The 144,179-nt window shown below is 38.9% G+C and overlaps 2 protein-coding genes, 2 long non-coding RNA genes and 2 other non-coding genes across 15 annotated transcripts; 4 read left to right on the top strand and 2 right to left on the bottom strand.

Annotated features, from left to right (window-relative positions):
- The first annotated feature begins 40,739 nt into the window (after nt 1–40,739).
- Nucleotides 40,740–40,811, top strand: trnag-ucc (transfer RNA glycine (anticodon UCC)). The gene has a single exon. It is a non-coding gene; the product is annotated as a tRNA-Gly (tRNA).
- A 287-nt stretch (nt 40,812–41,098) lies between these two features.
- trnag-ucc (transfer RNA glycine (anticodon UCC)) lies at nt 41,099–41,170 on the top strand. The gene has a single exon. It is a non-coding gene; the product is annotated as a tRNA-Gly (tRNA).
- A 1,655-nt stretch (nt 41,171–42,825) lies between these two features.
- On the top strand, nt 42,826–69,765 carry LOC131126540 (uncharacterized). The gene is made up of 3 exons (XR_009129195.1): nt 42,826–42,926; nt 68,402–68,513; nt 68,752–69,765. It is a non-coding gene; the product is annotated as an uncharacterized LOC131126540 (long non-coding RNA).
- tnk2b (tyrosine kinase, non-receptor, 2b) lies at nt 60,646–115,506 on the bottom strand. 10 transcript variants are annotated; one of them, XR_009129193.1, is made up of 21 exons: nt 115,213–115,506; nt 107,193–107,373; nt 99,900–100,022; nt 87,256–87,433; nt 86,090–86,160; nt 81,794–82,063; nt 80,164–80,316; nt 79,191–79,354; nt 77,770–77,889; nt 77,215–77,341; nt 76,996–77,142; nt 75,990–76,084; nt 75,637–75,831; nt 74,454–74,545; nt 72,911–73,033; nt 72,293–72,717; nt 70,498–71,625; nt 68,396–68,491; nt 66,367–66,497; nt 64,168–64,273; nt 60,646–63,694 (listed from the first exon to the last, which is right to left on the bottom strand). XR_009129193.1 is itself a non-coding variant. In XM_058069185.1 (20 exons), the coding sequence occupies exons 3-20, from the start codon at nt 99,978–99,980 to the stop codon at nt 64,267–64,269; spliced, it is 3,603 nt and encodes a 1,200-aa protein (XP_057925168.1). In that variant the 5' UTR covers nt 99,981–100,022; nt 107,193–107,373; nt 115,213–115,505; the 3' UTR covers nt 63,940–64,266. The 10 variants fall into 10 exon arrangements, 9 of the variants coding, with proteins under 9 accessions (XP_057925168.1, XP_057925173.1, XP_057925170.1 ...); XM_058069185.1 differs by lacking the exon at nt 60,646–63,694 and having other exon boundaries at nt 63,940–64,273; nt 115,213–115,505; XM_058069190.1 differs by lacking the exon at nt 60,646–63,694 and having other exon boundaries at nt 63,940–64,273; nt 72,989–73,033; nt 115,213–115,500.
- Nucleotides 74,985–77,211, top strand: LOC131126541 (uncharacterized). The gene is made up of 2 exons (XR_009129196.1): nt 74,985–75,391; nt 75,630–77,211. It is a non-coding gene; the product is annotated as an uncharacterized LOC131126541 (long non-coding RNA).
- Nucleotides 115,507–116,880: 1,374 nt separating the features above from the next.
- tfr1a (transferrin receptor 1a) lies at nt 116,881–139,462 on the bottom strand. The gene is made up of 18 exons (XM_058069194.1): nt 139,326–139,462; nt 130,569–130,618; nt 130,038–130,275; nt 128,297–128,480; nt 127,991–128,216; nt 127,789–127,911; nt 126,388–126,483; nt 126,077–126,216; nt 125,841–125,992; nt 124,256–124,375; nt 124,098–124,183; nt 123,954–124,017; nt 123,812–123,879; nt 123,680–123,747; nt 121,433–121,526; nt 121,138–121,359; nt 120,828–120,980; nt 116,881–119,871 (listed from the first exon to the last, which is right to left on the bottom strand). The coding sequence occupies exons 2-18, from the start codon at nt 130,599–130,601 to the stop codon at nt 119,629–119,631; spliced, it is 2,310 nt and encodes a 769-aa protein (XP_057925177.1). The 5' UTR covers nt 130,602–130,618; nt 139,326–139,462; the 3' UTR covers nt 116,881–119,628.
- Nucleotides 139,463–144,179: the final 4,717 nt, after the last annotated feature.

Below are 144,179 nucleotides of genomic sequence, written 5' to 3'. Positions count from 1 at the left end.
ACTTGGTGGCCGCGGAGTTTTGGAAATAATTGCCATACTTGCCTTCATTTGGCCTTATGGAAAATGAAATACACACAAACATAGGCATTCATTCTATACCTTATATTTCTATATAGCTGGTCCTCATTACGGTCACAGGTCGGAATTGGGAATTCTGGTTAAGAACTGCTTCCTGGTGTTTCAATTCTTAGATTAATTTGCCATTTTTTCCGGTGGGAGTGACGTCACCGCAGCAAGAAATTAAGCGTGTTTCATAAAAAAAAATAATAACACCAGGGCAAATTGCAATACAAGTACATTCATTCATTCACTTTTTTTCCTCTCTTTTTCCTTCTTTTCCTCACGAGGGTCGCAGGGGGGTGCTGGAGCCTATCCCAGCTGTCTTCGGGCGAGAGGCAGGGTACACCCTGGACTGGTTGCCATGTATACCATTGCTTTCGGAAAAGTCATTCGGAAAGATTCCATTCGGAAAGAGAAGAACTCGTGTAAACGTGGCTAATGTCCAAATGTTTTGGTCCAACAGCCGTTGAAAGCGATGAGCTCTTTGAAAACTTTATTTTTGTTCTTACAACCGGTCTCTTGCAGATGTCGTCTGATGGTTATTGGGTGCATTCAAAGAAACAAAGCTTTATTGCCTAGAAAATCTGCACAATGAGTAAATGGGACAAAAAAGCCAGAAGTGTTGGTATTTAAAAAGTACTTTGATGGAGAAAACAAGTTATTATTTCTCTTATTGAGTCCAAAAGGGTACATTTTAATGATGCACAGAGGTAATCATCAGTCCACAGCGTACACAGTGGGATATAAGAAGGTCAAATCACAGGTATAAATCACTTCCAGCTAAAAGGTCTGGAATTTCAGTTCTAATGTGTTCTGTGTGAGCAAGCTGTCAGGAACGTAATCTCCATCATGTGTCTATTCGCCAGCTCGAGCCACAAACTCATCAAGAACACAGTACGAGTCTGAAACGAAAACGGAGGCGTCAATGCACAAACTGGATTTACATCACAAGGATGTCGGACTCCGTGAAAAAGGCACTAGGGAAGTGCAAATTAATCCAGGTCATGGGATGGACTAAACAAGTGTAAGCAGACAAAAATCAAAATACTGATCCTGATACTAATACTGATAATACTCATTCATTAATTTTCTACCGCTTTTCCTCACAAGGGTCGCGAGGGGTGCTGGAGCCTATCCCAGCTGTCTTCCGGCGAGAGGCGGGGTACTACTCGACCGCCCTGCAACTTATTTTAAATATTAGTTTCGTTATTTATTTTATTAACTGAAAAACATTTCTCCAGGAAAAGCTGATACTTTGTTGAAAAGTCTGTTGAGCTTGGTATGAAATATAATCATCCATCTAGGCAGTAATATTCATTCATTCCTTCCTTCATTACTTCATTCATTCATTCATTACTTCAAAGTCTGCTGAGCTTGGTATGAAGTATAATCATCCATCTTGGCAGTAATATTCATTCATTCATTCATTCAGAGGCTGGGTACACCCTGGACTGGTCCCCGGCCAATCACAGGGCACATATAGACAAACAACCATTCACACTCACATTCATACCTATGGACAATTTGGAGTCGCCAATTAACCTAGCATGTTTTTGAAATGTGGGAGGAAACCGGAGTACCCGGAGAAAACCCACACATGCACAGGGAGAACATGCAAACTCCACACAGAGATGGCCGAGGGTGGAATTGAACCCTGGTCTCTGAGAGGTCTGCGCGCTAACCACTAGACCGCCGTACCGCCTACTGATAATACTGAATACTGAAAATACTGATACTGATCTTACTTCCTGTTTGAGAAAGTTTTCAGGTGAATTGTGCTTGCTGTGTGTGCCACATATCCAAATCCCATCACGTTTTTCATGGTATGGATTCAGTGGCAGATATGTTTTGGTCTACTAGAATTGTATTCACGTTGCGTGTCAAGTGTCAGGTTTCAGAAAGATTAACATTTCATCCTCCTTAGCTGTCAGTCTGCATGTCCTTTGGAGGCTGAGCAACAGAGTCGGTTGCTGCTTCCTGAAGGTGCACAGAGAATGGCTTCAATGACTGCTATCCACCTTTCATCTTAGCGCTAGATGACTGGAAAGACTCTGTGTACTCTTTTTTATGTTTGATCAAATTTGTGGGGAAATGTCTTGAAACGTCTGATATCATCCGGTAAATTGAGAGTTTTGGCCTCTTGCTGAAAATGATTTGACTCGTATGTATGGATGTATGGATCCTCAGTAAGTCTTAGGATAAGCTATGGAAGTATCACAGTTACAGCTAAAATAACTTACTTTATGGTTTACTGATTTAATGATTTACTCAAATATGTTCAAAAATATGAGTTTTGAAGAAAGTGGTCCAGGAGTGTCCACACAACCACTGGGGCCACTCAATAGGCTAGGATGTTGTATGTACAGTATTTATTTCAAGAACAAAATACAGCTTAGTGATATAGGTTTCTTGAATTATGTTGAATTATATATATAGATATATATTATATTATATATTACATATATTAGTATGAATTTGCTCTTTTTAGTCCCCCCCCCTTTTTTTTAATACGTCAGTGTTCTTCATATTTTTAAATAATAATAATTTTTTGGCTTTTTTTATTTGATTTTGTTATGTACTAACAACTATTTGCAACTATTTCTTGTTAGAATATGAAATATTGATGATTTTGATGATATTCTGTATGCTTTGGAGCTGTTTTTTTCCGTTTCTGCAGTTTTTTTTCAACTATTTTAACGTTCTTTTTGTACATATTTTTCTCATTTTTTTAATTTTTTTATTCCCTCAATGTTGTCACTTTATTCTCACTAAATTAGATTTTTTTTCCACAACCAAATTTTCCCTAAATGTTCTAAACCAACACAGGTCAGTAGGCTAGGATTTTATACAGTATTCATTTCGAGAACTAAATACAGCTTAGTGATATAGATTTATAGAAAATGTTTTATTAGTATGAATTTGCTCTTTTTAGTCCCCAATTTTGATTTTTTTGATTATTAAAATACGTCAATGTTCTTCATATTTTTTTTATAATAATATAACTTTATTCCCATAATATATTGACTTTATTATTTGATTTTGTTAGTACATTTGCAGCTATTTCTTGTTAGAATACAACATTTTGATGATTTTGATGATATTCTGATTTTATTCTTCGGAGGTGTTTTTTTTTTCATTTCTGCTGTTTCTTTTTTTGTTTTTCCAAACATTCTTTTTCTACATATTTTTCTCTATTTTTTATTTTGTTATTCCCACAATATTGTCACTTTATTCTTACTAAATTAGAACTTTTTTTCCACAACCAAATTTTCCCTAAATTTCTTTGTTCCTCATGATATTACAACTACCAACCATTTTCTATGCCGCTTATCCTCGCTAGGGTCGCGGGTATGTCGACCCCAGCTGTCTTCAGGCGAGAGGCGGGGTACACCCTGGACTGGTGGCCAGCCAATCACAGGGCACATATAGACAAACAACCATTCACACTCACATTCATACCTATGGGCAATTTGGAGTCGCTAATTAACCTAGCATGTTTTTGGAATGTGGGAGGAAACAGGCGGACAATCGAAGTCAGGTCTGATCTGATGATGATCATAATTATTATTACTTGATTCTTTTCAAATTACTGGTGATTTTTCCAATTTTCCTGCTGTTTTGTTGTTGTTGTAGTTTTCATGTTCAATTGCATTTTTAGATTGTGCCACAGGTAAATAATATAAGCAGCTGCGGTGTGTATGTGTGTATTTGTGTGTGTTTGTGTGTGTTTGTGCCCTACAGATGGGACCATGTTCAACCATCTGTTGTTTGATTGAATATAATTTCTAAACAGCAGAGAGAAAAAAAAACATAATCTGGATATATGTGTGAATTGCCAGCATGTACAGGAGAATAAAACTCTCCAATAAAGTCATTTTTATGCATCCAATTTTCTGTGCTGCTGAAATTAACATTTAATAATAATATGCCCGATTATGACTTACAGCATTCCCATCTTCCGAATAGCTTTTTTTTTGCCAAATTACAAAATTATTTAAGCTTATAAAAGCCTGTAAGTTGGTTTCTCTTGCTATCCTTCTAACACAAACAAGATGGTGATGTTTCCTGGCCGACTTTCTTCGGAATCGGTGCTGACCTGCCAGAGGTGACTGGCCTCTCCCCGGCTTGGAAACACTACTTCCTCTTGGATAACAGATGACTTGTCAAAGTGCGACACTGGCGGGCATCTGCAGGGCACGGCAGGAAGCAATTATTACAGCAGCTGCTAATCATCGATTCAGCACACCGAACGTGAGTAATTGGCTTGATTAAAAAAAGCACTAAAGGCTCTGTTACCCCCATGTGAAGTCATTTGCCATCCCGATAGAAATATTAGTTTAATTCATATAATTATGTTTTTTTTTTTTTTTTTTTTTTTTACTCCAATGGCGGTCTGGGAGGTAAATGTAATTTTTTTTTCAGCTGAGTACAATTACTTGTGACCTCCTTTTTCTGGTCTAATGAAAGTACATTAAAAAGGAGTTATACGTTGTCGCTGTAATTAGACTGAATTAGCATGCAAAACAACCTTTAGCTTGTACAAATAAGAATTTCGTAATATATCTGTCTGTCTGGCGGTTCAATTTGCCTGACACACTTATAAAATGCATTTTGAATTATAAAAAATGTTGAAGTACTCACCGTTAATGAATGATAATGTAAGGTGATGGATGAATACATTGGAATGGAGTCACTCACGGTGTGGAACTTTCAACTGTGCCGAATGTCAACAGTTCGGCCGATGACTGGACGTTGGGATGTAGCGGTCGAAACTGCGGTACTCTGGCGTGCATCGGAGGCAGTACAATTGTGAAATATCGATTAAAAATGGTAAACGTCGAGAAAATCAACAATCACCATCGCTAGTAATCGTGCAACAAGGCATCCGCCAAGACATTATGTCTACCAGTTATGTGTTAAATGTATTTTTTAATTATATATGTCTGTGTTTGTGTGTGTATATACCGTATTTTTACGTTTTTTTAGTCACACTTTTTTTCATAGGTTGGCTGTTCCTACCACTTATACTCCGGAGCGACTTATAAATGAAAAAACTGTTTATGTTACATAAACACTGGACACCTTTTCTGTTTATGTTTATTTTTCATGTAGCTGAATAACCATTGTGTTAGCATATCTTACACATATTCAACCTGTTTTCTATTCCTTTATTGTTAGAATTTGCCTTCCAAGAGGACGTAATGTCTGTTTTGGTCAAGTACTTCGCAAAAAATGCGACTTATACTCCAGTGCGATTTATAGTCCAAAAATTACGGTATATGTGATAAATGTAGTAGACATAATAAGACAAAATAAGACAAATAAAAGACAATTTCTACCTAATTTAGCATTTTTGGCCATGTGCGACTTATACTCCGTAGCGGCTTATAGTCCAGAAATTACGATATATGTGATAAATGTAGTAGACATAATAAGACAAAATAAGACATATAAAACACAATTTCTACCTAATTTTGCATTTTTGGCCATGTGCGACTTATGTATACTTCGGAGCGACTTATAGTCTAGAAAATGCAGTATATGTGATAAATGTAGTAGATATAATAAGACAAAATAAGACATATAAAACACAATATGGACTCACATATTACTAATGGGAGCGTTCCATGTTCTTTCATGTTGTGTAACGTCTCAACAATGTAACATTATTGACACCTAGTGACCATTATATAGATTACTTAATAGGTCGGACTCCACCATGAAACTGCAATGGATGTAATATATTTTGGAAAAACTGTGATAGAATGACCCCAGGGTTCAATTCCACCCACAGCCATCTCTGTGTGGAGTTTGCATGTTCCCTGTGCATGCGAGGGTTTTCTCCAGGTACTCCGGTTTCAATCCAACATTCCAAAAAAACATGCGACTCTAAATTGTCCATAGGTATGAATGTGAGTGTGAATGGTTGTTTGTCTATATGTGCCCTGTGATTGGCTGGCCACCAGTCCAGGGTATACCCCGTTTCTTGCCCGAAGACAGCTGGAATAGGCTCCAGCACCCCCGCGATCCTCGTGAGGACCAGCGGTAGAAAATGAATGAATGAATGTGAGTGAAGATTTTAACTTTTAACGGTTATGTATAAAAACTGTATAACGTCTGGATTTGGCAGATTCAAAATCAGATAACAAGAGAACATTCAATAAGGTAAAGAAAAGAGTATTAAAGTAATATAAATAAAAATCTGTAAAAGTAACATTTTGACCGAACAATCGGTTCCATTCATTAATAAACATGATCATGTTCCATTGATTAAATCCTTGTTTTGCTCTCTGTGTTTATCCATGGTGTTTGCTGTTATTGATTGCTTCTTGATTGGTTTTCTGACTGCAAAACATTCGGCTTCAAAACGAACACAAAGAAACAAGTCATCTACATACAGGATAGCCGATCAATAGTGTTGCCAAAGATGGAAAAAGTAATATGAGATTGACAGATGGGAGCTTTATGATAGTTTACCCAGAGTTGGGATTTTCAAGGACATGCTGCTACCTGAGCAACAATGCAGCCCACAAACTGAGAATAATAGTTTTGGGGCTCCGTTTCGACCTCGGACTTTAATGAGCTGCCAGTGAGAGGACTGTTAACAGGGACCAAAGTGGCGATGGGATCACACCAGCCTCCTTAATGCCAGTCAGCACACTGACACGTGTTTGTTATTCCAAACAAAGGTGCATGGACTTGTAAAGGAGCCAAGTAAACAGCAGTCAGAAATAGTTATTAATAATAATGAATAATGTTGTTGTCTTGGAGATGAAAACAGGTTTTGAGTGGCTAGACAACTGCCGGATGAAGAGGAGGACAGAGGAAAGAGAGACAGAGAGACCGACAACATGTGTGATAAAGGAATTATTCATTCATTCATTTTCTACCGCTTTTCCTCATGAGGGTCGCGGGGGGAGCCTATCCCAGCTGTCTTCGGGCAAGAGGCGGGGTACACCCTGTACTGGTTGCCAGCCAGTTTTATTTTATTTTATTTTATTTTATTTTTTATCACATACCAAAGTACGAGGTGACCATACAATGACCCCTCCATCTGGTACTTTTACAATCAGTAACTGTTTCATTTGTTCACTTCCTGCTTTCCTAAAATAGTTCAAGTTTTTTATTTTATTTTATTTTATTTTATTTTATTTTATTTTTTATCACGTACCGAAGTACGAGGTGATATGACCATACAATGACATTACATACAATGTAATACAATGACCATACAATGACCCCTCCATCTGGTACTTTTACAATCAGTAACTATTTGTTCACTTCCTGCTTTCCATAATACAGTTTAAGGTTTTTTTTTGTTGTTGTTTTTTTAATAATGTACCTTGTACTGAAGTACGAGGTGACATGACCATACAATGACATTATGTGTACCATAGTAACTGTCAATATAGTGATTTATGGAAGGTTGAGGTACTAACGCAAAAACAAAAAATTCTTAAAATGTATAAAAGGTAAGTTAAAAATGCGAATGGCATGATATCAAAAACATTTTTTTGAGGAATACCTGGAATATGAAATGATAACAATTTTTCATTACGAGATATTTCAAGAAAACAACCTCACCGGGTCATTTTTGACCCACTTATGCATCTAAGGATTAATGTGCACTTTCAATAATGCCTTGCATACTGGCACCTCAATATTACTGTATTATCATTCACAGTAGCGACGCCATAGTTCACATTCTTGATGGGCTTCTGGCTGGCTCATTCTTGCAATACAGCTTTTCTCTAAATGAAAAATCTTGTCACGTTTTAATCTGGTGTGACCCCTACTAAAAATCTAAAGTAATTGAGACGCTCCTAAAAAATGTCTTTTGAAGCCTGGACTTTCTTGCTAAAGTCTTCTGTTAGCCTGGCATTAACATTCAACTCCAATTATGATCCACATTTGCAATAAAAGTCCATTCTAAAATGTGTTTTGTCATTTTGAATTAAAGTTAAACGCAACTGTCCAGAACTTACCCCAATGGCAGTGAAGATGTCGTTCCTGTCCCCGTCCTAGACTAGATGTTGGGCGGCTACCAAACAAACTGTCAGAGAAAAAGGTTGGGGGCCGCTTGATCTAGACAATCGGTCTTTCACCGACGCAGCGATTCTCTGTTAAATAGAAAAAAACGATGTTGTTGGCAGGACAATCACTCCTCTGCCGCCAGTAAGAGGAAGATGACTCACTGCTAAAACGTTATATTTACACCGAAATTGATGTGCAACGACAGCCGCCAGACTCTTCAACCTGACGAGGTACTTTATCACGAAACACAGCAGCTTTGACAAAACGTATCCACTTGAAGACTTTGTTGTATGGTTTATACAGCAAATCTTTTTGGTGAACTTTTGAAATTAAATAAGGAGACCAGGGTTAAATTCCTCCCTCGGCCATCTCTGTGTGGAGTTTGCATGTTCTCCCCGTGCATGCGTGGGTTTCCTCCCACATTCCAAAAACATGCTAGGTTAATTGGCGACTCCAAATTGTCCATAGGTATGAATGTGAGTGTGAATGGTTGTTTGTCTATATGTGCCCTGTGATTGGCTGGCCACCAGTCCAGGGTGTACCCCGCCTCTCGCCCAAAGACAGCTGGGATAGGCTCCAGCATCCCCTGCGACCCTCGTGAGGAAAAAGCGGTAGAAAATGAATGAATGAATGAATGAATGAACGAAATTAAATACTCAGCCTGGAATTGAATGATAAAAGTCAGATTTTAATGTTAAAATGTAAAAACTTTGGCATGTTCTACATTATTAAATAATACAAGGGATGAGGCGGATACTCCTATTAGTATGAATTTGCTCTTTTTAGTCACCATTTTTGTTTTTTTAAATTTTTTAAATATGCCAGTGTTCTTCATATTTTTTTATAATAATCTAAATTTATTCCCATAATATTTTGACTTTTTTTAATTTGATTTTGTTAGTACATTTGTAACTATTTCTTGTTAGAATTTGAAATGTTGATGATTTTGATGATATTCTGATTTTATTCTTTGGAGCTGTCAAGTATTTCAATATTCTTTTAGTACATATTTTTCTCTTTTTTTTTATTTTTTTATTCCCACAATATTGTCACTTTATTCTCACTAATTTTTTTTTTTTTTTCCACAACCAAATTTTCCCTAAATTTCTCATGATATTACAACTTCGAACCATTTTCTATGCCGCTTATCCTCACTGAGGTCAACAGTCGACCCCAGCTGTCTTTGGGCAAGAGGCAGGGTACACCCTGGACTGGTGGCCAGCCAATCACAGGGCACATATAGACAAACAACCATTCACACTCACATTCATACCTATGGACAATTTGGAGTCACCAATTAACCTAGCATGTTTTTGGAATGTGGGAGGAAACCAGAGTACCCGGAGAAAACCGGGGAAAACATGCTAACTCCACACAGAGATGGAATTGAACTCAGGTCTCTGTGCACGCTAACCACTCGACCGCCGTGCAGCCCAGTCACACACATTCATTCATTTTCTACCGCTTTTCCTCACAAGGGTCGCGGGGAGTGCTGGAGCCTATCCCAGCTGTCTTTGGGCGAGAGGCGGGGCACACCCTGGACTGTTGGCCAGCCAATCACAGGGCACATATAGACAAACAACCATTCACACTCACCTTCATACCTATGGACAATTTGGAGTTTTTGTTCATTTTTTTGGAATGTGGGAGGAAACCGGAGTACCCGGAGAAAACCCATGCATGCACGGGGAGAACATGCAAACTCCACACAGAGATGGCCGAGGGTGGAATTGAACCCTGGTCTCCTAGCTGTGAGGTCTGCGCGCTAACCACTAGCTACCGTGCCGCAATCCATGTTAATTCCAGACTTATAATAAGGTACCGATGTAAACCCCACCTAGTTCTGGATTAAACCACGCCCACTTTGGGTGTATGCCCCACCCATTCCAAGTACAGACACAGCAGGGCCGCGTCTACGCTAGGGCAAGGGGGGGACGATCCCACCCTAAATAACACGATCAGTTGTGATTTATTTTTCCTGAAAACCAGTCCATTTTAGAGGCTCCGCTAATCAAATTAATAGCCTTTTCACGCCTTTTTTAAGATGAAGAAAAAAACACAAATTTGAAAAGAACAAATCAGGCTGTAGCACCCAAAATAAAATAACCTTTCTGTAGTCAAAACTGCCGAATAAACACACATAACTTGTACAGCACAGCAAAGTATGTGGTGGTGCCTTCAGGTAAACTCCCATAGGCGAGTAAATGTACGTATGGTTCACTGCACCGCTCTGTGAGGTATAATTGCAGCAAAAAGGCCATTTCACCAATAACTAAAGGAAGTGCTTAGAAAAGAAAAGGGGAGACAAAAGGGAGGACAATGGATTACCTTTCCCACCTACACACTCCGACACACTTAAACACAATTCCTCCCATAATGCCACTCTCCCAAGTCTTCATCACATGGGGTCAGAAGTTGTTCAGTGCCCATAATGCTGTTCCCATGAGATAGAATTAAAGTGAGGATTATGGCAAAGATGATAGATATCACCTTCAAAGCCGGGGCTAGATAAGCACCCAAAAAAAACAGTGTGTGTGTGTGCATGTGTGTAGTCACAAGGTTGTTAGCTTTTAGCAGCCATTAAGCCACTGGAGATGGCGTCGTTTAGGTGTGTCTGCGCGTGGAACATCACATCAGGTAACTTACAATAGTTCTTATAGCATTCAGACTAGTGGTGTGTCATTCATGAACGAACGGGTCAAATGAACCGATCCGTTTAGTTGCAAATATTTTTTTTTTGATTGGCTTATACTATCCTCGCTCTGTGGGTGGGTGGGGTTAGCTGACTGAAAGACCGAGACCGAGAGATTGACTGACAATCGTCAGCCGTTCATTATTTTTACATTTATATTGTTTATTTTAATATTTTTTTGTATGTTTCATATGCATTTGCACTTTCTGTTGATATTTTGTACTTTTTATTATTGTTTTTAATGCACCTCAAGATAGTAAAAACCATTAAAAACCTTATATTTTTTGTTATTCCGACTATAATTGTATACTATATATTATTAATTAATTATTAATTTATATTATTATTAATTACTATATATTTATATATTATATTTATTCTATATATTGTATTTATTATTATATACATATAATATTTATATTAATATATTAATTTTAGGGGGCTGCATGGCGGAGTGGTTAGCGCACAGACCTCACAGCGAGGAGACCCAAGTTCAATTCCACCCTCAGCCATCTCTGTGTGGAGTTTGCATGGAGTTTCCCCGTGCATGCGTGGGTTTTCTCCAGGTACTCCGGTTTCCTCCCAACATTCCAAAAACATGCTAGGTTAATTGGCGACTCCAAATTATCCATAGGTATGAATGTGAGTGTGAATGGTTGTTTGCCTATATGTGCCCTGTGATTGGCTGGCCACCAGTACAGGGTTGTACCCTTGCCCGAAGAGAGCTGGGATAGGCTCCAGCACCCCCGCAACCCTTGTGAGGATAAGCGGTAGAAAATGAATGAATGAATATTATCAATATTAATGGTCGCAGCATTGGACAAGGGTGGCGTGCAGCACAATCGCGTCGGGTAGCGGGGGGGCATTATGGGTATTGTGTTTAAGTGTGTCGTAACACCGGAACAGGGAGCTGAGACACTCAGATCCGGAGGGCTGTCATAATACTTGACACGATACTTGAGGCCAATTGACCGAAATTTCCGAAATGAATGAAATGAACGGATCTTTTTTTTCACTGAATGAACCGGAACGTTCACTGAAATGAATGGTTTTGCCCACCATCATGCTCACCTACCAACATGTACACATTTATAGTACTCAACATGCAATTTGACTGTCTGTACAGTACAGGGGGATGTAAAAAAAAATTCTGTCCCATAAGGGGGGGGGGGGGGGGGGGGGCATGAGAGAATTTAATTGAGAATCGCTACAATAAGGTGAAAAGAAATGGTCTTCACATCGGCTGGCCAATTATCCCCACTCATGCTGTTTTTTTTTGTTTTTTTTTTATATCAGCTGCTCATACACAGCCAGAGAGGCTGCTGTGACTCAGCAAAGCAGTAAAAGTAGAAACCTGAGGTTCCACTCAAGCAGACAATAATTCAATGTTCTGTCTGTGTGACAAACCCTTTGTGGAAATCCGATAAGAGCACTTCATCAAATTACGTGCTCAACAAGCAAAAAACATGAAGAGTGGCATCTCCAGCTGCTTGTGTCTAATGAAAAGGTTCCAATCAGATTACAAAACTAGAACTAAATTCACAAGTGGTGCATTCACCAAAATAATTCATGTCAAAAATCATCTCCCATGGTGGCGTTACAAACCTGAAATATAATGAACAGCATGAATAGATGTTGCGGAATATATAGTAATGGTAATGGTGATGGTTTTATTTCATTTGAACATGCATCAGATTACAATTGAATGCATCACATAATCAGTTCACAGTTCCACATGTCCAAAAGGAGTAGGAAGAAGCAAAGCTTATTAAATCCTACCCCTCCATCTGCTACTTTTACAATCAGTAACTGTTACATTTGTTCACTTCCTGCTTTCCTAATTTATTTTTTATTTTATTTTATTTTATTTTATTTTATTTTATTTTATTTTATTTTATTTTATTTTATTTTATTTTAGTTTAGTTTAGTTTAGTTTAGTTTAGTTTAGTTTAGTTTAGTTTAGTTTACATAATCAGTTCACAGTTCCACATGTCCAAAAGGATTAGGAAGAAGCAAAGCTTATTAAATCCTACCCCTCCATCTGGTGCTTTTACAATCAGTAACTGTTACATTTGTTCACTTCCTGAGGTGATATGACCATCCAATGACATAATGGGTACCATAGTAAGTGTCAATATAGTGATATGTATAGCACATCATGACTGGTTCAAGACTCTTCATCCTTGTATTTAGCAAACATCAACTGCTTGTATTGTTTCTTGAATTGGCTCATCGTTGTACATTGTTTGAGGGTCTTCAATCCATTCCATAGTTTGATTCCACATACTGAAATGCTATGGCTTTTTAACGTAGTCCTAGCAAATAAGTGTTTTATTTAAATTCAGTTCTTCCCTGAGATCATATTTCTCCTCTCTTGTAGAGAAGTATTGGATGACATTTTTAGGTAATTGGTTGTTTTTAGTCTTATGCATTATTTTAGTTGTTTGAAGATGAACTATATCAGCAAGTTGAAGTATTTGTGATTTTAGAAATAAGGAGTATATTGACTGTCTCTGTGCCAGGTTTCAGGAAGTCTGCGCTTTAGCTATAGTATTGCAAGTTCCGACATCTGAGAACATCTTACTCCTGATTTGTTTGGCATCTGAAATGCACATCTCCGCTACCATCCTACAAGGGGTCAAGTAGCACAACAGACGTGAATGTGTGGGCTGTCAAGTCGTAGCTCGCAGTCAATTTCATTAGTGATGCAGTGTAAGGTGATATTTAAAAAATAACAGTTGAAACATTTCACAGCTTTAATTTTGTTTCCGTTTGCGTGCATAACATCAGAAGAAAACAAAGTTCCTAATGTACTTTATTTATAAGGTTTTTTTATGGCAAATATTGAAGTAATTTCTACCTTACTTTCCCTCTAAGAGGTGTGAAGTCCACCCAGGTACTTTTGTTCTACCAGCTCTTAAATAAGTTTTGAAATTCTAACTTACAAAGAATGGATACAAGCAATCGCAACATCAGCGCTGGAGAGAACGGTCAGCCCACCAGCCAAGGTCTAGTGATGGAGGTCCAAGCGGTCTCTAAAGTGTAACTGACTTCCTGTTACTCACAAGCTTTCCATGGAGGCAGCCCCAAAAATGATACTTCCTGTTGTTTGTTGGTGTATTAGTCTGATGTGGTTTCAACCAGTCCTGAGCTAGGAGGCTGGCCGTCTCATTCCAGGAGTCAGGAAGGGTGAGTCATGTTGCAGCATCCATGTGGGAAAATATTCCATTCCGAACATAAACTTTTCAAAACCATATACTTATTGTCATTTTATCGATCCATATGTTGAAGTCTAATATCTCAAATAGTACAATCAGGTTGTGCAACACTTAAATATGACTCATGGAAAATTACTGGGAGACCAGCTTAACTTTGTCTTTCATTTTCCAGGCACAAAAGTTAAAATTTGACTTTTGAAAATTTGAGTGCCGCAACTATGATATGTGTACTTTTATTCCACAAACTTGTCCAGTTTTGTAACCAAATATAGTTTTCTTATTTCTCAATACAATTTGGAAACTTTAAATAAACTTCAAATTCCGTGATCATTTTCCACTTCCCTGATAGCAAGAAGAAAAAGCTAAAGAGAATTAATAGCCATTAATTTAATTTTGTGCTGATTGGCTGATTACCAAATATGGTTTTCTTTTTAATCTATCATTGATAAATATGTTTGGCCTAAAGGAGAATAAATACTGATGATGCGAAGAGTCAATAAAAATTATTGGAAGCCTATTCTAATATTATGCTAGGTACAGGTCTGCACGGCGACCAAGTGGTTAACATACAGGCCTCACAGCTAGGAGACCTCAGTTCAATTCCACCCTCGGCCATCTCTGTGTGGAGTTTGCATGTTCTTCCCGTGCATGTGTGAGTTTTCTCCGGGTACTCCGGTTTCCTCCCACATTCCAAAAACATGCTAGGTTAATTGGCGACTCCAAATTATCCATAGGTATGAATGTGAGTGTGAATGGTTGTTTGACTATTTTGTTTTGTTTGTCATATTATAACTCATACTATTTCAACTTCATGCTACCAAATGACGTTATTTTTCCTCATAGTATTACAGTATTCTCATAAAATTACGACATTTTCTTGTGAGATTAAAATGTTTTGACTTTATTCTTGTATAAAAAATTACAGCGTTTTTGGGATTTTTTTTTCTTGTTAACTATATTATTATAATGTACCACACTTTGGACACCCAAAGTGTGAATGGTTGTTTGTTGTCTATATGTGCCCTGTGATTGGCTGGAGACCAGTCCAGGGTGTACCCCGTGAGGATAAGCGGTTGAAAATGAATGAATGAATGTTAGGTATAAAAACTTTTTCCCCTCAATTATGTCTTGCAGGTGTGATGTAGACTCTTCTTCAAAGAAAGAAAACAATTGAAAGTAACAAGTGAAGTCCGGTACGAGCTGCTCTAATGCTGAAACCACCATCTACAATAAAGACGGTATCCTTGAACATGTGAAAGGATCTACTCCTATGAAATCGACAGTGATAATTAAGCAGTGTAGTGGTCTTCCGCCTGAAGACAGCTGGGATAGGCACCACACCCGCGACCCTAGTGAGGATAAGCGGTATCGAAAATGAATGAATGAATAGTAAATGCTGACAGGCAATCAAGTCAGACTGGCCTGACATCCCATCAGGGTAATATTTATGGACAATGGCTGTCTAGCAGTGACAGAGGACAATCTCAACAAATGACTTCAGCGGTGAAAGCTCAACTGTGTAGAGCAGTCTTATGCATTTTGTTGCTTTAATTAGACTCAAAAAAACAACAACACAGTAAGTTTTTTTTTTATTTTTTACCAGAGCTCCATCAACTGGAACTTGTGGGTAACGACTTTCTCGTCTTAATTGCAGTGCTTGCAGAAATTATGGGGCAAAGTGAAAATCCAGTCAATTATTCAAGCTGCCCCTTAATTGGGGAGCTTTGGGCATGTCCGTGTTGAGTAGCCTACACATGCAAATTTTGTACAGGGTTGGGCAAATAATCTGACACATTTGTTTTCAGTTAAATAAAACGCAAATAAAGTAAAGACACTAATAAGTGTTTTTAACGCCATTGTTTTTTGTTTCTTTTTCAGTTGCTGCCATAAATTGGACTGGTGAGTGATTGCGCTTTCATTGCGGAAACGTTTATTTGTTGTGCCCCCCCCCCCCCCCGCTTTTACTCATGTTTTAACTGTGTATTAACCAATGAATGTTGTATTTTGGTGTGTCTTCTATTCTGTTTACTTGCTTTATTTACATTCTTCTGTAAAGTGTCTTTGAGTATTTTGAAAAGCGCTACAAATAAAATGTATTATTATTATTATTATTATCAAAACAAACTAATCTGTAACTGCAACACAACGAGCGTTCCGTTTGCACTTCAATCTCGGTAGACATGATTCCGTACCAGATCGAAACACGATCTAGTTATCAACTTACCAACTTCCGAGCTACTGGATCTGCATTGAAATGAAAATCAACCAAAAAATAAAAACACTTTTTTTTTTCTTTACTTTATTTTTACTTTATTTGCCTTTTATTTAACCTACAAATGTGTCAGATCATTTTTGCCTGACCCTGTAGAAACATATGATTATATTTCCGCAAATAGTCCCGGAGGGAGAAATATGAGGGTAAATCCTGGAAGGCCCATCTCAGCGTGTTCGTCTTCTGCTCATCGAAAACATTTCTCATCGAAAAAAATACAAAAATAAAAAGTCTGGTTCCCTGCCAAGCAAGGTCAGGCTGCAGCGAACAAATGCATCATTAATCAAGGATAACCATTCGCCATGACAAGCACACGGCCCCCGACGACCCACATTACAGAGAAAAAAGATTGATAGCGAAAGCGAGGACGAAACCAGAGAAGCAAAGCACAGATGATCGCTTTTCTCTCACCTGTATGTTCCTGCTGCGAGGGGGAGCCAGGAGATAGGATTGCTCGATTACTGAAATATTAATACATGACATTCCTTCGACAGATTCACTCCGCGCGTCAAGAAGTGACACATTCTCGAGATTGGGGCGATGATGACATTCAGAGTTGGGGGGGGGGGGGGGGGACACTTCACTTGCTGTCATTTGGAATGAGCAGTTGGTTTCTGTCAAGTCAACACTTCCACACAGATATGAATTTTTATGGAAATTATAAGCTACAGACCGTCACCTCTGGGAGATATAAAACAAAGGTGCGTTATGGTGTATGTGTCACACGATGTACGATGGTGTAGAAGACCGACAAGTCAACCTGAACAACCACTTTTGATGAAACATATTCATGAGCCGTTGATTGATTGCATGTGTTCATTCATACTTGACTCTTTTGCAGAAGGAATCATCTTTCTTTGTGACCTTGTGTCTTCAATCCTGACCTTCAGAGTATGTATCGAAGTTGGGGGAAGGTCAAGTATATCGCAAGTCTTTACTCCCAAGTCTCAAGACAGATGACCGAAATCATGACATTTCTGCGTTACATTAACGCCCAGTTTGGACTTTTAGGAAAAACAATCAGACTGCACTTCCGGAATAACAAACAAAAAACAGACTGTGTACATATACCGTAAACCTCGGATATATCGGATTCAATTGTTCCCACTGGTTTTGTCCGATATAAGCGAAATCCGTTATATGCGTATACCGGAAAATGTCCGTTTTAACGTTAAAACTGACATTTTCCGGATTTTATTCGTTATAAAAAGGCACTTCCTTGACTATGTTTCCAATGTACCTGGACGCGCAGGCAACGTTGCAAACGCTGCAAATGACGTTGTATAGCGGCCTGTCACGATTCGGCGAATCGGAGCGCCACGATACAGCCATCCGATATATGCGAGGGAAATTTAATGGAAATGCATTGGGGAACGGGACTGGAGATTTTGTCCGAAATAGGCGAAATCCGTTATAAAAAATCTGATATATGCAATGAATTTTTATTGGAAATGCATTACAGAAAAATTGGTTCTTTTTTATCTGTCCGTTGTGAGCGAATTTCCGATATATCCGAGTCTGATATATCCGAGGTTTACTGTATATACTGTTATTCTGTATATTTTGTATTTTTCATTCTTTTTTAATAGATGTGTCTGCACCTACTATACCAAAACAAATTCCTAGTATGTGTTTGATCATACCTGGCAATAAACCTTTTCTGATTCTGATTCTGATTCTGATTCCTGGCTGAACACCTCACCAGGGAGGAGTCAGGAAGGCATCCGGACCAGATACCCAAACCACTTGTTTATTCTTTTGGTCATGGACCCAAAGCTCATGACCATAGAAAGTGGGAACATCGATCGACCTTTGCCTTCCGGCTCGGCTTTCTGCTTCCTATGACGGTCTGGTACAACGACCGAATTACTGCAAATCTCTTTGTTGACCTCATACTCCAACCTTCTCTGAGTGGTGAACTAGACCCAGAGATACTTGAAATTTTCAAGTCCTTGAATGAGGCCGATTCTGTGGGAAATGTTGGCAGGACGGAGGGCGGCATGGCTCAGCTGGTAGAGTGGTCGTACCTGAAGGTAGTGAGTTTGATCCACCGTCCTGCTGTGATCATGTTGAAGTTTTCTTGGGCACTGAACGCTCAGTTGCTCCTGATGCTGCGTCATCAGTAGGTAAATGTAAAACAGCGTCAAAGTGCTTTAATCGCCTTGGAGGTGTAAAAGCGCTAAACAAGTGAAAAACCATTTACCATTTACCAGGACCAGAATGACCCTGATAGTGAATGTCCATCCCGCCACATACACCCCTTCTGACATTTCGCTTCCCCACTATTTGACAAGCACTGTACTAAATATACTAAGTCACAGTTTTTAGGTTTAACTAACATAAACAAAGCAACAAACAAATCAAGGTAGTTCAGAGACATCCCCTCGAGAGGTATCCTCACCAGATGCCCGAGCCACCTCATCTGGGGTCTATACTCCGAGTTCCTCTTGGATCACAGACCTTCTCACCCCCAACAAATTTGAAGATAAATCATAGTAAAGCTGAAGTTAAGTCAAAACTCAATACATTGTAGGAGGTAATCTGAAAGCAAGCATTTCTCCTATTCAGGCATACATAATAGTTGAAGTACTCTGCTTAAACCCGAGCCATGTGGGGAAAGAACTAAAATCCCAGCTACTGTCCGGACTATGCATCCCTGGTACAATATATTGTGCAGTATATGTAGGTTGATGCAGTAATGCAAGGTACTAATATAATAAATATACAAACATAATGTATTTCATCTGAGCAAGCATTTCAATGGAAGACCAGCGGCATAGAAAATGGATGGATGACGCTCTGTCCACCAGAGAGAACCAGAGGAGCCATAGGGAGGCTGACGTCAGTGCAGCACTCCAATGAATGCATTGCTCAGACGCATTATGAGGAAACTTTAAACAAAATAATTATAATGATAATAATAATTCAGGGCGGCGAGTGGTTAGCGCAGGAGACCAGGGTTCAATTCCACCCTCGGCCATCTCTGTGTGGAGTTTGCATGTTCTCCCCGTGCATGCATGGGTTTTCTCCGGGTACTCCGGTTTCCTCCCACATTCCAAAAACATGCTAGGTTAATTAGCGACTCCAAATTGTCCATAGGTATGAATGTGAGTGTGAATGGTTGTTTGTCTATATGTGCCCTGTGATTGGCTGGCGAACAGTCCGGGGTGTACCCCGCCTCTCGCCCAAAGACAGCTGGGATAGGCTCCAGCACCCCCGCAACCCTTGTGAGGAAAAGCGGTAGAAAATGAATGAATGAATAATAATTCTTAATATATTTATAAATAATGTGTTTTGCATTTTTAGTAGGTGGTACATCATTTTGACTCGGTCATGTCATAAGTAGCTCTAAGGCTGAAAAAGTGTGTGTACCCCTGATTTAGAGCATACATCCTCGTGATGTGCACTTCAATTCAGAAGGTTGAGGGAATGCACATCAATGGTTTCTACCACCAATTCAACCCGGATAAGAATAAGAACCTGTTTGAACCCCTGAATTGTAACACACAGACTTACCACAATCCAAAAGGGACACTTTGCACCATTCTTTGACTTATACTGCTCCATACAGTATGCAAATCGTAGCTTCCCCATGTCCATACAGTCCAAAACCAATGGTTGTTTATTTGGATAATTATCCTCCTGGGAAGGATTATGTGGAATTCAGAACAGCACAACAACATCTTCAATATGCGTGCATGTGTGGTCTGAATAAAAAGAAAGACAGGAGTTGCAGGTGATGTTCTGTTTTCTTGTCTTGTTTTTTTTTTCTGACTTCCACCTGCAGCTGATTGCAATCAGCCTACTGGTACACTGATGTTCTGATGTTCCAGGTGGAGGACATGGGATTATTGTCACGGCATTTATCTTCTCCTGGTGTAGATCTCTGTTCTTATGGCTGAAATGCTATTTTGGTGGTCTAGCCATTTGATTGCTACCTGTCTTACTTGCCTTCTTGGAAGTTGTTTTTTAACTTTTTTGCAGGGGGGTTCCTCTCGTTACGAGCAATTTTTGTTTTAATTATTTAATAAGTTATTAAAAACACATTATAGACTTGTCTGGGACCCCCATGCACACATCATAGCGGCAATGAAAATATTTCAAGGAGTTTAAATGGACTCTCCGTTATCCGTTCTCCAGAGTGGTAGTCTCCCAATGTGATCCTCAGTCTGAATGAGTATGAAAGAGGTAAATGTGCTACCATTAGCCACATTAGTATACATGGACCCAAATATTCCAATTGCATTCAGTTTATTTGCTCAAACGGAAAGAATGTAACCTTTGTATACACCTCATTCCGAAAGAAAAGTGCCAATCCGAATGAATATATAATCGGATTCACAGGGGTGGAATATTCCTTTCCCCAATCCGATTGAGGTATCTTGTACCAAACGGAATGTTGTCAGGGTGTGTTCTTCTTTGTTGTGTTTTTCTTCTTCTGTTGTTTATTGGCGGTTGGCAAGCAGTTTTCATGTGCATTAGCGCCATCTGTGGAACAGAATCTAAACCCTTCTATACGCCATTCACAAGTCCAGTTTTATTAAAAAAAGAAAATACATATCTATATAAAACATGGAATTTGATCTTTTCCTGTTTAAATCTATCCCGGGTGTGTTCTTGACGTAACACGCAGCTCGAGACGTTCTTCAGTTTAAAAAATGGAGGCAAGCAATCGGCACCGGACTGCTGTGGAAAGTTTGTTTTTGATCCAAACTAAATTTCAAGACTGGAACAAACGGAAAAACTGGCAATACGGAGTTATTCCAACAAGTGAAAGAAAAATTGGAGGAAGTCGGTATCACGTGATGTTGGTGTTTACGCTTTACTACGCATGCCCCATTGACTATTCTGGTTGATTATAGCGGCGCATGTAGACCAGAGATTGGAATACTCCTTTCCATGTATACCATTGCTTTCAGAAAAGTCATTCGGAAAGATTCCATTCGGAAAGAGGAAAAACTCCTCATGTAAACGTGGCTAGATATTTCCTCCTATAACCCAAAATCAAGCACCATATAATTGGAGACTTAGGAATCCATGTCTAATTGTGAATGGTTGTTTGTTGTGAATAGTCGTCCTTTGTTCAAATTTAGTCCACAAATATACACGTTTAAGCAAAATGTACATATTTTGTCCTAAATAAAGTCTTCTCAAGCATAAAAATGACAAAATAAACAAAAATAAAAATACAAGACATTCAAAAAAACGCATTGAAAGACATATTGTAGTATGTAGTATTCTACACTGTTCACTAGGTGTCAGTAATGTTCCACTGATGACACAATAGAGTGCCTGAAAAAAAAAACAACAACAAGGAACTCTCCAAATGCTAACATCTGTGCGTCGAGGGTGTTAGTTCATGTCTTTAAGGCTTTTTTAATGTTAAAAACTGTATTTAGAAGGTCATGAACAGGTTGTTTATGCTCTAACTACAAAGATGTTCCACTTACATATCCTACTTTGCAGAAATTCACTGATTATGGTTAAGTCTGGAGCCAGTCAACCACCATCTCAAGCCAAAAACATGGAAACCCAGAATGCTAATTCTGGATCAGCACCAAACGGAACACTAACAATATTAATGCATTATTTAAGTAGAAATAATGAGTTCTGCCGTTAAGAAAAAGGAGGAAAAGTTACTGTTTGTGAAACTTTTATTCAGATTGCTCATGAAAATGATAAATTGAGGTGAGACTCGTCCAAATATGTCAGTTGATTAATTCACATCTGATGAGGAGTGCGTTATAAAGTTTATAAAGGAGACACACTCGTGAACCCCCCGTGGAATATGGCTCGACCGCACCCTGCTGTGCATGACCTGTATGTCGTGTGGTGGGACAGAAATTATAGCTAAGGTGACATGTACTAGACAAACACCTCACGTGGAGAGCGCGGCGCCCACCCCCCCACCAAGTAACTGCCCTTTCTCATCACTTTAGTGCGTACATTGACATCCTCTATCCGTGCACACAACACATCATTGGCCGGCACCGACTAAAAGAACATTATCATGCCTGTTTGGCAACCGGTTAATGATTTAAGCCACTGACCTTTCTTGTATGGGGCTTCAAAGATCCTTTTGAGGGGTTATTTTTTTTTCACTCCTGGGTGTGTCCCTGCTGACTCCATACATAAACAAGATAGCTAGCTTCTAAATTTAAATTACCCCTGCCCTCGCATATGTTCAGCTTATTGAGCAGTGGATCCCAAACTTTTCACAGTTGCGTACCCTTTCAGATATCTGACAGAAAGTCATGTACCTTCAATCCTGCACATTTAAAAACAAATCACACAATGAAACATCTTTGATATATTCTTAAATATATTACCGTAAATTAACAGCGGCTAACTTCTAATATTGTGCCAGTCCCTTTACATCAAAACCACTACAATTTGTTTAAATACTGTGCCGATTGTGAGGTAGTGAGGAAGTGGTAGTTTGTCAACACATTGTAAATCACAGCAGGTCATTATATAGAACAATAAAAATATAACAGTCTCACATTGTAATCTGACACATTACAAAGAACCCTAAATTCATCAGACAACAACTTAACACTCAAAAGATGTACCTGATAAATATATAACCAATACGAGTTTAAGTTTTCCCATAATGCGTCTGAGCAATGCATTCAATAGGGCGCTGCACTGACGTCAGCCTCCCTATGGGCTCCTCTGGCTCTCTCTGATGGACAGAGCATCATCTATCCATTTTCTATGCTGACGATCTTCCTTTGAAATCCCAGCCCCTTTACTTCAAAACCATTACAATTTGTTGAAATACTGTGCCGATTGTGAGGTAGTGAGGAAGTGGTAGTTTGCCAACACATTGTAAATCACAGCCGGTCATTACATAGAACAGGAATACTCACAGTGTAACAATATAACAGTCTCACATTGTAATCTGATACATTACAAAAAACACTAAACTCATCAGAAAACAACGTAACACTCAAAAGGTGTACATGATAAATATTTAACCAATATGAGTTTAAGTTTTCCTATAATGCGTCTGAGCAATGCATTCATTGGGGTGCTGCACTGACGTCAGCCTCCCTATGGGCTCCTTTGGCTCTCTCTGGTGGACAGAGCATCGTCTATCCATTTTTTATGCTGATGGTCTTCCATTGAAATCCCCCTAATCCTGCACATTTAAAAACATAAATCACACAATGAAACATCTTTGATATATTTTTAAATATATTACCGTAAATTAACAGCAGTGTAGCTAATTCATGGTTAACTTCTAATATTGTGTCAGCTCCTTTACTTCAAAACCATTACAATTTGTTGAAATACTGTGCCGATTGTGAGGTAGTGAGGAAGTGGTAGTTTGTCAACACATTGTAAATCACAGCAGGTCAATATATAGAACAATAACCGTAACAATAACAGTCTCACATTGTAATCTGACACATTACAAAGAACCCTAAACTCATCAGACAACAACTTAACACTCAAATGGTGTACCTGATAAATATATAAACAATACGAGTCCCCATAATGCGTCTGAGCAATGCATTAATTGGGGTGCTCCATTGACGTCAGCCTCCCTATGGGCTCCTATGGCTCTCTCTGGTGGACAGAGCATCATCTATTTATTTTCTATGCTACTGGTCTTCCATTGAAATGCTTGCTCTGATGAAATGCATTGTTTGTATATTTATTAGGTATATGTTAAGTTTCAGTGTGATGAATTTAGTGTTGTTTGTAAAATGATATCATGAATTTATACTGTTATATTGAGTAATGACCGCCTGCAATTTCCAATGGATTGACAAGCTTGTAATGAGTTTTTTCAATGCTCATAATGTGCTAAAAAACACACATCATGTGCTAACAGTGCTGTACTAATGATCATATTCATTGTTTTACAGCATTACATTACATCATATCATAAAGTGGATTGCTGGCTGACTGCTGGACGAATGTCTCTCTTGTATGTTAAATCACAAAATCAATGCAATTGTTTTGCAAAGCATTTTTGAATACCAGATGAGATGTCACATGGCCAAGAACAAATTTATCATTTTACTTGAGTACTAATCAATACGTGTGTGCGTGTGTGTGTTTGTGCTGCGCACCATCCATCCACAGTATATTGATACCTTGTCAGCCCCATGCAATTTACCAGTACAAACCATGTGGGCTTGAAAAATCAAATCTGTTAAAGAGACTCATTGCTGCTGTTGATGTGGATTGGGGGGAGGTGGGGGGCGGGGGGTGTTGATACGTGATGCATGAATGCCACAGAGACGTGAAGTCAGATAATTTAGTTTAGAAGTATTTTCTGTGCTAATGGCAGCCTTCAGGGAGCCCAACTGTGTAGACAAGTGGTTGAAAAATTAAAGGAAAAAAAAAAAAGCATAAAACACTTTACTCAATCTGATCGCTCCAAGGTTATGGTGCATACACAGATGGTGGTGTTTTGTTTTTTTTATTCATATTATTTGTAGATTCATGTACTATATACAGTGGTGTGGATGAATGTCACACTTAAATGTTTTAGATCGTCAAACTAATTTAAATATGAACACAAAATGTAGTTTTTAAATGAAAAATATTGTTATGGGAGATGAAAAAACTTAAAGATTTGTGTGAAAAAGTGATTTCCCCCTAAAGCTTGGGCCATTCTTAGCAGCAACAACTGCAATCAAGTGTTTGTGATAACTTGCAATGAGTCTCTTACAGCGCTGTGGAGGAATTTTGGCCCACTCATCTTTGCAGAATTGTTGTCATTCAGCCACATTGGAGGCTTTTCCAGCATGAAGTACCTTTTTAAGATCAACAGGATTCAAGTCAGGACTTTGACTAAGCCACTCCAAAGTCTTCATTTGGTTTGGTGGACTTGCTGGTGTGTTTTGGATCATTGTTCTTCTGAAGAACCCAAGTTGGTTTCACCTTGAGGTCACCAACAGATGGCCGGACATTCTCCTTCAGGAGAATTCATGCCTCCATTTATCACAGCAAGTCTTCCAGGTCCTGAAGCAGCAAAACAGCCCCAGACCATCACACTACCACCACCATATTTTACTTTTCAGGTCATGCCACAGCATCTCAATAGGATTCAGATCAGGACTTTGACTAGGCCACTCCAAAGTCTTCATTTGGTTTTTCTTCAGCCATTCAGAGGTGGACTTGCTAGTGTGTTTTGGATCATTGTCCTGCTGAAGAACCCAAGTTGGTTTCAAATTGAGTTCACCAAAATTCTCCTTCAGGATTTCTTGGTATACAGCAAAATTAATGGGTCCATTTATCAAAGCAAGTCTTCCAAGTCCTGAAGCAGCAAACAAGCCCAAGACCATCACACTACCACCACCATATTTTACTGTTGGTATGATGTTGTTTTTTTTACTTTTACGCCACACCTTCCCAATAGTTCAACTTTTGTCTCGTCAGAGTATTTTCCCAAAGGTCTTGGGTCTTGGCCTTGGAACTCTGCCATTCAGGCCGTTTTTGCTCATTGATGGAGTCATGAATTCTGACCTTAATTGAGTCAAGTAGGCCTGCAGTTCTTTGGATGTTGTTGTGGGGTCTTTTGTGACCCCTTGGACCTTTTGGACGGCTGCGGTGTAGGTGTCATTTTGGCTGGCCAGCTAAAGACTCTAGAAAGGTTGATCCATGTTTTTGACATTTGTGGCTAATGGCTCTCACTGTGGTTAGCTGGAGTCCCAAATGCTGAGAAATGGCTTTAATGTGAAAAGATGAAGAATGCTTGGATGGGAGGCGAAATGTCTTCTAAAACCCTGAAAAAAAATGGTGTCCACATTGTGTCGGATTAGTAAATAGTCGCATCCAGACAGGAATGGCTCCCTGGGTGAAAATTATGCAATTCCACACAGAAAGAATACATCAGCATAAAGTCCATCATCTTCTGCTTCCACAGTTCATGCCTTGGAATCACTTCTGCGAGTCATTTTGGAGGATAAGATCATAAATCAGAAGAATGTCCACTGAGGTCATGCTGGCCAGAATACATCACATTGGCGTGTTGACAGTGCTGACTTCTGGTCACATGACAGGGGCGGAGATGTCATTTTCATAGAGTAGCAGTTTACGCGTCCACTGCTATCAGATTTTCCCACAAATCGGAAAAATATAATTTCAGGGCACCCAGAATGCCACCAGTTCAGCATTTATTCCGCCTCATTCTCAAAATCAATAGACTTAATCTCCAGAATGAGCAGTACAAAATGAAAAAAAAACGGAAAACTAGAGTGGTACGGTCTAAAAAGAAACAAAGAATATAACCTCTGATAGGGCCAAAACCTATGTCCTGTCGGTAGCATTATAATTAGTTTTCACATTGATCATTTACAAAAGGTATTTTTGTATTGAAAACATATTTGCCTGTTACTGTTGCAACTCATCTAATCAACTTGTATTCTATGTTCTTTTGATGAAAGAACTGAAATGTTATATTATCCAAATTTACTTCTTTGTGAAGTAAAAAGGCACCAGTACCATGCAAAGGACCCTTCTGTTGTTTTTGACGTGAAAAGAACACACAATCTACAGGCCAGCGATGGGTTATTACCGTTTAAATATACTTGAAACACAATGAATACAAATCATTTTCACATTCATCAATCCATTCACTCAGCCTCGCGCACGGAATAAAAGCCAGCAAATCTGCATTCATTATTCCTCCCCGCATTCATTAAACTTCAGGTATATCAGGGCTTGATTTTTGTTTCTGTTGTCACGCGTATTGGTAGCCTTGACTCTTTTCTCATGACGTGAATAAATCCTGTAATCTTGTGTTTTGTCTAAGTGTCTTTTTTTTCCTGATGTTTAGGCTTTTTTCCTCATTTGTAAAGATATGTGTCCTTTTGCATTAGGTAAACGGAATACTTTATTGTGGATTTCAGCAGTGTTTCAAATTACATTTACTTTTTTTTTCACAGGTACTATATACTGTATGCACTTGGAGTAGTTTTCTGTGTGTTTGTTTTGTGTATAAAATAACATTCCACAGATGTTGACAGCTTCCTCATAATTCACCAGGCTGGTCAATCTGGTCAAGCTCCAGAGATGATTACATCTTGGGACCACTGCCTCCAAAATAGATGACAGAGAATGGATGTATGTAACAATGACTCAGTACAGGCTTTCAGTGTAGGTGAGAGCAAAATCAGTGTGGGCAGGTGTCGACTTTTCACACATGAAAGGAAGTTCAAAATGAGTTGGTGTGGTGAAAGGATGTAGCAAGAGACAAAATCTGGCAAAATGTTTTTGAGGTAATATATATAAAATTCAAATCCACATGACCCTGTGTGAAAAAGTGATTGTCCTAACTTAGCTAAAATTAATTGTGATCTTTCAGTGTGGAAAAGGTTAGAAAGCCTTCAGGGCCCCAGCAAACCACAGTGAGAGCAGTGGAACCGCCAACCAAAATGACCCCAAGTGTGCAGTGATGACTCACCCAAGAGGTCACAAAAGACCCCACAACAACTTCCAAAGAACTGCAGGCCTCAGTTAAGGTCCGTGTTCATGACTCCACCATAAGAAAACTGTGATTAATTTAATCAATATTTGTACTGAGAGAAGGGGATAATTCTAGACCTGAATATAATGTAATAATTCCAACAGTCAATTTTATTGCAAATGTTGATCCGAAATCGGACCATCAACATCAAGCAAGCAGCACGGTTCGGAAGAGGGAGGAGCGAGTCATGTGACAAAAGTAGACATTTTTACGGGCCTATCAACTGCCATGCAAGCTGTAAGAGACTCATTGCAAATTATCACAAATGCTTGATTGTAGTTGTTGCTGGCCCAACCAGTTATTAGCTTTAGGGGGAAATCACTTTTCCACAGTTAAAATTTCATACAAGGTTGCAAATGATCATGAATCATGATTAACTGATTTGTAAACTGATTAATTTAATCAATATTTGTACTGAGAGATTCTAGAGCTGAATATATTCCAACAGTCAATTTTATTGCAAATGTTGATCCAAAATCAGACCATCAACATCAAGCGAGCAAGGGGGAGAAGCGAGTCATGTGACAAAAGTAGACATTTTTACGGGCCTATCAACTGCCATGCAACCTGTAAGAGACTCATTGCAAGTTATCACAAACGCTTGATTGCAGTTGTTGCTGCTAAGGGTGGCCCAACCACTTCTTAGCTTTAGGGCGCAACCACCTTTCCACAAAGTTAAAACGGGCAAATTTCACACAAAGTTGCAAACAATGATTAATCATGATTAATTGATTTGAAAACTGTGATGAATTTAATCAATATTGATTAAAACTATATCAATATAGTACAAAATTTGTACTGAGAGAAGGGGAGGATTCTAGAGCTGAATATAATGTAATGATTCCAACAGTCAATTTTATTGCAAATGTTGATCCGAAATCGGAACATCAACATCAAGCGAGTAGGACGGTCCGGAGGGGGAGGAGCGAGTCATGTGACAAAAGTAGACATTTTTACAGTCCTATCAACTGCCATGCAAGCTGTAAGAGACTCATTGCAAGTTATCACAAACGCTTGATTGCAGTTGTTGCTGCTAAGGGTGGCCCAACCAGTTATTAGCTTTAGGGGGGAATCACTTTTCCACAAAGTTAAAATTTCATACAAAGTTGCAAATGATGATTAATTATGATTAATTGATTTGAAAACTGTGATGAATTTAATCAATACTTGTACTGAGAGATTATAGAGCTGAATATAATGTAATAATTCCAACAGTAAATTTTATTGCAAATGTTGATCCGAAATCGGAACATCAATATCAAGCCAACAGGACGGTTCGTAGGGGGGAGGAGCGAGTCATGTGACAAAAGTAGAAATTTTTACTGGTCTATCAACTGCCATGCAAGCTGTAAGAGACTCATTGGAAGTTATCACAAATGCTTGATTGCAGTTGTTGCTGCTAAGGGTGGCCCAACCAGTTATTAGCTTTAGGGGGAAATCACTTTTCCACAAAGTTAAAATTTCATACAAGGTTGCAAATGATCATTAATCATGATTAATTGATTTGAAAACTGTGATGAATTTAATCAATATTTGAGAAATTCTAGAGCTGAATATAATGGCCAACAGTCAATTTAATTGCAAATGTTGATCCGAAATCGGAACATCAATATCAAGCCAACAGGACGGTTCGTAGGGGGGAGGAGCGAGTCATGTGACAAAAGTAGACATTTTTACCGGTCTATCAATTTTTATTGCAAGCAAGCTGCTATTGTGCAAGGTTCCAACCTTTCCAAACGCCCCCCCCCCTCCATTTATTTAATTGAAATGACTGCTTCAACCGACTCTTCAAGCGACATAACAGCAGTAACAATATACGTACATATACAGTAGGCCCGCTGCAGCCAATGAAATGCAGACGTGAGTGGAGCCCATTACTCACTGTCACACGGAGAATGACAGCAACATGATCCCTGAAAATGCACACGGAGAGCTATTTATAAATAACAATGTAAATTGCTTCAGGCTTGACGTCCCACTTCATGTTCCCCACCCTCCCGTGTGTCAATTGTGTACCTTTTTCCTAAACAGCTAGCACAGGTGCTGCAAAAAAGTGTGCACAACTTCTCCTCTTCTTATAGATTTCTTGCATAATATGCACATATTTAATATATACATATATATATATATATATACAGAACCTGATGTACCTTCGTGTACCTGTCAGGGGTTGGTGTCCATACATGCTCCTCCCCGGGAGCTACTCCCATAATTCCGGATTTGTTTTAATTGGTGGCAGTTCTCCCTGGAGTGAGGGATGCATGGAGCAGCGGTAATGGTTTGCCTTGGGAGCAACAACACAACACACGGCCATACTGGAACACCCCCATAACTGTCCAATATTGATGCCCCCACCATTTGAGACGAGACACCTATATTCTGCTATGTCAAATTAAACAAGCAAACCGATCTAAATGTGGGAGCATGTGTTACTTTTTTTTATAATATTTGTTTTTCTTCAGTGTACAGTAATGGCTTTGAAAATGAGTTTCTGTGCCATGTTGTTATGTGCTTACGTCATGTCAGCAAAATCGATAGAAAAGCCGATAGGAACGACACTGAGCCATCTCCCCCCAGCTCCCTTAACACCTATACCTCATTGTGACCTTTAATCTGTGGGTTTGGTGACGAGACCGATGCTGATTGGACCATTGAATGTCCAATTATCTGGCCATGTCAATATCTACTGAGTTAAAGGACAGACATTTTTGGGGGGGAAAGTTAATTCATAGAAAAAGAAATATAAATAACTAAATAACTATAATAAGAAATTGTTGTCAGTTTGGTCCTGTAGAATAATATAATTTTCTTAGAGATAATTCTAATTAATAAAAAAATAATAATTCCACCGTGAGCCACATAAAAAATGAAAGGGCAAAGGGCCACTTTGATATTTTATATTAAAATATCATATTACTGCATGGGCATATTACTGTATGGGTAAGAACTTGGCTTTTGGGTCCTTTTTTCCTGCTCTATTTTTGCTGTTATTTTCCAAATATTTAAACTTTCATCTTAAATAGTCTTCAGAATATTCTTTTCTTGTAATATTATGACTTTATTCCTGTATTATAACTTTTTTCAAACCCATTTTTTTTTTCAAAAAAAAATATAACTTAATTTTGTTGTTTGTGTTTCTCATAATATTTTATAATTTATTTTATATTTTATGAAATATTTCATATTTATTTCTTATAATATTTTAATAATAATTAATTTATAATAGCACTAAAGTTACATTATTTTACATGATTTACATTATAAAATTACATTATTACATTATTATATCCCTTATAATATTATTATTGTTTTTTCCCCATTTGAATACTTTTTTTTCTCTTAATATTTTGACTCTGCAGTCGCGACAACTTAATTTTGTTGTTTGAGTTTCTCATTATATTTTATAATTTATTTTATATTTTATGAAATATTTCATATTTATTTCTTATAATATTTTAATAATTATTAATTTATAATATATATTATAATATTTTAATGGTTATAATTTTTCAACTCTAAGCTACTAAAATTACATTATTTTACATTATTTACATTATAAAATTGCATTATTACAATATTATATCCCTTATAATATTATTATTGTTTTTTTTCCCCATTCGAATACATTTTTTTTTTCTCTTAATATTTTGACTCTGCGGTCGCGGTCGCTGTACCGGACCGTCATCTCCATCGATGTTCCCACCCTCACCTATGGTCATGACCTTTGGATCGTGAACAAGAAGGAACGAGATTATGGATACTAGCGGCTGAAATGAGTTACCTCCGAGAAGAGAAACACGGTCTTTCTCCCCGATTGTTTGTCTATATGTGCCCTGTGATTGGCTGGTTACCAGTCCAGGGTGTACCCCACCTCTCGCTTGAAGTCAGCTGGGATAGGCTCCAGCATATACCCGCCACCCTCGTGAGGATAAGTGGTAGAAAATGAGTGAATGGAACTTTCTCTTTCTCCCCAGCCTAATTTTCCTAACTTTATTTGATATGTTTCTCATAATATTACGACTTTTTTTGTTAGATTCAAACTTTTTTACTGCAGAAATTTCCATTTTTGCTGTTTACTGCATGGGAGCAGTAACATATTATGATACATAGCAACTAGCCTGGAGTCTCAAAGGCCGGAGAAAAGACACCAAGCTTATGACATCTGCACGTTAGGCAAACTGTGCCAATTTGTATAGAGCTTTGTTATCCTGATGGCAACCCCCCCCCAACCCCCCACCCCTCTCCGCCATGACACCTGTGTTTTGTTTACCCTCACACTAACACAAGATGAGAATTGGAGGCGGACAGCATTGAGACGACCCTATATCCAACAGAGGACAAAACAAGCATAAACGGAACAATTAGACATAAAAGTAATAAAGCCGGATAGTTTTTGAGAGACATTAGCGATTTTTACACAAATAAAAACAGATCCCATGTGTCATCACAAAAAAAGTTTGGGACATGCTTTGGTCAAAATGCCCCAAAGGTTCAACTCCTCTAAACATCACGGAAAATTGCTTTTCTGACTCAAATGCTGTTGTGGTTTTATTTCTCGGTTATATCCATAATGCAGTTCTTCCCATTTGGGCAATCATATCTTAGACAATTATGGCGGTGCATCAATGTAAATTGGTTATTTCACCCCCCCCCCCCATCCTTAATTTTAAATGTTTTATGTTAGATCTTAATTGTACAACTTTAATTCAGTCTATTAGTATATTTTCAGTCTAATTCATAGAATTAAAGCATTTAAGGCTTTCTTGACACACACTCACATAGCACAATCAGATTTGTGATTAATGTGACCTCTACATGAGCTTCAGTCCAGTGGCATAACTCAAAATATTCCCCTTTAATTTGAAAACAATTACATTTAGTGATCATTGACTACTCATTGACACACACTCACATAGCACAATCAGAGTTGGGCAATCACATCTTAGACAATTATGGCAGTGTGTCAATGCAAATGGGTTATTTCACCCCCCCCCATCCCTCATTTTAAATGTTTTATGTTAGATCTTAATTGTACAACTTTAATTCAGTCTATTAGCTCAGTACATTTTCAATCTAATTCGTAGAATTAACAAAGCATTTAAGGCTTTCTTGACACACACTCACATAGCACAATCAGAGTTGTGATTAATGTGACCTCTACATGAGCTTCAGTCCAGTGGCATAACTAAAAATATTCCTCTTTAATTTGAAAACAATTACATTTTGTGATCATTGACTACTCATTGACACACACTCACATAGCACAATCAGAGTTGGGCAATCACATCTTAGACAATTATGGCAGTGCAGCAATGCATATTGGTTTTTTCACCCCCCATCCCTAATTTTAAATGTTTTATGTTAGATCTTAATAGTACAACTTTAATTCAGTCTATTAGCTCAGTACATTTTCAGTCTAATTCATAGAATTAAAGCATTTAAGGCTTTCTTGACACACACTCACATAGCACAATCAGAGTTGTGATTAATGTGACCTCTACATGAGCTTCAGTCCAGTGGCATAACTCAAAATATTCCTCTTTAATTTGAAAACAATTACATTTTGTGATCATTGACTACTCATTGACACACACTCACATAGCACAATCAGCGTTGTGATTAATGTCACTTCTACATGAGCTTAACTTTCACTTGCACTCTCTTGAGAGTGAAAGTTCTTGGTTCCAGGGGCCTCTTCGTCCATCTTTGTCCTTGTCAATGCAAAGTCCAGTGGCATAACTAAAAATATTCCTCTTTAATTTGAAAAAAATAATAATTTTGTGATAATTGACTACTTCCGTAGCAGTGTGGTGGCACAAACCAGGAAGAAAAGCCGTATGCAATCGGAATTCAGCGGGTTCTATAAGCTCATCACACTGAGCCATCCGCTGGAACACGTTTGATGTGCTATTGCTGGTGATTGAACGTTTTGCAGATTATTTGCTGCTGCTTTGCCTTTGTGAAATGTGGCTGCAGCCTTGTGTCCATGTTTTTTTTTTGTCAGAGATGCTCCTTTCATGTGGGAAAGTTTCCCCCCCCTCCCCCCAACCCGGCAGGAACCTCCCATATGACATTTCTATGTATTTTATTATCTGATGACCCGAGTAATGATGTCACGCTTACATGAAAGACATTACCCAGGCTGTAGAAAGTCCTGGTGTATAATAAATGTTTATTATTGGACAGATGCTGATAAACAGAAACTGGCAGGCGCCATGAGTCTTACACACTAAGCCAAGAAATTAGGGATTTTTACTCAAGAAAATGTTTAAAACGATTGAAATCATACAGAAAATATTTTTATAATACAGTTTAATGGAGAAATATTACATTTTTTTATGTTATTAGTCATTTTTGTAAATGTTACTATGTGACTGTGAATCACTGCAAATGATCTAAAACATCAAACTAGTAGACAAAAGAGACATTTTAATGGCAGTGTCAATTATTAGTAGGGAATTAGTAGGATTCTCCATTAATAAATTGAATATTTTCATAGTTTCATATTGGAATCATACAGAAAATACATTTCTAATACAGTTTAATGGAAAAATATTACATTTTTTATGTTATTAGTCGTTTTTGTAAATTTTATCATACCTCTGGTGACTGTGCATCACTACAAATGATCCAAAACATCAAATTAGTAGACAAAAGAGACATTTTAATGGCCGTGTCAGTTATTAGTAGAGAATTAGTAGGATTCGCCATTAATAAATTGAATATTTTCATAGTTTCATATTGGAATCATACAGAAAATACATTTATAATACAATTTTAATGGAGAAATATTATTATTTTTTATGTTATTAGTCATTTTTGTAAATTTTCTCATACCTCTGGTGATTGTGCATTACTGCAAATGATCCAAAACATCAAACTCGCAGACAAAAAAGACATTTTAATGGTCATGTCAATTATTAGTAGGGAATTAGTAGGATTCGCCATTAATAAATTGAATATTTTCATAGTTTCATGTTAGAATCATACAGAAAATACATTTATAATACAGTTTTAATGGAAAAATATTACATTTTTAATGTTATTAGTCATTTTTGTAAATTTTATCATACCTCCGGTGATTGTGCATTACTGCAAATGATCCAAAACATCAAACTCGCAGACAAAAAAGACATTTTAATGGTCGTGTCAATTATTAGTCGGGAATTAGTAGGATTCGCCATTAATAAATTGAATATTTTCATAGTTATGACATAGAAAACCTGTTTACAATCTTCTAATTTTTTAACATTATTAGAGTCCTCTATACATTAAATAACACATGTCTTAGCCGATATAGTACATTTAATCAGTAAAAATTACCCATAATACACATAAAAAGACAAGCAAATGCGTACTTCCTGTGGTGGTTATTGTCTCAAACACTCATATGATGAATATAGTGGACATAATAAGCATAACTACGCCATTTAGGATGTGAATAAAACTCCTATTGGTGTGTGTCACAGTAAATATGTTCCCTAGCGGACCCTAGTGGCGGTCGGAGAGATGTGTGGAAGACAGGAAGTCATGTCAGAGGGTCAGAGTTCAGTTTTAGTGTCTCATTTAAACTTGCAATAAAACTGATTCCGGCCTTTGTCTCACTAAACAGTGACATCTAGCAGCCAATGTAGAATAATACATGTATAATTACAATGCTTCTTCTGTTTTATGTTTGTTAATTTTTATTTTCATGCTTGAAAATGCTTAATTTAGGTTAGTTTCTGATTAATTACTGTGTGACCAAGTGTTACTATGACGGACGTAGAAAGGCGTAGAAATTAAATTGATTGTTTATGTGTATAAAAGCGCTGTTTTGAAAGATGTTTATAATGCTAAGCTTGCATTTTTTTTTGTTAAATAAAATCGGTGATGACTTTCTCTTCCAACAAATACATTTGAAGATACGACATGAATTAATCAATGTTGCAAAAATGATTATATATAGCGGGCGTTGTTCAATACAAAACACAAAAGCGCACAACTTGTCGTTCTCATATTCCATTAACGTGGAGCGTGGTTCGGAATATGGCGCCTGGCAGAATCCATCCCGAAGCTTTTATGTTTTCCACCCTTTTATTCCCTTTGCTTTTTCGTGTAGCATTGGAGACAAACAAGTAAATAAATGATAGCGCGGGCGCTCTTCAAACTAGCTTTAATTATCCCCGGGCAGCTTAATGGGAGAGAGGGATGTTTTTTTCTGAGGGGTGACAACCTCTGTGCCTTGAACCTTGCAGGCGCTCGCACACACCAGCACACATCGACAAGCGCTGCGAGAACACAGAGTCATTCATCATGGTGTCAGTAGGAGACTCCAGAGGAGGGGGGACGGGGTGGGGGGGCTCTCAAATTAAAATTCTATTGCCCATGTTTACTCAGCTCCTGTTTGTCTGTGAGGTCTGCAGCCTCAGGTTAAGTTGTATGTGTGTGTATATGTGTGTGTGTGTGTGTGTGTGTGTGTGTGTGTGTGTGTAGTTGCATACCATGATTAGGATTCAGTTTTAAACCAGTGGCAATTCTCGACTTCAACAATTAACTTCCGCTTGTCGGTGTTCGGCCACGGAATGAAATCTGCATTGGAAAGTACGTGAGGGATTATTAACGATGCACTTCCCTTCTTCTTCAGGGGGGCTCCGCAGTGACTTCTGGTTTTCAATTACATCTCTTATGAGAAGATATTGAACCATGCATCAGCTATTCGAGCGTGAAGATAAGGAAATGTGATCCTGATTGCAAAGATTTCTTCTTTCCATACTAAGATGTCACGGAAAACAATATTCCTTCCAGGTATCATCGACAAAATGTTCGAGAAAATCACTTTTTGTTCTGACGGCTGCTTGGCTTTGGTAGCAAAACAAGCTTTTGCATCTCGCATAGCACACAACTATGGTGCGTTTAAGGACCGCCAAACAAAGTTCGAAATCTCAACGCTTGGCGAATGACTTTTTGTTTTAGGCCTGCTTGGCTATGGAAGTGTTTCGTAGCCAAACAAGCTTTTGTGTCTCTAAGAGCACACAACTATGATGCATTTAAGGACTGCCAAAAAAAAGTGTGAGGTCTGTATTTTTCTTTTTTTGTTTTATTTTTATTTTATTTTTATTTTATTTTTATTTATTTTATTTATTTTTGGTTTTGAAAAAACATTTGTTTTGAGGCTGCTTGGCTTTGGTAGCAAAACAAGCTTTTGCATCTCGTAGAGCATACAACTATGGTGCGTTCAAGGACCACCAAATAGAGGTGAATAATTAATGATAAAATCTTATTTGGGGAAATGTATTTATACCAAGCTATCCTCAGTAATCGCATTACTCTCAACACTTGACAAAAAAAACCATTTATGGATGTGCTTTGGTAGCCCAACAAGCTTTTGCATCTTGCAGAGCATACAACTATGGTGCGTTTAAGGACCGCCAAACAAAGTGCGAAATCTCAACGCTTGATGAATTACTTTTTGTTTTAGGCCTGCTCGGCTCTGGAAGTGTTTGGTAGCCAAACAAGCTTTTGTGTTTCTCAGAGCACACAACTATGATGCATTTAAGGACTGCCAAAAAAGTGTGAAATCTCAACGCTTGACAAAAAACTGTATTTTTGATTAAAAAAAAAAAAAAAAACATTTGTTTTGAGGCCGCTTGGCTCTGGAAGTGTTTGGCAGCCAAACAAGCTTTTGTGTCTCTCAGAGCACACAACTATGATGCATTTAAGGACTGCCAAAAAAAGTGCGAAATCTCAACGCTTGACGAAAAACTGGATTTTTGATTTAAAAAAAACAAAAAACATTTGTTTTGAGGCTGCTTGGCTCTGGAAGTGTTTGGTAGCCAAACAAGCTTTTGTGTCTCTCAGAGCACACAACTATGATGCGTTTAAGGACTGTCAAAAAAAGTGCGAGCTTGAAATTTTTGATGACAAAAACATTTGTTTTGAGGCTGCTTGGCTCTGGAAGTGTTTGGTAGCCAAACAAGCTGTTGTGTTTCTCAGAGCACACAACTATGGTGCGTTGAAGGACTGCCAAGAAAGTGCGAAATCTCAACGCTTGACAAAAGAGTTCAAGAAAATCACTTGGCACATCAGTGGGAATGAGTAAAAAGTATAGCTCGAGTAAAGGTTATGCTTAAAAAGCTGTATACATTATATTTTTAGATATTCGAAACACGTATTACTTTTTTTTATATGGCAGGAAGCTTATGTCACAACAGCTGTTTTTCTATGTTGGGTATTTCTGCTTTATGCTGCTTTTTATAGCACATGTGCCTGCATACACTCTCATATGCCACACTAATAAAAAGAAAAATGTTTACTGACTGGTATGGGGGACAAGTGGTTAGCGCACCGGCCTCACAGCTACGAGACCCGAGTTCAATCCCACCCTCGGGCTAACTAGTTACACAGTGCCGAATAGAGTATGTAACATAGAACATACAACAACCATCATTCATTGCCTCTTGAATGATGGGAATGACAATCACGGTAGTTTTCCTCTTCCCTGTCGGAATTGACCAGCGTCATAATTCCTTTGTCACACATGTTGTCGGTCTCTCTGTCTCTCTTTCCTCTGTCCTCCTCTTTATCTGGCAGTTGTCTAGCCAGTCGAAACCTGTTTTCATCTCCAAGACCACAACAACAATAATTATTTCTGGGCTGCACGGTAGTCTCGTGGTTAGCTCGCAGACCTCACAGCTAGTTCAATGCCACCCTCGGGCATCTCTGTGTGGAGTTTGCATGTTCTCCCCGTGCATGCGTGGGTTTTCTCCGGATACTCCGGTTTCCTCCCACATTCCAAAAACATGCTAGGTTAATTGGCGACTCCAAATTGTCCATAGGTATGAATGTGAGTGTGAATGGTTGTTTGTCTATATGTGCCCTGTGATTGGCTGGCCACCAGTCCAGGATGTACCCCGCCTCTTGCCCGAAGACAGCTGGGATAGGCGCCAGCACCCCCGCGACCCTTGTGAGGATAAGCGGTAGAAAATGAATGAATTTTAAGAGAAAAAAGTTGTGGTATAATAAGTAAAGGTGTTATCATTTTATGAGGAAAAACTTTTAATATTATGAGGAAAAATAATGTTATTTTGGTTGCATAAAGTCAAAATAGAAAATAGAAAAAACATTTTTTTTGACAGTTCACACATTCCATACCCCGCCTTTCGCCCGAAGACAACTGGGATAGGCTCCAGCACCCCCTCGACCCTCGTGAGGAAAAGCGGTAGAAAATGAATGAATGAATGAATGATAAATGTTCATCATTTATGATTATTTTAGCATTGTTTTCTGCATGTAAAACGGTTATTATTCTTTATAAAAATATATATTTTTAATATTTTTGGTTGTAAGGACCTGATTAATTGCATTACATCATTTCTTCCGGGAAAAAATGTTTTGGTTTTCGCATTGTTCAGTTTCCATTTGACATTTTGGAACAAATTCATAACAAAAAATGAAGTACCACAATTGTTTTTTGTTCAGTTGCTTATGTACAAGTTGTTTGGAATACACCACAGATGAATACAACGTTGTGATAAATGGGAATGTTTGGTAGAATCCTCTTTACCTGGCATCAGTACACTGAGCCATCCACAGGCAAATGTTTGATGACGGAATGTTTTGCAGATGATTCCCTGCTGCTGCTTTACCTTTATGAAATATGACCACAGCCTTGCAGCTATGGTAATTCTATTGTTTTTGTCAGAGATGCTCATTTCATGTGGGGAAATTTATTTCAGGGAAATTTTTGCTGAAGGAGACAGAGAACTCATCATTCATCTCCTGCGGCTGACATTCACTAGGAACTCTTCCAATGCGGTGACATCCAGGAAGTCATCAACTCATGGTGTATCCAGTTGTATAAGGCTGAGGCTGCTTGGCTCTGGAAGTGTTTGGTAACCAAACACGCTTTTGCGTCTCAGAGCACACAACAATGATTCGTTTAAGGACCGCCAAAAAAGTGCGAAATCTCAACGCTTGATGAAAAACTTGTTGGGTATTTCTACTTTATGCTGCTTTTTATAGCACATGTGCCTGCATACACTCTCATATGCCACACTAATAAAAAGAAAAATGTTTACTGACTTGTATGGGGGACAAGTGGTTAGCGCACCGGCCTCACAGCTACGAGACCCGAGTTCAATCCCACCCTCGGGCTAACGACTAGTTACACAGTGCCGAATAGAGTATGTAACATAGAACATACAACAACCATCATTCATTGCCTCTTGAATGATGGGAATGACAATCACCGTAGTTTTCCTCTTCCCTGCAAACAAGCTTTTGCATCTCATAGCACACAACAATGGTGCATTCAAGGACCACCAAACAAAGGTGAAAAATGAATAATGAAATGACCAAGTGTGAGATCTCAGCACTTAACCAATGTCTTCACAAAAAAAACAATGAACATTAGACTGTTGTGTTTATGCCATGGACAGACGTAGTAAAGTTGTGACATCTTATTCAGTCATGACTACATGTGACTTTAGTGCAAAGAGCATTGAGTCTGCTCTTATGTGTCAAGTCATTACTTCTCAGATTGTTGTCATAGATGCTTCCTTCGGTCCCCTTTGATGGGAAAGGTGAGCTGCCTGCGCTGAACATTGAGCCAGCTAATGAAAAACGAGTAAGCTATCTCTTTCAAATAGTTCGTCTTTCATGGGTGAAATGAAAGTCTTTCATGTCGGAGGGACGCCAAAGGCCCGACAATAAAAGTAAACCTGTCAGACCTCGTTTCCAGACAAGCTCTTTTAATGAGTTCCTTTTGCCATATTTTTTTTTATCCTAACCTTAAAATCACTTGGGTATAAAAAAAGTACATTTGTATTTGAATTAATATCAGTTAAAAAGACAATTAATATTCAAAGATGACATCAGTTATTATCACGTGCATAAGCGCACGATGCCTCAATCTGAGTGGAATGTGTTTGATATCCTCCCAATGCCAATCTTGCATTGACCTGATATTTTAGTTAAATAACATGATCCATCACAGCATTGGTGGTATAGTGGTGAGCATAGCTGCCTTCCAAGCAGTTGACCTGGGTTCGATTCCCAGCCAATGCAAAGGTGGTACAGTACCAAACATGGCTTCCAACAAAGCAGTTGACCTGGGTATGGATGTCCATCAAATTTTTTTCATGATTGTTATACACACGTTCTCATCTTGTTCATCTGTTACATCCATATTTTGGTGGAACAGCGGATAGCAAAAGCTGCCTTCCAAGCAGTTGGCATGGGTTTGATTCCCAGCCAATGCAGCAGTAAAATATCCTCCCTCGTTTTTAAGTCAAGGACCAATGGAGCTCATATCAGTTAACCTGATATTTAGTCAAACAATACATTTCTTAGCAGCATTGGTGGTATAGTGGTGAGCATAGCTGCCTTCCAAGCAGTTGACCTGGGTTCGATTCCCAGCCAATGCAGCAGTTAAATATCCTGCCTAGTTTTTAAGTGAAAGACCAAAGGATCTCACCTGATTATTATTAAACTACTATACTTTTCCTAGCAGTGTTGGTGATATAGTTCGTAGCATAGCTGCCTTCCAAGCAGGTGATGTGGGTTCGATTCCTAACCAATGCAACAATAGTTGCGTTTAGTTTCGGTTAGGTTTCCCCAAAATTAGGGTTGGGGTTAGGGAACATGGTTTTGTAGATGAAGGTACTGTGGGGTATTTTAACTGGACTGCTAATATGAGCATTTCCGCAAAAGCTCTGCTAAAAATATTCCGTATTTCTGCAATACAAAAGTGATGAAAACGGTGTAGTACAAAGGAATGGGGCTAAGAATAATAAACATGTAACATTAGCAACTTATTACAAAACAAGTGCCGCAAGGCATGCTGGGAAGATCTATTCACATTCTGAAGAACTATTCATATCGGAACTGTTGTGAAAATAATAAAAACATCATTTATTTCCTATCCAATTTCAAGTTGACTGCTGTTATTAATGACTTGGTTAAGAAATAGTCACAATTTACATTTTACGGGAATATACTAATTGGAAATGATTTAGTGTTTTTATTATGAATTGTGTTGGTGATCCTTTAAAAAAAATGCACCACTACACCAGGGAGGGTCACACAATGAAAAATAAAAGAATACAAAAGACACTAAGAAGTTGGAGTCATAACATTTTTCCTGACTGATAGACTATTTAATGAGCAAGGCATTGTTAAAATCAGTCTCTTATCAGAAGTCAGCGGGAGTTTAAACATTGGTTGTGCTATTGGACGTCCAGTGTATACGTACGTTTAATGACGCAGTTATGTTTGCATCATTGGGACAACTTCTATCTTCATTTGAATATTTATTTTGGACAAATCTCTGCCTCCAATAGCCTGATTTATTATCACGGCAGACCAGACAAAACTATATTTTGTGTACAAACACAGATAATACAACTGATCGGTTTATAAACAAAAACAAACACATTTGTTCAAGCATGATCACGAAATATACTCACCTGACAGAACGCAAGATAATAATGCGAGGTTATGAGTGACGCTGTCAGATAAGGATATGGTTGTAACAGGGGAGGGCAAACTGCGGCCCGCAGGCTACGTCAGGCCCAACGAACATCCTAACTCATTTAATCCCAGCCATTTTTTAAAAGCCATCCCTTTTAGTACTGGTTTTTGACAAAAACAGAATATTGTGTTCTAGGGCTTAGATTGGATTAGAGATTAGACTCTCGTAGATGCATGCTTAGCGCTTATAAATGTGCTTCTGCCACCTTGTGGCCGTTTTTACAGCTTAAAACGGCACCATTCATGAGCTTTTCTATTGTGTAGTTGCATCATCACCTGTTTTTGCCTCACTCAAAAAAACATATGAATACGTATTGAGTTTATAGGTTTTTATTGAGTATACATCATGTTCAAAAACAGGTCTTACTGTACATCATGTCCAAAAAAATGCCTGACTTCTTATCGTGTCATGATTGCGTTTTGTCGCTCTGCTGCCGCCTGCTGCTTCCTCCTTGAAGTGCATCCTGACCAGCAGTCACTCCTGCACACACCTGATTCCTATCATCATCCTGACTACTTAAGCTCAGCTCACAGCTGTACTAATCGCCAGATTTTACCTCAAGCTTCCCCAAGTCCTTGACTGCTGCTCGTCTTCCACCACATGCATGATGTCCTTGTTCCTTCGCTCTCTGGCGTTTAATCAGTAGTTGAGTGAGTACTTGCCCGTCGATTTTCTTGCCACGGTTGTCTTTTGTTTTTACACGTCTTGGTTTTTGCTGGCTGGCTTTTTACAGTTCCTGACACATTATGTCCAAAACAATGGCAAAAAAATTCCTTGGTATACGTCATGTCCAAAATATGCAAAAAAATTCCTTATTATACATCATGTCCAAAAATGCAAACAAAATGCCTTACTATACATCATGTCCAAAAAATACAAAAAAATACCTTACTCTACATCATGTCCAAAAAAATGCCTTACTATACATCAAGTCCGAAAAAAGAAAAGAAATGCCTTACTATACATGTCCAAAATATGCAAAAAATGCCTTACTATACATCATGTTCAAAAAATGCCTTACTATACATCATGTTCAAAAAATGCCTTACTATACATCATGTCCAAAATATGCAAAAAAATGCCTTACTATACATCATGTCCAAAGAATGCAAAAAAAATGCCTTACTGTACATCATGTCCAAAAAATGCAAAAAAAATGCCTTACTATAAATCATGTCCCAAAAATGCAAAAAAAATGCCTTACTATAAATCATGTCCCAAAAATGCAAAAAAAATGCCTTACTATAAATCATGTCCCAAAAATGCAAAAAAATGCCTTAGTTTACAGCATGTCCAAAAAATGCAAAAAAATGCCTTACTATACATCATGTCCAAAAAATGCAAAAAAAATGTCTTACTATACATCATTTCTTTAAAAAAAATGCCTTGTTATACATCATATCGAAAAATGTAAAAAAAAATGCTATAAAAAATTATATAAATCATGTCCAAAAAATGCCTTACTATAAATCATGTCCAAAATATGCAAAAAATGCCTTACTATACATCATGTCCAAAAAATGCCCGACTATACATCATGTTCATAAAAGTGCCTTAGTATACATTATTATACATTGTGTCCAAAAAATGCCTTGCTATACATCATATCCAAATATTTAAAAAAATGCCTTACTATAAATCATGTCCAAAAAATGCAAAAAAATGCCTTACTATAAATCATGTCCAAAATATGCCAAAAAATGCCTTGCTATACATCATGTCCAAAAATGTAAAAAAATGCCTTACCATAAATCATGTCCAAAAAATGCCTTACTATACATCATGTCCAAAATATGCCAAAAAATGCCCTAGTATACGTCATGTCTAAAAAATGCCTTGCTATACATCATATCAAAAAATGTAAAAAAATGCCTTGCTATAAATCATGTCCAAAATATGCCAAAAAAATGCCTTGCTATACATCATGTAAAAAAATGCCTTACTATAAATCATGTCCAAAAAATGCCTTACTATAAAATCATGTCCAAAATATGGCAAAAAAAATGCCTTACTATATATCATGTCCAAAATATGCCAAAAATGCCTTACTATACATCATATCAAAAATTGCCTTATTATACATTGTGTCCAAAAAATGCCTTCATATAAATCATCTCCAAAAAAATGCCTTACTATACATCACATCCAAAGAAAATACCTTACAAATTCCTCAACAATTCAACTTAGCAAAGGCTCCATTATAACAACAACCACATGACCCTGAAGGCATCGTGTCTGTATCTCCACATTGTGGTTATCCCGACGTGACTCTGGGTCACCTCAATGCTTTACAGACGATACTATTGTGATATCTGACTTGACTTTAAGACCACTACAGTCTGACTATGATAAATGAATTATAGGATTGAATGTTCAATGTTACTTTCATAGTTGGAGCAAATACAAAACCAAGCAAGCATATACGCTTCAGACATGTCAAGCTTTCCTGTTGCTTTTTTAAAATCTTTTCATGACAGTAAAAGCATTATAGAGAGCAAAGCGTTTGAGTGCAATTTTGCTGCAGAAATAGTAAACTAAAGGCACCACTGCAACAAATGCAAAGTGAGAAACACAGGAAGTCAGACATAAAGTGAATGCGTATGACTGTGAAGAAGCACGATGAAATAAGTTGGATGATGGGTTTTGGCCAAGAGGAAGAGGAGGAAAAGGAGGAGGAGGAGTATATAATGAGGCTTCATCTAGTGGTCACACTTCCACAGAGTTATATGATATAACAGAAGGACGACTCCCCCACGAGGCTTGCTCTTCTTTAAGTACTCCATGACTCTTATTTGACTGAATAAGTTCCCCCATCCAGGTATCACATGACCCTTGTAGTGGCCCCTCAAGTGCTCCCTTATGTGAGCGGTTTGGTGATGCTTATTGTTCCATATGGCCGCACTGTTCCTTTATGTTCCTGTGTGCTTGTATTGGAGGCAATGAGACTAATTTGGTGGCCAATTTAGAAAGTTTATTTTTTAATGACTGTTGGGCAATACAGACGGAAACAGATGGCAGATAAGGACACTGCCCATCAGATACAGAAAACTGCATACAAGGGTTTTTAACCAACAAATAAAACCCCATTTAACAACTTGATTAAAATATACCAAAATCAATATAAAGAGATGTACAAACAACTTGTCACCATCTCTGTGCTCTTTTAGAATTCTATAACTTCCTGAACAGTCCTTAAAGTCTGTCATTTGACTTTTTATGTTTACACTCAACAAAGTTGGGGTTGTTGCTGTTTACGTCTGATGCTTTATATTATTTTATGTTCACATAGAAATAACAAACATTCTGGTATGTCAAATCTACTTTTGTATCACATATTTTATTGGTCAATGAATGCTTTACTATACACCATGTCCAAAAATGCATGAAATGCCTTACTATACATGCATCATGTCCAAAAAATGCCTTACTATACATCATGTCCAAAAAAATGCCTTACTATACATCATGTCCAAAAAATGCAAAAAATGCCTTACTATACATCATGTCCAAAAAATGCAAAAAAATGGCTTACTATACATCATGTCCAAAAAAATGCCTTGCTATACATCATGTCCAAAAAATGCAAAAAAAATGCCTTACTATAAATCATGTCCAAAAATTGCAAAAAAAAGCCTTACTATAAATCATGTCCAAAAATGCAAAAAATGCCTTACTATACATCATGTCCAAAAAATGCCTTACTATACATCATGTCCAAAAAATGTCGTACTATACATCATGTCCAAAAAATGCAAAAAAAATGCCTTACTATACATCAAGTCCAAAAAATGCAAAAAATGCATTACTATACATCATGTCCAAAAAATGCAAAAAAAGGCCTTACTGTAAATCATGTCCAAAAAATGCCTTACTATACATCACGTCGAAAAAATGCAATTAAAGGCCTTATTATACATCATGTCCAAAAAATGCCTTACTATAAATCATGTCCAAAAATGCAAAAAAAATGCCTTACTATACATCATGTCCAAAAAATGCAAAAAAATGCCTTACTATACATCATGTCCAAAAAATGCAAAAAATGCCTTACTATATACATCATGTCCAAAAAATGCAAAAAAAGGCCTTACTATAAATCATGTCCAAAAAATGCCTTACTATACATCACGTCGAAAAAATGCAATTAAAGGCCTTATTATACATCATGTCCAAAAAATGCCTTACTATACATCATGTCCAAAAATGCAAAAAAAAATGCCTTACTATACATCATGTCCAAAAAATGCAAAAAAGGCCTTACTATACATCATGTCTAAAAAAAAAATGCCTAACTATATATCAAGTCTACAAAATACAAAAAAATGCCTTACTATACATCATGTCCAAAAAATGCCTTACTATACATCATGTCCAAAAAATGCCTTACTATTACATCATGTCCAAAAAATGCAAAAAACATGCCTTACTATATATCAAGTCTACAAAATACAAAAAAATGCCTTACTATACATCATGTCTAAAAAATGCAAAAAATGCCTTACTATTACATCATGTCCAAAAAATGACTTACTATACATCATGTCCAAAAAATGCAAAAAATGCCTTACTATACATCATGTCCAAAAAATTCAAAAAAATGCCTTACTATACATCATGTCCAAAAATGCAAAAAAAAAGGCCTTACTATAAATCATGCCCAAAAATGCAAAAAATGCCTTACTATAAATCATGTCCAAAAAATGCCTTACTATACATCATGTCCAAAAATGCAAAAAAAAGGCCATACTATAAATCATGTCCAAAAATGCAAAAAATGCCTTACTATACATCATGTCCCAAAAATGCCTTACTATACATCATGTCCAAAAAATGCCTTACTATACATCATGTCCAAAAAATGCCTTACTATACATCATGTCCAAAAAATGCCTTACTATTACATCATGTCCAAAAAATGCCTTACTATACATCATGTCCAGAAAATGCAAAAAACATGCATTACTATAATTAAAGTCTACAAAATACAAAAAAATGCCTTACTATACATCATGTCTAAAAAATGCAAAAAATGCCTTACTATTACATCATGTCCAAAAAATGCCTTACTATACATCATGTCCAAAAAATGCAAAAAATGCCTTACTATACATCATGTCCAAAAAATTCAAAAAAATGCCTTACTATACATCATGTCCAAAATTGCAAAAAATGCCTTACTATTACATCATGTCCAAAAAATGCCTTACTATAAATCATGTCCAAAAAATGCAAAAAATGCCTTACTATACATCATGTCCAAAAAATGCAAAAAAAAAGGCCATACTATAAATCATGTCCAAAAATGCAAAAAATGCCTTACTATACATCATGTCCCAAAAATGCCTTACTATACATCATGTCCAAAAAATGCAAAAAATGCCTTACTATACATCATGTCCCAAAAATGCCTTACTATACATCATGTCCAAAAAATGCAAAAAATGCCTTACTATACATCATGTCCAAAAAATGCCTTACTATTACATCATGTCGAAAAAATGCCTTACTATACATAATGTCCAGAAAATGCAAAAAACATGCCTTACTATATATCAAGTCTACAAAATACAAAAAAATGCCTTACTATACATCATGTCCAAAAATGCAAAAAAAAAAGGCCTTACTATAAATCATGCCCAAAAATGCAAAAAATGCCTTACTATAAATCATGTCCAAAAAATGCCTTACTATACATCATGTCCAAAAATGCAAAAAAAAGGCCATACTATAAATCATGTCCAAAAATGCAAAAAATGCCTTACTATACATCATGTCCAAAAAATGCCTTACTATACATCATGTCCAAAAAATGCAAAAAATGCCTTACTATACATCATGTCCAAAAATGTAAAAATATCCCTTACTATATATCATGTCCAAAAAAAATGCCTGACTATACATCATGTCCGTACTATACTTACTATTCTTTTATTTTCTTTTTTTGTGTGCTGTTTTGTGCTATAAACATTATTGATGGTGTGTGTTAGAAAATGGTAATTTTTCTTATCTGAAAAAGTTGTGTGTCTCTGACTGTTTTCTAAAAAGCAAAAACAAACAGAGTGTATTCATATAATGCTTACTTTACCACTAACTTACCATCTTAACAATACTAAGAGAGCTTTGCCTCTTAGTCACTGATGCAAACGGAGGGCATCCACTGGGTGCGAGTCTTCGAGTCTTCGATTCATGAACAGGAAGAGCCGTGGATCTCTATGGAAGTGCCATTCCATAGATTAGGGAACTCCATCACAAATCCCTTCACTCTTCCCATCTTGCTCCTAAATTACATCAGCGTGTATAATTCAATGTTTGAATGGCGGAACACCAGCAGTTCAATGTCAAAAACTTGACACATTCCCGGGAAGAACTGGTTCTAACAGATACCGCCTGCCATGTGCCCAGCTTCCTGCCGTGCCCTTGGGGGTCTGGTATCGATCAGTGCTTCCTTTTTTTTTAACTTGTTACACTCAAACCTCATCATTTCTTTCTCTCTTTTTTTTAACACATCCCTCTATGTCTTACACACACACACACACACACACACATTAGTCTTGTGAAGAGCCGTCAGGGATGCCCGGGGCTGCTGGGTAAAACAGTGAACACCACTGACAGCAGGGAAGGAGCACAAGGAAGGAACTGAAATGTAGCAGAATGATGAGAAGCGGCAGCAAAGTCGGGTAAACTTGTTGGCATCCCCTTGCCATGAGGATCTTGGAAGTTTCCAAGGAATAAATCAGGCGAAAATCCAAATGTGCTTCACTGTATCCATAGTTACGGATATCCTTTTCCAGGAAATCTGTCAACTTCCATGTCGCTAAATTCCTCTCTGACAATTCACTTACTTTTTAAATAGAGTACATGTGAAATAAACCTTATTACAGCCTGTTAATGCGTCACGGTTAACATAAGGAGTCAACATACCGCAACTGTTATACAAGTGCCCGCAAGGCATGCTGGGTAGTGATCTATGAACAATAAAATATTGACTATCAAGACTATTAACTTTGCCACTTTGTGTTTACATCTCAGCAAAAAATGCGACAAACACTGCAAAATGTTAGAAAACACCACTAGTTACCAGCATGCCTTGCGGCAGGACTATTTGGGTGTAATTTTGTTTAAGTCAAACTGTGTTTTTAATTATAAAACGTTCTTATTAGCGGACTAATAGCTTGCTAGTACACTGGAAACAGAAACTGTAAGTCTGCCTATGATGATGTCATCATCGCTTGACTTTGTAGTTCTTAGCTAACTAACAAAGTTACACTACAATATGTGCTTTTCCTATTGGTCACAGTGACGTGGCAACATTTTGATGACTATCAAGACTATTAACGCCACTCCGTGTTTACTTCTTTGATGACCTCTCAGCAAAAAAATGCGACAAACACTGCAAAATATTAGGAAACACCAGAAACTACCCAGCATGCCTTGCAGCAGGACTATTTGGGTGTAATTTTGTGCAAGTCCAACTCTGTTTTTAATCGAAAAACATTCTTATTAGCGGAATAATAGCTTGCTAATACACTGGAAACAAACTAAGTCTGCCTATGATGTCATCATTGTTTGACTCTGTAGTTCTTAGTTAACTAACAAAGTTACACTACAATATGTGCTTTTCCTATGATGATGTGGCAACATTTTGATGACTATCAAGACTATTAACGCCACTCCCTGTTTACTTCCTTGATGACATTTCAGCAAAAAATGCGACAAACACTGCAAAATGTTAGAAAACACCGCAAGTTACCCAGCATGCCTTGCGGCAGGACTATTTGGGTGTAATTTTAAGTCTAACTGTGTTTTTAATCATAAAACATTCTTATTAGCGGACTAATAGCTTGCTAATACACTGGAAACAGAAACTGTAAGTCTGCCTATGATGTCATCATCACTTGACTCTGTACTTCTTAGCTAACTAACAAAGTTACGCTACAATATGCACTTTTCCTATTGGTCACAGTGACGTAGCAACATTTTGATGAAGAAGGTGAGAAACTATTGTATTCAAGAACAAAAACATGAACCACTTAGTGCTTTTTTGATGATAAACAGGTCAGTTTTGACAGTTCTGGAGTTAAAATAACTTGACAGATGGAGCAGGGGAACATTCTTTAATTAGGAAATATCTTTAATTAGCTTTGCTTCATTTACCGGCATCCAATATCCAAAGACGTCATGTCCTCTGGTGTTGGTGGGCATCCATTCCAGATGATGTTAAGAAGAGATATTCACCACCTGATCAGTGTAGCAGATATATAACAATTCATTTTCTATCCTGTTTGGTGGGATGCGAGCCGGGGACTGTACACTAAGGATCCGTCATTGGTCTGTCCCGTCTTTTGTTGACCTGTGGAGAGAATGTTTAATTAGTTGTCATATTTGGAAGTATTGTAGTATTCTACTATAGTTATTAAGTGTCAGTATAATGTTACTTTAGTGTTCGGTGAGACACACAAGCACCAGATTTGATCACCAGAACAAATGTTTTGTAGTTTATTTGAATTATCTCAGGTGGCACGGCGGTCGAGTGGTTAGCGCGCAGACCTCACAGCAAGGAGACCAGGGTTAAATTCCATCCTCGGCCATCTCTGTGTGGAGTTTGCATGTTCTCCCCGTGCATGCGTGGGTTTTCTCCAGGTACTCATGATCGCAAAGCAGCAAAAAAGCGACAACACAAGCATTAACTCAATGACTTCCTGTTCAGTGCAAAGTAAGCGTCATCATAAAATCAATTTGATCATGATGGAATTGATGAATTTCAATTGTAATCTAAATATGACAAATTGATATATTGTTTGTTTTTGTTTGGGTTTTTTTTTACCAGCTAGATGAACATTATACTCAAATATTGCAATAATCATGTACTATATAACAAATGGGAAAAAATAAAGTCAAAATATTAGAATAAAGTCTAATATTTTGACTATTTTTTGACTAAAAAAGGTCAAAATATTAGAATAAAGTCTAATATTTTGACTATTTTTTCCCTATATTTTTTTTTTACTTTTTCAAAATATTAAAATATAGTCTAATATTTTGACTATTTTTTCCCATGTGTTATATGGTACATGATTATTGCAATATTTGAGTATAATGTTCATCTAGCTGGTAAAAAAAAAAACAATATATCAAGTTGTCATATTTAGATTACAATTGAAATGCATCAATGCCATCATGATCAAATTGCTTTTATGATGACGCTTACTTTGCACTGAACATGAAGTCATTGAGTTAATGCTTGTGTTGTCGCTTTTTTGCTGCTTTGCGATCATGAGTACCCGGAGAAAACCCACGCATGCACGGGGAGAACATGCAAACTCCACACAGAGATGGCCGAGGATGGAATTGAACCCTGGTCTCCTAGCTGTGAGGTCTGCACGCTAACCACTCGACCGCCGTGCTGCCAATAAGGAATCATACTTCACGCAAAGTGTAGAACCAATGTTGAGTTACGTTTATGTAAGTTACAAGAGCGACCAAATGGTAATTTTGACTCACTAGAAAAGTTTTTAATATTTTGGGCTCAACTTTGAGGCACATTAATTGGGAATGACAGTGAAGTAATCCTGTCGCAGTGGAGTCAAGTTGATAACAACACACCTCAGAGTAAATGCAGACATTTTTTTGAATGGAATGTACCGGTTAAAGAATATTACAGCTGCTTAATTAATGCAGGATCAGGTTTAATTAGTCTGAGGGGTATTTATCCCAATGAAAGGAAACTTGTAAGTAATAAACATTCCTCGGTCATGCAAATAAAACGAGGGTGGATTTAAGGCAGGTTTTGGGTAAATATGAAGTATAATGAAGTCAGTATGCTTGGTTGAGCAGCACAAAGACTGGAAAGGAGGCAAAAGTATGTAAGCCCACCCGTGGCTGCAAAAGCCAGCTATCAGCTGTAGTCCAGAACTCCTGGAAGTCACAGCTGCCATCCAAGACTAAAACGTCTACATGACTTCATAGGTGGAAAAAAAAAACACGAGCGAGGACTAACTATTTTACTTGTGTCAAATTAACCACGGGGAGGAACCGAGGGAGACGATTAATCGCAACACCGTGCTGTTAAAAGGCTTTGGGAAAATTAATGAATAAATACAGTGGGACTTTACAGGAAGTTGTGGCCACTTATGTTAAATAACTCATCAAGTCTTCGTCAAAAATGGGTGGGGGTGCGTTGGAGGCAGGAAGGACTTTGAATATTACTACTACTGTACAGGCCTGGCAACATGTCTACATTTGACGTACTTTAGTAGTTTCGACTTCAGTCTGTTCAACAGATACAGTAAATAATAAATATTTTTCGATAGTATTTCAAACTGGGGGCCGCAAAAATATTTTTGTCACCCAGTGGGGGGCATGACAGAAAATAGAGAGCCACCAGTTTATGTCCACATGGGTTGCATCAACGACAAAAAAGCGGCAACAAAGCGTCTAAACAAGCATTAACTCAGTGACTTCCTGTTCAGTGCGAAGTAAGCTTCATAATAATCGTGTACTATATAACACATGGGAAAAAATAAAGTTAAAATATTATGAAAATAAAGTTATATTTCAAGAACTAAATTTACAAGAAGTATCTTGTCATCTTGTACTCATTATCGCAAAGCAGCAACAAAGCGGCTACACAAGCATTAGCTCAGTGACTTCTTGTTCAGTGCAAAATAAGCTTCATAATAAAAGAAATTTGGCCATGATGGAATTGATGCATTTCAATTGTAATCAAAACATTACAAATTTATATATTCTTTGTTTTTTTGTGTGTGTTTTTTTAACAAGCTAGATGAACATTATACTCAAATATTGCAATAATCATATACTATATAACACATGGGAAAAATAAAGTCAAAATATTTTGAGAATAAAGTTATATTGCAATAAATTTACAAGAAGTAACTTGTAATAACTCAGTCACAAATATTAAGAGAAAGCTGTACGGTGAAAGAGTGGTTAGCGCGCAAGCCACACAACTCGATAACCCAAGTTCGAGTTTGCATGTTCTCCCCGTGCATGCGTGGGTTTTCTCCGGGTACTCCGGTTTCCTCCCACATTCCAAAAACATGCTAGGTTAATTGGCGACTCCAAATTGTCCATAGGTATGAATGTGAGTGTGAATGGTTGTTTGTCTATATGTGCCCTGTGATTGGCTGGCCACCAGTCCAGGGTGTACCCGGCCTCTCGCAGAAAATGAATGAATGAAAGAATATTTATAGAAAGAAGCTATAATAAGTGAAGTGTCGTTTTATGAGAAAAATACTTTTAGTATTATAAGGAAAAATAATGTTATTTTGGTTGCATAAAGTCAAAATAGAAAATAGAAATAGAAAGAAAAAAATATTTTTTGACAGTTCACACATTCCATGAGGCAAGTGGATGGCTTTATTCATCTCTCAGCAGACAACGGCTTTTTTCCATCAACAATTCTGTCAAAGATATGTGTGAAAAACAGACATCTTATACTGTAAACAGTTGAGGGGGGGGGCAACACACATACAATGTGTGGGTGTCAAGGGCACCTCATGTGGCTTCAGTGGCTTTATTATTTTGTCTCACACTATCATAAAGCCGCCGTCTGTCAGTTAGGCTATTCAATGCCTGTTCAAAGACGACTGCCTGGGAAAAATACAACCCAATAAACACCTTGTATAAAAAAAAAACTGGGACTATTTACAGGAATTTCTTCAGTTTTGTCCGTGTTAGGGTAAATAGAACATTAAAAACAAAAACAAGACAGAGTAAAAAAAGGTGGCTATCCTTTGCTATATAAGTTAAGGTGCAAGTGTTTCCATATACTACACTCCATGTACTACACTGTACATTATACATTGGTACCACCTACTGGTTCAAATGGGAATTACACCTCTCTTGACAATAATTTATGAAAAAATGGGAATGTTGTCGCTAATATTGATTATCGCTGATAATTTGTAGCACAATTATCAATCAGCAAAAAATTGTCAGGCCTAATTACGATTAGGCACAAATATTTCAACTTCATGCTACTAATATGTCATTGTTTTTCCGTAATGTCATTATTCCCGTAAAATGTAAACTTTTTCTCGTTTTCAAAAACAATTATTTATGACTATTATTAACTCTATTATTATTATTAATTTTATTATTAATTTGTATTAACTTTATTATTAAAAAACATGAATATTTCAACTTTATGCTGCTAATATGTCATTGTTTTTCCTCATAACTTCCTAACATTATTCCCGTAAAATTTACACTTTTTCTCATTTTCTAAAAACTTTATTTATGATTATTATTATAATTATTAACTTTTATTAACTTTGTTATTTATTTATTATTGAAAAAAACACGAATATTTCAACTTTATGCTACTAATATGTCATTGTTTTTCCTCATAACATTCTAACATTATTCCCATAAAATTTAAACTTTTTCTCATTTTTTAAACTTTATTTATTATGATTATTAACTATTACTATTAACTTATGATAATTATTCACTATTATTATTAACTTTATTATTAATTTATTATTAAAAAACATGAATATTTCAACTTTATGCTACTACTATGTCATGGTTTTTCCTCATAACATTCTAACATTATTTCCGTAAAATTTAAACTTTTTCTCGTTTTTTTCCTTTATTCTTACTGCTGATTTTTTTTTAATTTTTGCTGTTTTTTTAATTACATTTTTTGTTTGTTGATTTTTTGTTAAATAGTATTTTTAGACAATAAAAAATAGTTGTGGGTCGCAAGTATGACCCATCCCAGAATGCATTGCAGAGCCACTACACAGAGACTGAGGAAATGACGGACTGCATATGAATTTCAGAGCATCCGCGCTATGTGTGTGTGTCTTTGTGTGTGTGTGTGTGTGTGTGTGTGTGAGACAGGGAGCATCTTAATGAATCCGTGGTTGGAATTGTCTTCCTTCTGACTGTCATTCCATCTATTTTTGAGGTTGGGGTCCCAAATTAAACCTAAGCCCCAACCTGTCGAATTCCATGAAAATCTGTCAAACCATTCTCATGGTATTTTCTCACACACACACACACACACTTAAAGACATGGCTGGAAACGGTCCAAATCTCCTGCTGGCGGTATAATAATAAGCAAGCAACAATGTGATTAAGTTAAGATTGTTTGTTTATAATTTGAACAGCAGAGCCACTGGAGTCTGTCTGACGATTTACTCTTGAGCCATGGAAGCAACAACAAGAAATCAAAGTTCAATTGCGGCGTTTGTATTTCTTGGTGACTTTTTTTTTTTTGACAAACAGAATTTCAAATAAGCTATTTTTATTACAAAAAAGTAACCCCACATAATTTTGCGTTTGAACCTTTGCTGCTTAAAAAATATATAATAAGCGGCAAAATGAAGTAAAATATAAGTATTCAAAGATGTTGCATTGATATGTAGTATTCTACACCGGTCCCTAGGTGTCAGTAATGTTACCATAATGGTCCGTGAGACACACAAGCACCAGACTTCATCACCAGAACAACAAGCTTTTATTGCGTGTTTGAATTAACAAGCACAATCACCCCTAACACTGTCTACTATTGCGGCCGTAAAACCACGCTAAGCTATATCTCAACTCTGATGTCACTTCCTGTCCACCTGGCACTAAGCTCCCTTATGACTGAAGGACATTTACAGCAAAATACACAAGCACAAGTCTTATTTATGTCTTATTTTCCATTATTATGTCTACTATATTGGGTTACACGGTTGTCAGGGCGACTATAGGGGTGTTATTTTATATTTAGAGGTCTCGAGCAACTTTAGAAACTGCATTTAGAAGGTTGTAAACAGTTTTTTTATGCTCTAACTATGAAAATATGGAATAATAATTAGCTTGTATCAATTTTGCCAGAAAATATCTGGATGATTCTCAAGAACTTTGGGAAAATACTTGAGACAAAAATATGGTGGTGGTAGTGTGATGGTCTGGGGCTGTCTGAATGTCCTGCGATAAGTGGAACCATGAATTCTGCTGTCTACCAAAAAAAGTCTTATTTATGTATTATTTTCCGTTATTATGTCTACTATATTGGGGAACACGGTTGTCAGGGCGACTATAGGGGTGTTATTTCATGTTTAGAGGTCTCGAGCAATGTTAAAAACTGTATTTAGAAGATTGTAAACTGTTTTTTTAATGCTCTAACTATGAAAATATGGAATAGTAATTGGCTTGTATTAATTTTGCCAGAAAACATCTTGATGATTCTCAAGAACTTTGGGAAAATACTCGAGACAAAAATATGGTGGTGGTAGTGTGATGGTCTGGGGCTGTCTGAACTTGCTGCGATAAGTGGAACCATGAATTCTGCTGTGTACCAAAAAAGTCTTATTTATGTCTACTATATTGAGGAACACGGTTGTCAGGGCGACTATAGGGGTGTTATTTCATGTTTAGAGGTCTCGAGCAATGTTAGAAACTGTATTTAGAAGGTTGTAAACAGGTTTTCTGTGCTCTATCTATGAAAATATGGCCAGCACCCCCGTGACCCCTGTGAGGAAAAGCGGTAGAAAATGAATGAATGAATAAAAACTGCATTTGACATATGACAAGATGTCAAAAAAAATCCCACCACTGTACTGTAACAAATATTAGACGCAGTCTTAACATTTTAGTGAGTCATTACAGTTGTGAATTAGGTTTATTATCTAGTTTAGATTTTTCATATCCGTTCCTTTTTTGGTGTACGGCTCTGAAGTAGCTCTAAGCCGCACTATTGTAATATTTGTTATGGATTACCATGCTGACATCTGACAGCAGGATGTGAGGCTCCCATCTGTGAGAGGGGTTTTTTTTTTTTCTTACCCCCAGGTTGTAAGTGTCTGTTTATAAAGAAAATAAGATGCCATCACACATTTGGCAATTTTGCTTTTGTTTACAATAATTGAAGCAATCTCCAGTCTGATCTGTTTTTATTCTGATAGTTTTGTTTTTTTTTAGTGAGGTTTAAAATGCAAAAGAGAAAGCGCCGTTTGAAAGCCTTCGAAGTTGGAGGTGGTGGAGTTGTGGGGATCATGTCATGCCAGTGTTTCTCAGACATTTATTTATTGATGGCAGCCCGCCACAAATACATTTATACTGCCACAAATTCAGTAGATAAGGCTCGCCCTCACGAACATATTTTCATGAAACTGTCTGTGAATGCAACTTGTTGTTCCAGCTTTGTACAGCAGTCAAAGAAGTCCAGCTGAAGAAGAAGAAGATGTAGCAAGAGAGATCAGTAGTGAGTATTCAGACTCCTCTAGATCCTGGTCCTGGATGATCGGTATTGGAACATTTTCTTTCCCATTTGTGCTGCTCTGTTTTTTTTTTTTTAGTTTATACTATTTTAATTTCTATTTCTATTTCTTTCCTTTTGTGAATTTTCTTCTCATAATTACAAATTTATTCTCATAATATTTTAACTTTATTCTCACAACATTAGAACTTTTCCCAAAAATGACAGCTTTGTGTTTTCTGATATTATTCCGCCATTAAAAAAAAAATTAATTCCAACTTTTTTCTGAGTTTCTGATTTCCAAATTTGTAAAAAAACTTTAAAAACATTTGGAAAAATTCCAAAGTTGTAAAAACAATGATAGTTCATAACAAAAACAGTAATAAATACCATGTATTACCATATATAATAGAATATTTTATTGCTAAATTTCAATTGAATGTCTATCTAAATGGAAGAAAAATAGAAAAGCACACAAAATAATATAGAAAATAAAATGAGTTATTTCAATTAAAATGCTACAAACGTTTCTCAGTTATTCTCATGAAATTTCGAAAAAAAAAAATTGATCTTATTCCTGTAAAATTAAATTTTTGCTGCTGCTTTTTCTATATTAAATTAGAGTTTTTGTGCTTTGGGACGGGAGAAAAAAACAGCCGCGGGCCACAGTTTGGACACCCCTGCCATTTATTTTGCCTTTCTTCACTTTTTGTCTCCCACAGCATTCATAAAATTTCCATGCACATGCGTCATGGCGTCACCGCCCCCCCATCAGGTCCTGCGTAAGTCTGATGCCGCCGGTATTATTTTCTCCTCAAAATTCCCCTCCTCCAGCTGGCTGGTCCAAATGGAGCTCAGCATGTGTAATCTTGTATAATGTGTCTAGTGGGGGGGCTATTTTCACAGTGGCAGAACTTGTGGAAGACGTGGGAAGAACATGACCATCAGAGTGTGACTGCACTCTTCCGTTCTAAGTACTGTACACTAGATTAAAGCAAAAATACCGACATAATACACAATACTTTAGAGGACCGATTGCATCATGAGATGAGAGCGGATATATTTTTGATATTTACTTTGGATATTTTACTTCACTTTTAGCTCATTTTCTTGACATTTGAGGATGAAATTAAATTGCGATTCTGAATGGTAAATCGAAATCATAAATCTAAGCGGTAAATATAAATATGTAATAAATCGATATCTCATTCATTCATTCATTTTCTACGAAGACAGTCCAGACACCCCGGACTGGTGGCCAGCCAATCACAGGGCACATATAGACAAACAACCATTCACACTCACATTCATACCTATGGACAATTTGGAGTCCCCAATTAACCTAGCATGTTCCTAGCAACCTAGCTGAGAGGTCTGCACGCTAACCACTCGACTGCCGTGCCGCCGCTACATCAAGATGTCAAATCTTAATCCAAATGTTAAATGTAAATCCAAAAGTTCACACTTAATGTTAAATCTAGATAGGAAATCCAAATGTTAAATCCAAATCTAAGTGTAAACTTTAATCTAAATGGTCAAATTTAAATCTAAATGTCAAATATAAATCCATATATTAAATCCAAATATAAATCTAAAAGTTCGATCTAAATGTTATATGTAAATGTAAAATCTAAATCCAAATGTATATCTAAATGTGAAATGTAGATGTAAAATGTAAAAGTTAAATCCAAATCTAAATGTCAATTTTCATATAAATGTTAAATCTGAACGCAAAAGTTCACACCTGATGTTAAATGTAGATAGGAAATCTAAATGTTAAATCCAAATCTAAGTGTAAACTTTAATCTAAATTGTCAAATTTAAATCTAAATGTCAAATATAAATCCAAATATCAAATCCAAATATAAATCTAAACGTTCAATCTAAATGTTAAATGTAAACTCTAAATCCAAATGTATATCTAAATGTGATATGTAGATGTAAAATGTAAAAGTTAAATCCAAATCTAAATGTCAACTTTAATATAAATGTTAAATCTGTATGCGTGCAATGAGCAGTGTCAGCTGTTCTAGCTCATCTCGAGGTTATCCAAGCATGCTTTTATAGCCTCGTTTTATGCACCGTGACACACAAAAAAAGGCCTTCTACAAACTTCTACCACAAAGTTGAAAAGGTAAAATCGAGGGGAGTCGCTTCCCCACCGTGAACTCCTCATCAGTTGATGAAGAGGTATATCTCGAGAATTTGTTTATCAAGATGTCTGCAGCGTAAGCATGACAGAATGGATGTTAGAAAGTCCAAACGTGGCACGGATGCTGCAGAGGATGGTATCAACTTTGCACCAACTATTATCATTCATAATACGAGCTAAATATTTAAATGAGGAAACATCAAAAGCTGAGGGGGAATGATCTTAATAATTCCATTTATCTGGAAGACGGAAATGCGACTCAAAGTGAATGCTGATATTGCTCAGTGTCAGAAAATATTGTTGCATATTTGTGCATAGCAATCATGTATTTTTGATATTATCTAATTCTGCTCTCGTTCTCGTAGAACCAGTCTCATAAACCAGTCACATTCAAATTATTTATTGATAATAATTAATACTTTTCTGGTTGACAACAGACTATTAGTCAAAAACTATTGAAAAAGACAAGGGACATTTCTTACCTATCTTTTGAGTGTTAAGTTGCAGCGTGATGATTTTAGTGCTCTTTCCCCGCTGGGACACAGCTGAATGACTCAACTGTAGCACAACATCGGCAGCCAATGAAATGCATGATGGGAAGCCGTTTGCATTGGTACTTGTATATTTCTTACCTACCTTTTGAGTGTTAAGTTGCTGTGTGATGATTTTAGTGCTCTTTCCCCGCTGGGACACAGCTGAATGACTCGACTGTCGCGTAATATCGGCAGGCATTGGCCAAAGAAATGCATGATGGGAAGCCGTTTGCATTGGTACATGTATATTTCTTACCTACCTTTTGAGTGTTAAGTTGCAGTGTGATGATTTTAGTGCTCTTTCCCCGCTGGGACACAGCTGAATGACTCGACTGTAGTGCAACATCGGCAGCCAATGAAATGCATGATGGGAAGCAGTTTGCATTGGTACTTGTATATTTCTTACCTACCTTTTGAGTGTTAAGTTGCAGTGTGATGATTTTAGTGCTCTTTCCCTGCTGGAAAAAAACCAGCATACGTTGTGTTTTCGTGCTGGTATGCTAGTCTCCAGACCAGTATGCCAGCACGCAACTATTACAGTTTCACACGTTAGCTGGCCTGGTGACCAGTATACCAGCACGAAAAAACAACATATGCTGGTTTTGCTGGTATGCTGGTCCCCAGATCCCATACATACGAGTGGTTAACCGTAGGCCTCAAAATCACTTCAGGTTTTAAAATGTTTTTGTTTCTTCTTTCCGAATGGTCTAACGCCACACTTTTACAGCCCATCCATCCATCTTTATACCTCACAAGGGTAGTAAGGGTATGCTGGAGCCTATCCCAGCTGACTTCGGACGAGAGGCGGGACTGGCCGACCGGCCAATCGTACTTTTCCAGCCACTACAGTCCAATTCAAAGCTTTGAATTCATGAAACTGTTTAATTAATTTCCTGTTCCCACTCCCCTACCCCCCCACCACAATTATTTTGACATAACCTTAATTGAAATGTTTTGACACCCACTAAAATGAAATGTAATTCTTCAGTGTCAAATGCACACCTGTATGCTTCAAGCTGCCCAAACCCTGTTAATTAGACTCTGTAAGTTGTCAATAACGAGTCAAATGGAGCAGCGGAACAGGAGGGATGCTAAAAAAAAACAATCCAGGCAGTGCAACATCCCAATTAAGCTGCAAAGATGAAAATGAAGGGGAAAAAATGAATCATAAACAGGGAAAAGAGGTGAAAAATAATTTAGTAAAAAATACATTTATAAATCCGGCAGCATTAACTTCTCATGATGATTTCAATCAACCCAGAAGAGGAGAAACCAAAACAACTAAGGAGGCACATACACAAAGAAAGAAAAAAAAACAGCCAAAAATATATATATATGTAAAAAAAAAAAAAAAAAAAGGGACCAATTGTAAATTATGGGACACAACAAAGTTCACTTCAGTCCTCTAACATGTCTACAGCAGCTTGGTTCAAGACAAACAGCAACAACACACGGACAAAGTCATCACGCCAAACGCTAAGCTACTGAAAATGTTACCCACTATCCCCCCCCCCGTGCATCTGTCAATCATCTATTCTCCATGAAGACTTGACTCTTGATGCTCACAGCGGGAGCTTACCGTTACCGACAGCGGTCTTATTGCACATGAGAGAACATGAGTGACAGTTGTCACCCAGAATACGCCCACTAAGTCAGCACGCTCGTATAGTAGATATAGTAAATAGTAGATGGTTGAAGCATAGAAATGCATATTTAAAATAAAAATAAAAAAAACATGCATACTGTTCTAAAGTTGTGTTGACCACTGAAAATTATTCTGGAATGTCTTTTTTATTTCTATTTCTCTTTGAAAAAAAAGGTCTAAATCTTGGCTTTCATTGGTTATATATGTGGATACTCATTGAGGGGCTGGAGTTTTTTTCCCCACAAAGGACCGCATAGTACATGCATAAAGGATGCAGGGACCACTTTGATATCGGACTTAAAGCATGTAGATATGCCAGGAAAAAAACAGCTTTGTTATATACGTAGATCCCTGTGAAATCCGCAAATTCTATTTTTCATGTTTTCAGTTTTTAGAAGTCTGTTTTTTGGGAAAAAAACCTGCAAAAATCACAACACTTATATATTATTGTGGCTTGGCAAACTTTTGTAATGTGTTGTCTCGTCTTTATAATATAATATAATATAATAAACGCCGAGGGGGCAGGCTAGTGTTTGGGAGCGGTCCGCCGGGGAAATACTTCCCCACACCAATGTTTCATTCCATATTTATGTCAATTTCCTTGAGATCCGGAAAGTTTTGGGTTTTGGTACAATTTAGTAGTTTTTCCATTTTTGCTGGGTCATCCTCACCCTCGAAATATTGCGGTTCGATGATCGCTCCCTCGCTATATAGATGGCTTTTTTTTATCACTATTTTGTAGGCTATTTTTAATCAAAACATATTGAAATTCAAGTGATCTGTAGCATTCTGGTCACAAAGTGGAAGTAATGACACAGAACATTGACACATTACCTTATGTTCTCCTCCCATTCCGTGTGGAAGTGGTAAATTTTTGGCTTCATTTTTCAATAAATACATTTGAAGCTAAAATAATGATAAGGTGTGAGTAAAGATGACTATAAGAGTGTAATTTCATGTCTAAAGTTAAAAAAAGTATTTAAAATTTTTATGCTCTACCAAAATATTACATTTATTGACAATGAATCGTATTCATTGTGTTTGGGTCTGGAAACAATTAACTGTTATAAACGCCTGTACAGAATTTTCCGTAATGTTTATGACTCTCTTATACTAACCTAATTTTTTTTTGAAAATTTTCCAACTTTGTCATTTGTCTAATTTTAATTCCCAAATAATATTACAAGTTTATTAATGTATGAGAACATGGTCGGTGATTTATGATGTATGATTCCTTAGTACTATACTTCATCACATTTTTGTATTTGTAGGTCATTTAAAAATGTTTACTTTAGGCCCAAAATACGTAAGTATGGTTTTAAATATTTTGGATATTTTGGAACCACCAAGCGTTTTTTTTTTGTATTACAAAAAACAAGTCAAGCGCTACACTTGGGACACCCCCAATATACTAATTTTGTAAATTTGTAGATTATCTCTCAGTTTTGACACTCCCGCAATCTAACCGTACACTTGGGGTGAGTTTGGGCACGCTCTCCATGCAGGAGTGACCAATAAAACTACACTGGATGACTCATGGTTGACAGCTGGAATGCCATCCCACAGCAGTGTGTGACCATGTGCTATTCAGGCGCCACAACAAGCCACTATGCTATATATATATTTAAAGAATAAAATCAAAAATATAGTCTGCAGAGGCAGTGAAGCCATGGGGGCAACATTCATATGCATTACTGCATTTTTGGTTACAAATTAATTGTCAGGACGCATTGAAAATTCAAAGTATAACTTTTGTGTATCATGTTCTGAAATAACACTTTGACTTACTACTTTTCTGTGCAGGGGTCTCAGCATCCGGTGCCTTCGCTCCTATTAATAACCAAATGGACGTACTTCTTGTACAATGAGGCCTGTACACACAAATCAATGTTAGTTAGAGGATGAGGAGGTATGGTTTGACTCTTTGGAATTTGATCTGCAAACCAAATTGCTTCCAAGCGGTAATACATGCCCGGTGTAGGAGATTGGCTTTTAGCCTGACTTCAACTGAGACTAAAGTAAATTGCAGTTCTTGATGACCTCTTGGCATAGAGAGAGGGGGAACGTTTTCAGCAAAGTGCTTCTGTGTAGTTGTGCCGTCCAACTCATTTTCACCTTCCGAGCAGACTTCCTTTAATGACTTTTAAAGATCAGAGAACGTCTCTCCGGTAATTGCAGCTCTAATAACAGAGTGATACAAAGGATCTTTAAAAAAGTGTGATCGCTATCAGGTAGCAATGTGACCAGTCCAAACTGGAAGTGTCTTTCATAAACACCAATACATGTGAAATGGCGGAGGTGGTATTTTGTGTTGAGTTCGGTGAGCGTGTGTTTTTTTCCATACTCTAACAGTCTTGTGACTGAGGGGTCACACAGGATCAGCGTCGGCCATGTTTTATTGAGGATGAAGTTCCAATCAGGACTCTGCAGCCTGAGATGTCTGTCACCGTCTGCAAATATGAGAAAGATTTGAATTAGACTGAGAAAATACAGAATCGAACCATCCAACAAGTAACTTGGATGACTAAGAAACTTTTTCTTGAATGTGAGTAGAAAACAGAAAGTCATTGCATAGGTCATTCGTGTCCCAACTTTTTCCCCATGAGGGCTGCATTCTAAAATAAAAAATCAAAGTCAAAATTTGAGGGCTATTTTTAACATTTTCTAAACCAGTGATTCATGTCAGTCATGCCAAAAAATAAAAAAAACGTGTAATGATCTGACATCCATGAACGCACCTCGCATCTGTGCTGAATCAAGCATAACCAGCCGTAATGATAAACTTCAGCCTTCAGGAAAGGATTTGAAATTCTTAAGCCTGGCTCCGGGCGGCACGGCGGTCTAGTGGTTAGCGCGCAGACCTCACAGCTAGGAGACCAGGGTTCAATTCCATCCTCGGCAGTCTCTGTGTGGAGTTTGCATGTTCTCCCTGTGCATGCGTGGGTTTTCTCCGGGTACTCCGGTTTCCTCCCACATTCCAAAAACATGCTAGGTTAATTGGTGACTCCAAATTGTCCATAGGTACGAATGTGAGTGTGAATAGTTGTTTGTCTATATGTGCCCTGTGATTGGCTGGCGACCAGTCCAGGGTGTACCCCGCCTCTCGCCCGAAGACAGCTGGGATAGGCTCCAGCACCCCCGCGACCCTTGTGAGGAAAAAGCGGTAGAAAATGAATGAATGAATGAATGAAGCCTGGCTCCATTTTTCCTTGGCAATATGGTGTGCCATGGTGTGGTGGCAGCCGTTGGTGCTTGGTTTCTATTTTCATTGACAATGTGACATGATGTGCCGCTCGTGGAACTTGGCTCCTCTTTTCCTTGGCGACATGACGTGATGGTGGTGGAATTTGGCTTCTTTTAACCTTGGCGACTTCAGATAATGTATCGGTCGTGGAACTTGGCTCCACTTTTCCTTGGCGACAAAACATGATGTGCCGGTGGTGGAATTTGGCTTCTTTTATCATTGCTGACGTGCCGTGATGTGCTGGCTGTGGAACTTGGCTCCTCTTTTCCTTGGCGACATGACATAATGTACCGGGGGTGGAACTTGGCTCCTCTTTTCCTTGGCGACATGACGTGATGTGCCAGTGGTGGAATTTGGCTTCTTTTATCCTTGGCGACGCAACATAATGTACCGTTGGTGGAACTTGGCTCCTCTTTTTCTTGATAACATGACGTGATGTGCCGGTGGCGGAATTTGGCTTCTTTTATCCTTGGCGATGCAACATGATGTACCAGTGGAGGAACTTGGCTCCTCTTTTCCTTGGTGACATGACCCGATGTGCCAGTGGTGGAATTTGGCTTCTTTTACCCTTGGCGACGTGACGTGATGTGCTGGTGGTGGAATATGGCTTCTTTTATCCTTGGCCACTTGACATAATGTACCGGTGGTGGAACTTGGCTCCTCTTTTCCTTGGCGATGCAACATGGCGACGCAACATAATGTACCGGTGGTGGAACTTGGCTCCTCTTTTGCTTGGCGACATGATGGGATGTGCCGGTGGTGGAATTTGGCTTCTTTTATCCTTGGCAATTTGTCATAATGAACCGGTGGTGGAACTTGGCTCCTCTTTTCCTTGGCAACTTGACGTGATGTGCCGGTGGTGGAATTTGGCTTCTTTTATCCTTGCCGACATGACGTTATGTGCCGGTCATGAAACTTGGCTCCTCTTTTCCTCGGCGACGTGACATGATGTGCCGGTGGTGGAATTTGGCTTATTTTATCCTTGGCGACGTGACATAATGTACCGGTCGTGGAACTTGGCTCCTCTTTTCCTTAGTGGCGTATCGTGAGCTTAGCTCCTTTTTTTCTTGGCTGCATGACTTGGTGTAAATAAAGGGACGCTTATAGTAACATTTCAGCAGCAGCTGGCATCTTTTTTTCCGAAATGCGATCAGAATATTTGGAATGCTGCTGGGAGTATCGTAAACAGCCCCAAGGAGAGCTACAGGTTAAAGATTAGAGTGTACAAACACTTGAGACCAACCCACTTGGGTTTTGATCTGCACTAAGCTGTAAAAATGAAGCCTAGTGTCGCAGTACCTCTGTTGCGTTGTAGAGCCATAATTATCCAACATCTGCGTACTGGCTTCCTCTAGGTTCCAGTCACACATCTCCAGCAGCTTTAGACACTCCGACCTGCTCCTCAGACCCAAACAGAACAACTGCTCCACCTGTGAGCATAAAAAAAAAAAAAAAAGTTGATAAAAACTCAGGATCGGGGATGCTTTTTACTACCAGACATTAACAAAAATAATCTTTGTTTGGAGCTTTTACAAGCACATTTTTAAATAGGGTAGTTCAAATACACATTCTTTGTTTAGATGGAAACAGACCTCTGGATGGCCTTTTTTTTATCTTCTAAACTTTGCTCGGGTTATTAAGCAGCACTCAATTGCTCCCCGGAGTCCTTCGCTATCCACACACACACACACACACACACACACACACACACCATGTAAGTAAGAGAGCCACCACAGACCCAACCAGGGAGGAGGGAGCGCCAGAAATATTTACAGCGTGCTCATCACTGCAACAATGGCCTGATTTTCCCAGAAGGATCAACAAAGCTCCTTGTCCTGCCCGGAGAGGAATCCACTTAGAAAAAAATGGCACCCATCAGCTTTCTATGGCTATTCGTTCGTTTGCAGTTACAGTAAGCTCTACATTAAAAAATGTTATTACCCTTGAATGGCACAGGAGCTGACCTGGAATGCACCCAACTGAATATCAGTAGCAAAGCGTCGCACTTTACCACCAAGGACTTCACCGAGCCGTAATTGTCTATTTCATAGGGCTTTTATTTTGATGGATTGCATTTCTCAAGTTACTTGCGGCTGTTAAAAAAGTTTGCTCCTTTTATTTTTTGGTGTTGGAGCTTTGGTTTCTGGGAGTTCATGTGATAGTTCATTTATGTCTGGAATGTGACTGATAGGAAGATAAACAGTATTGGTATTAGCCAACATTCAAGGCTACAATACCAGAGATGAAAGGTGTATCCATGCCCCAACATTCATTGGTAATGGTAATGGTTTTATTTCATTTGAACATGCATCAGATTACAATTGAATGCATCACATAATCAGTTCAGTTTCTACATGTCGAAAAGGAGTAGGAAGAAGCAAAGCTTATTAAATCCTACCCCTCCATCTGGTACTTTTACAATCAGTAACTGTTACATTTGTTCACTTCCTGCTTTCCTAATATAGTTTAAGTTTTTTATTTTACTTTATTTTATTTTACTTTATTTTATTTATTTTAGTTTACTTTATTTTATTTTATTTACATAATCAGTTCACAGTTCCACATGTCCAAAAAGAGTAGGAAGAAGCAAAGCTTATTAAATCCTACCCCTCCATCTGGTACTTTTACAATCAGTAACTGTTACATTTGTTCACTTCCTGCTTTTCTAATGTAGTTTGAGTTTTTTTATTTTAGTTTTGTATTTTATTTTACTTTATTTTATTTACATAATCAGTTCAGTTCCACATGTCCAAAAGGAGTAGGAAGAAGCAAAGCTTATTAAATCCTACCCCTCCATCTGCTACTTTTACAATCAGTAACTGTTACATTTGTTCACTTCCTGCTTTCCTAATAGAGTTTAAGTTTTTTTTTTATTTTATTTTTGTCACGTACCGAAGTACGAGGTGATATGACCATCCAATGACATAATGGGTACCATAGTAAGTGTCAATATAGTGATATGTATAGCACATCATGACTGGTTCAAGACTCTTCATCCTTGTATTTAGCAAACATCAACTGCTTGTATTGTTTCTTGAATTGGCTCATTCGTTGTGCATGCCATTACCATTACCAGTATCGGTATCAGCCAACATTCAAGGCTACAACACCAGAGACGTGGTGGAGATGAAAGGTGTATCCATACCCCAACATTCATTCATTCATTCATTCATTTTCTACCGCTCATCCTCACAAGGGTCGCGGTGGGTTGCTGTAGCCTATCCCAGCTGTCTTCGAGCGAGAGGCGGGATACCCCAACATATCACATGCAAAAAGTGCATTGCCAAATACGTTGATTTTCATTGCATACTAATAAAGGTGTTTTTACCTTCAGGTAATGCACAGCTTTCTGAACATTCCAGTTGTGGTTCTGCAGTGCTGCTCGGCACTCTTCTATCGTCACACCGTGAACTGCTTCCTGCACCTGAGTCACACAACAATTCCGGGTAAGGATGGATGTAAAGGATTACTGTGATCACAGTAGCTGCACCTACTAAGTAGAGGGTTATAACCAATTTCATGAGGTTCTCAAAGCATTGAAATCAGGGTGTAGAATTCAACACTTCATGCTCTGGGACAATGTAAGTCCGTATTCTGGGCTGAGAAGGATAAAACGCTACCTTTCTTCCCCCCTGAAAGAGTCAGTCATTTAGCCTCTAACAAGTACAGCCACCTTTGTTTCAGGTGATACCAGCCAAATGAGCAGAGGCCCCACGCCATTGGATGGAACGACCGTCATTTGAGACTACAAAAAAGTGACGCCATTCCTGTCTGGATATGCCTCCTACTATAAAAAACTACTATGAAAAATATAGACTGGATCTTGTTCTCAGACTAGAGCTGTCCTATCTAGTCTGACCTGAGCATGAAATGATCTGGGATGGGAGGCGGAACGTCTTCTCTACAATGACTTGAACGAATGTGATTTTATAATGCAGTATTTTCGTACGGTCAATCCCCGTCTCTTCATGGGTGTTCCGGAAGCACCAGCACACAGGTGTCTCCCCTTCTCGAAACCGTTTTTCTATCTTCACCTTGACAATTTCCTCCAATCAACATTTGCGACGACTGCAGTAATAGTTCTACTAAACTAAAAGTTCAGCTGTAGAACCCTCCTCTCTTCATTTGGCATTTAACTCGCAACACAATGCCACACTTGGACATTTCTAGTGTAAAACGTATAAGTGATCGCCACTAATAATAATGTCATATGATCAATTAACGGAGAGCAATGGTGTCACGGTGCAGCCTTTGGACTATAGGATAGACAGGATAGAGACGGGCGTTTCTCCAAGTGTGCATGGTTCTAATTCCAGGAACGATTTACGATTTTATCGCTCAAATGCTGGATTGACCATTGAACGGCTGCCCAACAAAACACACTTGACAAAAAATATGATGACTGAAGCATGAAGACGGTACATATAGATCAGGGGTGGGCAAATATTTTGACTCATGGGCCACATCAAGTTTACAAAATTGTCCAGGGGGCCAGAACATATAACACACACACAATTTTATGCTTATACTTTTCCTTGAATTATTTGTCTAATTTTAACTATAAAAGTGTTATACTATCAGCTTTATGTTCTCATGTATGTTCCTTTGTTCAGGAGCACTTTAAACATCAGACCACATCAAACTGTAATTGTAATTTGTAATAAATTGTAATAAAATGTAATTTATGTTAATGGTAATGGTAATGGTTTTATTTCTTTTGAACATGCATCAGATTACAATTGAATGCATCACATAATCAGTTCACAGTTCCTTCCAAAAGGAGTAGGAAGAAGCAAAGCTTACCCCTCCATCTGGTACTTTTTCAATCAGTAACTGTTGCATTTGTTCACTTCCTGCTTTCCTAATATAGTTTAGTTCAATATTTTTTATTTTATCTTATTTACATAATCAGTTCACAGTTCCACGTATCCAAAGGAGTAGGAAGAAGCAAAGCTTATTAAATCCTACCCCTCCATCTGGTACTTTTACAATCATTAACTGTTATATTTGTTCACTTCCTGCTTTCCTAATATAGTTTAAGTTTTTTTTAATTTTATTTTCGTCACGTACCGAAGTATGAGGTGATATGACCATACAATTTAATTTGACAGTTTTGTTGTTTTGTTTTGTTTTTTTTTTACTAAATAAGATATTAGACTTGCAAGTCATGTTGCCGGTTTGTATGTTAAAAGTTGAAATACTTAGAAAGCAACTGGCAGGCCGGCTTCAAACGCTTGCTCGGCCGCATGTAGCCCCCGGGTCGTAGTTTGCCCACCCCTAATCTAGATTGTACCCGTTTTATCACATTTACAAATGATTACAGACTTATACTTGAAAAATCGGCTAATTTGCGAGGATCCACAGTATATTTATGAGCCACACAGTGCATAAAAAGTTTAAATGGCAGGCGATATAAATCTTTAATATTACCATTCTGACTCTGTCAGCTGGGTTTCCCAATCCGTCCGTCCTGGGACAGGTTGCAGTGCCTGCTGGTGCTGTCAAACTCTCCCCGCTGATACCGGAGAGACTAACTGATGTCTTCATTCCTGTCCGTAGTCCAAGACTGCTGCTATTGTTAGAGGAGAAATTAGCCTTCAGCTCTCCCAGTGGGACAACGGCCTCTCCTTGGCCATGCCCCTGCCAAGTCTGGCTGCTGAGCACCAGGGGTCGAACGGTAGCAGTGTTAGGTTGACGTGTGTGCCTGTCATCCACACTGTTTCCACTCAAGCTCTCAGCCTCCCTGAAGAAGCGATCGTATCGGTCGAGGTAGGGCGGCCTCTCTGGCAGAAGGTAATAGTGAGTGTTACTGACTTTACGTCCATCACGGACTATAGGTAGGATGCAGGGGCCCTTGTTCGATAATTCCTTCCCCTGTGCTTGAATCACTTTGGGTGCCGTATATTTGGGATCAGACGCGAAGCTGTGTGTGGTCGGCATGAATTTACTCGGAGAGGTAGAGAGGTAGGAGCTGTAGGTGTGTGTGGAGGGGCAAGTGTTGAGAGGAACTTGTGTGGTTGTGGGGCTGACGGAGTACACTCTCTGCTGCGGGGAGCCCACTACTAGACCCAAGGGGCTGGGGGTCCTGGAGCCGGGTTGTGACAACGGTTCCCTGGGAGGGATCTGCGGTGGCCGATCCTGTTCTGAGCTTGAAATGTCTTCTGTGACGTCAGCTGGGGTCGGAGACAGGGAGAGGTCTCTCGACCAACGAGGAGATGAGTAGTCGCCTTTTTTAATTGGGCGAGGGGGAATAGGAACACGAGGGGGGATCTGGGGTTTATCCTCGGTGGACGAGGGGTGTCCATGGTGGTGGGGTGTCTGCAGACACGAGGCAGATGTCGGCACATTGAGCCTCTTCATGCACTCTTGCTGCAGTTCGTGGAATATTTCTGCAGACTGGCAGAATGAGGTAGTGAGGACCTGGCTGGGATTGCTGCGGAGAAAGAGGTTATCCTCCAGGCCTTGTTTGTCTGGAACTGTGGAAACACTGGCTTCTGGGTTGGGGACATCAGTTGGCTCTTCATCGTGATGCTGTTCCGTGCTGTTGATGGAACTCACCTTTGTGGAAAAAGAAGATTTCGATTAGCATGGGCACTGAAACTTGTTCATACTTGTTCATGTTCAGGCCTTCAGGGGTCGCAAACCTTTCCAAAAACTACTTTCTTCAACTCAGCGAGGTTGCGTTCACAGTCTTAGAAATATCTAGTATTTTTACCATCTTTTTGAAATATGCGAATTAAAAAAAAAGGAAGCCAGCCAAAGCAAGTAAGCTGAAGAGATGCGGGTTGCCGACCCCTGCCATAGAAGAACCAAACCCCAAGTCAATATCTTATTTGCATGAAACACAAACATGTCTGCTTTTGGGCATGACGAAGGAAATTAAATACTAACATTTCCAATCAGATCGTATTTACATTTTTTAATTAAAAGCAGTTAATCTAACACCAAAATAGTTGTCGAATAATTGGATAATTGATTAACTGAAATTCAATTCAATTTATAGTGATTCTTAAGCTTCACACATATAGCACATTCCATATAAGCGATTCCCACACACACTTCCCAGACATGGATCCACCGAGGGAGACAATGTGGAGACAAGGGAGACATTCTTGCTCAAGGGCAACTTAGCAGTACTCAGAAAGCAAACCCTAATCCCAATTTCTACATGACTATCTCTACTATGTCGCAATTAGATGAACACCGATACCATATCCTACCGCACCTCCATATCGTCTTCATCTTGGGCGACATCATCATACGCCGGGGGCGGGGGTAAGGGTCGAGCATCCCAGTCCACAACCGGCGTGGGGTGGAGTGGGCGGGGCAAAGATTTAGACGGACTCTGAGATGGCGTCCTGTCCAAGAGATTCTCCGCTTGCAAAGCTAGCTTTGCCAGACACGGGATTGGGATTTCGACCACGGATGACGGGGAAGGCGTAGGTGGGGAGAACTCCTCCTCAAAGTCAATGAGGGACACTTCGCTGCAAGGATGAGGGTTCTTGTCGCTCCCCTGTTTGGAGGAGGAGACCCATGCTGTTGGTTTAAGTTTGAGGCCTTTGACAGAGCTGGTTTTCTGTAGTGACAGCTTCTTCAATCCTGCAGATGTCAAGTCATCATCATCCTCATTCACCGGATCATAACAAGGCTCTGGAGAGACACACACAATATATTCCATGACTTATGTGACACAAGAGGATGACTTGGCACCACAGAGTGCATACATCAGGATGCAGTATTGGGGAAAACAGAAATGCAATGATGTTAGGGAATGAAAAATAAAAGTAAAGGCAGAATCACTGCAAACACAAGCAAACAAGAGAAAAAAAAACATGAGGTGTACCTTTGAAGAGTGGAGCTAGAAGGGAACAGAGAGGGCAGGAGCAATGGGTGAGGAGCTGCTGAGAGAAAGCAGACTTACTCTTGATTAACACTGCTGGCTGAGGAGGGCGCGGAGGAGGCTCCTCTGGAAAGAAAATAGAGCCACCGCAGTGCAAAGAGTGAGCAGGGATTAAACAAAAAAAAACAAAAAAAACAGTGAGGAAGCAAAAAAGAGAAAGATGCTCTTCTAGCAAGTAAAATAAAAAAAGTGGTTCAGGGGGCATTTTAAAGTGAAAAAAGTCGAAATTCAGGATATACGAGTATATAAATATAGCAAACTTATACTGCAGGACAGGATAGCATTTACTGCCTTACAGGAAATACAGTATCACAGTGGACCTATCATTTACGCTCCAGTATGCTCTGCACTATTCTTGTAATAAACAGGAACATCATAAATTTGGAGTTTCCACCTCATGAGTCCAAAATTAACATTTTTAGTGTCTCTGGCTCACTCCTTATTTCAAAGTTTGATGCAAAGAAAGCTTTAAAGGGGGCCTAATATATAAATTTTTCAACACTTTGTACTGAGTTGTGTACTATATAGTTGTGTACTAGCTTTATAGTTCTTCCAGAATCTGCACCTATTCCAGCTGTATTTCCTTGGATTTGGGCTTCCAGCCAAAACGGTCTGTTTGAATGTATGTCACACACGGCGACGCCCACTCCGCTGTGATTGGTCACACGACCAAAGTGCTTCCGAACTAACAACCTCAAAACAACCTGTTTGAATTTATTTCTGCCACGGCCCGCCTACGGCCACACACACTCCATTGTGATTGGTCACATGCCCAAAGTGCTTCCCAACTACTAATAGAAGTTACAATAAATGAACATTCATTCATTCATTTTCTACCGCTTTTTCCTCACGAGGGTCGCGGGGGTGCTGGAGCCTATCCCAGCTGTTTTTGGACGAGAGGCGGGGTACACCCTGGACTGGTGGCCAGCCAATCACAGGGCACATATAGACAAACAACCATTCACACTCACATTCATACCTATGGACATATTGGAGTCACCAAGTAACCTAGCATGTTTTTTGGAATGTGGGAGGAAACCGGAGTACCCGGAGAACGGGGAGAACATGCAAACTCCACACAGAGATGGCCGAGGGTGGAATTGAACCCTTGTCTCCTAGCTGTGAGGTCTGTGTGCTAACCACTCGTCCGCCATGCAGCCCTGAATAACATCTTTGAGAGGTAATTAAAAGTGTTTAGGAGCTACTGGCAGCTCATAATCTACTGGCTGGAGACCCCTGGCTTACGGTGTATGAACTTAAGAGTGCTAACATAGTACCACTGGTGCGTTGGAGCTCAAAAGAAGTGTGGCAACATCGCCTGCCCCAGGAAGAGTGCTTATTGTGGGACAAACTTTGTCAGAGGTCACACACCGGCTTTGCTAATTGATTAAGAAGTGTGTTTTGTTGATGTATTACAGTTATATTAGAGTTTCCTGACATGTGTTCTAACAAGGTGTATATTTGTGCTCTGTTTTCATCTGCTTACTTTTAGCTCGTCCTGGTAGCTGAGTGGGCCGAGCGGCACTGAGGTCCAAACCAAGAACATCAGGAGGATCCATGGGATTCCCAAGATACAACCTGAAAGAGAGTCGGACATACTTGAATGGGTTACCAAAACCTAGTTTGTCCCAATTGTTGCAAGGAACTACTGCCATCTATTGGTCACAGCATCACAGTGCACCTACTGCCAAAACCTATAAATCAGGGGTGCTCATTAAGTCGATCGCGATCTACCGGTCGATCGCGGAGGTGGTACTGGTCGATCGCGGCGTGACATTAAAAAAAATATCATCCTAGCATCAATGCCGTCACTTGATTAATATACAGGGCAGCCATTCAGATGACAACTGAATGTTGCCCTTCGGGTGACCAATCAAATCAAACAACGTCTCTAAGTGCAGCAGAACTTACGATGTCAGCCTATCATCCATCCCCGTTACTTGATTGACATACAGGACAACCAGTCAGATGACAACTGAATTTTGACCTTTAGGTCACCGCTCATGCGTAAACAAATCAAATCAAACAACGTCTCTAAGTGCAGCAGAACTTACGATGTCAGCCTATCATCCATCCCCGTTACTTGATTGACATACAGGACAACCAGTCAGATGACAACTGAATTTTGACCTTTAGGTCACCGCTCATGCGTAAACAACGATGCAAAGTGCTAAGCTAGTCGGCGAATTGCGTTAGATTTTAAGCCCTCGCTAAAGTTTATGGTCACTAAAATGAGTGAAGTAGCTGGACCAAGTAAAAAGGCAAAAACATATCACTTCCATACGGAATGGGAGGTGGACTTTTTTTTTCACAATGTCTTTTTCGAAGTGCGTTTGCCTGGCTAACCTGGCTATCAGCAGCTACTGTCCGGACTATGCATCCCTGGCTGATTCAATTCAGTGCAAGTCATCAAAGTAAACTCAGGTAATTACAAAAAATGTTAATAGTTAATTATGTGTGTTTTGCAATATTGGCTCATTTAGTTATGTAAGGTACATCAACATACATTGTACGTACAAATAATCCTCAATACATTTGAAAATAAATAGATGTTTTGCATTTTTGTAGTGGGTAGATCATTTTGACTCGGTCATTTTAAAAGTAGCTCGCATGCTGAAAAAGTGTGAGCACCCCTGCTATAAATGATCCATTCAATTGGCAGTATTTACTCTTCAATCCTGTCTGGAAAGCCCCAGCAGCGATGAGGGTTAGCATCTCCATGGCCCGTATGGATGAAGCTGTTCTTCAGAGGTCGGCTGATGTCATGAGCCGACAAACCCGCCACCGATGTCACCACGTTCCTGGGGAACTGTCCCACTTTAAGAGTACGTGTGTTCTGACCACGCCACCAATAGTTCTCCGCTCTGAAATAATCAGAGAAAATTGAAGTGAATGAAACTCAACTGTTATGAGAATTTGGTGAAAAATTACAAGGATTTAAGACCTTATGTGTCTTGAAAAAGATGCAAAAAAATAAATACAGCTCGCTGGCTCCAACATTACATATAATCGTAAGTCTAACCTGCCCTCAATGATGGTGATGACATCATCAACCTGAATCCGCAGCTTGTCCTGCTCATCAAAGTCCTGCAGAGCGCACATGTCTGTCGGCATGGACTGAAACACACATGTAATGTTTTTATATGTGGCGTTTTATCTGCCAGAATATTTGTTATCATGTCAATTTCATTGTACATGTGCAACGTTTTAAACTTTAGAGTGGATGGGTTTGTCCAGAGATCATTTTTGGTATGTCCACACCTTTTTTAGTTATAAATAATAACAATATTAATATGTAATGTTGTGTTATTTGAACAATTTGTTATGTGCAAGATCATTTATTCATTAATTTTCTACCGCTATCCTCACGAGGGTCACGGGGGTGCTGGAGCCTATCCCAGCTGTCTTCAGGCGAGAGGCGGGGTACACCCTGGACTGGTCGCCAGCCAATCACAGGGCACATATAGACAAACAACCATTCACACTCACATTCATACCTATGGACAATTTGGAGTCGCCAATTAACCTAGCATGTTTTTGGAGTACCCGGAGAAAACCCACGCATGTACGGGGAGAACATGCAGACTCCACACAGAGATGGCCGAGAGTGGAACTGAACTCAGGTCTCCTAGCTGTGAGGCCTGCATGCTAACCACTTGTCCGCTGTGCAAGATCACAAACCTCTCAATTAATCCTTGATTCCTTTGGCTAGTTTCATGAAATAGTTAATGATTTTGAGTTATTAATACACTAAATAATCATACATGTCAACCCTCCTATCTTCCTGGGGAGATTTGGATTTATTGTCCTTATTTTCTGAGATTATTTCTGAGATCCTTATTTTCAAATTTTCAAGACATGAATGAAGCGCTATTTAAAATATGTCCACTAGATGTCGCTAAAGGACAATTTATACAATTAAAGTCATCACCTTCAGTTTCGCATTGAAATGGAAAGTTTTTGAAAGCACACCCATCAACCCCAAAGAATACAAACAACAAAATAAAAATAAACAGCAGCTGCCTCACCTCAAGCAGGAACTCTCGCAGAGCCACAAACGTGGGTCTGTCATCTGGTTTCTGCGCCCAACACTGCAACATGACGTTGTAGATATCCTGTGGACAGTCCTCTGGCTTTGGGAGGCGTTCACCTTCTTTATCAATCTTATGCAGGATCTGGGATTCAAAACAAAATCACATTCAGTCACATCATTCATGGGCGTTTTTTCTGAGTAAACACATTTCTACCTGGCTGCCATTAAGGCCTAACCAAGGCTCTTGGCCATGCGTGAACATCTCCCATAGAGTCACACCAAACATCCATGTGTCGGTGGCATGGGAGAACGTTCTAGTCTTCAGACTCTCGGGGGCACACCTGCATGGGTAAAGACAGTTCAAAGAACGAAAGGTGAGCAGATGACAGGAATAAAGAAGCGAATACAGTCAAACCTCAGCTTTCGTAAACCCTAGTTTTGCTATGATTCAGGTTTCTTAAAAATCTGCAGGTTTAATATACAATTGCACTTGACCAAGGTTTGCTCTGAGTTTTATTATTGAGTAAATAACCCCCCCATGAGGCCAAAGAAAGTTGCAAGTTCCAGCAATTTCATAAAAATAGATAAGAAACACTATTGACTTCAATCTCGCTACAATGTATCGTAAGTCAGTTTCAGCGAAATACATCTTTGGTGCAATGAATTCATTGCCTTTTGGAACAAAAAAAACAATATAATACCAATATCAGGCAACAGTGATAAATTATTATTATTATCAGAAGATACATTTGTATTTAAGTCAACCCACCATGCAAAGGGAACCTTCCTGTGCTCCTGCATGACATAATGCTCATGGTTGTTCGGCAGCGCCCTCATCAGGCCAAAGTCACCAATCTTCACCCTATGAGCTGAAGCCAACAGAATGTTCCTGAAAAGACAGGTCATATTTTAATCCCATTAGAAAACCAAAAAACAACAATGCAGTATGGAGTGCAGTTCTTGTGAATCGTTTTTTGGTCAATAAATTCAGAAAGGTGTTGTACACTGGAATTGTTGGTCTTGTTTAAAAATGTGCACAATGTTAGAAACAACACACTAGAGAGGAAAAAAGAGGGGAAAAAAAGAGAAAAAAATAAAAATAAAAAAGAAACTACACACTAAACTCATCACACAGCAACTTAACCCTAAAAAGATATACATAATAAACATGTACAGGCACAAACATGTACCAATCAGAGTTTCAAGTGGAAAAAATATATAGTTTTCCCATAAAGTATTGAGTCTGAGCAAAGTATTCATTGGGGTGCTGCAATGACGTCAGCCTCCCGCTGGGCTTTGGGCTCCGCTGGCTCCCTGTGGTGGACAGAGAGAACATTGCAGAGCCATCCAACATTTTCTGTGCTGCTTGTCCTCCAATGAATGTGTTGCTCAGATGAAATGCAATATGGAAAAACTTTAAGTAGTTGCTGTGTGATGAATTTAGTGTTCCACGTAAAATGCCACAGTGAGTCAGACTGTTTAGTAATAATGTAAAATAGCATAAATGTACTGGTTGCATTTGTAGCAATGCAACCACAAATTTATTTTTTGACACTTGTTAAATAATTTTAAGATCAATTGAAAAATATTGCTCAAGTTTTTCTATGTGTTGCATTAACTTGGGATGTATTGACATTTTGTTTCCATCTATTTCATAAATCTAATGTTCTCCTCTAAATGTAGCAAACTATATATATATATATATATATGTATATATATATATGTATATATATATGTATGTATATATATATATACACATGGAAATAAAGAATGTGATGTAGTTTGATTGCAATACTATGGAATATATGAACTGTAACTTTTCATTGCCATGAAAATCATTTTGTGTGTCAGGAAAAAAAATCTAACACTAAAACATCAAATAAAACCAAGGCGTGAATTTTCTGTATGGTTGCATCCCTAATATGAAATGACTGACGTCTATTGAATTTAGGCAAGACCACCCAACATAACGCATGCCAAGATGTGACTCATTTAGCTCATGGGCCGAGTCACTCTGTAACGACCTATAAATGTCTGGGTGGAGAAGTGAGAAGGAAAGGCAATAAAATAACGTAACATGCTATAAAACATTTAGAGGGGAACATTCTAGTAAAAAGTACAGAACAAACCAACACCACACAAAACCATTTGAAGCCATAGACTGTGTACTAAAAAGGCATGACGGTCTACCTGGCCGCTAGATCTCGATGGATAAACCTCCTGTGCTCCAGATAGGCCATGCCACAGGCCACTTGCACGGCATACTGACACAGTGTATGGATCAACACCGGGCCCTGTGGACGGATGCACCGCAAGCGATCCAGCAGAGAACCCAGTGGAGCGAGCTCGGTCACCTGTAGCACATGTAGACATGTATGATTGGCGTGTATTGGTGAAAGTGTGAGAAGGAACATGGGAGATGATGTTGGTAATGGTAATGGTTTTATTTCATTTGAACATGCATCAGATTACAATTGAATGCATCACACAATCAGTTCACAGTTCCACATGTCCAAAAGGAGTAGGAAGAAGCAAAGCTTATTAAATCCTACCCCTTCATCTGGTACTTTTACAATCAGTAACTGTTACATTTGTTCACTTCCTGCTTTCCATAATACAGTTTAAGTTTTTTTTTTAAAATAATGTACCTCGTACTGAAGTACGAGATGATATGACCATACAATGACATAATGGCTACATTATGAATTATCCTTACTGACCTTTTTTGTAGTACATGTAGCAAGTGAAGATTGCTTTTATAGTTATTAGCCCATATTTCCACACAATAAGTAAGATATGGTAGAACCAGAGAGCAATAAAGAGTGTGGAGTGATTTCTGATTGAGAAGAAAATGTTGACAAAGTAATGTGACAAAAACAAGAAGGTTATAAGTAATGACGTAGCTCAAAAAGTATTTGGCACTCAAAAGGTGGAAAAAAGCAGAGACGTCAGCTGCTATTTTAGCTTTGTGTATACTTGCTCTCCTCCCTTCCTGTTTCTCCCTGCTTGCCTCCATCCTCATCATACTCACACAAAGGCCTTCAGATGCCCATGCAGATTATATTCTAGACTGCTGGGTCATTATTACATAGTCACTATGAATGTGGTTCTATGATGCATATTCCTTCCTTTGTGGGTGCGGTTCTGTGTGTGTGTGCTTTACCATTTTCATTGGGTGTGTGAGCACCACACCGTAGAGGCGAATGAGGTTCTGGTGGTCCAGAGAGTGCATGGCGTTGACCTCACAGATGAAGTCCTCCAGAGCATCAGGTTGGGTGAGCACATCTGTTTTCAGACATTTTACAGCGACGTTAATCTGCAAAGCAGGAAAACGATGCGGTAAGAAAACTGGGTTTATTATAATGAAGGAGCTACTGGCCATTTTGGATGATTTGGACTGATTTTTCAGTCCAAATCCCAACTATCCCAACTGTCGTCGGGCAAGAGGCGGGGTACACCCTGGACTGGTGGCCAGCCAATCACAGGGCACATATAGACAAACAACCATTCACACTCACATTCATACCTATGGACAATTTGGAGTCGCTAATTAACCTAGCATGTTTTTGGAATGTGGGAGGAAACCAGAGTACCCGGAAAAAACCCACGCATGCACGGGGAGAACATGCAAACTCCACACGGAGATGGCCGTGAGTGGAATTTAACCCTGGTCTCCGAGCTGTGAGGTCTGCGCTTTAGCCATATATTCATTCATTCATTCATTTTCTACCGCTTTTTCCACACAAGGGTCGCGGGGGTGCTGGAGCCTATCCCAGCTGTCTTCGTGCGAGAGGCGGGGTACACCCTGGACTGGTCGCCAGCCAATCACAGGGCACATATAGACAAACAACTATTCACACTCACATTCGTACCTATGGACAATTTGGAGTCACCAATTAACCTAGCATGTTTTTGGAATGTGCAGCTACTGTCTTGTTTGCTTTTCCATCCTTCCATCCAGCGTGGGGCTAAAAATAGGCGTGCCTTTCTCCCTTGTTCAATCACCCTCCAGTCATCCGGTCAGCACAGACTTGAGATGTGCAGCCAGTCAGGAATCTCTGATTTCATTTTCATCACCTTCTACAGCAAGGGAATCATCATTCATTCATTCATTTTCTACCGCTTTTCCTCACGAGTGTCGCGGGGGTGCTGGAGCCTATCCCAGCTGTCTTCAGGCGAGAGGTACCAGGGGTACACCCTGGACTGGTCGCCAGCCAACCACAGGGCACATATAGACAAACAACCATTCACACTCACATTCATACCTATGGACAATTTGGAGTCGCTACTTAACCTAGCATGTTTTTGGAATGTGGGAGGAAACCACGCATGCACGGGGAGAACATGCAAACTCCACACAGAGATGGCCGAGGGTGGAATTGAACCCTGGTCTCATAGCTGTGAGGTCTGCGCTTTAACCATATATATTTAGCCTTAATGTTTCAACAATGATACCACAGCATAAGACAAAAAAATCGTCAGTTTACTTTTTTTTTTTTACAAATATAACACCATGAACTGTTTAAATTTTCACATTTGCAACTGAACTGTGCGTTTGCACCCATGCGTGGATTTGTGCACGCGTGTGCAAGAGTTAAATTTACGCCGAGATGCCTTTTCACTTCCTGGTTGCAGGGCGAGTTCTTATAAAATGTTTTTTGTTTTTGGCTTAAAACTGCATCTCTTCTATTGTAGAGTTGCATCATCACCTTTTTGTACCTCTTGTGCAAAAAAAAACACATAAAATATGCATAGATACGTCTTTTTTAGCGAATGAGTTCATTAAATCTTACCATATTCCCTGCAGGAGTCAGCCACTCTCCTCTCTTCACGACACCGAAAGATCCATCCCCCAGCTTCTCAAGCAACACCAGGTCCTTTTCAGGGATGAGGCAGGTTAGAGCCTGCTGCTGGCCATCGAGAGGTGCACCTCCAGGGGGCTGCGTGGCCAGGACCCCCTCCATCAGGCCCAGGGGAGGTATGGGAGACATCTTGCGGAAGGAGGAGGCGGGCTGGCCTTGCTGGGAAAAATCTGCTCCATCTAAACGTTTGCCGCTAAAAACCTAGAGGGGAGAGAACAATAAATTGGAATTCTTCGGATAAAACGGATTCTTCCCTGCTTCCAATGTTATACTACACCAATGTGTGTGTTTGTATTGTGGCTGGAAAGCAAATCCGAAAAGTTTCACACCATCATCACACTATCATGATGTGGGTTAAAGCCAATGATGCAAAGACAAACAGTCAACAAAAATACTGAATTCACAGCCCATATGTAAACGGAATGTTTTTGACCCAATCTACAGGCAATGCAGTCAGCGAGCAACTATGCATATGGGGCAACTTAAACACACACCACTGGCAACACAACAGGAAATTACTGAGCTGCAAGGGAAGTGCACATCAGGCAAAGCGCTATTAGATTAAGTGAGCTGAATAGTCTCATGGATGAGGGTTGTTTGATCACCTAAATTTGATATCGTACAATGTATGTGCTGTGCAGCAGAATCATGGGCTTACCCAGCACAGTCGTAGTAGTAGATACAGTAGTGTGAAAGCTCACTTCCTGATTTCTTATTTTCTTGCAAGTTTGTCACACTGAAGTGTTTCAGATCAACAAATTTAAATATAAGTTAAAACTGAACACAAAATTGAGTTTTTTTTATACAAACCTACATGACCTTTTATGAAAAAGTGATTGTCCCCTAAATCTAATAACAGCCGCTCATCTTTGCAGAATTGTTGTCATTCAGCCACAATGGAGGCTTTTCCAGCATGAAGTACCTTTTTAAGGTCATGCCACAGCATCTCAATAGGATTCAGGTCAGGGTGTTGACTAGGCCACTCCAAAGGCTTCATTTGGTTTGTGGTGGAATTGCTGGTGTGTTTTGGATCATTGTCCTGCTGAAGAACCCAAGTTGGTTTCAGTTTGAGGTCACCAACATATGGCTGGATATTCTCCTTTATCAGAATTCATGGTTCCATTTATCACAGCAAGTCTTCCAGGTCCTGAAGTAGCAAAACATCCCCAGACCATCACACTACCACCACCATATTTTACTGTTGAGGTCACCAACAGATGGCTGGACATCCTCCTTTATCAGAATTCATGCATCAATTTATCACAGCAAGTCTTCCAGGTCCTTAAACAGCAAAACAGCCCCAGACCATCACACTACACCACTATATTTTACTGTTGGTATGATGTTCTTTTTCTGAAATGTGGCTTTTAAGTCAGATGTAATGGGACAGACACACCTTCCAAAAAGTAAAACTTTTTTTGCAGTATTTCTCCAAAGGTTTTGGGGATCATCAATATGTTTTCTGGTAAAACTGAGACGTGGCTTAATGTTCTTTTTGCCCAGTAGTGGTTTTGGTCATTTTTGCCCAGTGTCTTTTTAATGGTGGAGTCATAAACACTGAACTTAACTGAGGCAAGTGAGACCTGCAGTTCTTTGCCTGTTGCTGTGGGGTCTTTTGTGACCTCTTGGATGAGTCTGCTGCACTCTTGGAATCATTTTTGGTTCATTTCGGTTGGCCAGCCACACATAGGAAGGTTCACTGTTCCATGTCTTCACCGCTTATGGATAATGGCTCTCACTGTGGTTTGTTAGAGTCCCAAAGCTTTGGAAATTGATTTATAACCTTCTCCAGACTCTTAGAGCTCCATGTAGTTTTTTTTTTCTCTCTTAGTAGTAAAATGTTTAATTAAAAAACTGCATTTTATGGTCGGTTGTGTTGTTATTAACTAATACTTAAGTTGTTTAATGATCTGAAACATTTAAGTGTGACAAACATATATATGTATATGTGCCCTGCGATTGGCTGGTTGGTGACCAGTCCAGGGCTCTCACCCAAAGTCAGCTGGGATAGGCTCCAGCATACCCCCGCGACCCTAGATAAGCGGTATAGAAAATGGATGAGTAAGTAACCAGTAACAAACTGATCTGTGAAGCATGTTAGTATAAATTTGAAGCAGTAACTACGTGAGATAGTAAGACAGCGTCACACATCAACAGCTGACATAATAGTGTAGACCTTTACAAAAACACATCTCTGACACTGTTGGATTTCAAATAGGAGGCTGAACATTCAAAACATTCTAACAATGGCGAGCAGCACTCGTGTTTGCCCACACAGACGGTGGCGAGGAAGCACATTACTTAAACGGTGCCAGAGGAGGAAACAAGCAGGTGTAATTATAGACAGCAAGAGCTGCTTGCAAATTCTCCTTGTGGTGTATAATCACACACACTCAGCCTTCATTTTAATGCCTGGCACAACTAAAGGTACTTTTATTTGGACAAATATAACCATGACAACAAAAATAGCTCATACGAGTTTCATTTTTTTGGCAGTACAATGCTGTAGCTATTGATTGAAGAAGTTGAGTGATCATCAAGAAAACCATGGGAATTTATTGATATCAGTTCTTAAAATTAAAATCTTTTGAGATACTTTTGTTATCATCATTATATCGGTCAAAACAAATGTACCGTTAGTTGTACCACAATAGTGGTCTAATCGTTTTTTGCATGACTGTAGGTGGAAAAAGCATATTATTATTAGTATGAACTTCAATGTTTCCTCTTTCTTTATTATTTTTATTTTAAAGATTTTCAAAATATTTTATTTTTCTTTTTGTGTTTTTTAAATTTCCAATTTTCTTCTGTCTTTGTTTTGTTTCTCATAATATTTCAACTTTTAATCATTCTTTTAATTCCAATATTCTTTTAATTGTAATATTTGAACTGAAACAACATTTTAAAAAAATAATATTACGCTATTATTATGAACTTCAATGTTTGCTCTTTCTTTATTATTTTTATTTTAAAGATTTTCAAAATATTTCAACTTTCTTCTTCTGTGTTTTTTTAATTTCCAACTTTCTTCTGTCGTTGTTTTGTTTCTCATAATATTTCAAATTTTAATCATTCTTTTAATTCCATTATTCTTTTAATTGTAATATTTGAACTGAAACAACATTTAAAAAAATAATATTACTCTATTAGTATGAACTTCAATGTTTGCTTTTTCATTATTATTTTTATTTTAAAGATATTCAAAATATTTCAACTTTCTTCTTCTGTGTTTTTTAAATTTCCAACTTTCTGTTGTTGTTTTGTTTCTCATAATATTTCAACTTTTAATCATTATTTTAATTCCAATGTTCTTTTAATTGTAATATTTGAACTGAAACAACATTTTAAAAAAATAATATTACTCTATTAGGATGAACTTCAATGTTTGCTATTTCTTTATTATTTTTATTTTAAAGATTTTCAAAATATTTCACCCCAGATTTTCAAAATATTTAACCTTTCTTCTTCTGTGTTTTTTAAATTTCCAACTTTCTTCTGTCGTTGTTTTGTTTCTCATAATATTTCAACTTTTAATCATTCTTTTAATTCCATTATTCTTTTAATTGTAATATTTGAACTGAAACATTAAAAAAATAATATTACTCTATTAGTATGAACTTCAATGTTTGCTCTTTCTTTATTATTTTTATTTTAAAGATTTTAAAAATATTTCAACTTTCTTCTTCTGTGTTTTTTTAATTTCCAACTTTCTTCTGTCGTTTTGTTTCTCATAATATTTCAACTTTTAATCATTCTTTTAATTCCAAAATTTGTAATATTTGAACTGAAACAACATTTTTTAAAAATAATATTACTCTCCTATAATTACGACTTTTTCTTGTTAAGATTACAAACTTTCCTCTGAATATTCTGACTTTATTCTTGTAAAATTGCTATTTAGTTTTCTTCTTACATTATATTTTTAAAACGAGCAGTGGCAATGTACACTAAACAGCAGTACCAAATACCACAGAATGTATAAAAATCAGTATGTTGAAGTATCTACAAGACATACTTTCTCTTCTAAGTGTAGGCAGTGGAGTTTTTTTGAGGTGAAATTTTTAGCAGCCACAACCAGACGAATGGTATGTTCACATGAAAGTCTTGCATACTGTGAAAGCACAGAGAAATGACATCATGCATAGATAACACTAGCGCAATCCACCCTAATAAATGTGTTCAAAACAAAACACTTTGTGTGTGTGTGTGTGTCTTTTCTGTCTGCACCTTGCTCATCCAGGACTTGCGCTTGCACATTGCTTTCCTCCTCTTCACAGCCTCCCACAGTCGTCTCTGCCCTTTATGGAGAGAATAACCTCCATTCATTAAGACTGCATAAAGACAGCAGTGAAACACAATTGAGACATCAAGGGTATACGGCTAATAGACTACATTTCCGCTAAGAATTATGGCCGTTTTATGGAGTTGATTGTTGGTTAATCAGGCTAAGAGTAGGGATGTGCCCATAGGGACATTGTTTTTTATTCATCACATGTTCAAGCAATTCAGGCAAAACGCAGTGGCAGGTTGGGACCACTGTAATAGATTAAAAATTCTAAAATTCTAAATTAATGCCTGAAATAAAAGTTTAAAAAAAAATACTTAAATATAAAAGAATTAACACAAAAATTTAATGTAAAAAATAAGTAAAAATGTAAAAAAAATTAACAACTTAAAAAAAAGTAAAAAAAAAAAAAAAAAGTAAAAAAAATACAAAAATGGCTTAGTTAAAAGTAAAAACATTCTAATAAAAATAAAATAATTTCAGTTGAAACATAAAAATAAAAATGAATTGAAAAAATAAGTAAAAAGCCTCAGGAGAATGTGCTGCTGGATCTATACTTCTAATAGCGTAAAAAGCAGCAATGGTTTTCAATATCTCGTTGTACATGACAAATGAGAAGTGGATCAGATATTTTCAAATTAGTGATTTTACTCCCTCTGTTTTGGTCATACTGATGATTTTTCTAATTTACAGTATGATTCTTTTTCTCTTTTTTTCTCATTTTAACTTAACCAACTGTCTGGCCTAAAGTGATGGGGTAAATACATCATACTAATACTGCAATATTTCAGTGTCTAAGGGAGTAAGACACCTTGCCAGATGTAGAATACCACCACCAATGTGTGATTGAGGAGTGAATGAATTATGACTTCACTTTACTGTGAAGAGCTTTGGATGCCTTGAATTTCTACTGTCTGTCAAACGTTTGCAGCATTTCTACTGCGATGCATTTTTACTACATGCTCTGTGAAGGCATACACCATTGCACAGCTCCGTTGATCAGAAGATTAATCAGTCTCTTGCCCATTTCTATGTAAATATGGGAAGATAGAAGTGCTGCACATGACCCGAGAAACAACCTGTTATTGAATATGAAACAAATACTCACCGGGTCGACCCATACCAATCTTCTCAAGGTCTTCATTCTTGACATAGTCGAAATGGGATAACCGTGTGACGTTTAGGTCATCTCTGATTCGCAGGAAGTATTGCTGCAACTGCACTTCGATCAACAGCTCCAGTAGCCATTCTGTACCTTCCTCACACTGCATGCTAGTGCCCAGTTTCTGCAAAAATCACACACATACGTATATACATCACTCCATTTATAAGCTTGTAATAAAATGTTATGAGCATTATTTTTGACACTTCATCATCATCATCACATCGAGCTTTCTGTAAGGACTGACATAGGAACATTGAGTCGAGTCTACGGGGCATACAAGTCATGTAGTAATTAGGCTCTGTGAATGAGGAACTTCCTGTGTGAGGTTACAAGGTTCATAGGACAATGTCAGGAGGGTCATTGCACCCCCACCCCCGTCATTTCACCATATTAATGGCTATGGTGAAAGGTCACTTCCTATTGCTGAACTACAGTGTGACCCGAAGTCATAAAAATGAGTGCTAAAACTCCATATCCAGAGGAACACACATGTATTGTTCCTTCTTAGGACTCAGGTTCAACATGACAGCGTTCATATTTATCCTTATGAGTGCAGGGGCTCAATCCTGCAATGGTTCCGCCAGATGTCCAGAATTGTCCCAGTGGACATGAAACGAGGTTATCTGATATACTTAATATGCTTTTAGCAACGTGTGAACTTGCTATGGAGGGCAAATGAAAATAATACATACGTCATGGTGAGTCTTCTGCAGCATCATGGCTGCAGTCTTACCCTGAGAAAGCTGATACAAACAGCATGTTTGCCCTGTCCATGACACGGCTGAGCTGTGTCAGGATGACAGATTGAAATAGTCGACAGTCTAGCATTGGTAAGATTGCAAAGTTTAAGGTTTCCCTGGACTCGATGCCGGGAAGCTTATTTTTTGAGGTGGTATTAAGTGGTATTTCGGGCCGCATGGTGTACAAGTGGTTACCATGTAGGCCACACAGTCAGGAGATCGGGAAAACATGGGTTCGATTATCCGCTAGGACATCTCTGTGTGGACTCCAAATTGTCCATAGGTATGAATGTGAGTGTGAATGGTTGTTTGTCTATATGTGCCCTGTGATTGGCTGGCCACCAGTCCAGGGTGTACCCTTGTCTCTCCCCCAAAGACAGCTGGGATAGGCTCCAGCATACCCCTGCAACCCTAGTCAGGATAAGTGGCATAGACAATGGGCGGATTGAAGTAGTATTTCAGGGTTGGCACACGGCCCGCCACAATTACATTTAGACCGCCACAGATTCATTTGGTGCAAGAATGTTTTAATAGACCTGGTGATATCTGATGGTTGTCCCTCACATATTAAAACGGTCTATAGTCTATGTGCCCTGTGATTGGCTGGCGACCAGTCCAGCGTGTACCCTTGCCTCTCTCCCAAAGACAGCTGGGATAGGCTTCAGCATACCCCTAGTGAGGATAAGTGGCATAGAAAATTGATGGATGGAAGTAGTATCTCAGGGTTTTTAGGCCCGCCACAATTACATTTGGACCGCCACAGATTCATTTGGTGCAGGAATTTTTTTTAATAGACCTGGTGATATCTGATGGTTGTCCCTCACAGTAACATATTAAAACGGTCTATAGTCTCTATGTGCCCTGTGATTGGCTGGCGACCAGTCCAGCGTGTACCCTTGCCTCTCATCGAAAGACAGCTGGGATAGGCTCCAGCATACCCCTAGTGAGGATAAGTGGCATAGAAAATTGATGGATGGAAGTAGTATCTCAGGGTTTTTAGGCCTGCCATAATTGGACCGCCACAGATTCATTTGGTGCAAGAATGTTTTTTTTAATAGACCTGGTGATATCTGATGGTTGTCCCTCACAGTAACATATTAAAACGGTCTATAGTCTCTATGTGCCTTGTGATTGGCTGGCGACCAGTCCAGCGTGTAGCCTTGTCTCTCATAGAAAGACAGCTGGGATAGGTTCCAGCATACCCCTAGTGAGGATAAGTGGCATAGAAAATTGATGGATAGAAGTAGTATCTCAGGGTTTTTAGGACCGCCACAATTACATTTGGACCGCCACAGATTCATTTGGTGCAATATTTTTTAATAGACCTGGTGATATCTGATGGTTGTCCTTCACAGTAACATATTAAAACGGTCTATAGTCTCTATGTGCCCTGTGATTGGCTGGCAACCAGTCCAGCGTGTAGCCTTGCCTCCCATAGAAAGACAGCTGGGATAGGCTCCAGCATACCCCTAGTGAGGATAAGTGGCATAGAAAATTGATGGATGGAAGTAATATCTCAAGGTTTTTAGGCCCACCACAATTACATTTGGACCGCCACAGATTCATTTGGTGCAATTTTTTTTTTATAGACCTGATGAAGGAAGAGAAAGAGGGCGGGATATAGTATGTTTGAACCCCATTGCAGTACCTAGCTATGACAGGCTGAACAATAATAAACCAACACCAGTAAGTCAGCAATGTTATGTTCAGTTGTTTAAAAACATGAGCTTTTTGATGAAAAAAAAAATGCTCCATTTTAACCATCGCACAGTTTATTGTCATGGCCAATTATGGAAACTAGACAATGAAGTTTGTTTATAATAGGTATGTTTCACGTTCCAGCTGGGACTTTAAGATGGTCTGCAGCGCGACTCGGGCATAAAAAGTGTATTATTTGATTTTTAAGTAATTATTGTGTGAAATTGATTGCTAAGTACTGTAATTTCTGACTATGGAGCAAGGTATGTAACATATAACGGTATCAACGTCCACATACAGTAGATATCCGCCATGGCACAATTCCTCCAAGGAATTCAAGAATCTGAAGAAATTTCTCGACCTTGATGGAATGTTAACTCCATAAGATAACCTCATCGTTGTTTGCTCACTGATGTCATAAGTTCAACATGTGGAAAACCTTTTCTGACACGGGTCTCTCAGAATGCTTAATGTATGCACTCACAGTGTAGTCCACTGTAAAGCATTCAGCCTGAGTTACTGCCGTTTTCCCCTACAAGGAAGCCTCCGGTATGACCTGCTTACGCAGTTACATGTATGTGTTAGTTCACCACAGCGGAAAAAGATGCAACTCTGCTTCCTCCCAGGCCCCCTTTACACACAAGTGTCACATCAGGGCTACGAATATGGGTTCCGTATTTTGTCAGATCATGCACAACAGTCACATTATATCACCTTGTACTTCGGTACGAGGTGCATTATTAAAAAAAAACACACAAAAAAAAACCTTAAACCAGGGGTCTCAAACACACGGTCCGCGGGCCACATTTGGCCCGCAGGACACTAGTTTGAGGCCCCCGCCTTGATATGAAAGTGTAATGTTAGTGCGGCCCGAGCAAGTTTGATATGGATGCTGTATGGTATCATGTACCCAGAAAAAATTATTACTTTTGATTAATGTTCATGTTAAAGGTTAATTAACTGTTAATAGTTATCCTCCCTATCCGTGTGGAAGTGGTAAGTTTTTGGCTATTTAAGTTTAAAGGAAATAACTTGAAGGGTACCGTTTAGGTCGCTGGCTCTCTAGTTTGCGAGTTAGCATGTGTCTCAAGACCCTGCAGTTGCGCAATATGTTGTAAATAAAAAAAGTGACTATAGTCGTGTTTTGTCATGTCTACAGGGCTCTAATAATGCTTTGTTAATTTTAATCTGAAAAAAATCATTTGTCTAACCACCAACTATATGTGGTTTCTTAACTTTTTATTATTTGCAGTTTTATTATTACTATAATATTTATTTATTACTGATTGATTGATTTTCTTTATTCTTGATTTGTTTATTTATTTTTCATCTTATTTTGTGCAGAAAAATAAAAATTAAGATATTTGAGAACAGTGGAATGTTTTATCAGAGCTTTTATTGTAGAAAATCGGAACGAAAGCACTGAAAAAGTTTGTATATTTTTCTGTTTTTAATAAATGCGTTTTTTTTTTTTTTTAAACCTGATGCGGCCCAGCCTTGCCCAGACCCTAGCTCCAGTGGCCCCCAGGTGAATTGAGTTTGAGACCCCTGCCTTAAACTGTATTATGTAAAGCAGGAAGTGAACAAATGTAACAGTTACTGATTGTAAAAGTACCGAATGGAGGGGTAGGATTTAATAAGCTTTGCTTCTTCCTACTCCTTTTGGACATGTGGAACTGTGAACTGATTATGTGATGCATTCAATTGTAATCTGATGCATGTTCAAATGAAATAAAACCATTACCATTACCATGTGATATAAATCGGTCTACTATTCTTCATGTATATTGAATAAGTACAGATGTTTCCAAGACTTTTGGTGAGACCTCATACAAAATTACATACACATGACAAAAATATACCAGGTATTCCTAATAATAGCAGAGAAATGCACACATTGTGTCACAGACATATACTGTAGGAGTCTGCAGGCCAAAGTTATGACCTGTATCAGCTCTATTCAGCTCTGACATCCCCGCTGCAATAACAACAACTCCCCCAGTGGATAGCCTCGGTCCAGCTGCATACACAGTCTGACAGGCGTACACATAATCCTTACTAAAACTGTCAAAACAGAAAAACAAAGTCGCTCCGAATGTTCAATTGAAACTTACTCGATACACATGAAAGCGTGCCAGGAAGGGGAATGCCTTTTTCAGCTTGTCAAAGCGCCGCATCCTGAATTCCTCAGCTCGCTTATGAGCAAAAAAATGTGCTCAGACGTGGATGCTTGTCATTAGAATTAGAAAGCATTAGAACCGCTGGAAAAGCATGCAGGCGCTCCCCGCATCTGAGGAAATGGGTACACCAACTCCCTATGTAGTTTTGAACCCAAAAGCGGGGCAAAGAAGGTCTTAAGATCCTTGGAGCGATTCTACAACATTCCATGGCAGGCCAATCCCTATTAAAGTCCGGTCTTTAGCTTTAGCTCCGTCACGTTGGCAAAGAGGCACTTCAGTGAACAAAAAAAAAGAGGTCCTGCAGAGTCAGAGCTATGTGTTCACACGACACAGTAATGAGCCAGTGATCCAAACTCTGCAGAACTTGAAATGAATCACTCCTCCCTCTGCTCTCTCTCTCTCTCTCTCGCTCTCTCTGTAAACCTCAGACTCCTCCATTGCTCGTCGTCGCGCTGTGTGTGTGCAGCTACTGTCTTGTTTGCTTTTCCATCCTTCCATCCAGCGTGGGGCTAAAAATAGGCGTGCCTTTCTCCCTTGTTCAATCACCCTCCAGTCATCCGGTCAGCACAGACTTGAGATGTGCAGCCAGTCAGGAATCTCTGATTTCATTTTCATCACCTTCTTCAGCAAGGGAATCATCATTCATTCATTCATTTTCTACCGCTTTTCCTCACGAGTGTTGCGGGGGTGCTGGAGCCTATCCCAGCTGTCTTCAGGCGAGAGGTACCAGGGGTACACCCTGGACTGGTCGCCAGCCAATCACAGGGCACATATAGACAAACAACCATTCACACTCACATTCATACCTATGGACAATTTTGAGTCGCCAATTAACCTAGCATGTTTTTGGAATGTGGGAGGAAACCGGAGTACCCGGAGAAAACCCACGCATGCACGGGGAGAACATGCAAACTCCACACAGAGATGGCCGAGGGTGGAATTGAACACTGGTCTCCTAGCTGTGAGGTCTGCGCGCTAACCACTCCTCCGCCGCGCCACAGACAAGATACCATTCATTCATTTTCTACTGCTTTTCCTCACAAGGGTCGCTGGAGCCTATCCCAGCTGTCTTTGGGCGAGAGGCGGGGTACACCCTGGATTGGTCGCCAGCCAATCACAAGGCACATATAGACAAACAACCATTCACACTCACATTCATACCTATGGACAATTTGGAGTCGCCAGTTAACCTAGCATGTTTTTGGAATGTGGGAGGAAACCGGAGTACCCGGAGAAAACCCATTCATGCACGGGGAGAACATGCAAACTCCACACAGAGATGGCCGAGGGTGGAATTGAACCCTGGTCTCCTAGCTGTGAGGTCTGCGCGCTAACCACTAGACCGCTGTACCACCCGGGAATCATCATGATACTGGAAAAAAAAACACCATAGGATCATGCTATGCTTCAGATGATCATCAATGAACCGCAGATCTTGGGTGCCTGCAGCACTCATGCAGCCCCGGACCATGACGTGACACAAATTGTATTTATACTTGACCTTAATTTTCAAACAGAAAAATGGCTACCTGTACTAACTACATTAACTAAAACACAAATACAAGGCAGAAGAAGCATTCAACTAGTGAATGTAATGTTGTATTTTGGCCACTAGGTGTCAGTGTTTGCACCAGGCGTGATCGCCAGAACAAGGATTTCAAGTTTAAATTATCACACAAAAGGCACAGTAATAATAACCATAATAATAAAACAGAATACTGTTGGTGTCATCACCCACCACAAGCTAAAACTGAACTCTGAACCTCCAACATCACTTCCTGTCCGCCCACTACTAAGGTTCGCCAGGGAACACATTTACTGTGAGACACAAAAGCCCGGAGGTTTATTTACATCATGGCTTACTTCTGTTATGTCTACTATATTGGGTAATATGAGTGTAAAGCAGGGCGGCAGGGCGGTCGAGTGGTGAGTGCACAGAGACCAGGGTTCAATTCCACCCTCGGCCATCTCTGTGTGGAGTTTGCATGTTCTCCCCGTGCATGCGTGGGTTTTCCCCGGGTACTCCGGTTTCCTCCCACATTCCAAAAACATGCTAGGTTAATTGGCGACTCCAAATTGTCTATAGGTATGAATGTGAGTGTGAATGGTTGTTTGTCTATATGTGCCCTGTGATTGGATGGCGACCAGTCCAGGGTGTACCCCGCCTCTCGCCCAAAGACAGCTGGGATAGGCTCCAGCACCCCCGTGACCCTCGTGAGGATAAGCAGTAGAAAATGAATGAATGAATGAATGAATGAGTGTAAAGCGATCTAAAGCCGCCATTACAACACATTGATGAGATTGAATAGCCACCGCAGGAAGTTCGCTGTCAAAGGAACTCCTAATGTATGAGTCTACTGTATGTCTAGTGTGTCTTATCTTCCCTGATTATATCTACTATATTGGGTAATAAAAATGTACAGAGGACTGTAGGGGTGTTATTTCATGTCTAGAGAGCTCTAATGGAACCAATTAATCACAATAAAGGAGGGATGGCTGACTGTATGTCTATTCTGGTGGTTGCAGTTTGCACAGACCAATCATTGCAGCCTGATGACATTGTGCTGTGCTGTGCTGTGGACTTCCAGGATTTTTCTCAGCGCTCCTCACCCACTTCTTCCGCCCACCCTCCTCCTGTCAAGTCAGTCAGTGTAGTGCAGAGCAATGTGCGGTGCAGAGGACAGAGGCTTTATGGTATTCCACCCCAGAGGAGCATTTGATCCCAAGCCAAAGGGTCACATTCAACTGCAGGACGGAGAGCTTGTTTCCTGTGATGCAATCCCCCCCCACACACACAAACATACACACACACACACACACACACACCCGGCCTTCTCCCTCCTTATCTTCCACATGGAGATTCCATTGTGAGCAGACTTATGGAGAAGAAAAACAAAATAATTTCTCATCAAAGTTCTAGAATTGTATGATTGTAGATGACCACAATGTATTCTATACATAGTCTTGCCCATGGAAGCCTGAATAATATGGAATGGTTTTTCCATATTAGGAAGGAAGGATTTATGGCAAATGCTCTTTTTGTATATCCTGATTTGTACTACTTCATTATCCGTAATATTTCCCTCAGCTCCCAAGTTTCCCTATCTCCCCAGGGTCTAACCGACCAATTGCATTTTCTTCTGTATTTGGTGCTGCCTTTTATTTCCTGCCACTAATCCTTCAAAAATACTCTCTCTCTCTCTTTCTCTCTCTTTCTCTCCCACTTGGCTGATCATAAACAAATCCTTTACCAGCTGCTTTTTAACAGCAGCATGCTTCCTATCAGTCTGCCTTCTGGGATTGCTGTGGACATTTTAGCATTATTTTCTTAGTCCATGAATCAGAAGATCTGGGTTCGAATCTCCATTGGGCATCTCCGTGTGGAGTTTGCATGTTCTTCCTGTGCGTGGGTTTTACTCCGGGTACTCTGGTTTCCGCCCACATTCCAAAAATACATGCATTAATTGCCGACTCTATTGATGCGAGTGTGAATGATTGTTTGTCTATATGTGATTGACTGGCAACCAAGTCAGCTGGGATAGGCTCCAGCATACCCCCGGTGACCCTAGGGAGGATACACAGCATTAAAAAAATGGATGGATTAATCCGAAGCTTGTTGTTTCAGGTTAATCAAGTCATCGATTAAGCCATAGATGGACCAAATCAATATGAACTAAACACAAACAGTTAGTGGTTTAGGGCGCAACATATCAGAAAAGAGGCAAAAATGTTTGTTTATTTTCTGATAATAAAGTCGATGTGCGTAAATATTACGTTTGGCATAAAACACAAAGGACTGCGTTCATAAACAACTAAAGAAATTACATAAATATTCACATTTGAGAGGCTGAAATCAGACGATACCAAAATAGAAATCCAATACCAAAATAGTAATCAATTAATTGTTGCAGCTGTATCTTAAAACAGTTGACAACTAATTGTTTTGGTTATGTTTACGTATACGGCATAAATAAATCATGGCTGTGCTCCCTGTGTTCATGGAAATGTCATACATTTTGGTAAATTTGTGTTATATTTATGTAATATTATATAAACCTAAAATATTCTGGAAAAAAAAAGTAAAAAAAAAAAAACATTCAAATTTCAATTTTTGATCTAGTAACTTTTGACTATTTAGGCACATCAACATTTATCTTCCAGCCTTTTTTTTTTACATAACACACTTTTTTTAACATAACACTTCTTATTTTTTAATTTTGTTGCTGCTTCCGTCACTCATTTTATCTTATTTTTTGTACAGATAGTATTACTAATAAATAAAAAAAAAACATTCAGATGGGAATTCCATCTGGGCCTCTTCCGGCTCGCCACTTAGCTAATTAGAGGTGGTTAATTACACAGGATGTGAAAGGACTAGAAAAAAAATAAAGACCCTCCCCTTCATCATGTGAGTTGTTATTTCATTAAGTTGTCTGGCTGGTCAGGAAGGAATGTATCATGGTAAAGCTTCTTTGTGGAGGCGGGGCTACTAGTACAGCGTGTTTACAGTCAGCTTTGATGCAGGTCGTCCTCGTCCCCACTCCCCACATCCTCCACTTCCTCCTCCCAGCCCGCCTCTTTTACCCCTTCCACAACAAGACAGGTCCTCTACAAGCGCTCCCCAATTTGCTTCCATCTTGTTAGACATCAAAATCTCCAGTTGTACCTCGGTTATAATCCGCCCCGGTTAGCACGTTTTTCAGTTAAGAACCGAAATTTTTGCTAAAATTTTGCCATGGCTTGCGTTCACCCACTTGTTTAGCATCCAAAACACATTCCAGTTTGTTGACTTATCCAGCTTGAAGACTCATGCTAAACCTACTCCTTTAAACTGGCTTCCATTTTATTCTGATGTGCCTTTGAGTTTCTTGAAAACCGCTTTGAAATAAAATGTATTATCAGGTCGGAAAGGTCTATCTTCTGATTTTCTGAAGACATTGACTGCACTGTTGGAAATTAGTGACGTAAATCCTAAATTAAATGTCTTGACTGTGAACTGTAATTATCCATGAATTGAAATTCAATTAGGTGCTGGACAAATGAGATTATATGGAGAATGAAACTATGAATGAAGGCGACATTATGTCACACTCATTCGGCGAAATGATGTTCACTGTAAAACAGGCAAGTCAAGGCTCGCACTCGCATCCAGTCGCTTCAATCTAGTGGGAAGTGGAGAGTGACACATCACACAGCCTCTGGCTAAGACCCGACGTTCACAGAGACAGGGATGCGGCACTCTTGATCTCACAGAGCCAATGTCTGACTTTCAAGTTCCAATCCGAACCCCCCCTTCTCATCCACTACACCTCGTCATTCACAGACTAAGAGGGCAAAGAGCAAATTATGGAGGCGTATCAATGTACAAGAGAAGCGCTCGTGAGAATTAAAAATAGGATTTAGATCAGGGGTCTCAAACTCAATTTACTGGAGCTCGGGTCTGGGTGAGACTGGGCCGCATCAGGTTTTCAAAAAAAAAAAAACAACGCATTTCTACACAAAATAAGATGAAAAATAAATAAACAAATCAAGAATAAAGAAAATCAAATCAATCAGTAATAAATAAATATAATAATAATAAAACGGCAAATAATGAAAACTTAAGAAACCACATATAGTTGGTGGGTAGACAAATTATTTTTTTCAGATTAAAATTAACAAAGCATTATTAGAGCCCTGTAGACATGACAAAACACGACTATAGTCACATTTATACTTTTTTTATTTACAACATATTGCACGACTGCAGGGTCTTGAGACACATGCTAACTCGCAAACTAGAGAGCTAGCGACCTAAACAGTAGCCTCCAAGTTATTTCCTTTAAACTTAGAAAGCCAAAAACTTACCACTTCCACACGGATAGGGAGGATAACTATTAACAGTTATTTAACCTTTAACATGAACATTAATCAAACGTAATAATTTTTTCTGGGTACATGATACCATTCAGCATCCATATCAAACTTGCACGGGCCGCACTAACATTAAACTTTCATATCAAGGCGGGGGCCTCAAACTAGTGTCCTGCGGGCCACAGTTTGAGACCCCTGATTTAGATACAATATGAACTCATTTAAGCAAACTTATAAACATATCTGCCACAATCACACTCACATACACCATTATGTCACCTCCACCATGAAACCACCATATACCACATCCGGTCTTTGAGCCTTTAAAAGTCAGAGCGGTGTTCAAAATGTTGGTACACACAAAGTACAATAAAACTACAGGCTTTCACTCATTATAATTATAACTTTTAAGTGGCAAATGTAATACTTTCAGGACAACAATATCGCCACTACTTCATACTTTAGCCTCCAGTAGATTTTCTTGATTCTATTTGACACCTCAACTACTTCCAAGCGCTTCTCAGGTTATGTTGACAATCACAAATCAAAGAGGAAGAGCATCAAGTTTCCATGTAGTCTAAACATGTTCAATGCTCAGTAAATAAACACCAATCAGTTTTTCCATAGCAGTAACATACCAGTGCTTTATTTCAGTAGTGTTGTCCGTTTCCTCCTAACTGTATCGCTACTTTCTTCACATCTAACTCATCATATCAGTCAGTGAGTCTGTTTCCGTCCTAACTGTACAAAATAGCTCCTTCCTGCATAACTTCCTTTTCTTATGCCTTGCATGTCGCATAGAGTAACCATGGGGTTACTGTGCTTCAGCAGGGATTCTCAACTGGTGGGTTGGGAACTTAAAGTGGGTCGCATTGTCGCTTTCAGTGGATCGAGGGTTTATGTGTTGCCTGGCAAAATTTTATTAAGCACAGGATGCTAAATTATTATGGGGTTCCTTATTGTGGAATTTAGGAATTTATTAATTCATTTTCTACCGCTTTTCCTCACGGGGGTCTTGGGGGTGCTGGAGCCTATCCCAGCTGTCTTCAGGCGAGAGGCGGGGTACACCCTGGACTGGTGGCCAGCCAATCACAGGGCACATATAGACAAACAACCATTCACACTCACATTCATACCTATGGACAATTTGGAGTCGCCAATTAACCTAGCATGTTTTTGGAATGTGGGAGGAAACCGGAGTAGAGGGGTGGAATTGAATCCTGGTCTCCAACTGCAAGGCTAACCACTCGACCACCGTGCAGCCCGAATTAGGTGGTTGACTACTATTTTATTTACTATACTAAATACCTCAATATCTTCAGAAAGGCATCATGGGTAGCAACATTTCTGTAACAAAAGTTGTCACATTACATTTTTCGAAGTCAGGTGAGATATGTACTCAACTGTATATACAAATGTATGATTTCTAACCAGATAATTTAAGTTTACATATATGACTAACAAATGAAATAAACGTTGGACAACAGAAGGGCAAACTGCCAATGTGTTCAAAGAGCAGCTCTCATTGCTATTTTGCTAGCAGCAACCAAAACATCACCCCACACACAACCCACACACTGTCTACTACCATTTTCACTACAAACTATTTAAAACTACAAACTATGCTGAAGAATGCATAATATTTAGAATGTTTACCTTTTGGAATTAAAGGCTGACTCATGCACACATACAGTAGCTTCTACATCCAAACACCCAAAAACCCTTCAAAAAAATCACACACTGACCCCCTAGCGGTGTCACCTAAAACTTCACTGTAAACCATTTTTTCACTGGGTTAAATATATCTGGGCAAAACATATCTATAATGACCAGAATCCTATAGGCGACTTGAGTGGGAAGGGAAGGCGATCAAGTGGGGAGTTACAGTGACGTTCATTGTCCGACACACAGCTGCAGATATCTGCTGGAGAACAGAGACAGGACTTTTCACCGCTGTAGCTCACAATCCTTATAATATAAGATATCTGAGATGTTAAGATTTGAAAAAAAATGGCACTTAGCTACCAGAGTCGACTTACATTGTTTGTACAGGATGGAATTCATAGTACATCTTGTGTATATAATCCATCAAAACTATGCTATTATAGCGCTATACCTCTTCATCATCGCTGGGTACACAGTTGTAGTCAGATTCCGAGGTCTCCTGTAGTCTTTGGTATTCCGCTGTCTCCCCCATGGCGGTCCTTTAACACCCGGCTTGTGTCCTCAAAGGTCCAGCCTAGTCGGAAATGATTGGTTGTTTCAAGTTGGGTGCGTTTGTTAAAGAAATTGTCATCCGCAGACAAACATTAGCTTTTTTTTTTTGTTGCCCAGATGACATACTGTAATACTCCCACCTTTATTGTCGTGCTCATTTTGGTTGAGTCAGCTTAGACAAAGAGTTCACGGTTCACTGCTAACGCCTGTGCTCACTGACCAGGTGCTGGTCTTTGCAAGAACTGATTTGATGGAGCATTCTGGTGAACGCTGGAAAAATAATCCTCATTGAAGATAGAATAGCGTCAGTAATTTGTGTTGTCCACGCTTTTTACAGGGGGAGGAAAAGGAAATCCATCAAAATGCATTTCCTCGCATCTTGTGGTTACGGCGATCAGCTTTCATCACTTCATCAACGGGTCCCCTTCAGTGGCGCTGCTGCAGTCGGAATGGAGCGCTGAAACCGGACGTGATGGCTCTATTTCTACTGGACTGAAAAGTCCTTCATGTCCACTGTTAGCGCTGACGAGTTATCGGCCAAAATCCAGTGATCCATGTTTTTTTGTTGGTTCTCAATGTTATTCCATCCTTCCTGTTCTCTACGCAGATCTGGAGCAGCTGTAGCAAACACTGATTTAAAAAGCGACTTGCTGATTGCTCGATTGATGCCTAATCCCTGGCTGTTGTTGCTGTTATTGTGCGCCCCCCGCCCCTTTCTTTTTTGAATCCGTACCCTTTAACCTGATTTCCACGCCCCCCTTCATTTATTTCAACACCGGCTTTAGCAAGTGGCCGCCTCTTCTATTACAGCGGTGACGTCCACCCACCCCTCTATCTGCCCACTCGACACGGCGGTACAAGCAGTGGTCGTCCTGATAGAAGCAGCCAATAGCGGCATGGCAAAGTGAGGAGGGGGGGGAGTAGGAGGCGGCAGGGGAGCCCTAATGAGGGGAGTTAATCTTCCATCTGAGAGGGATAAAAAAAAAAAAAACAGCCAGGATGCTTTGTGTGTTTGTGTGTGTGTGTCGAAAAAGCACCTCTCCCACTACTGGGAGGGTATCCAGGCCATCTGGAGCCACGTTGAGTGGACATCTGGATGGAGAGGAAAATAGAATAAAAGAACAATGTGTGAGAGACCACGAGTGCATGCGTTTTGGGCATGATAGCGCTTGCTAACCACTTCATTATATCTACTTCTATGGCAACCGCATTCGCTATTATTCCTAAATATAACCATTCCGGTCTTGTTGATGTCCTCAGGCCGGTTATTCGCAACATTAGCTTTTTGCTCTCATTTCCTCTCCCCCTGCTTTGACCCTCTAGCGGCAGGTGGTAACACGTGAGCGACACACAAACATGGGCAACTCCATCAAAACCCAGCACACAAACATTGGAATTAAGATGCTTTCTGTTTGGGAAATATGGCTTTGTTTTCCTTGTTTCTACAGCCTGTGGTTAAAAACCTACAAGGAGTGATCCATATTGGTCACGCTTTACTCCGGAGCAGCCAATCAGATTCAGAGTCAAGGGGCTTAGAGCCACCGCTTAGCCCACATCAGCGACTAAATCAACATCTCTGATCCTCGACTCACTTTATCAGTGCATGCTTTTTGGATCAGTTTTATGTCAATTTCAAGATAAAATTGATGAATCATAATGAATATTAACTTTAGTAAAAACCTGTGTAAAACGCTGTAATTTTCCAGACTATAGAGCGCACCGGTATGTAAGCAGCAGCCACTGAATTTGAAGAGAAAAAAAAAGAATGGCACATATTTAGGCCACATCAACACACCACAACATTGGATATTTAATACACAGAAAGATTCTTCAAACTTTTGATTAAATGCTTTTCCCCAAACAGTGGCTATTTAAACAGAGCCAAACATGGCTAGTTTAACATTAGCCTGTATACCATTGTGTTGCTGGAGCCTATCCTAGTTGTCTTCAAGCGAGAGGCGGGGTATACTCTGGACTGGTCACCAGCCAATAACAGGGCACATATAGACAAACAACCATTCACACTCACATTCAATTAACCTAGCATGTTTTTGGAATGTGGGAGGAAACCGGAGTACCCGCAGAAAACCCACGCATGCACGGGGAGAACATGAAAAATCCACACAGAGATGGCCGAGGGTGGAATTGAACTCGGGTCTCCTGAGCGCTAACCACTTGTCCGCCGTGCAGCCCTGTGTTGCATCAAACAGTGCATGTAATATGAATAGTTAAACAGTGTGTGTAACATGTTGGCAAGTAGGCTACCTACCATTGTGTTTTACAGTCCATAGTACCCCCAAGCCTGTTGTTTTGCCTGTCTACGTTTCAAAAAATGTATATAGGCAAAAAAAACAAAATCCTTCTTTTCAGTATATTGAAACCCAAACTTTGAGACTCAACCACAGTATGGCTCTATGATTTCCGCATTAATGGAATTGTGGAACTGGCTAATAAAAACAGAATGTACTGTAAAATGCGGAATCTCGCAGAAGAAGTATTTCCCTGGTGGATCACCCCACTGCCACGCCCCCTCCCGAACTAAACATGTCAAAACGGCTACATACATGGGCAAAAGAACTTTGAATCTTCTCACCAATAGCATGTGAATGTAACCAACTGCTTTTTGGTAGTTTAGCACGCTAGGGTGGCTGTGTGTGTGTGACACTGTATGACTCTAAACCAAACTGAAACTGTATTAATTTAAATACAATTCTATTATATATGATTTCACTTATGCACCCAGTAAACCCTGAAGTTTAAGTTGCTCCACTGAAAACTAGATTTGAAAAACTGCCTTTGGAAAACCTGGAATACGTGTTGAGCAAAAAAAATAAATAAATAAAAATTCTGGAGCTTTACCCTATGACCCCAACAGCTTCATTTGTCAGGCAATTTGAGTCCGGGAGAAAGTAAAGCTGAGGCTGTTAAAACATGTAAACGCCTTCTCTTTTCCATATGATGGAACGCCAGGAAAAATACATCAAGACAGGACGTGTGGGTGTAATGGTATAGAACTGAACCTCTCAGACCAAACACCACCGCTAAGAGACCACTGAGGGTCCTTAACCCCTTGCAGGATCATGACTCCACGGTCCCACCTGTCTCGTTACGATTGTTACGGGGAGACCGCGGTCTTTTGGGGACAGCAGTAAGCTGTTGAACAGGAGTAGGATGAAATCCCTGATGTCTACTGGAAAAATAATGCAGGTGGAAAAATAATCAGTTTTAACTGTACAGATATGTTTATAATCACACTTCATCTGTGTAAGTGTTTCATGCCTCGGGTCATTGCGGTGGGTACTTTTATTAGGAAATACTATATTAATATAGTATTATATATAATACTATATAATATATTTTGATATAGTTGTCAATTCCCTGTGACAAATATATAAAAAAGATCTCTGCAACGATTTCTAAGTTCTACATTTTGAACTAGTTCGGCACACTTCCCGAACTCAGAACTCACAAGGGTCGCAGGCGTGCTGGAGCCTATCCCAGCTGTCTTCAGGCAAAAGGCGGGGTACACCCTGAACTGGTCGCCAGCCAATCACAGGGCACATATAGACAAACAACCATTCACACTCACATTCATACCTATGGACAATTTGGAGTCGCTAATTAACCTAGCATGTTTTTGGAATGTGGAAGGAAACCGGAGTACCCGGAGAAAACCCACGCATGCACGGGGAGAACATGCAAACTCCACACAGAGATGGCCGAGGGTGGAATCGAACTCAGGTCTCCTAGCTGTGTGGCCTGTGTGCTAACCACTCGTCCATCTAGCAGTATATTTTCATAAAATCATTTAACACAAAAGCTAAGCATTTTTTTCATTTTATTTCTGTACTGTACCAAGGAATGTACCGAACCGCAACGATGCCATACGGAAAATGACCACGAGTCATCGTGTTCCGTTACTGTCCGTTACTGTCATGGCAGCTGTTACCGCGTGCACAGCTTTTGAGTCCGTAGGTGTGGAGCTAATGGAAAATGCATTGTTGAACGACGGCTCGCTTTAAATCAATCAGGGTTAGTCCGGTTCAAACATTCTAATGACTTCCATTTACAGATCAGAACACAATACAAGTTGTAGGGAGAAATATTATCCTCTTTTATTGCCACTTTCCCAGAAAGATTTCCACTTCGGCTCAGTGTATGTGTGTGTGTGTGTGTGTGATACATGCAACATAATTCACAGCTCTCATGCTGTCTTTCTAGGAAACGTCAAAGGCACGCACGGGCTTGGGAGGTGTTGGCTTTCCGGCGTCCCTTCAGGCTAAACAGGTGGGATTTAAGAGGAGAGCAAAAGCCTGGTGAGCAGTGCAGGGCAGCGAAGTGCAGGATTATGGAGGGGGGGTGGGGGGGGACACAAGTATGACAGGGGGGCCCCGGTGGCTCAGCTATACGTGTGTTTACGCCAAGGTCGCAGGTGATGAGCTTTGCAAGTCATCAGGAGCTAATCTGGATGCCTGCTCATACATGTCATTCTCGGGGGTTTATCGTGTGTTAATAATATCACTATTATTGTTTTCAAATCATGCATTATTTCATAACATGACGCTGTATTTCAATTTAACATCTCTCTGTGTCATTTGCATAGGTCCACGCCACAAAACATAACAGTATGCACATTGGATGTGTTCCCTATATGGCCACAAGGGGGCAGAGTGAGGCAACGCTGTATTAGGAAAGTGACACTGGACTTTATATTTAAAAAGTGGATCTTTACAGCATAGGAAATGGCCTGCAAGTACTCGTAATAAACAAATAATAAATAATAAATAATAAATAATAAATAATAAATAATAAATAATAAATAATAAATAATAAATAATAAATAATAAATAATAAATAATAAATAATAAATAATAAATAATAAATAATAAATAATAAATAATAAATTATAAATTATAAATTATAAATTATAAATTATAGGCTGCACGGCAGTCGAGTAGCTAACACGCAGACCTCACAGCAAGGAGACCAGGGTTCAATTCCACCCTCGGCCATCTCTATGTGGAGTTTGCATGTTTTCACCGGGTACTCCGGTTTCCTCCCACATTCCAAAAACATGCTAGGTTAATTGGCGACTCCAAATTGTCCATAGGTATGAATGTGAGTGTGAATGGTTGTTTGTCTATATGTGCCCTGTGATTGGCTGGCGACCAGTCCAGGTTGTATCCCGCTTTTCGCCCGAAGACAGCTGGGATAGGCTCCAGCACCCCCGCGACCCTTGCAAGGAAAAAGCGGTAGAAAATGAATGATTAATAATAATAATATAATTGAATAGCAATGTTATCTAAAATATGCAAGGTTCCTTCCTGGTTCCAACAAGTACAATAAATGCAGGTGTGTGTGTGTGTTTGAGCAGTGATACGGTGTCACTTTTGGCCACTGCAGAATTGCATCACCTCTATGTGTGTGTGTGTGTGTGTGTGTGTGTGTGGTCAGTCAATATGCAATCAGCTCTTCCGGGCTTAGCCACCCAGAAGTGAGTGATTGAGCATAGTAGAAGATAAGAAACACAACACATTGTGCACTGTGGCCTTGAGTGTGTACTTGTCAATGAGTACACAATGGAAAAATGGGGTAATTTAAAAAAAAATAAAAATACCATACTTATTTAGTACACAACCAGATATGAGGAGTGCAGCAGTGGGTGGTATGGTGTGACAGCCGGATCTACGGTCAGGGTTAAAATAACACTGACCTGCCTCTCACCCCCCCACACACACACCCCTCGACCCCAACCAGTAATACACACATACACAAATACATGTACACACACACTTAGACTCCCGGAGGCTCCCTTTCCTCCTCTGTCTACCCTGTCAGTCTAAGCCCCCGAGGCCCTCCAAGCATTTGGAGACACTCTCCACAAAAAGCTCACTCACTGGTCTCTGATGCTATTCTAGGAGGTTTCTATCCCCACATCCTTTATTCCCGAGCCCTCCATCCTCTCGGTGCGTGGTTTCCGTCTACTCTTTATTGCATGACAGGATTTTCAACTGAAGCAGACTTTTTCAGAGGGATTTGTTCAGCGAATGTGTGTGATATTATAGGTATTTCAAGGTCTTACCATAGATTTTACCATGAAGGATTGTGGTGGAACCTCAAAGTCCACAATGTACCACAGTCATAGCCTGTTATAGTTTGTACTGTGCTGGAGTCTATCCCAACTGTCTTCGGGCGAGAGGTGGGGTACACCCTGGACTGGTTTGGCAGCCAATCACAGGGCACATATAGACAAACAACCATTCACACTCACATTCATACCTATGGACAATTTAGAGTCGCTAATTAACCTAGCATGTTTTTGGAATATGGGAGGAAACCGGAGTACCCGGAGAAAACCCACGCATGCAAGGGGAGAACATGCATACTCCACACAGTGATGGCCGAGGATAGAATTGAACTTGGGTCTCCTAGCTGTGAAACCTGTGCGCTAACCACTCGGTCGCCATGCAGCCTACTTATAACTTATTTTCATTTGTTCATTCATTCATTTTCTACCGCTTATCCTCACAAGGGTCACGGGGGTGCTGGAGCCTATCCCAGCTGTCTTCGGGTGAGAAGCGGGGTACACCCTGGACTGGTCGCCAGCCAATCACAGGGCACATATAGACAAACAACCATTCACACTCACATTCATACCTATGGACAATTTGGAGTCGCCAATTAAGCATGTTTTTGGAATGTGGGAGGAAACCGGAGTACCTGGAGAAAACCAACGCATGCACGGGGAGAACATGCAAACTCAAACCGAAAGGTGGAATTGAACTCGGGTCCCCTAGATGTCCGCCATGCAGCCCAAAAAAGCAACAAAATGACCAATTAGTTGGTCGTCAATTGTAGAAAAGAGCTTTTTTGTCAATGATTGGTGAACTGGTAACAAAAGAATATTTCCAGAGGAGTCCTGTCTGACTTAAACAGGTTTAAGATTAGCATCTTTGACATCAGTGGCCCTCATGTCACTAACATAAACACTGATGGTCTGGTTCTGATAAGTAGACATCAAGGCTGGCAGTCGTGTTCTACCATTTAAAGAAACATACACGGGTGCACATGCCAACAAAGTTTAAAAATCTTGCAGACACCAGCATCCTCGGACTCGGATAATCAGGTGACTAGGACATTCGCTGTGCATTAACTGCTATGTGTGTTTTAATGGTGCACAAAGCATTCCTACCTGAGATGCTTCTCAGATAAGCCTGAGAAATGTCGTTTTCCAACACAGACGCTGTTCTCAGGTGAACGATAGAAGGTCAGACAACCTTAGACAAGGCCCCCAGTCCATTTGTCCAGCTCCAAGCCCATGGCGCCTTGATTTCATCGCCATTCATTGGTCGAAACTAATCCAGGTGTGTCTCCTGAAAATAATCAAACATGGCTGACATTACTCTCTGTTAGAAAGTACCTTTTTGTATTGTTTTTTTTTTATTTATTCTCATAGAATTGTTCATATAAACGATATTCATATAAACTTTCTTTGGGTGATGATTACTTTATTCCCATAATATTTGGACTTTTATCATATAACGTAACAACTTTATTCCCACAATTATAACTAATTATTATTAGATTACAACTTTTTTCCCGGGCGGCACGGCGGTCTAGTGGTTAGCGCGCAGACCTCACAGCTAGGAGACCAGGGTTCAATTCTGTGTGGAGTTTGCATGTTCTCCCCGTGCATGCATGGGTTTTCTCCGGGTACTCCGGTTTCCTCCCACATTCTAAAAACATGCTAGGCTAGGTATGAATGTGAGTGTGAATGGTTGTTTGTCTATATGTGTCCTGTGATTGGCTGGCGACCAGTCCAGGGTGTACCCCGCCTCTCGCCCGAAGACAGCTGGGATAGGCTCCAGCACCCCCGCGACCCTTGTGAGGAAAAAGCGGTAGAAAATGAATGAATGAACTTTTTTTCCTGTCAATATTTTGTTCTTTTTCCAAAATATTACACAGCACATAAAATCACAGCCTTCAAAATAAGTCACATGTTTTTCTCCCCCCCCCCATTTCCTGGCACGTATGTGCACACAGAAAAGAAGCCGTCAGCCACCAGCCGCCCACTCATACTGTAAACACATGTCGTCAGTGTTGACAAGCGGCATTAGTCATTTTGTCCAAATGACCAAAGTGAAACCAAACCAGTCAGTCCGATGAAATGCAACAAGTTCCCCTAACACGACCCGCTCTGCCGTAAAAAACTAAATCTGACATCAATGATTGGCAGTAAATCCATAAAGCAGCGTTTCATATTCTTTGGCGTTATGATGCACTGTGGACTGCAGAATCAATACTGTAGTGGGAGCAATTTCCAGTGTTGGATGTAAATTGAATTGACATTGTTCCAAGTCTGGAAAAAAAAAATAGCACAGCGGTGGTGAAAGAACAGAAACAAGAACACAAGTCACACAGCACTAAATAAAAGTAGCTGGCCAGAGACGGACATAATACGTTCACTGTGTTTTCTATTAGCCCTAAACTACATGAGCTATAGTGTTATTTACTTCATGGAATGTACCAAAACAAAGATTAGACTCCTGTCTATCATCAGGAAAAAAAAAGTTTGTTTCTACCATTTTCCGTTCTTTCGGAATCAGCGATAGAACACAGGTAAGTTTCAGGGAAATATCAGTTCCCGACTAATTTCACTTTGAAACAAATATTTTTGTTGTGGCTATTTTTATGGCTTAAAAAAGCTTTCAAATATTAACCCAATAATGCAATGTTGCATCATTGCTCAAAAAGATGTTTTTGTTATATCAATATGTCTTAGGTATTAAAATAAGTCATGCACAAAACATATCAATTTCATGTATGTGGTTCCTGCTGTGAATAAACACACATAAGCAATATGGCAAGTAAAAATGGCTACATCCTTATTTCTTTCTTCAGTGAGTCCAGAAGAAACAAAAAAAATAATCTGTCCCATCCCAAACCCAACCTCACATGACACATTTACATACGTTATGCAACCATGCCAGTGGGCTGGACAGGAAGTAGGTATTTTATGGTTTACGTCCCTACCAAGGTCCGTATAAACAGAAATAAACATCAAAGACAATGCATGCCCACCAACCACAAATGCGGAGAAGAGTTACTGCGCTGACCTCGGAAGTTACAACAAAGTCAATAATTTAGAATTCCAAAGACATTTTGGGGGAAAATACAGCCTTAAAGTAGCACAAAAAAATGATGCGAGACCTCAGCAAATTGACACATACCGTATGTTGTAGTATATATGCTCTTATTATGTCTACTGTATTGGGTAATACGTGTGTACAACTGACTATAGGGGTGTTATTTCACGCCTGTAGGGCTCTAATAATGTAAACTCAAACAGGTTTTCTAGGCTCTAACTATGAAAACATTCCACTAACTAACTCATTCATTCGTTCATTTTTCTACCGCTTATCCTCACGAGGGTCGCGGGGGGTGCTGGAGCCTATCCCAGCTGTCACCCTGGACTGATCGCCAGCCAATCACAGGGCACATATAGACAAACAACCATTCACAACACTCACATTCATACCTATGGACAATTTGGAGTCGCTAATTAGCCTAGCATGTTTTTGGAATGTGGGAGGAAACCGGAGTACCCGGAGAAAACCCACGCATGCACGGGGAGAACATGAAAACTCCACACAGAGATGATGTTGTATATATGCTCTTATTATGTCTATTATATTGGGTAGTATGAGTGTACAACTGACTATAGGGGTGTTATTTCATGACTGTACGGCTCTTACAATGTAAACTCAAACAGGTTTTCTAGGATTCCACTTACTAACTTTGAATCCAATATGGTGGTTGGGTTTGGCGTAATTTAACTGCTACAAACAAGGGATGACTCTATTTTTTAGTATATTTTAGGGAATACAAAAGCTCCAAATACAAAATATCACACATTTTTCCTTCGAAACCAAACTAAAAGTTTGTGACTTGTGAAGGAAACAGTGATACTGTGATGCAACATTTGCCTTTTGAAGTAGCTCTCAGTCCATCTGAATGAATGAACTCGTTATGAAGAGAATGGCTACCTCTCCTGTCCTTTCATTACCGATTCACTCCTCTGACAACAAAAAAAACCTTTCTTGCTGCTTGCCAGTACTGAAATAAACGTGGCACCTCCCAGCAGAGAGTGGCAAACACTCAATAGCGTGGAAATACTGTGTGAAATACTGGACCATTATCATAGCATGAAGGAACAGGTTCATTCGATATTGTAGAAAAACGATCATTCTCTGATGGTCATAGGTGAAGATGAGACACTGTGGGAGAGGTGAACATTATCCTCTTTTCTGAAAGACGAGACAGCACAGGGAGTCGTTCAGTTTCTGTTGCCATGTTACACATTCACATTTCCCCCCCCCAAAAAAGAGTCAGTAGCCACGTTTACATGAGGAGTTTTTCTCTTTCTGAATGGAATCTTTCTGAATGACCTTTCCGAAAGCAATGGTATACATGGAAAGGAATATTCCAATCTCTGGTCTAAATGTGCCGCTATAATCAACCAGAATAGTCAATGGGGCATGCGCAGTAAAACGTGAAACACCAACATCGCGTGATACCGACTTCCCTGAGTTTTTCTTTCACTTGTTGGAATAACTCCGTATTGCCCGTTTTTCCTTCGTCCAGTCTTGAAAACAAACTTTCCGCAGCAGTCCAGTGCCGATTCCCCACCTCCATTTTTAAAACTGAAGAACGTCTCCAGTGGCGCGTTACGTCTTATCTGCTTGCCAACCGCCAATAAATAACTGAAGAAGAAAAAACACGACGAAGAAGAACGCACCCTAACAACTTTCCGTTTGAGCGGGTACAAGATACCTCAATCGGATTGGGGAAAGGAATATTCCACCCCTGTGAATCCGATTATATATTAATTTGGATTGACACTTTTCTTTCGGAATGAGGTGTATACAAAGGTTACATTCTTTCCCGTTTGAGCAAATAACCCGAATTGAATTGGAATATTTGGGTCCATGTAAACGTGGCTAGTCATAAGTAGCTGCACCATTCTTATTATTCATTTCATTCATTCATTTTCTACCGCTTATCCTCACAAGGGTCGCGGGGGTGCTGGAGCCTATCCCAGCTATCTTTGGGCGAGAGGCGGGGTACACCCTGGACTGGTCGCCAGCCAATCACAGGGCACATATAAGACAAACAACCATTCACACTCACATTCATACCTATACACAATTTGGAGTCGCTAATTAACCTAGCATGTTTTTGGAATGTGGGAGGAAACCGGAGTACCCGGAGAAAACCCACGCATGCACAGGGGGAGAACATGCAAACTCCACACAGAGATGTCCGAGGGTGGAATTGAACCCTGGTCTCCTAGCTGTGAGGTCTGCGCGCTAACCACTCGTCCGCCGTGCAGCCCCCATTCTTATTAATCACCTCAAAAATTGGTTTGGGTATGCTTGATGCCAGAGTTTCCAGGAAGATTGTGGGAATGTTGGTCCAGGTGGCTTCACGGAGGGCATCCACTGTCTGGAACTGATGTCCAGTTTTGTAACCTTTCCCTCGCCATCCATCCCCAAATGTTCTCAATTGGATTTAAATCCGGGGGACACGTTGGAAGGTCCCAAAAAATGAGGTGGAAGTCCTTTGTCAACCACAAAACAACAGTAATTGATTCTTAAAGTCTCAAGCTTTGACCTGTATTTATTATGCCTGATGAGTCTATGATGACTGTCCTGCTAAAGTATATTTACAATGTAGCCAATGATAGCATTTGATTGTGAGATTAATAGCTTGTCAGCGCTAAGAGCAAGGAACGCCCTCAGAGGTGATATTTTTTTTATGAGATACCCAACCCCCAAACTATGTTGCGTCCTGACTCCAAGACATTCTATTTCATAGAATCTGTTGTAAGTCAGCCATAAATGCAGCTAACACAATTACTGGCGCAAAGTCGGTCATCTTCGTCAATTTCCTCACTGATTTAGTTAGATGATGATGCTGTCAGACGACATTTGGAGGTCACAGGATTAGGTCCAGTAAAGACACCCTTGTCTGTTTGGAATTCTTAGTATTCGTAAAAAAGAAGAGCGACAAGGTCTAATGTCCATTCCTATTTTCTATTTGACGATACGCTGTAGTCGTACCGTTCTGCATTCCTGCATTCTGCGTTCCTGGATTTTGACCTGTCGTAAGCTTCCGTCTGCCACAGATAATTGTTTGTGTAGGCTTACACTTCCTTTAAGCATTATTAGCTATTTCAGTTAATATATTTTATAGCATATTTTGCTGGACGATAACCGTCCCATGTCCCAAGAACCAGATTGGGAATGAGTTTTAAGTATCTCAGAGTCTTGTTTCCCGAGTTACATGTCCCAAGAACCAGACTGAGAATGAGGTTTAAGTATCTCAGAGTCTTGTTCCCGAGTGACGGAAGGTTGCAGCGTGACGCCGACATCCGGATCGGCAAAGAATCTGCAGTAATGTGGTCGCTGAAAAGAAAACTGAGCCGGAAGACAAAGCTCTCGATTTACCGGTCGATCGACACTTTCACCTATGGTTATGGCTGAACGGTGACCAAGTGGTTAGCGCGCAGACCTCACAGCTAGGAGACCAGAGTTCAATTCCATTCTCGGTCATCTCTGTGTGGAGTTTGCATGTTCTCCCTGTGCATGCGTGGGTTTTCTCCGGGTACTCCGGTTTCCTCCCACATTCCAAAAACATGCTAGGTTAATTGGCGACTCCAAATTGTCCATAGGTATGAATGTGAGTGTGAATGGTTGTTTGTCTATATGTGCCCTGTGATTGGCTGGCCACCAGTCAGTAATGCGGAAATCATAGAGCCAGACTCCAAATTGTTCATAGGTATGAATGTGAGTGTGAATGGTTGTTTGATTGGCTAGCAACCAGTCCAGGGTGTACGCCACCTCTCGCCTGAAGACAGCTGGGATAGGCTCCAGCACCCTCCTGACCCTCGTGAGGATAAGCGGTAGAAAACGAATGAACGAACGAACCTATGGTCATGAGCTTTGGGTCATGAAATAATTGTAATTGGAATGTAATTTGTAATGTAATTTGCTTTTATTGGATATTTTACTCATGTTTTAATTGTGTATAAACGAATGAATGTTGTATTTTAACGTATCTTTTACTCTGTTTACTTGCTTTTATTCAACTTCATTTTTCTGTAAAGTGTCTGAGTATTTTGAAAAGCGCTATACAAATAAAATGTATTATTATTATTATTATTTTATTTTATTGGACGAGCGACCTGACTCAAAAAAGCCTAACAATATTGTTGCTCATGCTGTGTATTAATATACGCTCACTATCAAACGGGATCGGAAGCCAAAAAATGTGGACATCCCTTCTAATAATAATGGTGATAATTAAAAATGGCTCTGAAATTTCTGATTCTCTGCCTCCCCCCCCAAAACTGTTCTTTCCTGCGAAACACGACGAATGACAGCAAAGTGGAATTTGCCCTGTCAGGAGACAATGGGTCAACTGCATTTTATTGTCAAACACTGGCAACCTTTACAGTTTAACTGTAGCACTAAAAATGCCGTTTATGTGCAAATGGATTTCATAATGCAAGATAATGAGGATAAAAAAACACGATTATTTCTTTTTCGCAGATAACAAAGGAAATTACGTCAGCCTGGTGATATGCATATGACGGCGATAAACGCTGACAACAATCAACCCCTTATGCCTGTGTGTGTGTGTGTGTGTAAGTGTGCGTATTTGATAAAATGTTAGGTTGAGCTGAAGTGAAATGTGGGGGGCAGGAAGTAGAGTGTTTTGCTGTGGTGCCTTCAGGCCTCGAACCTGATACCAGGTGTGTGTGTGTCGATGTCAGGAAGTACAAGTAAATAGAAAAAGTCAAGATAAATTACAGCTGGTGAGAACAAGAAACACTTCCCTAAAACTACCATGCATATGTTTTACACATTATAATGCACCTGGTCTGCCAGAGAAGAAGAACATGTAGCAGGAGAGAGCTGTGTTGCCAACTTGTCACTGTCATTAGACCCCTACAGACCCCTCTTTTTTTCCAAAATTGACTTTGACAAATCTAGTAAAGACTCTTCTGGAGAGTGAAAGCATGTTGCAATGAGCCCCTTCAGATTAAAATACAACCACAAAAAGCAACAGAAAAAAAGCTAATTTGTAGTTCTAAACATACGTGTTTTGCTTGTCATGTTTATTACGCTAATTCGTAAGGCCTATGTAAATCTAAGCCTGTTAGAGACCTCTAGACATGAGCTAACACCCCTATAGTCTCAGCTTTATTCGTATTCGCCAATATAGTAAACATCATAACAAAAGATAAGCCACTTAAGACATAAATAAGACTCATAGTCATGTGAGTGGTTGTAAATGTGCTACATTGACGTAGACAGGAAGTGATGTCAGCGGTTCAAAGATGAATTTTAGCTTGGTTTCAATTGTAGCAAGTGTCAGGGATTATTGTGCCTGCTGGGGGAGATAATTCAAGCCCACAAATGCTTGTGTCTCACCGAACATTACAGTAACATTACTGGCACCTAGGGCGGCACGGCGGTCGAGTGGTTAGCGCGACCAGGGTTCAATTCCACCCTCGGCCATCTCTGTGTGGAGTTTGCATGTTCTCCCCGTGCATGCGTGGGTTTTCTCCGGGTACTCCGGTTTCCTCCCACATTCCAAAAACATGCTAGGTTAATTAGCGAGTTATGAATGGGAGTGTGAATGGTTGTTTGTCTATATGTGCCCTGTGATTGGCTGGCCATCAGTCCAGGGTGTACCCCGCCTCTCGCCCAAAGACAGCTGGGATAGGCTCCAGCGACCCTCGTGAGGAAAAGCGGTAGAAAATGAATGAATGAATACTGGCACTTAGTGTAATACATGCCTTATATTTTTGTATAGCCGTTTTTATGCTTGAAAATGCTTCATTTTGTCAAATTTGCTTAAATATGCATATTTTGTAGCGGACAATAGACCGTATTCAACCACCAAACAGCATTATTTTTTCATTAAACCGTGATATAGTTGTGGTTCGAAGAAATGTCTGCAGTGTTTCACAACACCAACCGACAGCTCACCTGCTGGCTCCAATTCCCGCCTTGAAAGTCTCTACAACTAACTTAAAAAGTGAGTTTCAAACGAGAACGCTACAGTTTGTCAACCACGATAAATTGCTAAATTGATGCTAGCATACTTTATAGCAGATAAGTGTTTGAGGCGCGTGCACGTACCTGTCAATCTGTGCTCCTGTCACTTGTTGTCACCTCCTTTTCCGGTGTCCTGGTGTTTGAGTGACAGCCCAGCACGTTAGACGGGAGCTGACGAGGAGTGACGTATTTGACGCTTTGCGTGGTCAAAACAAAGCCCGCATGTACTGTGAGTTCAATATGTCCAATTGTTCGCCGGTAGCACTCAAGTCCCGTTCCAAATAACACACACACAGCACTGAAGCCTCTCGCGTTCGTTCTGTGGCGTCTTTGTACCGGACAAAGATCGTTTAAACGTGAGGTGAGGCATCACGCCGCAAGAAATTCCTTTACATATATGGCGCATGGTAATTTGTAATACAAACGTTAAGAGTAAAAATACACAGGTATTAGCTCTGATCTATTTGTACGGTGCGTTAAAAGGAACATTTTAGAGCTACAACTACAAATGTATCACAGTTAGCTTAGCTGTATACGGATACAATACCCCCGTTCTATTAAACACATTAAATATATTATAAATATATGTACAAAATATATAAAATTGTATATTACATCGATTAATTTCGCCGTCTTGTTGACGTTTTCTATATACTTTGCAATATTTGGGCGGTATGGGCAATCCAAAGCGAAGTGGGCCCTCCTGTTTATCTTTATCTGTGATATTTATGTCGTCCCACTCTTAAAGGGACATGCTACCATTTCACAATATTATTGTTGTATTGTCATGGACCTAGTTAATGTGTTGGATTTTTTAATGCACAAAAAAATATACAGAACTAGCGATTTCGAGCAAATTTTTTGTTGTAGTGGTAACAAACCATAGGTAACTGTTTAGAGTTTTTAAAAAATATATTCCAAAAGGTTAAGTATGTTTACTGTAATTTAATACTACACAGAGTTTGGCTGAATAATAAAAGATAACGATGGAAATGTATTTTTTTTTAACACAATTTAGGTGGATTTTATATGAGTTGACTCTGGCTCCATCATCTGGTGAAAAGCGAAATTACATTTTTTTGAGTAATGGATAGTTAGTTCCTAAATGGAAGTACGATATTGTCAGTGAACTACAAAAAAATAAAATAATAAAATACAAATATACATATATATGAAATAATTCATTCATAAACCCTGTCAACCCTTAAAATAATTTTCCAGGTTGCTTCAAATGGATAGTTAGTTCCTAAATGGAAGTACAGTATCGTCAGTGAATTACAAAAAAATAAAATAAAAACATACATATATATGAAATAATTCATTCATAAACCCTGTCAACTCTTAAAATAACTTTCCAGGTTGCTTCAATTGCATGTTTAGGTTGTGGGAGGTGGGGGGAACCTCCAACACCCTCATAGTGGGTCCTGGCAGCACCCAAAAAATGGCAGAAATTGCCTTTTTTCAAGGGGATGAGACATAACGCAATAATAACTCAGTACTGGCAATAATAACTAACTCAGGCTATTTTTGTGGCTGTTATTAGATAAATATTCATTCTGAACGGCTCCATACTTTGAAGTTGTTTAGAGACAATGTATGCAAACTGTTGTGTAATCTGTGTTTGCTGCTGTCATAATAATGGTATTATTCCCCAATTCTGTAACTCCATGCATTCTTTTATTGTGATATATTATTGAGCATAATCCTAAATGGATGACCCACATGTTTGTGTGAGAATCTCAAACCAAACAATTATGAGATGATTGTTTATTTGCAGAAACAGAACTGTAACATGGCACACAAAACATTTAGGAAGAAAATACACTGATTTGCCACGTTGAGCCCTGAACACCACATCATCGTAAGGCTACCGTGCTAAAAACAATGACACGATTTTTTTTTATGCTCTACGTGCAACCTGATTTAGTTTAGTATATAAATGACATATAAATCATTTCACTTGTTCTCTTTTGATTGGTAGCTTAACTTACTGAGTCAATATGTGTGATGGATGGCAAGACCAGCTTTTGAGTCAGTAACTTTTGATTGTGGCGGAACAGTCGTAAAAAACACCCACCCAAGGACATGCATACAGAAATGTAACTAATCAAATTCTAATGCTATACCCTTAGAATTAACACTTTCAGCACTGGTAAGTAGAAGAAGCAGCGATGCAGTAATGAGAGAAAAGGCACATGTGACCTTTACACACCCAAAAGGAAGGTCAAACACAAATGTTACTCCGATCGTCTAGATCCGTCACATACCCTCCTGATTGTAATTTCAAGACCAGTTGAACCAAAGAGTTTCGAAGTACAGCTTCAAAATGGAAAAGGACAAAATGGAAGTGGCATACGTTTTGGCATTTGGGTGTGTTTGATGCCAGTGTTTCCAGCAGGCTAGTGGGAATTTTTCTTTGACCCCCAAATGTTCTCAATTTGATTTAATCAGGTGAACATGCATGATGGTCCAAAAGAGTGAGCTTTTGACAGATCATGAAGGTGCAATTACTGAGCCGTGTGGAAGACAATTCGATCTCCTTATCATGCCAGTAACGTTGGAAGCCATCAAAACTAGCAAGGTTACATTTTTCTTCCACCTTTCAATGTCCCGTGTTGTTTGTGTATTGGGAAGGTTTGTGGCATTGATGACAATAATGGTTTGGTGTCTTGACAGACAGCCAATAGGATCCTCCTGCTGCGAGAGGCCTTGCTTGTGCGGCTCAACAATCCAATTGCATTCAAAGAGAGAAAGCTTTTTATCTTCCACCTTTCAATGTCCCGTGTTGTTTGTGTATTGGGAAGGTTTGTGGCATTGATGACGATAATGGTTCGGTGTCTTGACAGCCAATAGGATCCTCTGGCTGCGAGAGGCCTTGCTTGTGCGGCTCAACAATCTAATCGAGTTCAAAGAGAGAAAGCTTTTTATCTTCTACCTTTCAATGTCCCGTGTTGTTTGTGTATTGGGAAGGTTTGTGTCATTGATGACAATAACGGTCACATGTCTTGACAGACAGCCAATAGGATCCTCTGGCTGCGAAAGGCCTTGCTTGTACGGCTCAACAATCCAATCACGTTCAAAGAGAGAAAGCTTTTTATCTTCCACCTTTCAATGTCCCGTGTTGTTTGTATATTTGGAAGGTTTGTGGCATTGATGACGATAACAGTCACGTGTGACAGCCAAAAGGATCTTCCTGGAGGTCTTCCTTATAAAGAGAGAAAGCTGTTTTGCCTTTGCCATCAGGACAATGTGACACTTGACAGAAAATGACAAGCTTTTAAAGGCCGTGGTCTTCAAACTACATTTTTTATTACTCGATTTTTGGGGGGGTTGTCTCATTCCCATTTCTTCTTTTTGCATTTTGAAGCTCTACTTAGAACCTCCATGATATACAAAAATGTAACTGGCCTTATAATTTTAATCAGGAGTGTATTCTGATTGATTTGATACAAATAAAATGCTATTAAAAAAACGGTTTTGATAACTGTGAGCAGAAAAATGCAGCCTTCATTGGACGTGGCAAGAAAGTACATAAACTAGTAAAGTTGAGCGACTGTATATACAAAGATTATGGGAAACACTGTTCCCGATAATATAAAAAATCCACCCCCTACAGTGAAATATGGAGGGCACTGCCTCCGATACAGACACACGTTGGTAGGCAAAAACTACCTTCTTGGTTTCCCCATTATGGAAGACGCTGCTCCCGATAATGCTTGTCAAGATGGGAAGCGTTACATCAGCACATGAGCTCTGATGAGGACTCCAGTGTTTTAAAAAAAACTGCGCTCCTCGGTGCGTTGGCGCTTCTTTTAAGCAGATGCTGCTTTTGTCATTTCGACAGTATAACTGTCATAATTATGGAAGGCACTGCTTCCGATAATTATACATTTTCTATAAAAGGTCATATAAAAAAAACTATTTATAGTGAACCCTGCCACTGATAAATAAATAATACAATAAATAGTTTTCTGTTTCAGTGTTTTTTTTTGTAATTTTTTTCTTATTGGACTTTTTTTTTTAATGTCATCAGTGCAGCACATGGATCAAATGGTGCCTAGATGTTCCTCATCTATTGTAGCTGTTATCGATTCCATTCAATTTATTGCAAATGACTGTTATTAGATGTTATTAGAGCAGACGCAAAACAATGACTTGATGGAATCATAATGCCCGTTTGTTGTTTTGCAAGTCTGCAAGTTAAAGTACTGGCATTTGTGTGATACGGTTTGAATTTTGCAGTAGCAATGAATATAAATACAATAGCACCAATGTTTTCAGCAAACCTTCTTTCGGCAAAACAGAACGTTTAAGAAAATACTGTGTTAAAGTTGTTAAAGTGAAAAGCCTTGTCATCTTTAATTAAAGAGTAAAGAGAGATGAGGCAGCTTTTACCTGGTATATATTATTATTATCATCATCATTATTATTATTATTATTATTCAATTTTACGTAATATAGTTTTTCACAATCAGGACCATGTGAAAAAACAATTACTTATTACATGTCGTTATCATACGGCCAAATGTCGCCTGCTAGTGCGTTGGCACATCCCTGAAGCATCCAGGTTGCCAAGGCAAACTGGTTTCGAAACTCATCTGTGGTCGCTGGTGGGTTGTCGGTCCTGAGGGAGTCAAGGTGGTCGGACAGCCCCTTCAGTGTGTGTGGACCAGAGCCGAGCAGGATGTGGCGGAAAGGACTTTCTTTGGCGGACACATACGCTGATAAGAAGTTCCTCTCCACCTGAAGAAAGAAGGGGCGGTTTTTGAAAAAATGGCTGAGATCTAATCAGTTAATATTGTTGGCTGTGTGGGAAATGCATTATGGGAAAACTGTGATGGGTTTTCGTCAGACACTTTGGAATAAATCAATAGCCACGTTTACATGGACCTAAATATTCCAATTCCATTCGGGTTATTTGCTGAAACGGAAAGAATGTAACCTTTGTATACACCTCATTCCGAAAAAAAAGTGCCAATCCGAATGAATATATAATCGGATTCACAGGGGTGGAATATTCCTTTCCCCAATCCGATTGAGGTATCTTGTACCCGCTCAAACGGAAAGTTCTTCTTCGTGGTGTTTTTCTTCTTCTGTTGTTAATTGGCGGTTGGCAAGCAGCTTTCGTGTGCATTAGCGCCATCTGTGGAACAGAATCTAAACCCTTCTATACGCCATTCACAAGTCCAGTTTTATTAAAAAAAGAAAATACATATCTATATAAAACATGTGCCGAGCTTAATTATAAAATATTAGCAAGATTGAACTTGATCTTTTCCTGTTCCCGGGTGCGTTCTTTCAGCGAATGCTGAGATATGACGTAACACGCAGCTCCAGATGTTCTTCAGTTTTAAAAATGGAGGCGAGCAATCGGTACTGGACTGCTGCGGAAAGTTTGTTTTTGATTCAAACTAAATTTCAAGATTGGAACGAACGGAAAAACTGGCAATACGGAGTTATTCCAACAAGTGAAAGAAAAACTGGAGGAAGTCGGTATCACGTGATGTTGGTGTTTACGCTTTACTGCGCATGCCCCATTGACTATTCTGGTTGATTATAGCAGCGCATGTAGACACGCGATTGGAATATTCTTTTCCATGTATACCATTGCTTTCGGAAAGGTCATTCGGAAAGAGAAAAACTCTGGCTAGTGATGTAAACCGAGAATGTGTCCAAACACAAAGCTCAGCAATTCTTACCGACATGATGCGGTCATTGTATATGCGGCACATCTCAACGTCCTCCAAGTCGCTATTTTTAATATCGGTCATCAGGTTACGAGCAGCTCGGCTGTAGGAGCTGGCGGCTGAGAACAGCCACTGCATTGACATGGGTAGGAGATGAGGCTGCATCTGGACACAGGAGATGAGTTAAAGGTGATGTATCTTCTCAGATTAGATTAGATTAGATTCAACTTTATTGTTATTGCTCATGTCACTGGTACAGGGCAACAAAATGCAGTTAGCATCCAATCAGATAATGACAGGAAAAGATGGAACTCCACCTTACCCTCTCAACGGTATCCACTTTCTTGTTGATCTGAATCACGTGAGAACGAATAACCTTGTCGTACTTCAGCAGGTCCATCGGCAGCAGATGGTCGTGGACAAGCCTCAGCGCGATGTGGCCTGCAAATTTGGCGGCGGCTTCAACCAGCTGTAGATGCTGGTTGGACGTGATAGAAATCAGCTTTTCTTGGGTGTCCAGTAACGTGCCAAAATATGGATAGTCCTAGGAAGTAGCATAAATTAATATGACAGAATATGGAGATATGTCATATATATATATATGTGAAAGGACTTACTAAATTACCAGACGTGAATCTAAAAGACACAGATGGGATTCCAGAGAAGGCGATGAAAGGATAAGCAGCGTTATCCATCTGCAGGGGTTCCAACCTAAAACAGACAGTAAGCCGACATAGTGAATCGGAACCTGATACCACACATCTTAACCCTCCTCTTGTGTTAGGGTCGGCATTGACCCGTTTTACATTTTAATGCATTAAAAAGAATCACATAACATTTGTTTATTGCATCAAGGCTTTTTGACTTTGTCAGGAAACTCTATTTCAACAAAATAAAACCCCAAAAATAATTTTTACTACATTTTAAAATGGTCTGGTTGAAATTATGACCACTGTATTGTGAGGGTCGGTTTCGACCCGGTTATAATATGACTATAAAACAATATTTGGAGCCAAAACTGAAATCATAAGTGTACAATTAGCCAACACAATAACAACCAGCTCCTCTTCTCATCATGTAAGCTTCAGGGGATTCTCATTTTGACCGCTTTTCCAGTATACCAGCAGAAAAACAAGGTCCAGACATGTGATGTGAATTCATTCATTTGATTGGCTGATTTCACATTTACAATTTGGATCATGGAAAGAATGGCAAGAAGTACAGTGAACCAAGATCTGGACCTGTTCTGCTTTTTGATTTCATTCATTCATTCATTTTCTACCGCTTTTCCTCACAAGGGTCGCTGGAGCCTATCCCAGCTGTCTTCGAGAGCTGTCTTCGCCAGCCAATCACAGGGCACATATAGACAAACAACCATTCACACTCACATTCATACCTATGGACAATTTGGAGTCACCAATTAACCTAGCATGTTTTTGGAATGTGGGAGGAAACCGGAGTACCCGGAGAAAACCCACGCATGCATGGGGAGAACATGCAAACTCCACACAGAGATGACCGAGGGTGGAATTGAACCCTGGTCTCCTAGCTGTGAGGTCTGCGCGCTAACCACTCGACCGCCGTGCCGCTCTTTTTGATTTCTGTTTATACTAAAGTTCTGTTGCTGAAAACAATAACCTTTTCTACCTTTTCTTGACATTAATATATATGGGTCAAAATTGACCCAAACACCATAGATCAGGGGTCTCAAACACGCGGCCCGCGGGCCAAATGTGGCCCGCAGGACACTAGTTTGAGGCCCCCGCCTTGATATGAATGTTTAATGTTAGTGCGGCCCGCGCAAGTTTGATATGGATGCTGTATGGTATCATGTACCCAGAAAAAAAATATTACGTTTGATTAATGTTCATGTTAAAGGTTAAATAACTGTTAATAGTTATCCTCCCTATCCGTGTGGAAGTGGTAAGTTTTTGGATTTTTTAGGTTTAAAAGGAAATAACTTCGAGGCTACCGTTTAGGTCGCTAGCACTCTAGTTTGCGAGTTAGCATGTGTCTCAAGACCCTGCAGTTGCGCAATATGTTGTAAATAAAAAGAATATAAATGTGACTATAGTTGTGTTTTGTCATGTCTACAGGGCTCTAATAATGCTTTGTTAATTTTAATCTGAAAAAAATTATTTGTCTACCCACCAACTATATGTGGTTTCTTAATTTTTAATTATTTGCCGTTTTATTATTGTTATATTTATTTATTACTGATTGATTGATTTTCTTTATTCTTGATCTTATTTTGTGTAGAAAAATAAAAATGAGGATATTTGAGAACAGTGGAATGTTTTATCAGAGATTTTCTTGTAGAAAATCGGAACCAAAGCAAAGTTTATTCATTTTTCTGTTTTTAATAAATGCGTTTTTTTTTGTTTTTTTTTGGAAAAAAAACAGCCTCGCCCAGACCCTAGCTCCAGTGGCCCCCAGGTAAATTGAGTTTGAGACCCCTGCCATAGATGTTTCCTTAGTGATTAATACTAAAATGAGAAAATAAATCAAACTAATTGATTTAAGAGATATGTTTTATAGCCCTCAGTAATAGCCAGGTAACAAAATAACCTTCAATTTATTAATATGATTCTTTTGACGTTCATTTTACCATTTTTGGAAATGGAAATGGAGGGGTATAGTGACAAAAAAGGCCTACATGCCCACACCAAAAGTATTAAAACCAATATTTTCATGGATGAGGAAGCCTAAGAAGATAACCAAGACATGAGAAGCAAATTTATTGGTAACTTATTGTTTTTAGTGTTTTTTTTCGCTGATTTTTAATACATGGGTCAAAACCGACCCGTTAACATAAGAGATACCAGAAAGCTAACACAAGAGGAAGGTTAATCACTTAAACTTACACATTAGCTTGCCAGTTGTCCTTTCCAAACTGAGAGAATAGGGGCACGGCCTCATTCCGAAGTTTCACCTGAAACGTACAATTTTACTTGTATGTGCAATACTAGTCTCATTTACCGCTTTTATGACCCTACCTCTTTGAGAGTGCGTTCAATCAAAGTGTACATCATAGGACTGGCTGATACTTTAAAGCCACTGTGACCTGGGACAAATACACACAATGAATATTCCAAAAGTCTTATCTTTGAATGGGATATTTGCTATGACAGTAAGCACCTGTTACAATGCCATCAAGGTTGATGTAAGAGAAGGCCTTCATACTAAGAGATGACACATAGCCCTGAACACAACAAAGAAATATATTGTATTATATCTATCATTAACAGAGTGGTTGTATATGGAAATATCTGCAATTCGTACCTCCAGCCACTCGGTGGCGCCAACACTCCCGTATTCTCCAGCACTCCAACTAGCAAACACAATGCTCCTCCTTGGTTTGAAGCCGCCTGTTCAAAAGGGTAAAAAGAGAAGACAATATTACTCCATTATGAGTTTCAACAGCAGTACAAAGTACTTACCCTTCTTTACCATTCTTGAGATGGAACGAGCCAGTTCCACCAGGACACTGGTTCCGACGGTTGACGCGGCAAAACCCGGACCCCAGGCATCCCTTTTGGCACCAATGACCACGTAACGATCTAGAATCCAAACAGTTAGAAGATACTAAGTTCTCATATTTGTATTTTAAAACCGGAGTCGTGATAATTATACAGTTGGTCCTCGGTTTATGACACACGACTATAAATGAATTCAAAAACTGGAGGCTGGCTCGAAATGTTTGTTTGTTTACACTTCAGTGTCTCCCACCAAAGAAAAAGAAACACATCACCATGGAAGTGAAAATAAACATCCCAACTATTTTGGCCACTCTTTTGGTCCGAACAGCTCAACTGTCACAACTGTAAATATTATTGGTTATGGTTTAATTTCATTTGAACATGCATCAGATTACAATTGAATGCATCCCATAATCAGTTCACAGTTCCAGATATCCAAAAGGAGTAGGAAGAAGCAAAGCTTATTAAATCCTACCCCTCCATCTGGTACTTTTACAATCAGTAACTGTTACATTTGTTCACTACCTGCTTTCCTAATATAGTTTAAGTATTTCATTTTATTATATTTTATTTAGTTTTATTTAATTTTACTTGATTTTACTTACATAATCAGTTCACAGTTCCACATGTCGAAAAGGAGTAGGAAGAAGCAAAGCTTATTAAATCCTACCCCTCCAACTGGTACTTTTACAATCAGTAACTTTTACATTTGTTCACTTCCTGCTTTCCTAATATAGTTTAAGTATTTTAGTTTATTTTATTTAATTGTATTTAATTTTACTTTACTTACATAATCGGTTCACAGTTCCACATATCCAAAAGGAGTAGGAAGAAGCAAAGCTTATTAAATCTTACCCGTCCATCTGGTACTTTTACAATCAGTAACTTTGACATTTGTTCACTTCCTGCTTTCCATAATACAGTTTACTTTTACAATCAGTAACTGTTTCATTTGTTCACTTCCTGCTTTCCATAATACAGTTTACTTTTTCAATCAGTAACTGTTTCATTTGTTCACTTCCTGCTTTCCATAACACAGTTTTTTGGGTTTTTTTTAATAATGTACCTCGTACCGAAGTACAAGGTGATATGACCATCCAATGACATAATGGGTACCATAGTAAGTGTCAATATAGTGATATGTATAGCACATCATGACTGGTTCAAGACTCTTCATCCTTGTATTTAGCAAACATCAACTGCTTGTATTGTTTCTTGAATTGGCTCATCGTTGTGCATTGTTTGAGGGTCTTACTCAATCCATTCCATAGTTTGATTCCACATACTGAAATGCTATGGCTTTTTAACGTAGTCCTAGCATAGAAGTGTTTCAAATTTAGTTCTTCCCTGAGATTGTTTGCATTATTAAATGCTAATAAATGCAAAAAAGGTCATGGATTCTGTGTGCTGTTTTTTGAGAAGAAGAGGTGAGTTCTGTGGCCAATGAGAGTACATCGCAGTCTAGGAACGGAACCCGTTCGCAACCCGAGGACCACCTGTATATGTTTCATATCTGTTTATGTAAATAAGAAATATTTGTTCACACCTGCATCCACAAAGCCCTTGATGACGCCAAAGACATTGTTGATTTTTTTCTCAACAAGATAGTTGTTGACCTCCACAGCGACGACATCGCTGTCGCTACCAAGTTTGTTGAAACCTCCCCACTCTTCCGGGACATTCTGACCCCCCAGTTGTCTGTGGGTAGTGAATGGAATGAACGGAGGTCAAATTTATCATTTATCTTTTTTCATGAGGATATTTTAGTTTGAGAAACCTTACCTGAGAATGTTGGTGGCCGTGCGCGTGTTGATAGTTTGAGCCAAGATATTTGGCAGGCCGGAGGACTGGGCAGGTGGAAACTGGGTGTGGTTGAAGGAGGGAAAGCCAGGGGTGTAGGGATCCCCTGAACCCAAATGGACCTATCAAAAAGACAGAAAAAGACTGACTAAAATACAAAATTTGCATATGATAACCATTTATTCCTTTTTTCTGCTTAACCACATAAACTGTGTCTGTTGTTGTTAATATACGCCTGGCTATACCATAACCCCACCGTCGCCATGGGCCCCTCTAAAAGGCTCCAGACTCACATGACCAAAGAGTTGAGTGGTCTCGTCGGTAGGGTAATCCGTGGCGTCTTGGTAGATCAACACAGCAGAGGCCTTCATTTTGGCAGCATTGGCTACCTGGCAAAACAAATGAAACAGATTAGGTACATACTGGTATGTTGTAACACAGGGTGCCTCCCCTAGGAGGCGCCAAAACAACAAAATAGGGAACAATCAGGCCATTTGTAGTAAAGAATATTAAAATTTACAATACGGCCTACTTCTTGTGGCGTTATTAATACACTGTGTGAGTCCAACTGTGCTCTTAATGTATATTTGATCTAAAACCCTACACAAAACCTTTCTGTCGTCATTAAAAATGATCCTTCTTGACGATGGACTTGAATCCCAAATCATAAAATTGATACAGAGATGTTTTACATGAGCAGCGTTTCCAACAGTCCCTCATTAGATTTTTCTTTTAATATTTTTACTTTATTGTTATAAAATTACAACCATTTAATTATAACCCAACCTAATTTTCCAAACATGACAGCTTTATTTTGTTATGCTTGTTATTTCAACTTCAAAAAATTGCGGTAGGTTATTTTTGTATATTTAATGTCTATGCTATTGAATCGACATTATTTTTCCTCATCCTATTCTGACTTTATTCTTGTAATATTTTTATATATATTATTATTATTAATATGTACATATTATCTTGTAATACTTTTTTGCAACCAAATTTCTTTAAAAAAATTGTAGCAGCCTATTAGATTGATAATACATGGAACAGTTCTTTGCTAACCAGCCAATCACAAGGCACATATAGACAAACAACCATTCACACTCACATTCATACCTACGGACAATTTGGAGTCGCTAATTAACCTAGCATGTTTTTGGAATGTGGGAGGAAAACCCACGCATGCACGGGGAGAACATGCAAACTCCACACAGAGATGGCCGAGTGTGGAATCAAACTCGGGTCTCCTAGCTGTGAGCAGCCCAGTTTCAATAATGTTAATACAAAACATGTTTTTGTAGTTTTATAATTATAGTTATTATAATATGTATAAATACACAGAAAGGATGAATGAAGGGATAAATTAACATTTAAGGATACTTTTACCTTCACTGAAGACATTAAGGTACGGTACGGTGTGGCAGCGAGATCAACACAGACACCAAGCAAACCACATAGGTGGCGTCCATATTGATCTTGCGGCCACATTGTGTCTTTGACCACAATCAGGTCTTCAAATATTCTTTTAGGCCTTTCGTCATTTACATATTGTGTTAACATTTGTGGATTTCTGTAATTGTATTTACATTATTTCTTATAGGAAACATCAATGTGATTAAAATATGTTTTTCTGACTTTCTGGAACCGATTAATAACGCTAACCAAGGTACTGTATTGCAAAAAGCAACACCCACTTTTTCTGCAAAGCTGATCAGTCCAGCTCTGATCAACATAACTCTGCCACTCATGTTGATGTTTCTGTCCCGCAGCAATCGAAAGTCACTTTCCTGTCCATAGTGGGCGTACAGAATAGCTCCCTGGATGAAACAAAAAATATATGTTACACATGGCACTGTAACTCATAAAAGTGGAGATATATTTTGTCTTGTAAAATACCTGCACTTTTCCATTGGCACTGTAGGAAAGAAATCCATTTTGACGCTCCTCTGGGCCATTCTTGAAAATAATTTTGTTATAGCCAGAAAGCGGAGGATCCTGCACTTTGACAAAGTGCTCATCAGTCCAGGTTTTCATGCCATATTCTTTAAACGTCCTGACCACTTTGTCTCCCAAGGCGTCATCACCTGAAGAACCAGCCCGATGGCTCGCAAGGGAAAAATCACTAAGGAAAGACAATTAAGAAAATGTATTAAATACAGACAACTGCAATTCTCATTAATTGAGTATGCGGTCCACAGTCACCTAAAGACGGTTTTGAAGTTCGATGTCGTCAGTTTCTGAGCAAGCTCATCCTTGACCTTCTCCCAGTTCATGACGGGAGCAGCTCCAGTCTCGTGGATGACCGGCACATCAGGAAGTTGCGCGGATGCTGCGCAGCTGGGAGGCGAATCGGTTTTCCCATGGACCAGATAGCCGATCAAGTACCCTGAAAGTAGCAGGCGTTTGTTTTAGCCCAAACAAAGCCAATACAGTCACAGTTAACTGGTTCAAGACCATGTGATAAGTAGTATTTCGTATTTCATTAATTCATTCATTTTCTACCACTTATCCTCACAAGGGTTGCGGGGGTGCTGGAGCCTATCCCAGCTGTCTTCAGGCGAGAGGCGGGGTACACCCTGGACTGGTCGCCAGCCAATCACAGGGCACATATAGACAAACAACCATTCACACTCACATTCAATTAACCTAGCATGTTTTTGGAATGTGGGAGGAAACCGGAGTACCCGGAGAACATGAAAAATCCTCACAGAGATGGCCGAGGGTGGAATCGAACTTGGGTCTCCTAGCTGTGAGGCCTGCATTGCAGCCAATTCCGTATTTATAAATGAAATATAAATGTATTTGTTGTAGTTAGAGCATAGACAACCTGTTTACGAGCTTCATATGTATTTAACATGATTAGAACCCTCTAGAAATGAACTAACACCCCTATAGTCACCTTCACACTCATTTTACCCATTATAGTACCAAACAGTGTGTGTAACATGACTCGTTGGCAAGTAGGCTACCTACCATTGTGTTGTACAGTCCATAGTACCTCCAAGCCTGTTTTGCAGGTCTACGCTTCAAAAAATGTATATAGGCAAAAAAAAAATAAATCCTTCTTTTCAGTATATTGAAACCCAAACCTTGAGACTCAACCACTATATGGCTCTATGATTTCTGCATTACTGACTGGTGGCCAGCCAATCACAGGGCACATATAGACAAACAACCATTCACACTCACATTCATACCTATGGACAATTTGGAGTCGCCAATTAACCTAGCATGTTTTTGGAATGTGGGAGGAAACCGGAGTACCCGGAAAAAACCCACGCATGCACGGGGAGAACATGCAAACTCCACACAGAGATGGCTTAGAGTGGAATTGAACCCTGGTCTCCTAGCTGTGAAGTCTGCACGCTAACCACTCCTCCACTGTGCAGCCGATTCCATATTTATGAATGAAATATAAATGTATTGTAGTTAGAGCATAGAAAACCTGTTTACCAGCTTATAAATATGATTTTAACATGATTAGAACCCTCTAGTAATGAACTAACACCCCTAGTCACCTTTGCACTGGTTTTACCCAATATAGTAGACACAATATGAGTAATTAGGGGTGTCATGAGACACCCAATTACTAATAAAGAATACTACTGTCCTTCGGTATGATTGTGAGTGTGAAAGGTTGTTGTCTATATTATGTACCCTAATAAGGATAAAGCAGTTTTCAACCACAAAAAAGCACGATTTTGTTTTTTGTATTCATATATTGTTGGAAAAACTGTGAACAGATTTAAGCTGCAAAATTCAACCCGCAAAGCACTGACCTGGAGTCAGCATTTTGCAGTTTTGCTGCGCCAGCAATGTGCCATAGATCACATAACGTAAAAACCCACAAGCTCAGAAACCGCATCCAGTTCCATCTAGCATGTTGTTCATCTAGCTTACTGAAGAAAATAAACACATAATTCATTTAACAAGCCCTGCTTACCGATGATCAAGATGAGGAAGATGGTGGCAACCATAAAGCAAAGGTTCTTTGGTGTGCGTCCAAACTTGGAGTTCATGTAGGATTTGTGGTTGCCGTTATGACTGAGATGGGCTCCCACTCCATTTCCTCCGACTTCTTCTTCCATGTCGGACGACAGCTTCATCTCCACTTGGCTGTTGTCGCCTTCCATGTTCTGGGTCAAGTTGAAACGTGTGTACGAGTGTGGTTCCCCATTGAACTACAGTCGAAGAGACGAGAGTGTTAGCGTTCAGCATTCGATACTTCGGAAGAGTGACAAATTAGGGTTAGCTTATTTTAACATTCATTCATTTTCTACCACTTATTCTCACGAGGGTCGCAGGTGGTGCTGGAGCCTATCCCAGCTGTTTTCGGGCAAGAGGCATGGTACAACCTGGACTGGTCGCCAGCCAATCACAGGGCACATATAGACAAACAACCATTCACACTCACATTCATACCTATGGACAATTTGGAGTCGAACTCTGGAACAATTAATGTAATAATACTCACTATTTTTGATATTGTTGACCTGGCCTGGTCCATCGTTGCTTGACAGAAGTCTAGGAAAGGAAAGGAAAGAATCAATATTTAACTCCAGGATTGGTAAACAGCAGATCCCTGTTATACAGGTTACATTCCAAGAGACTCAGCCAATGACAAGATACCGTGACTACCGTATTTTCTGGACTATAAGTCACACTTTTTTTCATAGGTTGGCTGTTCCTGCGACTTATAAATTAAAAAATTGTTTATGTTATGTTATGTTATGTAAACACTGGACACCTTTTCTGTTCATGTTTTTTTTTGTGTAACTGAATAAGCATTGTGTTAGCATATCTTACACCTATTCAGCCTGTTCTCTATTCATTTATTAATGTTAGAACTTGCCTTGGTCAAGTAGTTTGTAAAATAAATTACCTGCAAAAAATGCGACTTGTACTCCAGTGCGACTTATAGTCCAGAAAATATGGTATTTTAACGCCTATTTTGGAGCATTGAAACTAATTAGAGGCCTCGTACGATTATTATATGCGGTTTATATTTAGTTTTACACATTATAGTAAGGTGTCACGATTGGGCTTCACTCTCTCGTGACAGCTCTTTTAGTTTCCTTCTTTGCCTCTGTTCCGGTTTCCATGCCCTTATTTTGTAACCACTTCCTTTGTCGTTCCCTTCCGTTTTCCTTACCTGTACTCTTTTTTAACGCACCTGCCTCGAATTTCATAATCCCTATTTAGTTCAGGTACGTGCTCTTTCTGTCGTTTTGTATCCTGCTGCTGCCATTCGCATTTTTATCTGCACGTTTGGTTCTGCTCTCTGCATCCTGGGGTCGCATCGCAAAGCTACCAAGACCGCCCGTGACAGGAGGCATATAGTATACAATATTGTACGTACAAAATGTGTAGTTTATTCAAAAAACAAACCAAAATAGTTGTGAATTATAGATTAATCACAGAGCAGCGCTAATCCATATCATTAAAAAGTAAAAGTAAAAAAAAAAAAGATTTACATTTTAAAGCAGAGAAAAGAAATCTGGGGGAGCAAATGCCGAACTACTGTAGACCAGATAGTAGTATAAAGTAGTATAAAGATAGTAGTAATAAACTGATTCACTTCTACCAAGACTTCGGTTGTCTCTTTGCAACCACACACACAGTCAAGCATGTAAACATAACATAAAGATGATAACATATTGGGTTAGTTATAGTCACCCCTCATTTATCGCAGTCAGTTGGTTCCGGACACGACCGTGATTTCCACGAGGAGTAAAATTCCTTATTTATAAATAGAATCGTTTTATGGTTACAGCATAGAAAACCTATTTACAACCTTCAAAATAGTACAACAACATGATCATTAACATTATTAGAGCCTTCTAGACATGAAATAACACCCCTATAGTCACCATCACACTAGTATTATCTAATATAGTAAACACAATAAGAGAAAATTTGCTATCTAAGATATAAATAAGACTCATACTCGTGTGTTTTGCTATAAATGTGTTCCGGTGCTGGACAGGAAGTGACGTTAGTTTGACGTAGGTTATGGCCGCAATGGTAGCGAATGTCATTATACTATTAGTACATATTATTACTGTGTTAATTCTAAAGTCTGTTGTTCTGGCGATCAAGTCCAGTGACCAATGAACACTATTATTATTATTATTATTAATGAGTTATTTTCATGCTTGGACATGCATATTTTTTACCACTAATGGTCCGTATTACTATGAAACAGCATGATTTATGATATTTTTGGAAAGCGATGATAGAGTAAAGCTGCAACCACAAAGGGACAACATTTAAAAAACAGTTCAGTTTCTATGGTGGACTATACGTATAATAGGGCAACATTCAGGTAGATTTAAAAAAATGTACAGAGGTCAGTTTGTTATTTTTTCATTTCTGCGAATAATAGGGTGTCCAAACACATATCCCACCTCTTGTCCAAACAAATATTGCAGTTTCCTTTGCAGCATACAAGAAAGGCCCGATTGTTTCAGAAACACAAAAGACTGGTGTCCAACATTGGTCACCGCAGGCTGCATGGGAACTCCTGATGTTACAATGATACAACAACAAAAATAACTGGCTTCCCGCGCGTACTCGGCCAAACAAAGCCAGGTTCGAATTTTAACAAAACAATAAGACCTGAAATGCAACACTAATGTAAATATCTCTATTGATTTTACAACTGAAATGGAACACATGAAAGTGATCATCCTGAGAAGAGCCGACGCTTCACTCATAGAAAGTCAGATACTAGTTTGAACTATTTACTGTCTTAGCTTGCTGTTTTGAGCAAACAATTGTAATGAAAGAGAGAAGGAGAGTGTGATTGCAGGTGGAATGGATTGATACGTGACTTAAAGCACATCACTGCAGATGTAAGGATTTTTATATACGCTACACAGTAAACCCGAATGTTCAAAGTACTTAAATGAATGAAGTTATGCATACTCAAAGTTCTTTAAAAAGTTCTAATAACTTAATTAACATGTTCCATTTTGAGTACTTTTAACTAATATTCATTCATTCATTTTCTACCGCTTTTCCTCACAAGGGTTGCAGGGGTGCTGGAGTCTATCCCAGCTGTCTTCAGGTACACCCTGGACTGGTGGCCAGCCAATCACAGGGCACATATAGACAAACAACCATTCACACTCACATTCATACCTATGAACAATTTGGAATCGCCAATTAACCTAGCATGTTTTTGGAATGTGGGAGGAAACCCGGAGAAAACCCACGCATGCACAGGAAGAACATGCAAACTCCACACAGAGATGGCCGAGGGTGGAATTTAACCCTGGTCTCCTAGCTGTGAGGTCTGCATGCTAACCACTCGACCGCCGTACCGCCCAACTATGGCTATATTAAGTATGATTAACTTAAAAACAAAGTTTACATATGTACAACTTAAGACACTGTTATTCGGAATGCTCAAAATAATTAATTGGTATAAGTATATTTAACTTAAAATTTCATTAAAAGTTCTACTTTTAAATGTTGATTGCCAGTTGCATTATCTGTCTTTTCAGTTTATTTAACTTAGCATTATTTTTGATTAATATGAACTTTTTTTTACACAGATTTGTGTAACCTACTTAAAAGAATTTGTAATTACTTATATAAATAAGTATCTATTAAACATGAATAAATCAAACCAAGAATGAATCAATTGCATCAGATAGATTTGTACTGTGTAGGTTACACATGCACACCTTCTACCTATGAAAAAAGTTTAAATGAGAACGAAAATTAAAGAATGGAGAATGCATGGCGAAAAAGAGGAGAATGCGAAAAAAGAAAGCTATTTCTCTCTTCACCCCCAAAAATTAAAAAAGTATATCTAATATCAACTCCAAATATTAAAGCTCTGATATACTCAAATGTTTCAGTTTATGAACTAAAAAAAATGTGGCAACTGATTGCCTCACTTCCCCCTAAAGCGGTTGACCAAAACTGAACTTTACCCCGCGTTCCAGTGAAGACCTGACCCCAGATAGCCTGGTCTGACCTTGAGTCAAAAATAAACTCTGGTTGACAACCTTGGATTTATCAACACTTGAAGGTTAATCCAACACCTTTTTGAAAACAATCATTGAATGTGAGACTGTTGGGACATGACACTGAACTTTGCGCTAAATAAAAAGAGAGTGGACTGCAGAAATGTGTGTGTCTACAGTTAAACGGTAAGGAGACTTAATGACCTCTCTGGGCCAATTTATGAGCTCCCCTGGAAGCTAGACATTGCGTGAGGAGAGCTTGTGGTGGGCAAATGCCAGGAGGCCACAAATGAGAAGAAAGGTCTGGCCTAATTTACTCAACTGAAGCAACCTTGCCAACGTTTCCAAGGTAGACAGGTGCTTATGCCCATATAATTAAACTAATTTTGACGTGCTAACCCTAAATGTCCCTACACTGTAATCTTAATGGTAATGGTTTTATTTCATTTGAACATGCATCAGATGACAATTGAATGCATCACATAATCAGTTCATAGTTCCACATGTCCAAAAGGAGTAGGAAGAAGCAAAGCTTATTAAATCCTACCCCTCCATCTGGTACTTTTACAATCAGTAACTGTTACATTTGTTCACTTCCTGCTTTCCTAATATAGTTAAATTAAATTAAATTAAATTAAATTAAATTAAATTAAATTAAATTAAATTAAATTAAATTAAATTAAATTAAATTAAATTAAATTAAATTAAATTAAATTAAATTAAATTATTGATCACGTACCAAAGTACGAGGTGATATGACCATCCAATGACATAATGTGTACCATAGTAAGTGTCAATATAGTGATATGTATAGCACATCATGACTGGTTCAAGACTCTTCATCCTTGTATTTAGCAAACATCAACTGCTTGTATTGTTTCTTGAATTGGCTCATCGTTGTGCATTGTTTGAGGGTCTTACTCAATCCATTCCATAGTTTGATTCCACATACTGAAATGCTATGGCTTTTTAACGTAGTCCTAGCATATAAGTGTTTCAAATGTAGTTCTTCCCTGAGATCATATTTCTCCTCTCTTGTAGAGAAGTATTGGATGACATTTTTAGGTAATTGGTTATTTTTAGCCTTATGCATTATTTTAGCTGTTTGAAGATGAACTATATCAGCAAGTTGAAGTATTTGTGATTTTAGAAATAAGGAGTTAGTATGTTCTCTGTAGGCGGCATTATGAATTATCCTTACTGACCTTTTTTGCAGTACATTTAGCGAGTGAAGATTGCTTTTATAGTTATTACCCCATATTTCCACACAATAAGTAAGATATGGTAGAACCAGAGAGCAATAAAGAGTGTGGAGTGATTTCTGATTGAGAACAAATTTTTCTTTGTTCAATATTGAAATATTTCTAGCCACCTTATGTTGTATATTTGTAATATGAGGTTTACAGCTCATATTTTCATCTATTGTGATCCCCAGAATTTTATTTTCGTTCACCCTTTCAATGTCTACACCGTCTACTTGTATTTGCTGGTGCGTGTCCTTTCTGCTGTTACCAAACAGCATGATTTTAGTTTTACTTAGGTTCAAGTACAATCTATTATCATCAAACCATCTTTTTAGTGTGACCATTTCTTCTCTGACCTTTCGAATGATTTCATCTGTACTCCCTCCAGAACAAAAAGCAGTGGTATCATCCGCAAATAATACCAGCTTTAAGTCTTTTGTAACTTTGGAGATACGTATCATTGATGTACAAGTTGAACAGTTTTGGTCCCAGTATTGAGCCCTGGGGAACTCCGCACGTAATATATGAACTTACAGATGTGTATTCTTCTAGCTATTGCTTCCTGTCAGCTAAGTAGCTTTAAACCTTGGTTCAAAGACATTAAATAATACAGGAAAAAACACTTTTTTAAATGTAAACCAATGGTCGACTTGTTCTCTTCAGAGCAAAAACTGGACTGCACAGTCGGCTGCTATGGTCTCTGAAAAATGACAGACAAAAATTACCTGGTCTATAAAAGTAATTGGTCATTTAAGTGGGTAGAGAAATGTCTTTAATCTTACATGCCAAACATACCGCACCTTAACCAACTAATACTTTAATCAGATTAGCTGTTCTTTTTCACTCTCGGTTGAGAGCCAATATATAAACAGAACAGACAAATCGGCAGACACAACCTAGTTCTGCTATGAATGAACTTCCTGTCCACATGGTGACCATGTGCCTGATGAGGCATGCTCTGTATCTCTTATTCCGCGAGTGTTGTGACTGATGGGTGTGCATCAGAGATAGTAAGCCAAGTTGCGTCACACCCTTGTGGGAGCAACGCAAACGAGAACAGGGCGGGTTCAGCGGTGTCACTTGAGCCATGAAAGTTTCGGACCGTTTAGCAATTTGAAAACCGCCGACCGAGTAATTGTATTCTTACTCTAGAACAAATAGAGAGTGGTTGCTGTGATGCATTCAGTGGTTCTTAGTAACGGACCTAATTCCTTTTGACAAAACTTTAGTAACCATGACACTACGAAATAACGTCATACATAAGTTTGATAGATGCTATCAACAAATAGTCTTCCAATTAATTCATGTTGTAGAAAAATCTGCAATTATGAACAGTGGCTATAATTCCATAACAGCAATGTTTAGCAAACAACACCGTCTATGAGTGCGCACCATTTTGTGCTGTTTTGTTTATATTTACTTTGCCGACCAATCGCCTCAATAAGCTTGGGAAAACCTTAGCGGATAGATTCCCCTTTTTCGTCTCTTCTTGCTAATTCTGTTTACCAAACAGAAAACCAAAACCCCAACTATTCCCACACTGGGATTGTGACATTTGGCTTCGAAACCATCGCTTTTGTGCCTTTGTTCATATTTGCGTTTGCTCACTTACAGGCTGCAGCACTGTGTGTGCGCACGCTAGGGAGCCCCGCCTCTTAGAGAAAGAGACTGAATGACTGCTTCCTCTTCTTACAAGATTTCTTTCAAAGTCCAGATTTCTGAATGAATTCAAGCCATTTCAACTGTCAAACTCTTCAACATCAGGCTAACTATTTTTCAGATGACACATTTTCTCATTTTATGATAAATAATTTCTGTAAAATCATATCAGTTGGTTCCTGAGTAATCCATAAGGCTGGCAAAATTATCGACTTTGCTTTTACTTAATGTGCGGTTAAGTGATTAAGTGATTATTCTCTTAACAGGCCAACTTTAAACGGACAGTGAAGTAGGCATTGGCCATATAATCACTGCATTGACCTCGGAGCAAACACCCCAGGTTCGAATCTCCACTAGTAAGCATCATTGGTTTTCGTCAGGAAGGGCATCCGAAATATTGTTCAAGCCAAAATCAGTATGGGGATCAAAAAAGACCCGCTGTGGCAACTCCGTAATCAGGAAAAAGCCGAAAGAAACAAACATTGACTGTGCAGAATTCTGTCAGTGGAGTCAAACTAATGGTTGATTCACTGAGGCAACATGGAGTGCAGTACTCGTCTGCAACCACAAGAGGTGCTGTGGAATCAGTATTTACCTGGTATCAGATCAATTCCATCATTTGCAGTATCACCCACTTCTTTAAGGTAGCTCATCCTCTTAATATTTTGACTTTATTCTAATAAATTTTTATCATAATCATATTACATTATTTTTATAAAATTGTGACATTTTCCTAATTAGATTACAACTTTTTTCCTTAATATTTGGACTTTATTCTAATAAAATGGCAGATTTTTTCCATTTATGATGTTTTTTCCCAATACTAATTTTTGGACTTTTTCTTAAATATTTTAACTTGGTGCTAATAAAACTACATTCTTTTTTGTCATAATATTACATTATTTTTATAAAATTGTGACATTTTCCTCGTTAGATTACAACTTTTTTCCTTAATATTTTGACTTTATTATAATAAAATGGCAGATTTGTTTCCATTTATGGTGTTTTTTTACAACTACTAATTTTTGGACTTTTTCTTCAAATATTTTAACTTGATGCTAATAAAATTACATATTTTTTTGTCATAATATTACCTTTATATTTTTAATATATTTTTATAAAATTATGACTTTTCCTCATTAGATTACAACTTTTTTCTTAATAATTTGACTTTATTCTTGTAAAATTTACACTGTTTTTTCCCCATTTTTGCTATGTTTTGGTTAAATTTTCTTGTTAAATTACAGTATGTGCCCCAGCCCGCAAATGACCCACGGGCTGCACTCTAGACACCCCTGCAATAATATATATGACTTTGCATAATGCAGTCCTAGTTCTAGTCCTAGTCCTTCAAAAAGGACATACAGACACATGGAGGAAGACTTAGGCAGGCAGACATGGTGAGAACAAGAGCAACTCCACAAAAAGCTGGTGCGCACCGTGGGAGTGGGGTTAGGGGGCTGCATTGAAGTCATTGTGCAAATCATGTGAGAGTCACACTGGAGGAAAACCATGAGAAAGTGACACCAAAAAAAGTAGGACAGTGAGGCACACGAACTACAGTCCAAGTCCAAATTAGTCAACAAAAGAAAGTCCCAGGCCATGACCTGAGGGTCCCTTTTGCCAAACAAACACCCTCTGGGCAGAAGTAGCAGGGAATGACATAAAACTTAAAAAAGAATAATAAGAGCTAGACTCTTAATATAATGTGTAGCTAACATAAGAGCTACGCTAAGCTAACACTTGTCAAGTTCACCTGCTGCTTGTCTAAACAACATGACCTTAGACCCCTAAAGAGACCTTTTCAAGTTGAACAAATAAACTCTGCTTTACTTTAAGCTAGTAGATAGATGTATAATATTATACATTATACATACATGTATACATTATACATGCATAGCCGGGTGAATACCTAATGACACAGTAACCCCGGAGCTGGAAGGTCACACTGAGGGTAGCTAGCCAGCCGGCTAGCCAGCTGCTGGTTAGTCGGATTCGGACGTGACTACCAGGCTTCCCAGTGATGGCGCCGCGGTTGCTCTGGCAACGTGAAGCGTGTACTCGCTTCTCATTGTTCTCATCAATAACAAAAAAAAGAGCTTCAGCGGTAATTTATTAGTGCCAAAAAAGTACATGGGCGCTTGTGACGTCACGAGAGCAGTTATTAACGCTTGTACGATGCACGTGCATGACATTCTATGCTATGACAATATGGATTACCGTATTACCGTACATTAAAACACCTCCAAATATCATGCCCATTAACACAACGACGTCAGCCCCTTCATTTAGACTTACGTATCTCATTGATATAATAAGTGGTATAGTAAAGTGTCTCTTTTTTGAGCTTACCTTCTTTTATCGTAAATCGTCTTTGGTCGTCTGACAACACCAAGTTTCCCCTTCTTGCTGCTTTCTAGCAATGGTGGTCTGTTAGCCGAGTGTGTCCTTCAGCACATGCTGCCTGGTCCTGCTGCTTATATCTGGTTACGCTCAGGAGGGGGCGGGGGAGCGCGCGCGAGAGAGAGCGTTGACCTTTTACAAGCCTCTTCCGGTTGGATTTGGATACAATAAAAATACACTCACTTCGTTAATTGGTTCAAAAACATAGAAAAAAACATGGAAAAAAAATATAATATTATATATTATGAGAATAAAATTGTGAATTTACAAGAAAAAGTGAACAATGGCAATCTCAACCAAAAATTACAACCATTTTTATTGCAAATGTTGATCCGAAATCTGAAAAGAAAGTCAACGTCATGCTAGCAGTAGGATTTGGCGACTATTCAGCAACTTGAAGTCTATTTAACAAGAAAATAATAATTAAATAAAACACAAAAGCAAAACCATAACCTTAAAACAATAAAATATAAAAATTAAGAAAAAAAATTGGAATCCAAGAAGAAAAAGTGGTAATTTTTCAAGAATAATTTTTGTAATACTACAAAGTAAAATAACGTTAATATTAAAGAAAAAGTCATAAAATTACGAGAAACAAACACTATGAATCAAGAAATTTTGTTGGAAAATTAGGATGCAAAAAAACTTCAAATGTTATAAGAATAAAGTCAAAATATTATGGGAATAAAACTGTAATTACAAGATGCAAAATCTACAACAAAAAAGTTGAAATTGTTGGAAATGTATTTACAATACAACAGAAAGAAAAGCTGCAATTTTATGAGAATCGATTTGTAATGTGCTATTTGTACGACATTTAAAAAATTTAATATTATAAAAAAAATCAAACAAAACAAAGGGAGGGGAAGAAGTTATAAAATGGAAATAAAGTCAGAATAAATTCAATTATTCTTTTTAGGTTATTTCAGCAGAAAGTTAAAATATTTGAAAAATTGGGGAAAACAGAAATGCAAAAAACATCTGCAATTTTCAGAGAATAAAGTGAAAATATTCAAAGAAAAAGCTCATTTTTTTCAACAGGAACTTTGCCATTTTACAAGAATAAATGTTCATTGAAAAATAATGTAATTTTAGCACCATAATAGCATAATAAAGACTACAGCTAGAGTTGTAATATGATAAGAAACAAACAAAACCAAATAAAGTTGTCATTTTAAGAAAATGTGGTTGGGGAAGAAGTTCTAATATGGGAATAAAGTCTGAATATCACAAAAAAAAAGGTTAGACAGAAAGAAGAAAGCTAAAATATTTGGAAAATTAAAAACAGTTGTAATTTTATGAGAATAAAGTCAAAATATTGAGAGAAAAAAGTTGTAGTCTAGTAGCAAAAAAAGTCAGAGAATAAAGTGAAAATATTCAAAGAAAACATTTTTCAACAGGAACTTTGCAATTTTACGAGAATAAATGTTAATTATTATAAGGAAAAATAATGTAATTTTAGCACCATAGAGTTGAAATATTAAAGATATCTGGACAAAAAAAAGGTTAGAAAGAAAGAAGAAAGCTAAAATATTTGGAATATTGAAAAAAACAGCAGCAGAAATGGAAAAAAACAGCTGGAATTTTATGAGAATAAAGTCAAAATATTGAGAAAAAAAAGTTGCAGTCCAGTAGCAAAAAAGTCGCAATTTTACAGGAATAAATACGTAATATTATGAGGAAAAATAATATCATTTTAGTAGCGTAAAATTCAAATATTGAAGAAAAAATACATTATTTGTACTATATTTAAAGTTTGAATTGTCACGGTTTGGACACCCCTGCTTCTAAGATCTACGAAGTTAATTTCCAAGTGTTTCAAGACACTTGAAAGAGTTAAAAAAAAAAATGTCAAATTGTGGTGCGCCATTCACCTTGAAATGAGAACAAACCAAATACCAGGGCAAGCCAGACTGTTAGGAATGGACAGAACAGGTGGCTTTTCCTACAGCTGTGAAAATATGGTTTTAGTAGAAGGAGCGAGGGGGGGGAAGTGGAGATATATTTAATGTGGTCATCAGGTTGCTGACTAAGTGAGAGGTCCGGATTTTTATTTTTTTTTCCAGTGAAGATTTTTTTCCCTCCTCTTGTATGGAACCAGGCTAGTGTTTTATTTTGTAAACTGGCATCACAGGCAGAAAAACACACAAAGGTGGTGCCAACAGTTAAGAAAGCGGGACGGTATTGTGTCACCGCAGACGGGGATGGCAACTCAGTCACCGCTGGGATTGGATACGTTTGGTGGGCAGGGCGCAAAGCAGACGCCGGTGATGGTCAATTATTAGTAAATCTTTTCGTCTGTTTTCAAAATATTTGCCATGATTATTTTTTACAATGATGTCACCCAAACACTTCTGAGAAAAGTAAGGATTTTGGTGTGCCTAACGGCGATGTAATTGCATGTTTCTGCTTGGCTGCAGACCTGCTAACGTGTATTTTGTGTCAGCCAGCCACTGGGTGGTCTGGGCTCGGGTTTGAACCATTTTCCCACGACTGTCACTTGAAATTATTGCTGCGTATTAAGGCTGGGCAGCAGAGTTTAGCCATCAGATGAAGGCATGGGTGAGTCTACTAATTTTATATCGATCTGATGCCAAGTACTACAAGGTCGGTATTACATAATATTCGGACTTTTTACCTCAAATTTTTATTCAAACATAAACACATTTTAATATGGTAATATGATACGAGAGTCTCCAAAGTGCGGCCCAGGGACCATTTGTGGCTCAAAGCTTTTTCTCTAGTGGCCGTTGGCACATTCTAAAAATATAACAAGAAAACTAACAAAAAACAACAGCAAAAAATAAAAAGAGAATGTTTGCAAGAAAAATGCCAAAGTTTTTCTTGCAAAACTATGTGATGCTACCGGGCACACCAAAAAATATATATTTTTGCGAGATAACGCAAAACCAGAGAGAATACAAACGTTCTACGTTACCTAACAAAACTGTAATTTTTGCGAGAGTTGGCAAAAATTTTGAGAGAATTGAGAGAGAATGCAAAAGTTTTGTGGAAAAAATGCCAAAGTTTTGCTCTATCTTGCAAAATTATGTGATGCTACCGGGCACACCAAAAAAAATAATATTTTTGCGAGATAACGCAAAACCAGAGAGAATACAAACGTTCTATGTTACCTCACAAAACTGTAATTTTTGCAAGAGTTGGCAAAAATTTTGAGAGAATTGAGAGAGAATGCAAAAGTTTTGCGAGAAACATGCCAAAGTTTCACGCTATCTCGCAAAACAATGTGACGCTACAGGGCACACCAAAAAAAAAATATTTTTGCGAGATAACGCAAAACCAGAGAGAATACAAATGTTCTATGTTACCTCCCAAAACTGTAATTTTTGCGAGAGTTGGCAAAAATTTTGAGAGAATTGAGAGAGAATGCAAAAGTTTTGTATTATCTCGCATAACTAAGTAAAAAATTTACTTAAATTTTTACAAGAGCTAGCAAAACTTTTGCGAGAGAATGAAAAAGTTTTAGTTATCTAGCAAAAGTATGTGTGACTACTGGACAAATGTCTGGTCATAGCTTTTGCAAATCGGAGGAGAACTTCAGCATCAAGCGAGCGGGAGTGTTTGAAGGGGGAGGAGCAAGTGAACCGTGTGTCAAAACTGACATTTTTATGGACATCTTTACTTTTTGCTGTAGGTCCCGAAAGGTAATCCCACAATATTTTCCTGTGTCTAAGTCAAAATCTTTCCCTTTTTTTTTTTTTTTTAGTTGGGAACTGATATTTTCCTGAAACTTACCTATGTTCTACTGCTGATTACTAAATAACAGAAAAGGGTAGAAACTAACTTTTTTTTCCTGATGTCTAATCTTTATTTTGGTAGGTTCCATGTTTATATACCCAGAGAACACAATAATCTGTGTGCCTTGAAAGATCAGTTAAAATCATCTGAAATGACCAGCCCTTTGAAAAAGAGTATGTAATATTGAACTAACCCTACTAACTGTTCTACTGTACTATCGAAAAGGCTCAGCTCAGCATCTACCTGCTCCTTGTCAAGCACGTCGGATTATGCTCTCGTAAACATGTGACATACCTCAATGCTAAAAATGAACTAAACCATAAACATAGCAGCAGCGCATACTTTTCACGTACCGAAGTTGAACATGAAGACAGGAAGATGATGTTGAAGATGAAATGCCATATTTTTGTGAATTCCCCTTCAAATAAAGGAAAAACATCTAAATCCTAAAAAAAAAACAGCACTAACTATACAGTACTGTATATGCTAAGTCCAAAAACCAAGAGTTTACATCCTGTCGACTATTCGTCCTCGTCTACTTAAGACCGCACACAAATGTGATTTATTTCCGTTCTCTGTTTGAAACTGGCACTTTTACCCCCGAGATGCTGTCTTGATTTGGGGCTCGGAAAGTTCAGCTGCATTCTTAAATTAGGCGTAGCGATAGTTTCATATAGTGAAGGTCTGGAATGTGACGTAACCATGGAGCCGTCAGCGAGAATTTAATGTTTTCGTCTTGTATAGAATCTTTACAGGGAGGCGCTGCTTCAACATGGAATAACATGGAATATAAGGCATTTGTAGTGGTAAATAGCTAATAGTTAAATATGTGAAAAATCAAATAATAATAGTAGGCTTTTTTTTACCTATATCACAAAGCTGAGATGCTAGCTTAGCATATCAGGTGTTGCTTTACAAAATATCCGAGTGGCAAAGTTACATCCTTTCATTTTTCACTACGTGGCACTCGCTGGAAAAATCCTTATTTTCTACAATACTATTTTATGGTAATACATCACCCGCAAGGCATGCTTGGTAACTTGT

Source organism: Doryrhamphus excisus, chromosome 3 (assembly GCF_030265055.1).
Source record: "Doryrhamphus excisus isolate RoL2022-K1 chromosome 3, RoL_Dexc_1.0, whole genome shotgun sequence".
NCBI lineage: Eukaryota > Metazoa > Chordata > Actinopteri > Syngnathiformes > Syngnathidae > Doryrhamphus > Doryrhamphus excisus.
Note: the sequence above shows the minus strand (reverse complement) of the source record. Positions and strands in the feature narration are given on the sequence as shown.

Excerpts from the sequence above, each read along its gene's own strand:
- tnk2b (XM_058069185.1), bottom strand. The coding sequence starts at position 99,980 with ATGGGGGAGACAGCGGAATACCAAAGACTACAGGAGACCTCGGAATCT. Across the intron at positions 87,434-99,899 it reads TACCCAGCGATGATGAAGAG|AAACTGGGCACTAGCATGCA; the intron begins GTATAGCGCTAT and ends TGATTTTTGCAG. Across the intron at positions 77,143-77,214 it reads TAGGCCTTAATGGCAGCCAG|ATCCTGCATAAGATTGATAA; the intron begins GTAGAAATGTGT and ends TTTGAATCCCAG.
- tfr1a (XM_058069194.1), bottom strand. The coding sequence starts at position 130,601 with ATGGACCAGGCCAGGTCAACAATATCAAAAATA. Across the intron at positions 127,912-127,990 it reads GTGCCAATGGAAAAGTGCAG|GGAGCTATTCTGTACGCCCA; the intron begins GTATTTTACAAG and ends TGTTTCATCCAG. Across the intron at positions 124,018-124,097 it reads GCGCCACCGAGTGGCTGGAG|GGCTATGTGTCATCTCTTAG; the intron begins GTACGAATTGCA and ends TGTTGTGTTCAG.